General features: G+C 45.0%; 1 protein-coding gene across 2 annotated transcripts; it reads left to right on the plus strand.

Moving 5' to 3' along the window:
- Positions 1-44,875: 44,875 nt before the first annotated feature.
- Positions 44,876-121,218, plus strand: ADPRH (ADP-ribosylarginine hydrolase). Of its 2 annotated transcripts, XM_069615839.1 has the most exons (4): positions 44,876-45,026; positions 86,226-86,568; positions 101,959-102,319; positions 120,526-121,218. In XM_069615839.1, exons 2-4 carry the CDS (start codon positions 86,256-86,258, stop codon positions 120,911-120,913), a joined length of 1,062 nt encoding a protein of 353 aa, XP_069471940.1. In that variant the 5' UTR covers positions 44,876-45,026; positions 86,226-86,255; the 3' UTR covers positions 120,914-121,218. The 2 variants fall into 2 exon arrangements, with proteins under 2 accessions (XP_069471940.1, XP_069471941.1); XM_069615840.1 differs by lacking the exon at positions 86,226-86,568 and having other exon boundaries at positions 44,895-45,026.
- The last annotated feature ends 5,829 nt before the right edge of the window (positions 121,219-127,047 follow it).

A 127,047-nucleotide genomic window follows, 5' to 3' on the forward strand; every position in this document is an offset into this window, starting at 1 on the left:
GCAGGCACAATGAGGTTATGCTATGTTGGTTGCTTATCTAGTGTATGTTTACCACTTTTAGCCAGTGTGAAGCCAGTTTGTGTAGTGGGATCAATCAGGCTTATCCTGGAGGCACTAATGCGGAGGATATTCTGGAAAGATTGCCCCTGTATCTGTAGTCTCATGGAGTGGTGGAATTTGACTGAGGTCGTGGCTAAGGGTGTACGAAATGTATGTACGGACAACTTAGGGGTTAACTGGTTTTTAGTGAAGGCCCCTGGTTGTCTGCTGACTTGTTCACTGAAACAGGGGAGAGAGGGACATGAATGGTGACTTACCAATGGATGCAAAGAGGGCAGAGGTAGTGCCACAGTGTTTCATTTTGATATGGGTGTAGGCAATGCAAAAGTGGAGCAATGTGTGAGCTAAACGAATGAAGGCTTAACCTTGCAGCACGGAGTGAATAACAAAATGTCAGCAAAACATGTCCTGCTTCCGGGAAAAGTAGGGGCGGGATAGTTTTACTTCACTTATTTCGCTGACAAATTCTTAAACACATTTTAATTTTCTTTATTTTATAATTGTGGACTGGAAAGTTATTATCATTATTATGGTATTTATTGAGCGCTGACCGAGCTTCGGGAAGCAACGGAGCGTTTTACAATCGTAGGACGAAGAACACAGTGAGAGAAGCAGAGAAACTGGGAGCAGGGAGCTAACGGGGCGGGTGTGAGTGGGCGAGTGGCAGGACGGGATCTGCAAGCAACCAGGCGGGTGAGACAGTGGGGAGCAGATCACTGAGTCTCAGGTAAGGTGTGGAGTGTAGGGTGTCTGGACATAGGTGTTAGGGAGGAGCCGTTCCTTGAAGAGTAAGTTCTTCAACTGTAGAAGTGATGGAGGGAGTCTGATGTTGACGCAGATGAGGTTCCAGAGGCTTCGAGCATAGACAGAGAAGACCTGTCTTCAGGTTCTTTCCTTCCTGCACCGTCGGACTTCAAGTCTGCACATTTCCCTACTGCTAGTGTATTGCAGACCTCCGGAGATGCTGAGTTTCCCAGTGAGGTAGCTTGGGGACTTCTGGGTGACAGCCTTGTAGAAGATGAAATAGGATTTGTGGAGTCAGTAAAGTTCAATGAGTTTCAGCTTGATGTGGTTGAATTTGGGGAGTCTTTTGATGGGTCGTGCTGCAACATGCATGACACATTGCAGTGGTGCCAGGAAAGTCACCGGAAGGCCTTCCAAAAGGGCTTTGCTACCATCCAGATGGGAAATAACCAAGACTTGGACAGCGGATCTAAAGTTGTTTTCTGGGATGAAAGGTTTGATTTTCTGCAGGAAAGAAAGTTGGTACCAATCCGTTTGTGTGTTCCTTGCTGTGTGCTGTTTGAACATGAGGTGTCTGTCAATATCGAACCCAAGGGACTTGGTGCAGGTGACCAGCTGTGGTGTGAAGTCCTCGAGCTTCTCAGCAGATATTCAGGTCTGGATATCAGGGTATTCAGTGTTGTTGGTCAGCTGTAGGAATTTAGTCTTGGCAGGGTTGAGCTTCAGGTAAGCACTGGACATCCAGGACTGGAACAATGTGAAACAGGACCTGAGCCTTTGGATGTCTTTGATGGGGATATCTTGAGGTAAATCTACATGTCATCTTCATGTTGGTGGCTGTGGATGTTGTGTGGAGCGAGGAGGGTTCCAAGCGGTTCAATGTAAAGATTGAAGATCATGGGAGAACTAATGGAACCAAGCTACGGCTCTTACGGGTCAAATTTTGTGTCTAAACAAGAAATATGTATTTTATTCCTTTGTTGTCAGCAAATAAATACTAAAGGTTGAAGGTTCTTCTCTCTTTGCTGTATGGCGCAGAGGATTTTAGTCTCAGTAATTTAGCTGCTTAGGAGAGTAGTGAAGGCTCCTTTTAGAGGGCAGTATTGGGTCTGGCAGGTTGTGTGCTGATTTTGGTGATAAGGTTTCAACTGGATCTGACTCCTATTCAAGCTTTAGTAAAGTGGACATTTATATCATAAGTTTGTTTGCTAACATCATGGATCCTCCTGGCAGCTCGTAATATGTAGATCTAAATAGTGAGGCAGCGTATCAAACATATACCCTTCTGAATTCCTGGGTGAATAAGTATCAGTCCATAATAACTAGTCTGAACACATCCAGAGATTATATGGTCAGGAACCCAACATTGGTTAAACAGAAACGTTGGCAATTAGGCTGGATCAATACTAAAGCTGCAATCGCCAAATTCCAACTGTGTATGCATTTTTATGCTCAAGAAAATTATTTGGTTCAACTACTATTTTATTTACAAACATTGTCTTGCCCTTTTTGGAGTAAGCAATTCATGAGGATTCACTTAGATTGTTCACCTCTGTAGAGGGTCTAGGCCCGCATTTAAAAATAGAAACAATTAAAAGAAAGTGTAGGCTATGTGGTCTGGACTTACAGGAAACTTTAGAGCATCCTGTGTTTTTTTTGTGCCACTTTGAGGGAACACAGATCTGAGTATTTTGCAAAGTTTATTTTGGCGAGGTACATTTGTGACCTTTATTTGGGGCGGGATTTTAAATGGCACACACATTTCCCTGATTCAATCAACAGTGTGTTTTGCACAATATATGTTGCCAAATAATGAATTGACACATTTGCTGTAACGTAATTGGGGTGGGGGCTTAATTTTATAAAGATTTGGTGGAGCAACTGTTATATGGAAATGTGCTATATCCTATTTTATCAATAATGTATTGTTCTTTTTATTTTTTTATTAAAAATAAAAATAAATAATGTATTAATAACTTCTTTTGTTTTTATGTTGTCGTAACTTGGATGTTTTCTATTGCTATGTGATTTCTACTGTTATGTGCAAGATTTGCTTTAAACATGTGCACAATAAATAAATAATAATAATACTTTTTTAAAAATGTTTCATGATGTCCAAGAGCACTGCCTTAATGCATTTTCATAAATCTTGCTCGGACAACAACCGCTGGCATTTAAGAACATTTTTTATTTCGATTCCCACAGGCATTACAAAATAAGATGTGAGAGGGAGCAGTAGCCAATAATTGAATGTGCCCCTCAGCCAGACCTCAAAGGAAACTTTCTGTACTGCCAGAAAGTATTTGTGATGACATCTGTCTAATGTCAATAAATCATGAGGGTGTGTGTGTGTGTGTTGTGAATGCATGTGATTACATATTCTCAGTTTCCCTTCTTTTACTGCTGCAGATGTTTTTTCTGCTATGAATAAGCTTAAATCAGCCTCCTCAAGGACCCCACCCCACTTGAGATTTTGAAAACAGTTGTACCTCCTATCGCACTGCTGCTATCTCAAGCGATGAACCAATCTCTTGGCTCGGGGTATATTCCATCTTTTTTTAAACACATTCTGGTGATTCCTCTTTTAAAAAATCTTCTTTGGATCCTGCTCTTCCCGTTAACTTCCCCCCTATTTTGTTGCTACAGTTTCTTATGAAACTGTTGCAATCTGTGTCTACTCCCCGAGAGGCAGATAGACAGCTCAATGATCCAACATATTATGAAAAACTAATGACCAGTCCTATGATAGAATTGGAAAGTACAGTGCAAGAATTCATATCAGAATGGAAGAATAAAAGCCTGTTGGAGGAGGATGATGGCACATTTCTTTTCCCTCAACATTTCATAATTCCCACTATATACTTTCTTCCAAAGTTGCATAAAAGCATGAGTAGACCTCCAGGGAGATCAATCATAATGTTGGTCGGGTCATTGTTAGAAAATATGTCAAAGTATATTGACAAAGTTCACTTTCCCTTTGTAACTACATTGCCCTCCTAACTCTAAGACTTCTTGCAGAAAATTGATGATCTCCCATGGGAGTCAGAGTATATCTTAGCTACCATGGACGTTGTGTCACTAAACACTTATATTCAACATACTTTTTGGAAAGCATGGCAGTGAATATTTTTTAAACACACGCTCATTGAACTACCTACGGCACACTGAAATGATCCTGGCCATGATTGATTTGTGCCTGAAAAATAACATAATAACATATTTTTGTTCAATAACAGTTTTTTCAGGCAGTCTCAAGGTACAGCAATGGGCACTATGTTTGCCCCCCATATGCAAACATGACTATGGGGTATTGGGAATAATTCACAATATGGGCAGAGGCGAATGAAGTCTTTACTGACAAAATTGTGGTGTGGCTCCACTACATTGACAATTTGTTCGTGATTTGAAGGGGCAGTGAAAGAGAATGGGTGATCTTCATGAAACTATTGAACATTAATGAGTACAATATGAAGTTCACTGAGACACATAGTAAACACTCCATTGTGTTGTCAGATGTGGTCATTAAGCAAGAAGGTTAACGGCTGATCAGTGAACTTTACAGAAAACCCACTGGCTCCAATACCCCTCTCCATGCTACAAGTAGCCACCCAAAAAGTCTTATTTGGAGCATTCCCTATGGGGAAATCATTAGACTCTGTATAAATTACTATGCAATTGAGGAATTAGACAGAGTAAAATCACAGCCTGGTGTTTCCAATAGCAAGCCTATCCCAAAAAGGTAATTGAATGGTCCTACATTAAAGGATGTATCTGTGGGGGGCGCTGTTGAGCAGCCAACAAGCATGGCCACTTAGCTTTCTGCTACGCATGTTGGTGGAATACCAAGCTTCATGGTGGCGGCATCTGGAACATAATCAGCTCCAAAATATATTCATTGTCCGTGAAGCACTGTGGAATACCTTGCAGGAGTTTTGTCCATGGCTGAGCCTGTCCTGCTGAACTCTGCCCGCCCGTACTGCGGGAGCCCATCCCCAGGCAAGTAGACCGTTGAGGCATGTTTTGAGCTGCGTAGTGAGTGCACACAGGCTCACCGCCTTGCTGACAATCCCAGGCTTGAGCGATGACTGCGGGAGGACTCCCCTCCTGACGACACGCAACACTGGGCAGACAACCCTTGATGCGCATGTGCTGGTCCCCGTGCCCCAAAACCAACTTGCTCCAACCAGCTGGGGCATAATGCCACATCCGGTTGCTTCCCCTGTCATTGGCACCCACCATAGAGTTCACCCACGGTGGAATCCAGCTACCGGGCCAAAGTTTGCTGCCTTGGCGACCTCTTCCATTCCAAGCTGCCATCATCGATTATTCCGGCACGGAAGGTGGACTCCTCACCCCTCCATAACAACTAATCAGCACCAGCTTCTCACGCATAATGGTGCAGCGGCCATAATACCACCTCTGGGACCACCCTACACCCTCCATTGAGCCTTGTTGCACTTTACACCCATGCAGACCGGTGACCCAGCTCTGCGGAGATCACTCACCTCCTACAGAGATCCCCCGGTGGCTGATAACCACACTGCTCATTGGGACCTCCTCGCCCCGGTCCCTTCCTCCAACACGAGGCTCCAGGGAGCAGGGCCGGCACAGTGTCCCCCTGTGGCCCACCCATGTGGGGCGACTGAACCACCACAATCTATGCTATGCCCAGCTGAGGTGTGGAGGGAGAACAAAGCATCACCCCCTCCACCTCGAGACGCCTATACCATCGGGCCTCACACAGAGCTCCAGCTGATACTTGGCTCAGAGAGGAGCAGATTTTGGGCTACACATTGCCAAAACCCACTTACATCCCTGGTTCCCCCCTGTGTCATCCACTATCTCATGCACCATACGTTCCTGTCCCCCCCCACATATCCCTGGGGCAGTGCGGTGACCTGCACTGCACTGCCAACACCTTCTGGCAACCGTCTGGGCCCGCTCAGGTTTAATACTCTACACTGCAGAGGATCCCTAAAACCACCCTACAAACTTATGTATGGACAAGCAAACGGGGCATGGACCTTGACCCCTAATCCGATGCGCACAGTGTCTCCCCACATCATTAGATCCACTTCACACTAAGCCTGCATGGACAACCTGCCTCTGTTTCGCATCCTGCAGATCTATCCGCCAGCACAATTCCCAACAAGTGGGAGCTGCACTCCCTGTTACAACTGTTTGCAGGACTGTCAAATCACAGCACCCACAACAACGGGCAGGAAGCGGAGGAGTCATAGGTCAATGACCTGGCTCTTGTGTGTTCCTCCCCCATCCGAGGGAGTCGCGTGAGCATCCTACGCTCGAACCAACCTGCTACTCCATACCATCACGCGCATCATTCCTGGTGACCCCTCTGAACCGCGGTGAACGCATATGACAGCTGGACATGGCGCTGCCCGCCGAACCACAAGCCTGCTTTGCCCCTCGTGAAAACCAAGACAGCATCAACAACCGGGGGCAGACCACTTGAACCTCCTGAGGCCGCCCAAGACACCAATCCCCAACCATCCACAAGGTGAGGCTCCCCTTGTGCGGGCCCGAACTCACCCTCATTCCACCACACCCCGAGGCAACAAGGGAACCGGGGGCAAGCTGCCCTTGTTGCAGTGATTGGGGCATTACTCACAGTGCAAACACCACAGAATACCTGTGGAGCCCCCTCTACACCACCACTTCCTGAACAGGCCCCAGAACAATGGCCTGCCATCCCTCAGTGACAAGCACTATAGCAACCTTGCAAAAGTTACGTGTCAGTTCTATACATCATCTCCGGCCATGACCAAAGGCACTGGCGGAGCAAAGAAGGCGGGTGCAGTGGACAGATTTGCAAAAGCAACCCCCCGCGACGATCCAGGCCAAAATCGCCAACCCCCACCAGAACCGACCACCCCGCCTACACAATCCCCGATCATACCAAACCTCACAGGAATGATGAAAGTCATGGCAAAAGGTTTTGCAGCCGTACATAAAAAAACTCAATGACATTAATGCAAGTGTGGCTTCGATGTGATCCCAGTTAGCACACAAGGCGGCCCGGATAAATGAGGCGGTGGACAGGATCGGCACCAATGAGGACAATATTTGCACACTGCAAGACATGGTAGCCACCCTTTCCAGAGACATGAAACAAGTCAAGACCAAGTGCGACGACCTTGAATCGTGCTCCCGGAGGAATAATATCAGGATAGTTGGAGTCCCGGAAGATGCACTGTGCACTGACCGGCAACATCGAGCTGGGCGTCAAAAACCTTCGCAGAGACCTGCTGGATCAGCCCGCCCTTTCTCCATTCTTCACACTGGAATGAGCACACTGGGCGCTCTCACCTAAACTGAAACCAGGAGACTTCCCAGGTCCATTATAGCAAAAATCTTGAGCTACCGGGATAGAGACGCCCTTCTTCGACTGGCTTGGGACAAGAAAGAACTACGACTGGGCTCTCAAACTCTCTGAATATTCCCGGATTTCTCCATCCCTGTACAGCTTCAGAGATGCCAATTCATTGTTGTCAAGAAGATTCTACGGGAGAGAAATATACAATATGCTATGTTATTCCAGGATCGCCTTAATCTCCAATTCCGTGGCAAATTGTACTTCTTCACGGTACCCTCTGAAGCTGTAGTGTTCATCGAGGCACAGATTCCAGAGGCTGGCCCACCGGCTGACCCGGCAGAATGAACCGCCCAGCCCATTGGTATTTTTAGTGCTAAAATCTACATTCTACTCTGTATGCAAAGTTAGGTGCCGATTGTAACCCATTGTAAATTACGCCACCTAGATAATAGTCATGTTCAGGACAAGATGTCCTCCTTGTTGAATACCGATGTGCGGCAACAGCGCTTTCACTTGCAGTTCCTTTTATGAGACTGTTGCTCTTGACCCTGAAGCCCTGTTGGCATTGGGAGATGGTTGAAAGGGTTAAAGGGGTGGGGAATCACACTGTTGGGTTGGGGAGGCAGTGAGGGGTTGGGTGGGAGGTGACTTCAAGGGGTCTGAACTTGACCCCACCGTTATAGGGTGCGCTTGTTGTGCAAGCTGTTCCCAAAGCACCGGTTGCACTTCTTCACTGGTAAAGCTGGTTGTAACTACTAAAATCCTGGCATCAGGGCCCAGCGCCACACAGCGAGCACACAGCGAGCACACATCGCGATCAGCAGCATTGCGACCATAGACCGTAACAGCCATGACCCTTTAAAACTAGCATGGCACAACAGGTGAAGACTCTAAGCTGGAACATCCGGGGTTTGGGAAACTTCACCAAGTCAACGAAAATGATATCCTATGCCCACAGGCAAAAGGCCAATATACTATTTTTATAAGAGACGCATGCCAAAGCATCCACCTGCCATAATATAGCTGCCCCTTGTGGGGGAAACAGATGTCAGATATTACACTTCATTCTCTACTCAATCCAGGGGTGTCATGGTTATTATCCATACATCTCTGAAATTTGTGATGAAACACACTTATGTAGATTCAGAAGGGAGGTTTTTGGTGATCCACAACATCTTAGAAGGTCTAGAACTCCTACTCATAAACACTTATTGCCCTAATATCGACTCCCCAGAATTTTTCGACCATCTGCAGGACACCCTTTCCGGGGACCATGGCCTACCGCTGATATGGCGGGGTGACATGAATCTTATCCTTGACCGCACACTTGATAGATCCAACCTATCCCGCCGGCCCCAGTCCCAGGCAGCTCGCCAATTGCTCTCCGTCATGCATGCACTCAAAGTTAGGGATGCCTGGTGCACCATACAACTCTTATCGAGAGAATCCACTTTCTGCTCCTTCCCACACAATATGTCGTTCCGTATCAATCACTTTCTTATTTCTGGCTCATTAATGGGGAAAGTACTCGAGGCTGATATCGGACCACGCACCTGGTCCGGTCACTCCCCGGTCTCCCTAACCCTGAAAGTGAAAATGAGCTGTTGAGCTCCTCTTGGAGATTTAAATCCTCTGCTCTGCTGGATGTGGTGTTCAGGGCAGACATTAAATCCGACATTGACACCTTCTTTGATACCAACGCCCCGGGCGACACCTCTCACAGAATTAGATGACAGGCATTTAAAGTATATATTAGGGGCATGGCAATGTCTAGGGAGTCCTAAATACTTAAATGTATTGGGAGGGACCTAGAAAAGATTGAGAGGTCACTCAAAGACCTCCAACAAGAACACTTCAGAACCTGCGACCCCACACTGCTCACCAATATCCGTTCCGAACTACAGAAATTCGAAGGTATTGCCCTAAGAGAAACTCAGTACTTCTCTCGCCCAATCGCGGCCAAGAAATATGGGCAAGGGTATGGGCCTGGAAGGACGCTGGCAAGGGTAGTCCGTGCCGAGCATGGCAAAGACCAAGTTGATTCAATCTTAGACATGCACAGGAATAATAAGCGGGCCGACTCAAATGTGGTTGAGGTATTTCGCACCTTTTACCACAAGTTATACACTGCACCAAAACCAAGCGATGAACAAGCCATCCGCACTTTCCTCAAGTCCATTCCGTTATCTTGCCTCAGTGCTCAAACCAGGGATGAATTGGAACTTCTGATCACCCTAGAGGAAATCTTGGCATTCATCTCCGCCCTCCCCAAAAGCAAAGCCCCAGGCCCGGACGGCCTTACGGCTGAATTTGACCAGGAATACGCTACAACACTCTCTCCAATGCTCCTACTGGTTTTGGAAGAATCCCTCGTCTTCATACTCTGCCAGAATCACTGGCAGAAAAGCCCTAATCACAGTCATGCAGAAACCGGACAAACCCAGAAATGACTGCGGTTCATACAGACCCCTATCCCTTATCAACTGCGACACAAAAATATTTATGAAAGTGCTGGCCAATTGTCTACTCCCATTGATGCCACACCTGGACCACGCTGACCAGGCTGGCTTCATCCCAGAGAGATCCACCACTCTTAACATTAGGAGGTTATTTAACATAATGGCTAGAATTGACCCCGGGGCACAAGCAGTGGAAATCAAGATAGACGCTCAAAAGGCGTTTGATATGGTCACCTGGATAGGATTTGGCCCTAATATGCTGAGTTACATTAAACTCCCATATACATGTCCATTAGCTAAGGTCCGTGTTAATGCGTGCACCTCCGCTACATTTCAGCTTTATAGGGGTACCCGACAAGGTTGCCCATTCTCCCCTATTCTCTTTGCCTTGGCCATCGAACCAATGTTGGAATACATCACAGACTCTGCAGGATCTGTCTAAGATCCCCCCCCCGAGATCATCTCCTTATACGCAGATGACGTGTTATTGTACGTTTAGGGACCCTTCTAGTTACCTCGCACCACTACTGGAAGACATTACACGTATTGGTGCTCTCTCGGGTTTTACAATGAACTTCACAAAATCAGAAATATTTCCCCTCACAGATGGAACACTGGACTGCTGCGGAACCACTTCCTTATGGTGGTCCCCGGATTATATCCAATACTTGGGGGTGGTGGTATCACGTTCCCGTTCGTCCACGACACAAGTCAATTATACCTCACTCAGCTCGTATACAGAAACCAAACTGCAGAACTGGAAATCCCTCCGCTCTCCACTGCTGCCAGATTATCATTAATCAAGATGATAATACTTCCCAAGATGCTATATAATTTTCCTAATGTCCCAATATGGCCGGGTAAGCCATACTTTGCCAAACTACATGGTTAATTCGCACAGTTCCGGTGGCATTCCAGGGCCATCCTTAAGAGATGACACATCCTTATGATAAGGGTGGCTTAATGGCTCCTAACTTGGAACTATACTCAGTAGCTGCTCAGGCCCAAAAGGCGCCGACCTTACAGTCGACCAATGGACCCACATGTGCAGGCACACTCAGAAAGTTTCACTAAACCTCTGATTTAAATTCATGCAGGTAAAACTTCTGAATAGACTTTATCACACCGTGGCTAGGTTATCTAAGATGGCCCGTGCACAACCCAGGGGCTGCCCAAGATGCCAACCCTCTCCTGCAGACCACCTGCATGTGTTCTGGTCATGCCCTCGGATAAGGAGCTATTGGGACCAAATTATAAACATAACCTCCGAGGTGCTGAGCACCCCATTAGTGCGCATTCCCCTAGGCATACTCTTCAGCAACTGGCCGGATATATATAGCAAAGCCCACCAGGCTTTTGTGGCAATAGCGTGCATAATTGCTAAGAGAGCCATCCTATTGCTGTGGAAGGACACAAAAAACCCAAGCGCGAAACTCTGGCTGGTGCAATTAACTTGGGCCCAAGAATGCAAAGATCTCTATTTGTCTACCCTGCCCCCTCGCTCCAGAACTCACGACTCCTGGTTGGCTTTCCGATCCTATCTATGCGACCCAGAAGCACCCAAACCAAAATGAGATGTGATGTGTCTTACTTTGGTAATGCTGTAATGAATCTCTGTCTGTAATGCTGCATATCACTTAATTCTGTCAGAACCAAGTATACTTAACCATATCATGTAAAATGTACTCCTGTTGCCCTGTACCACCCTTGCCAGTGATAAATAAAGTTTTTAATAATAAAGCACGTATCTTTAATAGGGACAAGTTGTCGTTGGAAAACCAAGATGCCATGTCTAAAAAGTGAGAGGGAGATGCTACACGACTCATCCTCACTTTTGGCACTCATGCGCAACAAACCAGGGATGTTTTACAAAGACATTGGAGGATTTTGAAAGTTGTTAAGGATTTGAATGATGTACTTGGTAATTTTCCTGATGTTAATTTTTTGTAGGTCTTCTTCTTTCAAAGATATCTTGGTGATAGGTTTTATGGTGTGGGGGGGAAGGAATTAAACTGATGGGATGGCTTACAAGATCAGGATGAGGTTTTACAAATGTATGAGATGTAAAGTGTGCAAATTTGCAACTAACTGCAGCACTGACAAACATCCTATTTTGGGATTTTGGGCCACTAAGTCTGTATTACCACTCAAATCACGTGTGACACTGAATGGGTAGTGTATGCTCTCTCTCTCTTGTCCATGTAATAAGTGGTATTTTGGTAGCACCAAATGCAAACTGAAGGTGCGAGTTCTGCAGCATCTGAGAGCTATACAAAATCAAGATGCTGCGCATCCTATGGCAAAACATTTCTATGAAGCACGTGAAGGAAAAGTGGATGGTTTTGGATTGTTTGGCCTACATAAAATAGAATTGGGACCTAGAGGTGGTGACAAGGAATGCCTATCATGTCAGCAAGAAGCTAGATATATCCTTGATTATGAAATGCAATATCCAGTCGGACATAATGTGGATGAGGAGTTATATACTTTTTTTAAGGCACATCATTTGTTGGCTGTCATGTATCCATAGACTACATGAGGCAGTTGGGAATTTTTTGAATATCATGAGTTCTTCTTTTAGGACCTGGTCAGTCCTCTGGTCTCTCTTCTCCTTTCTCCTTTTTCTTGTGGAGTCTTGTTGCTTTCCTTCATTCCTCGCCTTGCTTCTTTGCTATTTTGTATGTTGTTTCATTGTAGTTTCCTCCTGTGTAGAGTTGAGTTTATTTACCTTAATTGGAGATTATATTCATGATTTTCATGAACAGCTGAAGGTCTAGGTGGTGATGGGTAAGTGAACACCAGAGAACACTGATTGATACAAACATTGGAAGCAGCTATTTGTTCTCTGTAACATCTTTGTACATTTGTTTTGGGCTAAGTTGGGTTTTGGTGCTGGTTAATGAACACATCAGGTATTGCGATGGTTATTGTGTCGTATTTATCCCTTATCCAGCTGGCCCAAACAATTGACCTGTACATCTTGAGGAGAATTTATAGTTGTTCATAGTTAAAGTGCATTGGGCATTAATCCCACAACAAATACATATTGCGTCATATGGACTGTACATAACTCTGAAGGAGGAGCATTTGTTCCCTAACCTATCTGTGGATATTCGTTTTCTATTGCCATGCATGTTGTGATTCATGATAGATGAACACTGGGATTTTCTAGCAGACACTGTGCTTCATTTATTTATTTGGTACTTCACCTGATATTTTAGAATCCAATAAGGACCTCTGATATTTTGCAGAGCACGCAGCACTTTATATTGGGTGCATTCAGCAATGCTGATCTACATTGTTTGCACTTAGGATAATATGCTCGGTTGAATTTGCACAGCTCCAGACTCTTTAAATCTTACGGTATGGTATGGGTAATAATGATATATGACATACGATAGGACCTGGGGAAGATTATATAGGAATTTCTGTGATCCATAATTGCATTATCAATTTTACATTTCTCATATTATGCGTGATATTGTGTATAGTACTGTGCACTTTATGTCGATTGCATTAAATGAAACTTAGCAGTGTCACACGACCTTCGTTTAGACCAAGTATCTTTGTTTTGTTGCCATTGTTGTACGAAAGCATAGTGCCATTGAAGAAATAGTGAACTGCTCGTTCTGAGCTTCTATTTGGGTGCCTTTCCATCAGCACAATCTGAATATAAATAGTGAACTGCTCGTTCTCAGCTTCTGTTTGTGTGTGCTTCCACCAGAACGATTTGATTACATTATTGCTGAGAGATAAAGCACTCTCCTTATTTTCACTTGTTACCAGAGCAAATTGCTCTGTGTTTGACTACATTTCCCAGGTCCCCCTGGGGCGCACAGAGAAACGTCAGGCGCTTCAGCGCCGGTGCTTCTGAGCCCAGTCGGTCTTCGGCGGTCCTCGACGATCCTCTGTGTCTCCGACGTTACTCTGCTCTACCTAACAGGTTACCTTCAGTTTGTTACTCTCTCTTTTTCTCCAGGCATGCTTACTGACTGGGCGTTATGGGTTTCCCAGTCAAAGATAATATGTTGTTGGCAGCTCAACGAGCAAACCGTCTTGCTATCGTAAATAAATACAAACAAATGAAATTTGATGTTAGGAATGATCTTTCCCAGCCTTACAGAAACCTCATCTGCCCTAATCCAACTACCTACATTGCACATTGGCACTCCATTTTCAACAGAACAGAACCTTCCCCTGCATGATGTTTCCACAGGATTTCTCCCAGCATGGGAAGACTCAAAACCCAGTTCTCACACTCAAACTCCTGCTGGATGAGTAGAGGTTGAGCATCAAATAAATACCCTTGACAAAATATATCCCCCTGAACCTTCCCAGACTGCCCTCATGAGCGGGATCTCACTCTGTCTGTAGCAATTGTGGGGGTTGACAAAGTTCTCTGTGTTATTAAACCCATGAGGGAGCTGGGAAGAAAAATATAACCCCCCACCCCCTTAGGGACTGGGGAAAAATTAAAATGGCTTGCCTAAAAACCAGGTCCTTGAATAGCCATGCTCGGGAATAACCACGATTTGCTAGTGGACAGAAACCTAGTGTCTCAATCTCACCGAAACATGGATTACGGATGTCAGCGGTCCCATGATCGATTTGGTTGTCCCGGAAGGGTATTCCATTTACCGTAAGAACAGGGAACATGGACACAGAAGGGTGAAGGGGGGGTAGTACTTATTGCTATAAGTAAATTGAACCTCTTCACCTCGCCATGTTCCTGCCAAGACTGCGTGATCCTACACATTAAAATGACCCGACAAACCAGAGTTGTATCAATTCCGTCTTGATTTACCACCCACTGTTAGTGATGACAGGCTTCAACTATGAAATTGTTCAACTACTGATTAATTTCACTGGCCCTAACTGTTCCACGCTCTTTTTAGGTGATTTGAACCAGTGGCGGGGAAACCCCTCAGATAAAGAGGCCATAGAGCTTGAATTAACTCTGAACAATATTAATTACCAAGTTCATAATAATGAGCCCACTACTGCAATAACAATACCATTAACTGGGTTGCTACGAGAAATCTCATGACACATATCGACTGCACTACCCCGTGCATATGTTCAGACCATCATACTGTAGATTTCTACATTCAGCTGAAACATCATTCCCCAAAAATTCCAAACAACACAACAAAGTCACCAGCCGGAATTTTAAAAAGGTGTGCACCACAGAAAATTATAAGTATAATTACTTTTATAACAAGCTTAATACCAAGCTTAATACCAGTGAGTGGTTTCTAAGCGTGGGATTGGGATTTGAACCTGTGTTTTGCTGCATTGTCTTGCTTCCAAGACAAACGTCTTGCCCCTGAGCTATCCTTCCTCCCCGACATTCAAGCCTGCATGGAATCAATCATGGCGTGTACAGTAGCCACAGATTCGGCAGAGTCTGTGGTGATCACCTTTTCCAGTAGCCTTGTGGAGATGTTAGATAGAACAGCCCCCCTTTGACCAAAGTTGGCCAGGGCGAACACCAGACAATAAAAATGGTTTACGCCACAGCTCAGTGCACTAAAAAGAGAAAAATTTAAACTTGAAACCCGTTGGCTAAAATGCACATCCAGGGAGAACAGAAATTACTGGAAAGTAGTAGAAAAAGCATATAAACTTAACATAGTTGAAACCAAAAAGAAGTGGTTCAACACACAGATCAGTGAGGCCACAAACAGTACTGGAAAACCTTTTGAGATCTTAAAATCACTGGAAAACCGCAAGGCACATTCAATACCCTTTCTGCCCACAAACCAGGGCTGTCTAATAATCCAGGCCACCTTTGAAACAAAAGGAACAAAAGCTAGAGTTAAGTTCAAAAACTCCTTGTCCATTTCTACCTCGACTGGGGATCTATCGGCTCCTGATATCATTGTTCATGAACACCCCGTTATCACATTATCCCCAATATCAATTCTTGACAGGAGGAATATGCTATCATCCAATGCGACCCACCTTCTACCCGAAAATATCCACCTGTCCAAATTCATTTTGGAACATAAAGAGTTATTTGTACCATTCATCACCAGACTGGTGAACTCATCATTTCAACACAGTTTTGTTCCTGACTCGATCAAAGCGGACACGGTCACTCCTGTTCTCAAGAAGCCCGGATCAGATCCCAAAGTCCAGAGCAACCTGGCCTATCACAAACTGTGATTTTGTTTTGAAAATTCTTGTCAAATTTGCTAAATCCCAAGTGCAATCATTTGTGGAAATGAACAGCATCCTTCCCAACAGGCAATCAGGATTCCGACCAGCATACAGCACAGAAATGGCACGTGTCGATCTCCAATCCCATATGCTAAAAATCATGGATAAGGGAAAAGCCAGGATTCTGCCCTTACTTAACTTATCAGCGGCATTTGATTTGCTTGACCATGACCGCCACCTAGGTCATGTGGGAAACTGCCCTAAAGAAGCTGTTGTACGGTTCTACTCTTTTCTTTCAAATCGGGTGTCTAGAATTCATTGGGGAGCAGCCTCCTCTCCGCGGCCTCCATCCAGTGTGGTGTACAGGGAGCCTCCCTGTCTGCTGTTCTGTTTAACCTGTGCATAAAACCTCTTTGCTCGCTCCTTGAAGACACAGGCGTATTCTTTACAATCTACGCTGATGAAAAGCAGCTCGTTCTTGAAGTCAGCAGTGACTACGCCCTAGACTCTGCCAATCTCCTTGGCACTTACAATCTTATTGAGTCCTGCATGTCCAGAAATTGGCTATGCCTCAATGGTAGCAACACAGAGTTTCTCATCTTTGGTTCATGTCAGGCTCTCTCTAAACTGAACCCAGACTATAAAAGCTCCAGAATTGGAAATTGCATTATCCCAGTGCAAAGTAATGTAAGAACTGTTGGCATTATGTTGGAGGCCTCCATGAAAGCAGATGCCTATGTTAACCAGGTAAACCGGAACTATAGTTACTATCTCCGCTTGCTCATGAACATCTGTTCCTTTCTAACTGAAAAGACTGTGAAATCATTGCCCGAGCCACTATCCTCTCAAGCTTGGATTACTGTAATGTATTGCTAACTGGTGCTTCCAGCTCTTGTTTGAAAAAATGCCAAACTATAAAGAATGATTTTGTGGGCATCACTGGGAGAATCCTGATAAGGGACCACATCCCAGACCATAGAAGGGACCTCCATTGGCTCCTGGTGTGGGAACGCATAAACTTTGAAGTTGGCATTGTTGCCTCTTTGGTACAGCTCCCGGTACTTAAAATCTTTGATCTCCCGCTGCACCACCAGTAGAGCACTCCGCTCCTCCAACTTGGTGCAGGTAAACTTCTTTGGACACACACCGATCGAACAGACTAGGTAGATCGTTTCCAGTAAGTGCTACCAGGTTTTGTAATACCTTGACAGTAGCATTTAGGCTTGAAGAAAATGCAAGCGCCTTTCGCAAAGCATTAAAAACGTTCCTATTTAACTAACTGATTACTCAACCCCATCTGGCCTTCGGGACCCTGATTGTCCCGTCATATTTGTTCGTGTGATCGGTTGAGTGTTGCGCCCTGATGCCTTCAGGCTTTTGCAGCGTTATCAATAAATAAAAATAAAATAAATTATTTGCGTGTATTCTATGGCAAGACAGGAGGCTCCTATTATGCATAACAATCTTTACTCTGACATCACAGCAGCAAAGAAGAAAAAACTTTTGTATAAAACTTTTTGAAGAAAATTTCATCACAATTTCAACAAACAGTATATAAAATATCCCAATCCAAAATGGAGGACAGGTCATGCCCTCAGGCTAACCAATGGGCATAGAGCCAGTTCCATAAATGTCCCTTTCTCTAACACCAACTCCTCTTTCTTTGATGCTGACACACACAGCTAAGTCACTCCTCCTAGCTCTTGCCTTACTGTTGGAGTTTAGAGTGTTACTTTTGGTCATAGTGAAAGAGCTTTTGGTGATTTATTAACATTGTACTGGTGAAATTGTCATTTTCTTTGATGTTGCATTTATAATCTACTGAAGGGCGTTTGCGTTCGAACACTGACCTCCAGGTCATTGAGATACTTTGTGGCGGCGCTCCGTGTGGAGCGTTCCGCTCGTAAATTGCTTTTTTATTGCCTGTCAGCGGCGTTCGGGCTGTGTATCCATTATTAATTGGTAGCGTCGCCTGCCTCTTCTAAACACAGGTGGCGACGCGTGTAATAGTTTTCCCTCAGGAGAGGGTTTGTTTATTATTACGCGGCTGCCTTCCAGCAGCACGCTCTCCCTCAGCTTCTTTGTGTGACGCGCGCAGTGTTGTTAAAGAAGCTTAGCTTCTTACCAACGCGCGTCACCTCAGGCCAATACTGCTTTCACACGCGTCGCATGTGTTTTATTTGTGTACGCTGCTCGCATACTTTGTATGGGACACACAGGCTAAGGCCTATTTTGATTGAAATCACCTGTTAAGGTGTTTATGTGAAACGCCACACTTACCCCCCTTTCCCCACAATTTATGTGATTACAGGATACTAGGTCTTGGTTTAAGGTTATTGATTTTTATATAGCCTGCTCGGCTATCTCCACTCCTGTCACCCTTCTAGGGTGCTTTTGAATTAATAGCCTGCTCGGCTGTCACCAGTTTCTGACGCCCTGATAGGGTGTATGCAGTTATTTATTAGCCTGCTCGGCTAATTTGGTGCAATTGCACGTAGCCTGCTCGGTTTTGGTGGTTGGAAGTTTCTTACTTCTGTGGTGGCAAAATATGGATAAGACTATCATAGGAAAGAATATGGTCCCAGTTTCAGCTGATGCCAGCACGCAGGTGCGGCCTTCAAAGAAAACGGATAATGGGATAGACTAGTCGAGTCAACAGCCGTCTGTAGCACAGGCTATCCAGTCTTCCCTGGATTCAGCCTTGTCTGGTCTTAACAATACGCTAGCTTCAGCGTTTGACAGACTGATCAACCGCATCACTGATTTTCACCGCTCTCAGGGTGCTGAACCCTCTGTCGAGCCTCAGCCCCCAAAAAAATGCACTATGAAAACTAAACATATTTCAGGAAAACTCAGTCCTTGCCCTGTCACGTCCCCTGAGTCTTCTCCTAGCATAGCTCAGAAGCGCAAGCGAGATGAGTCCCAGCAACCCCTCTCCTCGAACCCTTGGCCATCATATGCGCAGCTCCCCGCAGCAGTATCCCCTATACCTATTTCTACCTCAGATTCCTCTGAGGATTCAGATTCGCCCCCTAAGAGGCGTAAGAGGAAAGTGGCTCCTGTCCCTGCACAGAAAAGTCCTGTGTTAGATGTTAATGGGGTTCCGTTTTTTGACCCAGCCCTCATATTGCACCCTAGATCGACAGAGTGGCAACCCTCTCAGGAGATTTCCTCTTTCCTTGAATATTGGATCAGACGCCCGCTGCCTAAGGGGGACAGGAGAAAGTTGAGGTCCGAATGCCCTAGGCCAGTCCTTCAGGACAAGGTGGCTTGTACTCCCGAAATAGATCAACCTATTGTGGTTTTTCTGGTGCAGAAGGGTAAAGACCCCAGAAAATGGGTTGACAAGGCCTGGCATAGCTGCCAGGATAAGCTTTTAGATGTTTTGGGTCCTGTGACGCAGATATTTGAGATGGCTGAGGAGGCTGCGGCCTCCAATTCCCCTGTGGATGGTAATGTTTTAAGGGATGGGTCCAGAGAACTGTCTGGCTGCTCGGCAATGCCAATGCCTCAATATCCAAAGAGAAGCGCAAGTCTCCGCTGATGAGACTAGACTCAAAATTGGCTGATATGTCAGAAAGGGAAGCTGGGCCTTCCGCTCAAGGAAACTTGTTTGGAGATAGTTTTCTGAAAGACTTTTCAGCGTAATGTGCATACTTTTACGTTTTAGATAAAGCTCAGGCCAACATAAAAAGGTTTCTACGCATAAGGTTTTCCCCAGGGCCGAAAGAGGTAGAGCCTGCTCTTCCGGCCGGTTCTCCCAGGGCCATTCCCGCCCCTGTCAGTTTGCCTCACGAGGCACACAGAATTCCTCCTCTGCTCGGGGAGCGCACAACCAATTTTTTCCTCCGCAAAATGCGGGTTGGAGAGGACGTGGGGGAAGAGGTACCAGGAGGTCCAGAGGAGCAGCAGGTACTTTCTCGAGTGTTAAGAGTTTTTTCCCACAGAGATCTAGGGGGCAGACTGGCCAGGTTTCTCCCACAGTGGGAATCCCTCACATCGGACCCCTGGGTGTTACAGACAGACCAAGGCTATCGCATAGAGTTTTATTCCCCTCCTTGCCAGTTATCAGTTCCCCAACCGTTGGTTTTGGACAAGGTAAAACAGTCTCTAATAGATGTGGAGGTCAAAGACCTCATCTCCAAGGGAGCGGTAATCCCGGCCTCTTACAGGGCATCTCAGTTTCTGAGTACCATTTTTCTAGTTCCGAAACCGGATCAGGGGTTTTGCCCAGTGATAAACTTAAAAGCCCTCAATTCCTTTGTAGTATACCACCACTTCAAGATGGAAGGAATTCACCTTCTCAGGGACACCATCCTTGCAGCAGACTGGATGGTCAAGCTGGACCTCAAGGATGCTTACCTAGCGGTTCCTGTGTTCCCTCCGCACCAAGAGTTTCTCCAGTTTCAGTGGGGGGGTCGGGTTTGGCAATTTGCCTCCCTCCCGTTCGGCCTGTCTTCAGCCCCATTGTGCTTCACCAAGTTGATGAAGCCTGTGATGGCTCTTCTCAGGTCCAAGGGGATCCGAATCATTATATATCTCAACGACATGCTCCTGTTAGCCCAGATTTCTCAGAATCTGCGCTCTCATCTGGAGTTCACGGTAACTCTTCTTCAGAGCCTAAATGTCAAAAAGTCCATATTGAAGCCTATGCAATGTATCCAGTTTCTGGGCTTCGATATAGATTCAAAAGGTTGCATCCTTCTCCTCCCAGACAGCAGGCTAGCCAAGATAAGGAAAGAGATCTGAGTTATCCTCAAGAAGGACAGAATTTCTCTCAGATTATTGGCCAGAATAGTGGGGATGTTGTCAGCATCCATCCAAGCGATTTTCCCAGCCCCTCTTCACTACAGAGCGTTGCAACGTCTGAAAGCTCGACATCTTCGCAGATGTCTTTCTTACTCTCAGATGGTGGTGCTGTCCCCAGAAGCCAGGTTGGAACTCCTTTGGTGGCTCAAACACATGGATGCCTGGAATGGCAAAGCAATTTTTGGTCCCTCCCCGGATGTAGTTCTGGAGTCCGATGCCAGCAGGGCAGGTTGGGGAGCCAGGCTGGGTCAGGTCTCCACGGGGGAAAATGGTCCGAGGGGGAGAAGGAGCTCCATATCAATTGTCTGGAATTGTTAGCGGGGTCTTTTGCAGTCCGAAGTTGCCTCAAGGATCAGGGGAATTGTTGTGTACTCCTCCACATGGACAATGTCTCAGCAGTGAGATATGTCAATCATTTGGGAGGGACCAGGTCCAATGTCCTAGCAGATCTGGCAAAGGAATTTTGTCATTTTTGTCTGGACCGCAATATTGTATTAAGGGCAGAATACCTTCCGGGGATCAGCAACGGGGTGGCGGATTGGAACTCCAGACTCCTCCACATGGACAATGTCTCAGCAGTGAGATATGTCAATCATTTGGGAGGGACCAGGTCCAATGTCCTAGCAGATCTGGCAAAGGAATTTTGTCATTTTTGTCTGGACCGCAATATTGTATTAAGGGCAGAATACCTTCCGGGGATCAGCAACGGGGTGGCGGATTGGAACTCCAGACACCTTCAGGACAAAAGCGACTGGATGTTAGACAGGGGCCTCTTTGCCAGGATAGAATCCCTTTGGGGTCCGTTTACAGTAGATCTGATTGCCTCGAGGCTAAACTGTCAGGTGCTGTTATGCTCACCTGGCTCCCACAGAGGCGTCGATCTCAACTGGACAGCTGCGGTCTCCACCAATGTGACGCGTAGGGCCGACATGACGGGCTGGACTGGCCCGCCTAGCTTCGTTTGCTTGGCCCGTAGGAATATTCTTCTGCAAATGGAGAAAGGGAATTAACCACCCGTGGAGTTGAGTGTAAATCCCCCTACCCTCGCTGTTCTCTCCACGGATCACCTTTGATGTCCCATCTTATAGTCCCACCTGATGGTTTGAAAAGATGAGCTCTCCATCCTGCATTGAGCGCAGGGGCGCGTTGATAACCAGTTGCTTCACTGGCTAGAAGGAATTGGGGAGTTCCAGAACAATATTGACTCCGAAAAGTATGTAGTTCATAAGAGTTCAAATGCCTGACTTTCACTCTTGTCCGATTCCTTGCAGATTGCAGCTTGACCCTAGTGAAGAGTTCCTCGTGGCAACCGGTAATATTCTGGTAAGGATTTGTATTTCCAACACAGTTCGATAAATAATGTCAATATGTAACCTGTTGCTTTCTCCCTTATTCAGGCGCTGAGAGAAAGTATGAAGTCTCGGGGAATAATACCTCCGGCGGTAAAATCAGGTAAGTCTATTGTGGTGAGGAGGGTTCCCCTTGATAGTCCCTTTGTTTCACCTTGCTGTCCTTTTGTTTCCCCTTAGAGGCCGGGGTTCGGCGAAGATGCAGTGGAAACTGCACCAACCCGTGAAGAGGAATAGTACCCCTGAATAGTACCCCCGGTGGTTAAATCAGGTAAGTCGATGGGGTGGGTAACTAATATTCCTCTGTGTATTCCCTTGGCTCACCTTGCTGTTCTTGTCTATTCCTTAGGTGCCGGAATGCGGCGGGAACATGCAGGAGGATGCGGTGGAATGTGAAGATTGTGCGAAGGCCGGTGAGTTCAGCGCAGCGCTGCAGCAGGCGAGGCGATGCGCAAAAAATAACTTCTTTCTTCCAGCTCGAAGGGGCGATGGATCGGGAATTCAGGTAAGGATCAAAGGTATTGCTCAAGTTCTAACTTTTTCTCCTTCTTTCTCCCTTTTTCTAGGAGCTCCAAACTCGAGGCGGGCGTGGCAGAAGACTGGATGCAGAATAATGTGAACCGTGTGCTGCTCTTCGGGCGTGGTTTAAATAGCCACCAAAGTAGTCCCAGGTAAGTATTCCTCCGCAGCCCCGCCCGAGTAAAAAATAGTCCCTAGTTAAAATAGTCCCTTCCAAGCCTCATTTGGCTTGGAGCTCTTGCAGCATGGTCTGCATCAGGTAAGCTTGCAGCATGGTCTGCATCAGGTAAGTTCTACTCTATGAGCCTGGTGCCTACGGCACCAGGACTGACTCTCCATATGAGCCTGGCACCACAGGCGCCAGGACCGCACCCAAACAGCCCCTAGCTGGGGTTTTTTGGCATGCTCAAAATAACTTGATGCCTGCTTCCGGGGTTGCTGGACCTGGACCTGGGTCCCCCCGGGGGTAGGCATCATGATAGCTGCCCAGGTTCTTCAGTTGGAGACCAGATCCTGGCGCTCTAGCTACCGATGCGTTTCTACAGGATTGGTCAGGTCAGAGGCTGAACGCCTTCCCCCCCTTTACAATGATAGCCAGGGTAATGGTTCAGGTTCGCAGACAGGAAGTCATGCTGGTGAAACTAACCCCCATTTGGCCTTTCCAAATTTGGTCTCCAGGAGCTCTCAGTAGACATTCCTCGCCTTCTTCCCTTTTATCCACAGTTGCTAACGAACCCGGGAGGTTTTCCTCATGAGTTGGTCCGTCAGGGGCACCTCTCCCTTATGGCATGGAAGATTTCAGCACTTCCTGGTGCTTCCAAGGACTTTCGCAGGACTCTATGTCAGTCATCAGAGACTCTTGGGCCCCCTCAACCAAGTTGGAATACTCTACAGCATGGAATGGCTGGGTTAGCTGGTGTGTGGTTAGGCACCTCGATCCCATTTCTGCCCCTCCTCTAGAGGTGGTTAATTTTTTAGTGGATTTATTTAAAGAGGGCAAAGCTTATAGAACCATTAATGGCTTCAGGTCTGCTATCTCAGCAGGACACCTTCTGGTAAAAGGGGAACCTGTAGGTAGACATTTTTTAGTGCGAAGAGCACTCAAGTCTATTCGTATCAAGATCCCTCCAAAGCCCGGGTATTCAGTTCTTTGGGATGTTAATTTGGTTTTAGATCTCTTTTGAGCCTGGCCCCCTAATGAGGATCTGTCTTTGCAACAACTATTCTCCAAGTTGGCAATGTTGTTGTGCCTGGTGTCTATTAAAAGAGTGTAGGATTTCAGAGCTTTAGATGTGGATAATAAAATGTTTACCCCTCAAGGTGTTACCTTTTTTGTTTCACGGAGAACTAAGTGTATAACTGTCATGATCTCTGCTTCCAAAAGATCAGGACTTGCCCGACTCCCTTGGAAGCAGACCCATAACCCCGGTTCCGAGTGCCAGCCAGTCCCAATTGGGACCTTTTGGACCCTGTCCTGGCGCCAGTGGCACCAGGCTCATAAAGATGCCCAGTCCCAGCGCTGGAAGCGCCAGGCTCATAATGCTTGGGTGGACTTACCTGCAGCAGACCATGCTGCTTACTTACCTGCCAGTTGAACCCCTGATCCTCTTCTGTTTGGGACTACTTTTCCTGTTGGGTGGGGCAGGAGCCACTCCCTAGGTTCAGAATACTGGAACTCTTCTGGAAAGCAGGAACTCTTTTCTTCCCTAGGCGTGGCTGTGGAAGGAGACACCTAAGCACTACAGGAGGCTATTTAAACCACACCCGATGGATGAATCTTGCTTTGTGTTATTCTGCATTCTCTGCAGCAGAACGCTCATCGTGTCTTCTGCTTCTGATCCTGGGCCTAAGGGAACAAAGGCTTACCATCCTGGAATCCAGTCTTCAGCAGCACCTGTAAAGACAAAGAAAGAACAGGTTAGCACTACGGTCTTCAGTGGCAGCGCATCTCTTACCTGGTCCATCGGCTGTCACCAACGCCTCGCGCTGCATTCCGGCATCTGAAAGACAAAGGCTTACCTACTCTTCGCATGCTCCGGAGGTCTTCGCACTGCATTCCGGCATCTGAAAGACAAAAGCTTACCAGCTCTTCGCACGCTCCGGAGGCCTTCGGCGCTGCATCCCGCATCTGAAAGACAAAAGAAGGTGCGTTTAAAGACATTGGGCAACTTTATTACTCACGTGCCATTACTCCTTCCCACGCCAAATCCAGTGGATATTCCAGCACCCTTCAGCTTCTCTAAAGCTCCGAACTTGTACCTGCAAGATAAAAGGGACAGTTAGTGCGCATTGTGAAGCAGGCTACAAGCGCTTACTTACGTGCTTCCAGGCGCTTCTATTCCTCACGCGGGTTCGATCCTCAACTCTCATCAGCCCGCCATCCGCCATCGCCGGAACCCTGCAAAACAAGAGATATCATTACAAAAGACTTTTAAGACATTTGAAGTGCCCAGAACTTACCGTTCGTGCAGTTAACGACGGACAGCAGTCCTCTGAGGTCAAGAGGCCTGCACCCTTATCCAGTGAAGAAACTGGTTACGGCACCCTGCCCCGGGGCAGATGGAGAGCTCGGCGTTCACTTACCTAAGGTGAGGGCGTTAACCTTTGGGGTTCTACAGGAGAAGAGAAAGGGAAGAGGAGAGAGGCACCCAATAACCCCAGTTCATTAATCCCATATTTTCTATCTGCAGACATCTTACTCTTCGAATCAGACATACAGTGCACAGAGGTCCAGCCCAAAGAGCCAACCGTGTGTTACACATCACCTTTGAAGATACGGCATTCACCCAGTCAAGACCGCCGCCTCTGCGGGAATCAGGTGAGCGTTACAATAACTTCCTCAATATCCTATCCAGCCTTCCCAGAAAACATTAAATTGTGTGTTATAGCATGTTTGAAATGTTTTGAGTTAAAAACAGAGAGTCCGCGGCCTCCTAATACCTCTCAGCTGCTGATTTCCTATAGGAAGCCCCATAAACCAGTATCCCCTTCCACTTTGGCCAGATGGATTACATGGGTCATGCGGGAGGCGACACTTCCTCTTTTGGTCCCCATTCAGTTAGGGGTGCTATGGCCTCTAAAGCCGCCTTTATGGGTGGCAGCCTAGAACAGATCCTTAAAGCAGCTGATTGGTCGAAAGAGTCAACTTTTTTAAAAACGTTTGATCATAAACGCATTGCTCACGCAGCTGTTAATGTTCTACAAGGGCTTTGAACTTGCATAATAGGAGCCTCCTGTCTTGCCACAGAATACCTAATCCCCCACACTAGCGTGAGATGGGGGTTTAGATTCCATTAAAGACAAGGAGGCGAATATTATAAAGCCCACACACGCTTTCTTGTTGTTCTGGTGATTTCAGATTTCGGGTGAGAGGTCCTGGCTAAAGGAGTTCAGTTGCGAGAGTTCAAGTTCGCCTGTTCGCATGGAATCATCACTCCTGGTGCTAGGCGGTGGATTGCTGCAGTGAATATCCAAGGAAGAACAGCATCAGAAAGAGGAGTTGGTGTTAGAGAAAGGGGCATTTATGGAACTGGCTCTATGCCCATTGGTTACCCTGAGGGCATGACCTGTCCTCCACTTTGAATTGGGATATTTTATATACTGTTTGTTGAAATTGTGATGAAATTTTCTTCAAAAAGTTTTATACAAAAGTGTTTTCTTCTTTGCTGCTGTGATGTCAGAGTAAAAATTGTTATGCATAATATTCGCCTCCTTGTCTTTAATAGAATCTAAATCTCCATCTCACGCTAGTGTGGGGATTAGGTACTGTAACAGGGATGCCCTGTTTCTTTGAATTTGCACAAGCACTAGTCACCTTGGATTTGCTAATGTGGTACTTTTTAATGATTGTCTGATACTGTAGCTGGTCTTACAAACTCATGGCTTATTGGAAATATGTTTTGGTTCATTGATGTATATGAAGATCATTTAATATTGGCCAAACATAAGCCCCATAGCACTAGCCACTTAATTGATTGCAGATTAAGGGTCTAATAGATCGTTCATGGCATTTGCATTGCAAATATTGGCAGTATGCCATTTGTCATAGGAGTATTGTAAATTCAGGTTGTTCTCGCATTTGTACTAGCATTTAGTATTATAATGTCGATGACACTAGTCACGTGACCCAACGTTCCAAGGTGAAAGCACAATGTATTGCGATCGGTGTTGTGTCCCGGAATACATCATTGTGAGCTGGGTTTGTTGCGAGGAAGTATAGTGTTCATGCTAATTCTTATGCATGTCAGGGTGGCAACCCAATGGGTTAAATACTATTCAGTCTATGGAATTTGAAGTCAGACTGCGCTCATTAGAGCCGCTATACTGGGGTGGGTCACGCATTTCTTGAAACCTTTCGTTTCTGCCTGATGTATATACTACCATGGTGTCTCTGTGGAATTGTGTAGACATATGTATGGTTCAGACCTTTTTCAATATGGCCGACATGGTGATGATACTCCGATACAAACACTAGCTAACTGCATGCAAAATGTACGGTCGAAATTAACAAAGGACTTGTGCATGCCAATGAACGCGCCCCCTTTAATAATGTTTGTGGTCAATTGAAGCATTTTATGTGAACAAGCAACAAGACCGTTCTGTAACGCATCAGGCTGTTATGCCCTGTAGCGTGGGCATGAGGTTTTTAATAATAAAGTAATTTTGCTCTAATAATTTGGGCTCCGGGTGAGAGTTTATACAGATTACATTTGCCAGTTGGAGTGCGACTTGAGGTGCCTGTGCAACTTCCCCGGTTTTGGACAAAAATATATATATATATATCAAACACTTATTTTGAACATGGAAGGGAGGCTGTAATTTCCTTCCCAATTCTTCCACACAAATGTGATCTAAACCGATGTTCAGAGTAAGATCAACCCAAGAAAATAAACCAAATCAACCTAAATATACAAACAGGCTCCAAGTGATTCTAACCAAACTGGGAAGAACTAGAGGGCTTGTATCTATCAGTATTATCAGCACCATCCGCCCCTGGTATACACTTTCAAATGAACATATGGAATGGATTGATTGAGGAATCCATCAGTCAATCCCATGTTGGTGTACTTCAGGAAGTGTCCTCGGAGGGGGGTTTTCCCTCTCCTCTGCGTCCTTTGATTTCTCAAAGTTCAAAATCTCAATGGTCTTTTGTCGTTTTACGGAGGCCTAAGCATGAGGAGAAAGAGGCGGGGTGGGCTTTGTCTCCCGCCCGCTAGTTATACGTGTTGCACTGGATCAACTACTAGGCTTTATGCAACCTATGTACCTGGCGGCAGGTATTCGACCCCATGTGTGTAGGAACTCCTGTTCTCTACCTTGCATTCCATATATCAGTCTTTCATATGCTGTCATTTTTAACATCTCGTTTTCTCAAGATTTCACTTAAGGTATTGCCTGGGTATCCTAGACAGGCACTATGCCCTGTTTGGCAACCAATAAGGCCATGGCCGTCCATTTCACTTCTTGTGCTGAGAGACCATATTGCTGTGAAAGCAGCGGAGTGAATATATCTTTATCCCCAAAGTATTGTGCAACAATCTATGTATGCTATCCCAATATGCTCTGAGCTGGGTACAGGAGCATAGTATGTGTAATATGTCTGCTTCTGACGCCCCTCACCACCAACATGTATCTTTCTGTGCAAGACCTGCAGCTTGTAGCCTCTTGGGAGTCCTAGAGGGATCTTCAGTTGCATTCATTTGAGCTGTACTTCTCAGCCCGCTTTGGCACAGTTCTCCATGATGCTGTTAATAGAATCTTCACTTGGCTGGATGCGTAATGTCTTTTCCCATCTTTCCACTATCCTTTGCTTGTTACTTTCTCCATACAGTGCATCCCTAAGAACAGCATATATGGTTCCTATCAGAGCTCCCCTCCCTTCCACTTATCTAGTAACTTTGCCATTTTCCCCAGATATCTAAGCATCTTTTTCGTACTGTGCTCTAGTTGCAGATATTGGCACATTTCAGAATGACCTAGGCTCAATCTAGCAGCTAAGACTTCAAAGGTAAGCATTTGCCCTCCATTCCAAACATCTTTGATTTATTTTATTCCCCTGGTCTCTCACTCCACCCATCTCACACTTTCCCCCTCTCTTTTAATGTCCTTATTGTTCCATAGCGGGTCTTCTCATTGCCATTGACAATCTACCTTAAGTAATTGGTACGCACGCTCCCAAACCCGCACCATGGATCTCAAAATGGGGTGTTTCCTATGTCCTTCCTTCTCATCATATACCATTGCTTTCCCATTTGCATTCCCTATCATTTCCGCTAGCCTAACCCAATCCGGATTCGACTCTGATTCCTTCTAGAACACTGCCACTTGGGAGAGTTGCTGCGCCAACTAATATAGTTCTGGTTCAGGCAGGTTATGGCCTCCTGTTTTTGTTTGGCGTAAAGCGTCCCCAATTGGAGTCGTGGTTCCATGCTTTCCCACACCAAATCTTGAATCCCTCCAGTATCTTTCTCATCAGAAGAGGCAGAACCTCCAGGGGCAGCATAGTAAAAGTATAATTTAGCCTCACTATGATCACCAGTTTCACAATCTGAGATCTTCCCCATGTGGACAGATTAAGTGCAGTCCATCTGACCATCGCTAGGCATATTTTATTCCAGACTTTTCCCGTATTGTCTTTAACCATATCCACCAGGCCTTGGTTTAAATTTATCCCCAAGTACTTCATACCTTTTCCCACCCATCAGAAGTTGTGCCCTGATGCACTGGTTTTAGTAGTACTTTTATTCAGTTGCAACCCGTCACATTTATCCCAATTTATGTTATAGCCTGAAAAGGTAGAAAAGGCTTGCACCACCCTTACAAGTGTCGCTACTGAGGGGCCAGAGCTGGCTAGGGTTAACATGATGTCATCTGCATATAGCAGTTCTTTCACTTCTACTATTGGTATTTGTATTCCCATAATGCCACCATTTTCCTGGATTGCTTTGGAGAGGGGTTCTAACGCCAATGTGAATAATAGCGGTGACAGTGGGCACCCTTGCCTAGTCCCTCTCATAATCTGGAATGGTTCCGTGGTATGCCCTTCAGTGTTCAACCTTACGCTGGGATGAATGTATAGCAGTTTGACCTTTCTCATTCTTCACCAACGCCAAAGCATTCCAGTGTCCGAAATAAGTACCCCCACTCAACCCTGTCGAATGCTTTTTCTGCATTGAGAGATAGCGCCACTCCTGGTTGACCATCTTTTATCTGTCACATGGTGTGTAATAACACTCATATTGTCTCCTGTAGTGTGTCTAGGCATATACCCCACCTGAGTTCCATGCACCAACTTAGTTATTACAGTCTGCTGTCTCATGGCATTAGCATTTATCAGGGAGATGGTTCTATAATGGCCACAACTTTTAGGTCTCTCCCTCACTTAGGTAAAACTGTGATTGATGCCCTATTATATTCCGAACGTAAGGTCCCATCCCTCGCGCTTCATTGTACAACCTCGACAGCGTTTCTGCAACATTACCCCCCGCCGCCCACACACACTTTGTCGAACTCTATGGGTTGCCCATGCTCCCTTGGTGACTTATTTTTACTCCTGTCTTTGTTGGCTTTCACAATTTCCGTGACTGAAAATGAGCTACCTTTCAGACGTCTGTCCTAACTGCTCAGGACAGGAAGTGTTATGATGTTCATGAATTTTTCCTCGCTTCGTGGCTGCATCTGCGTATATATAGACTGTCGTAGAACCTGCAGAACGATGTTCCCATCTCTTTGGGGTCTGTAATATTCTCTCCCGTGGCCGCATTTCTAATCAGGGCAATGTCCGCCTGCTCTTCTCCTTATTTCAATTGGACTGCAAGCAAACGTCTTGCCTTTCCCCCCTGCTCAAAGGTAGACGCCTTCAATCTAAAGAGCACATAGTCAGCTCTTTTTGTAAACAGCGCATTTAATTCATATTTCGCTTTTGGACTGCTATTAAGTGTTCCTGTGAGGGTGTTTCGTCATAAACACTTGTGAGATGAAGTATGTCTTCTTCAAGAACCGCCTCTCTGTCTTACCTCTTTTTTTCTCGCGCATGTTTGCAGCATAACTCCCCTGATTTAAGCCTTTCCTGCCACCCACAGACTGCTCACCGTACTTACTGAAGCCTCATTCAGATAGAAATAATCCCCTATCGATCGCTTCAGAGCCTCTTTGTCTCGCGGGTTAAACCATGCTAGTATTCATTCTCCATCTTTTTACCCGTGGCCTTATCAGGGCTGTATCTAAGAGTATGCTCACTGCCTCGTGATCCAACACGCTTCTGGTAATATCTCGCAAAAGGAATATTAAGCACGGAGTTACACAGCTCGATTATGATTGAATATTTGCGCTCGGGCACTTTACCACAAGGTCTGTTAGTGCGTACTGAACCACTGTTATTTCTTGATGATAAACAATTTGTGTTGCAATGGAGCTATATATCGCAAATAAATGCGGGCGTGACTGGGTGATTTTAATTATTGACACCGCGCGAGAGATGTGGATTAGGATCACGGGAGATCTGGAAAAAATGGAGGAAGAAATCAAAAAGTTGGTCCTGCTTGACACTTACAAAAAGCGACTAGATGAAATAACACAAGAAATCACAAAATTCAAAGTGTATAGCACAAAAGATCGCGTATTTAGAATGAAAAAGGATTTAACACAGTTCTCTCATGAAAGTGTGTTCCCCTATACAAAAGACAGGTACAGGCCTCCCAGCTTCCAACAGAGAGGACAAGGTCAACAGAGACCAGGAAAAACAGGCTACACTTCTTATAGCTCAGGTAACTCCAGCGATGGTAGCAACTATGGAAATAATTATAGGGGTCAGAGACCCTACAGGAACCGGGGAAGACAACAGAGAGGCAACAACCAAAATATACGTCTGCAGAGAGGTGGAGGCTCTCTATTCAGGCCAACCTCCCCCACAACAATAGCAGGCATCCGGTTTGTTCTCTATTTTAGACCAGCATACAACACCCAACAATTGGGAACAGGAGGAAAGGAGGACAGGCAGCAATCACCCTTACTAGTAAATTTGTCAAACCATGTCCCAAACCCCACTGAAGAGATTGTTCTCAATAAAGGGTTGGGCTTTCTACCTACAGCCACATATGACAAATTTCAAACTCACATAGAGCTAGAGGACCTACTACGCAAAATACACTTACGAAAATATTTTCATGAAAAATGTATGATGCACCTGCCAATGAAAGCGGACTACGGAACCGGTCACAGTTTGATCCACCAGTGTATAGTTACACACCAGAGGCCATAGTATATGCCAAGAGAGTTTGGCATGATATTCATGTGCTCGAATGACATAAAACACCAGCTACGTTTCACAATTTCAGCAACAAAGAGAAAAAAGCGCTTAAAAGTCTAGCTGCCAACAAAGATATCATGCTACGAAAGGCAGAAAAAGGTGGGGCAGTAGTGTTACAGGAGACATCTGCTTACATTAGCGAGTGCAATAGACAACTCAGTAACCATCTATTCTATGCACGGATCACAGAAGATCCCACCGAAAGATTGTCGGTTTTGATTTCCAACAAACTTGACAAAGCCCACCAGAGGAAGTGGATCTGCAAGCAGGAGTACAAATTTCTTTCTGGCCAGAAACCTACCAGACCTAAATTTATATACTCCTGAAGATCCATAAGTCTTTGATCAACCCCCCCAGACGCCAAATAGTTTCAGGGAAAGGCTCCTTGTTAGAGCCACTATCTAAATATGTAGACAACTACCTGAAACCATGCGTGGCCATGATGTTTTCGTACATTCAAGACACCACCGAGGTTATTAACCTTGTTGAAAATCTGAAGTTTGATTCCAACACACAATTGCTTGCCAGCCTGGACATTGTGTCCCTATATACTTGCATCCCGCAGAAAGACACACTCGAAGTTCTCGAAGAAGTTCTCCTGTCTACAAGATCTACGGATGTGACCCCGAACAGCTTCATACTATGGTGTGCCGAAATAGCACTCACAGAGAATTATTTTTGTTTCAACCAAATGCTGAACCATCAAATCCACGGCACAGCTATGGGTTCTCTTGTTGCTCCCACCGGAGCCAATCTATAAGCTCATTTATGGAATTTACCAAATGGATAAACCAACAAAATCCATTCTTGAAATTCACGTCTACATATAGTAAAAATGACATCAACTTCTTAGACATCACAATTTGGGTGGACCACCAGGAGCAAGTTCTCAAGGTAAAACATTACCATAAACCCACAGACAGAAATGCGTTACTGAGTTTTGACAGCTGTCATCCACGGCACACACGTGCAAGCCTGCCGTTCAGACAATTTTTAAGGCTCAAGCGGAACAGTACACAGAATAATACTTTTCTATCAGAAGCAAGGCTGTTGAGTTCCAAATTATTGGCAAGGCGATACCCCAAAAAAATAGTTAAGAGAGCCATGAGGAGATCTACTCATAACAACCGAGAAGCACTTTTAGAGTACAAAACCAGAACGAAAACCAACACAGAGATCATTTTTGTGAGTACTTTCAATTCTCGCTCCAACGAGATTACCAAAATCATCAAAATACATTGGCACATACTTGAAGGGGGAGACTGCCCGTTGACAGTTCCACTGTGTGCGTACAAAAGGGCACCCAACCTTAAAGAATTGCTTTCTAAGAATGACATCTCACTTAAAACCAATCTACAGAGCAGCATCAACGAACAATGGGGGCTACCCACGTTGACCGGGCATTCACCCTGTGGTCAGTGTGTCAACTGTAAATTTACCAGCCGCACTACAGAATTTGACCTAGGACTGGAAAGACCATGGACACAGACTTGTTTCACTAATTGCAACTCTACCAATGTTGTTTACCCCATCTGGTGTCCGTGCCCCAAACTGTACATTGGTATGACAGAACGTAAGGTTAAACAACGGATTAGTGAACATTGCAGCTGTATCAAGAAAATGGTTCTTACAGCCCCTTTGGTAAATCATTTTGTCATAATGGAACACAATAGTGACTCGCTTAAATGGACTGTTCTATGGCAACAGGGGAAACCGCACAACAAAGAGACCGATTCCAGCAAACTGTTTTATAAAGAACAATGGCTTATTTTCCTGACCAATGCATCAGAGCTCAGCCTGAATGAACAAGTAGTATGGAACAGCTATTAGGATGGACTTTCATCCCCTTATAGACTACTCTAGGGCGGCCTGACCCGCGGCATGAGTTACTTTAGTACCCTTTTTTAGACAGTGTAAGGTAACCAGTGTGAATTCCCAGGATCGATACTGTATTAAAACTCACAGAGGCGCCCTTTTTGATTGACTCAGGAACAACTTCCTTCAATAGAGGATGTGACTATAGGAGGTTATAACTCTGTCTTACTCTGTTAGGACAGGTTCTTGACCTCTCACCCAGCAGAATACAAGACTCTGCTTAAAAGGGTCTTTTTAGTTGTCCCAAAACCCATTTTCCGTCTTACCTGTGTGTCAGTACATTTGAGAGATGCGCATGATACAGAGATCGGGTTTCAATAACAACTGGTAGTGGTCGAGCCACTCCGCAATACTATCACGAATCTGCGCACCCAGCGGCACTAACTAGTGAAGGCTCCACAACCTGACCGTCCAGCTCAAACGAGAAGACTGTCTGTTGCGAACAGCGTACACCAGCGGACTAGTGTTCCGCGCATCGGACGGCCTCACACATGACTCACGTCATGTGACCTTGGTACTACAGTATTTCTTCTCTCACCGCGCGAGAATGAATTACGGCCAGTCCCGAACAGGAGACGCTCGCAGACCGCTGTCGGGAGACGAGGGATTTTTACCTCGGTAAGTTAAGGGCAATATGATACTTGGGAAGGACTTGAGTTCACTAATAAGGCTTCCACTCCGCATGGGGTGATGGGTAACTTATGGAGTCCTCCCCTTTTTTCTCTGTTTATAGGCATGTTTGCCGACCGGTACCTAACTTTGTTAATAAATGCTGAAGAACGCAGACACACACAGCATTCAGCCGCCTGCCCATCTTAGGTCCTTCCACCCCAGAGTCTCCAACGACCAACGATCAGTTCCACCGCACCTCCCTCTCCAACTTTGAAAGGTAAATTAAGTGAATTTGGGTGTTTGAAGTAGACTACTGGGCACTAGCACTGTCCATCAGACATAGCAGATATTAGAGCTAATAGTATCCAAGCCTAGCTGCCATTTCATTTCCAAGCAGATAAAGTACCAGACCAAAATGCTAATACCCTGCAGTTTGGGGCACACGTTAGGCAGGTTTTGTTGATAGGTAACACCTACGCTTGTCACATTGTCAACAGTACTTTGACTGCTGTTTTCACTCCCTTTCCTCAGAGATTCTGTCTTAAATTCAAGACTTCTGAACAGCGGCGTGCAAAAGGAAACAGAACACACCTTTTTGTGGCACGGTAAGCCTAGCGTGGGGAAAATCATAGTACCCCATAGGTGTAGTAGTAGGAATTAAAGGCCATGTGCTGATCGCTACTTCCTTTGTTCTCTTCCCTCTTCCCTTTAGGTTTGGACAACCATTCTTTCACACAATCTTTGTTTCAATACTTTTGCCTGCCTACTGACATAGAAAGGCATCGTAGTTCGGTAACTGACAAAAATCGTAGATGGTTCCCCTGATGAAGTCCATGGCGACAATCGCTCTCTCATTTGTTTTTGGACGAAACATGTTGGGTTTGAGTACACTGTAAAGAAAACAGTCTAGAGTACAAACATATTAAGTTGTCCTTTGCCCCTCAAGCAGAAAAGGGGTAGCCATAGCTTTGGATACTTGTTAGTCACAGCGGACCTTCCTCAAATAGAGGATCCGCTGAGTTCTGCCAACCATTGCCTTTTTTGCACATTCCTGTGTTTACACATAATCATTGTACTGTATAGTTGTGTTTTTGCACCGCTGTGGTATTTTAGATTTGTATAGGAAGATGTATTTTTTTAGAGTATTTTATTGTTCACACGAGGGTTGTTTATACAAAAAATCTTCTTAAGAAGGTATGTACTGTAGAGGTGTTTTTTTATGTCAGTTTTGTAATATGTCATTTTAATTGTATTATGTGATCTTTTTTTAATATTATTAATAAAATTGCATTTGTACGACCAATTTGAGACTCAGTACCTAGTTGGTGCATGGACTGAGTTGTCCGGACTTAGAGTAGATGGGGTTGAGGGACACTGGGGTTCTCAAGTTGTCGATTGTCCAATGATCTTAGTCGGGCCTAGTGTCTGTAAATTGGCCCGCTCAGTCTCTCCTGGTTTAGTTCAATATCTCACATTGTACCATATTATTTATTATTCGGGTTGAAAGCAAGAAGTAATCAATATGTGATCTTGTTCCATGCACCCATGATGTAAAGGTGAATTCTCTGCTCGAGGGGTTTAGAAGCCTCCCAGGGTCACATAGCCCCTGAGTCTCTAACAGCTGTTTCAGACATTCTCTATATTTTGTATTGCCGTCCCTAGTGTTGTCTGACTTGTCTATATAAGGGTCTAACGGCAGATTCCAATCCCCACAATTACCAATGGACTCTTGCCCATTTCTGCTAGAGATCTATGTAGGTTTGAAAGGTATGCCTGCTTATCCGATGTTGGTGCATAGGTGGAGCTGATGATTAGCTTATCATTGCCTATATGCATTTTAATCGCAATAGTTCTGCATTTGTCATATGCCAATATTTTTGTAATATGAACCAAGAGCGATATGCGTATGAGCATTGCAACCCCGCACTTCTTGGCCTTCTCCAAACTACTATGATACAAATTGCCAATCCAATCTCTGCGCAGCTTTTCTGCCTCCTGGTTGTCCAGATGCATCTCCTGCAAGAGTGCTATCTGCTTTTTTAGTGGCTAAGTATTGCAAGATCTTTGTCCGCTTGATACAGTGTCTTAGCCTATTGACATTCATAAAGAGTATCCTTAAGCCTTCATCCACATTCCGCCTCCTATTGTCACTGACATTGGTTAGGAGATGCTTAAAGCCCCCCCCGCTCCACCAAAGGTGTTCCTGTCCTAATACCAGCTCTCTGAAAAAACCATGAACCATACAGCTTAACATCTCGTAAACCCAGAACATAAAATAACAGAATCCAAAGGTTAGCTTCCCCTTCCTCTTCTTGCAATTAAGGTAACTAAGCACCCCATTACCCCTACCGCTTGCTTAACACTGGACTGCAAGATTTGTTATTCCTACTACTTCTTTCCCCAGTACCGTGACCAGTCCCTTACTTCTGCCCACCTCAACTCCACCCCTCCCCCTTCCCCTTGTGTTCTACGCAACTGGTACAGTTTCTCTGTGAGCGAGTGTCGAGTTGTTCCTCAAGCTGTCTTTTTCACTCTGAAGGTATGCGACTAATCCCCATTCTTTACGATACTGATCAAAACCACCCTCCTCTCTGGCCAGGGCCATCCCCTTTACAGTGGAGACCTCTATTTCTCCCTCAATCTGTCCATTGTGGCTCCATCTCTTGTCTGCTGTCTATCATTGATCAACTTGCGGTGGACCCCCTGTCCCCTCTCTGCAATGCCATCTCTCCTCCTCCCTTGTAGTGCTTCCAGTTGATCCCCTCCTTGTCTTGCTTTTCCATACTCCGTGGTTGCGAGGTATCCATGGCCTGTGCTTCCATCTCTTGCAAGTAATCCCATAATGCAGATGGCTCTCTAAATATTAGTGTCTTCTGGTCTTTTGTGACTAACAACCTTGTTGGGTTCAACAAGCCCATACCACAGGTCGCATTTCCTCATCATTGGTCTCATATTCAAAAACCTCTTCCTTTTGTCCAGAGTCACTTGGGAGAGGTCCGGCGTAATACAAATGTTGTGACCCTTCCACATTATCATGCTCTTGCCTTTGACAGCGGACAAAATATGATGCAAATGTTGGTTTCGTAGGAAGCATGCAATCAAAGTTTGTTTGTGCTTGCACACTACTTCTGTTCCCCTTTCACACCCTGGATCCTCTCTGCATCTGCAATCCTCGCAGAAACTATAGATGCAGATTAGCTGGAAGCCATTTCTCTAGAAATTCGACTGTGTCTTTCCCTTCCATTTCCTCAGGAAAGCCGAAGAAGCGCAGATTGCTCCTCCTGCTTCTATCTTCCAAATCATTATTGGCCTCCCGTAACTCATCCATTTGTGCTTGCAGAGTGAATACCTTGTCAGACACCTCTTCTACTTTTCCTACTCTCTCCGGTACCTCTGCCAGTCTGTCTGTGAACTTGCCCATTTCAGCTTTTATGCTCAAGACTTCACCTGGTCTGTCTCTAGTTCTTGCATCCATGTTCACCACTACATTGTTAAGCTTGGAAAACTGCTGTAAAATTAGGTCCAATTTCCACGCTTCTGGTGAGGGGCTGGTCCTCTCTGATTCCTGACTCGCCATTTCACTTGTATGAAGCAGCACCTCTATCACCCTTGCTCTTCTCCTTTTCCTGTATATTTCCTTTAACAGATCTATCTTGCCGTGACACTCCCTACATAATTTTTCTTCCAATCCCTTCATTCTTATGTTCATAATATAGCTTCTTCTGTCCGTTCTCTCTCCCTCTTTTGCCTGTTTGCTTGCTGATCCATCCTGCTTCGTGAAAAACCTGTTTACATGTGCTCCTCTCTTTTCCTCTTTCCCGGGTTTTGAGGCTGCAGGGAGTACTTCATCTAAGCTTGATGCATACTTTGCATTCCACCTACCATCACTACCACGCCTTTCTCTGTCATTATTCGTGGCACTTGTGTCTTTACCCCTCTTCCTTGCTTCTCTCTTTCTTTCTTCATTTAGGGACAAAAGGTATTGAGTCTTTCATTGGCAACTGGCTTTGCCCTGATAATCAATTTTTTTTTTAATTGGACTTTACTAGTCATCCACCTGCTCCGCTGTGATCTGTTTAATTGTTGTAGACACCATTATGCCGAAACAATGGTAGTTGCCAGCAGTCCTCTTTTCATTGCCATGCCTCCCTGCTAGGATAGGCCTCCTTCTCCCCAGCATCAGAGACTCCCCGCTACAAACCACTCCAGCTCGTCCGTTTTGCCAAACCGCTTGGGTGCATGTTGTGCAGACATCCCTGGTTGTTTATCTCCACCCTCTTGTCTCCCTGCTGCCGCTTACCTCGAGCCTTAGCACGGTCCCACGTGTGTCTTCAGTACCGGGCCACCATCCTTCTTTGCCAGCTGCGAGAAACCTGATGGTATCCTCCAGGGGTGTTGCTAGGTCTGGAAAAAATCTGGTACTAGGCCAATGTCAGGACTGTTCAGACTCGGGGCTAGCTAGCCTTTTAGTAATAGCTCCTGAGCTTTTATCCGGGGTTACAACCAAAAGACCCAGGGCTATAGTCCCTTCAGCTCCCCCCCCTAACAACGCTCTGGTATCCTCCCACCCACTCCCTCAGGATATTGCATTCAGTTGGCAAGGGAAGGGCCATCACTTTTGGATCCCGACCCTGGGGGTAGACAAGCGAGGGAGGATCACCTGAGTGGAGGGTCACGGGGGATTGGGAGGAGGATGCCCAAGGGTGAGACATGGTATTTCCCCAGTCCTGAGAACACCATAACCTACTCTCCCTCGGCTTTTGTGGGGTGTTTACAATCTCACCTCATCTCCCCCTCCCCATTTCGGACAAATACTGAGATGAGGAGGAGGCCACTAAGATCAGTAAAGATTACCCATAGGAATAACATTGGGAAAGTAAGGGACACCTACCATAGAAAGAACTCAGATTGTGCCACTAATAGAGTCAGGCAAGGTCAGGCACTCAACAGTAACTACTCACACCTGACTCCACTTGACAGGTTTGTTCACTATAAAAGGTGTGGTTATGCACACAGAAATGAGTGAGCTGGGGATGCAGTCGGACCAGTGGGGGCCAGGAGCAGAAAGAAGCAGGCAAGAGGATGACAGCGTGCAGAGACGCTGGACCGGTGTGGAATAGGGGCTGCAGTGTCTCCAGGGAGCCGTGTCTCCAGGGAGCCGGAGAAGTGCAGCCTACAATCTGCCGGCCAGGTCCAGGAGAGTGTTCATTCCCTTGGGGCCTGTGCCGACCCCAAGGGTGCCTGAGGGGCAGGTGGTGAGACCCTGACCTCAACCCTGCATTCCATGGAGGAACCGCAGTGTAGAGAAGGAGCCAAGTACCCCCACCTCAAGCATCTCACCCATATGCCTATATGTTGGGAACCAGAGTGTGAACCAGTGAAAATACCAATACCAAGGAGAATCCTGGAAGCAAGGTCCCCATTAAGAAAGCCATACCTGCATGCAAGACAGTATGATGGCCATTTAAATGAAATCCCAGAAGAAGAGTCAGAAATTAGCAAAAGAGCAGATTGGTGACGTCACACAAAGTGAGACTGACGTGCCCAGAAGAGATGCAGAGACAAGAAAATTAAGATAATCTATAAGCATCGAAAATAAGTAAACATTTTGGGATTGAAATGAAGAGGCTTATGCTGCAGAAACAATGAAGATATCAAGTTACTTTACACGTGTACAGATGCAAAGAAACACAAGCAGACAAGGTATTCTTGAGGCTAGCTATGTAGTAAATAGATTGCGGCAAGCGCCAATGTATATATATAGGAGTGAGTGAACTATGGATGATTCCACTATGTGTTATAGGAAACCTGGACCAGAAGAGCAAGGCCTTTTCCAGTGTGTCGCAGTTAAGAAAGCAATTGAATTACAGTGCGAGGCTGCACCAGCCCCAAGAAGCCAAGGCCGTGTCAGGCTGGGATGAGCAGACGTTAGTTACAATCGTGTGAAAGAACAACACTCCTGTTCAGAAGACGTGAACGAAAACAAGGAAGATGTCAGAGGATCATTAAATAATATCATTTTAAATGCACCAGAGCTCAAAGTTGTGGTCTTCAGTCACGTGGAGGGGTGAAAATGGACGATCATTACGAACCACACCTACGCAAGGAGACAGAGCGTGCCTCCACTCCCTTCTATTCTCCAGAGCAAGGAACATTTCCAAGGCCAAGTACAAAGGCTTAATTGATGTGCAGACCACTGAGGTGATGATATATGATATGCTAATTGGTGGAAAGCAATGGTCAAGACCAACCCACCAGCACATGGAGACCAGCCTGCGTGCTGCTGGCGTAGGTGGAAAAGTACTGACGGATGTAAGGGTGCCAACCAATTATTGGGGCCACGTAGTTAAGGGGCCCTATAGCTTGTGTAACCAATGGGATGTTGTGTATTTAGTGACGTTCATAGTGACCTGTTTGAAGGGAGGGCTTAGTTGCCCCACCTGACGTTAAAGAGACTATCATTTTCTTAGACTAGTATGGAACGTATACCTAGATGTTCCTTTAGACCCAATCACATTTGCCACTAGGTTTTTGTTGTTTGCCACATAGGATGATGTTAGCAAATGCATAGGTTGACGTCGGCAATGACGAGTATTTTCTATAAAAGTAATGTTTTTAATGAACTTCTTTGGGATCATGCTGTGAGACGTCTGTTGATGTCCGTTGTACTCCCTGTTCTAGATAATTGACATTAAAACAGTCAAGCGTTGCCTACTTTCTGAGTTAGTCTGATTATTGATGTTTGAGTATCTTCTGCATCCCCATTCATCTCAAAGTATTGCTACCTCGTCTTAATGCGACCCTGCCCAATGAGTTTTGTGGAGAATGTGAGAGAAACTCTGGAGCATGTGTTTACATGAGAGCAGAGCGGGAGAAAGGCACAGACAGGAAAAGTGGCACGGAATTGCAAAGAAAGGAAAGTGTAAAATTTGAAAATAATAGCAAAACAAAAAGCGAAAAGGCTGAGAGCGAAGTCGAAAGTCAGTTAGAGTGAAGCAGAAAGCAAACATACTGACAGTGCAGCTGAAAGCAAAGGTGAAGCAGAAAGGCTAAAAGCATAGCTGAAAGTCCAAGAAAAGCAGAAAGTAAGAAAAGCAGATTGGAGCGGAAAGTGAGCAAAAAAACAATTGCAGCGGAAAGTGAGAGAAAGTGGAGAGAAGCACAAGGGTGCAAGTGGCTGTAATGAGAGAGGGGTACGAAAAAAGGCAAAGAAAGGTGCCAGGGTCACGCTAAAGAGGAAAGCAGAAAAGAGGGTGCAAAGTAGCACGGAAAGAATAAAGGACAAGTGCCAGGGGCACGATAAGAAGGGAAAAGGTCCAAGTGTGCACGGAAAGGAAAGAAGAAGAAAAGGGGTGTGGGAAGCATCTAAAAGGAAACAAAAAAGGCATAAAAAAAAGTGAGAGCAAGAAACCCAAGAGGGGGGCAAAATGGTCAGAGTGGTCATGCCTAGGAAAAGCCAATAGCCTGGCATTTTTGAAAGCCTCTGATTCTACCCCATGAAAGGATGGTATGTGAAAAGGATTGTTAATCAGAAAAGGTACATACTAACTATCGGAATTTGTATTGTGAATTAAAGGGACCTAGACCTGTGGAAGGGTACCCTGTGAACTCAGAAAGAACTGTGCTAAATCATGTTTTCTGTTTGAAAGCTGGAACGGCCTAACGTTTGGGGAAAAGGAACCCTGAAAGACCTATCAAAGAAAACATCCTGATAACAGCGACTTTATGTTTCAAGGTTGAAAGGGGCCTGAGCTTGGGGAAGGGAACCCCAGGAGGCCCAGCCAAGTTGGAGACTTGTTCGTTTTGGTTGTACTGTTGAAAGGATTGAAGCGTGGGGAAGGGAACCCGAGAAGCTTACAAAGGGAACTGTGTTTCAAATTCCCATGGTGTTTTGAAATTTGATTAAGCTGAAGCTTGGGGAAGGGAACTCCAGGGAACTCACAGGCACTGAAGGCAGTTAGAATAACTGAAAGGGGCCCGTAGAAGGTCTTGCGAACAGCCCTATTGATTGAACTCATTGAACTGTGTTGAGGTGAGTGCTCAATAGAGGTAAGCGCTCATGGGTACATTTACATTTTAAGGAGGAAAGCATAAAAGTGAACAGCCAATCGTTATTCCATAGTCAACCACAGTTGTAAGTTTGGTGATTTCCCTTTCTTTCAGGGAACAATCTAAAATTGTGACACGCACTGACTATCAAATAAACCAGTGCAATGGTTTTCTCAAACTAAATAAGCCCAGTGGAACTACGGCATATGTGTGCAAGAGACGTTTGAGCTACAGGCATATAGATTTTTGCTTTGAAAGGGTAACAGACGGCCAAATGTGTCTAATGGAAAACTAAAAGATATTATTGGCAGTGGAGTGCACAAGTTAACAGGTATGTTTTGCTTGATGATATGTAAAAGAAATATGTTTTATTTTTTAAAAAGTGGCATGTTATGTAATTGTATTCCATGAAGAAAGGGGTGATGTTAATCCATTTCTGTTCATGTTTTTTAGAGCCGCCCTGAGGACGACGACAAGTCCGAAATGCATTGGCACGGGTCTCTGCTTATTAATTTTTGAATAAAGACAAATTGTATACAAGACTGAAACTGGAATCTAAAAAGAGTGAATTCATTTGTCAGTCCATCGAGATTGACTACACAAGAAGAATCACAATTTTGTATTTCGATAAAGACGAATCTATAAGTAGTATTTACTACAGTACAGGCGTCTCCAAGCTCAGTGGAAATGCCACTGAGCACACTCTGCCTGAACTCATTTGTGTGACATTGACAAGCTGCACCCGATAAGAAGACCACCTGAAACCAACTCTGGTTTCCACTATTTGTTGAACCACTATTTTTCTTATTTTAAAAAGACTTCCTATCGCATTTTTGTACAGAATGAGGGCAAGCATAGGTTTAGACACAGACAGACTTTTTGGGACTATTAGACAACAACGGCCATTAGGAACATCAGTTAAGAGAATTACCCCTTTACAGTTAGGGTCAGTTAAGCATTACACCATCCCAGGAACCTTAGTAAATAAAGGATTTCAAATTAACCCTTTTGAGTCTGTGGGCCTCATTACGACCCAGGCGGTAAGGGGTTAACGGCGCCGTAAAAGGTGTCGGCGCCGTTAAACCCTTACCGCCTAATTACGAGGTCCCTTTGCGGGTCCTGACCTTAACGGCTGGTTTTACCAGCCGTTAAGGAAGGAACCCGCTAAGGGACTTCCAAGGTAATTACGGTACCGCAATTTGCGGTACCGTAATTACCGCCTTCCCCATTCCCATTGAGCCCTATGGGGGCAAAAATGGGAATGGGGAAGGGCCAATGGTGAATGGGGAATTACCACCCCGCCAACCTTGGAATGGGGCGGTGATTCCGCCATTCACCATGGCGGAGTTGGTAAAATACCGGCGTCAACCATGGCGCTAATAGCGCCATGGTTAACGCCAGTGTCGTAATGAGGCCCTGTGTCTCTCCTGATACCATGTATATCTCCCACAGCGCTCCTCAAAAAAAATTCAGCGCCGATCCTCTGGTGCTTGGCCCGTACCTCTACCGCTGTCGGCACAGCCGCCAGCCGCTCTAGACCTCTTTCTGGCTTCTGGTAAGTGGGCAGCAGGAAAGAAGGAAAAGAATGAAGGAATCAGAAAAGACAAGAAGAAGGAAAGAACCAAAAGAAGGAAGGAGTAAGAGGGATAGAAGACATGAAGTTCTGAATGAAAGAAGTAAAGAATGATTGATGAAAAGAAGGAATAAATAGGCAAATAAGGAATAAAGGAAAGAATGAAAAGCACCAAGAAGGAATGAAGAAACAAAATCATGAAAGAATGAAAGAAATACAGGAATGAAGAAACAAAATCATGAAAGAAGGAAAAAAATACAGAGAAAAAAACGAAGAACAGAATAATGAATGAAAGAAAGAGAATGAGATAGAAAAGAGTGAAGGGAAAGGAAATAAATAATAAAGAGAGGAGGCAGGAAAAGGAAAAAAGACGGAAGTAAAGGCAGGATATGGAAAGAAGGAAATCATGGAATGTGAGTGCAAGCCATAGGGGAAAAAACGAAATAGTGGATAAAAAAGAAGGAAAAGTACAAAGTAATGTAAAAGAATGAAGGAAAGCGTGAAGAAAGAAAACAGGATATGGCACGATAGGAAGAATCAAAGACTGAGAAATTCAAAATATAATTGCAGAATATAATTGAACATTATATTTGCACATTAGTAAAGTTCAAAATCGTGTCTTTGTACTTCACAGTTGAAAAATCTCTTCAAGTCAAGTCCATTAGCCCTTTCTAACTGCAACCATTGCATTGCACTACTGTAGGAAGTGTCCTGCAGTGAACTGTCAAGCAAAGTATTAATACTTGGAACAGGAGCCATGGCATCATCGAAGCAGCAGGAAAGATTGCTGTCCCAAGAAACCAAAATGAGGATTATTTTTTTTTTAACTATTTTTTTTTAACCTTTTTCTCACAAGTCATTTCCCATTCTCCAAAATGCTTCCGGTAACTTCTTCAATGTTTCTAAAGGAAATGATTCCCTTTGAAAGAGAATGCGTTTTGTTTTCGAAGGCACTGGACGAAATAGAAGAGGCCAGCAGATGGCGGTCAAGTCATGTTTAAGAACATTTTGTGAGCAGGAAGTACACAGAAACAGGAAGCTCTGCCTGCAGTTGTTGCAGGCAGTTGGCATTACATAGCAGATTCCTGCTGCACTCCCGCAAGTACGTACGGTTCGTTGTGGGAACATAGAAGCTCCTGCCAAAATTTGGATTGAACTCGGGTTGAGATTAAAGGTAAGTGAGCCCAACATTTCAACAGACAGCCCAGTAGTCTGGGAGATGAGTCGTTGTGACATCCACCAGCAGATAGGCAGTATCTCACACACTGGTGGCTCGCCAAGTACAACACCTTGAAAATGTGTTGCACCTTTTATTTTGGGCACCATATGGGCCAATGAGAGAACTTCCAGCACAGCATGGCATGGGCGTTGCATGAAAATACAAGTAAACACAAGAGGACGCTCTCACTCGCAACAGCGCTGTGAGAGGTTTTTCTGCTTCCCTCAAACCAAGTCCAGAAACAGCCCCACGCTCCCCACTTCCTGGGTATTGGGTCATCACTGCCCGCAGAGCTTTCGAAAGGGCACTGCTGTGCTGCCTGCACCTTAACAAAGGACTGGCAATTACCTAGATAACTTTTGGAGCGCTTTGAAATACTTTGTGCATAGGCGCTATATAAGTAAACTATCATATCAGCATTGCGTTCTTGTTGTGCGAACATTTAGATGATGGAAACGGGTGATGGGGCATTTCCATTTGAATGGCCACAGAAGAGCTCCAGTTACCTAGCAAGTGTGTGCTTCAAGGCATTTAATGAGTGTCCAAGTAAAGTGCCTTTGGTTAAATTCGATGTATATCCATGATGCTTTCCATTTTGACACCCCAAAAAAGAGTATTGCTTGCAAATACTCACATTCTGTCAACACTCTGCATAGGGACAAGATGGAGGTTTGTGTTAAACAATCTCTATATGCAATTCAATTATGTGTCTAAGTGCAACTCAAAGTGGTGTAACACTACACATTCCATTTGGAAGATACTCGTCAAGGTCTGATTGTAACTTTGCTTTTTGGGACTTGTAGTCCTGTGTTTATAAGGGTTTAAGGGGGAAACCAAGGACTACAAGTGCCAGAATGCAAAGTTAAGATCATGGCTGAACTAACATCTCCCGAATAGCATGGGGGCATGCTGGCAGGTATATAAAACAGAGGTGATTTTCAGGCGTGCAATACTTTTAATTCTTGGTGTTTAAGTGTTCAATTCAGGATATGGAAAATAAAGTTGCAACCATTCTCTTCTGGCTTAACATATGCATATAAGATATACATATTGTCAAAGTACATTACTATGTGATTTGTGTACTTCTGAAGAATTCTCTATAAGACAGTGTTATTGTAGTTCTTGAAAGCCAAAACTTAAATATGTCTACCAACTAGAGCTCCCATGATTAATGGTCAAGTGCTTAAATTGCAAAGCAGGTTAAAATGTTGGCATCACTTCGTAAACAAAGTGTGTGATCCTAGGAAACCCATTTAATGTCACTGTGTTCTCTGCAAACACAGGTAGACCCTACAAGGTATTTGTACATCTCCTTCACAATGGAGCAGATTGCATGTTTTAGGGGACAAAATGGTGTCCCCTTGTGCTCCTCTACTAGTGGGCCCCCAGGATGTCGCCTAGAATTGACTATTGTAGCATGGGGCCTGCTTCAGTACCATGTTGCTTGATTTGACATTGAGCGACGCAGTCAGCAGAGCCAGTGAGGGACACAACACGTTTCTTTGGAAGGCCAAAGGCTGCATTTATTTCAGGTCTTCCATCCCCAAAAGGCGACAAAAAAGGGGCATAAATGCATCAAATCATCCAATGGTCACATCGTTGTGACGGCATAAACAGCATCAAAGTTACATCATCAATGACGTCATCGTAAGGTACTTTAGCGTGGGGGGAGTGACCACGCCCACACACCCCCACGCCCTCGGACGGGTCTGAGGTAAATATGTGACCCCCATAAACCACCGACCAGTCCTGGTCACCCCATGCACGGACGGGTGAGGACCGCTCTAAGAGCCCCTGGCCTGGCACCCCACTGTTCCACGGCGGACCTAAGGAGCCTAACGTAAATCTGCAATCACTCTCCCATCCAGCGACCCAAAAGGTTGAGCCCCTTGCTCATTCCAGTGCAATGTGCTCCAACCTACCGCAACACTCTCTTCCCCAGCTCATCTAAAGGATGGGTGGGTGGGAAAACGAAACATGCTGCCACGAGCGGCACACCGGACCCCGGCGGTGACAAAGAGAGGAGGGGCACATTCTGCCCCCTCGCTTTATTATACCCACCTAGGACCCTAGCCCTATTACTTCCAGTGCTGGGCAGTGGTGCCAGCACATCGCCCTTCCGCCCGGCGCTGAGAGGGTTCCTCCCCCTAATGGTGACCCTTCCTATATGACCCGCCTCCATGCCTCCCAACCCGCTGTCCGGGCAAAGGTTGCCCGGACCGCTTTCGATTCCCAACATCTAGTCAGGACACCAGAGATTATAATATAGCACACAGACTGCAACAGAGCCAACATTCCTCTCCTCCCTTCTACTGCCAGTCACCAGAGTAGCTGGGGCTGGGCAGAGCTGTGTCACACAGGGGAATGTGTGACACTAACTTCAGCCATTTCATAGTCTTTTGGTGGTTCAGCACCCGTAGTGCAAAATGTGGTGCAGGGGACAAATGTTGAAGGAGCAGGGCAGGGGTGCTCTATTGCAGTTTGGATGTGATGCTTGCAGATCTTGAAAGATAGGGCCTTTTGTAAATTGTAGGTATTTTGCAAGTTGTGTGGAACACTGATGAAAGTGCTCTTCAGGTGGATAATGTGAATTGTGTGGTTATCTGTGGTGCCAGGCAAAGGAGTGTCTAGAGAGATTGTGGAGAGCTGTGTTGGTGTATTTGTGGTGGGTTAGTGTGGTGCTAAGGGACATTTAGGGTAGACGTGTGTCTGAGGGTGGTGTATGCTCCATTGTGTAAACATGTTTTTTTTTCAGTTTGGGAGTGGTGTGTTGGGATGTGTTATCAGTTAGTGTGGGAGATAACATAATTTAGAGGTGGTCACTGCTGCCTTACCTTGCCCAGCAGAACACCCAATAACAACTACTGCCAACCATTTTAACTTTGGAAATATCAATGGAGATTGCAGTCATTAGTTTCTACCCACACAAACAATTATTTCTACAGCTTTTATGCCTTGCTGTCTTATGGTGCGCTGGGTACATTTCTGCTAGGTCCCGGCACAAATTCAGGGCCCACATTCTGTAGTCAGTTGCCCGACCTCCCTTCTGATGGCACACTAACACCTCAAAGACACTCCAACTACAGCGCCGCTAAGGCTTACATGGGTTTATGGAACAATGTAGCAGAGTATGCACCGTGAATGAGCAGCAGGATGTCTTTCGGCATTGCCATCCTCTTTGAGAGGGGGGCTATTTTTCTTCTTATATGGGTCATGTAAGGCCTGTCGGACGGAGGAGCAGCGGCAGAGATAGGGGGATAAAAGGGATCTGTTGCGCCCCCCCCAGGTTATCTCAACGTGTCACTATGCACCACCTGCTCTCACTTAGCCGCTGACTTGCTTTGGCGTTGCAGTTAGCAATTAAACTTGTGTTTCATGCATTATAGTTTCCAAATAGGGGTGAGACCTTCCCAGGCATGGCAACAAGGTTAGTTGAGCTCCGTGGCATGCCCACTGCCTTTCCTAATCCCGTGACCGGTAATCAGCAATTGGTGGTGGCATATCAGAACCGGTCGCTGAAGTGCTACTTTTATCTTTATCCATTTACATTTTGTACATGCCTGCCAGTATCCATCCCTTGAACCCACAGTCCTATAAACGTATTGGGCTAGGTGCTGTTGTCATGTTTTAAAAGTCCCTCCAGATGGGCCTCATGTTGCAGCCTCTGCAGCCTTTTATATTCGTGTGGATTGACTGTAGTTTTGGACCAGAGGGGGTAAGTCCACTGTCCTGTGTCAAAACCTATTTCCGTCCCTTACACTAAACTAACTAAGGAAAACCAGGGTGTCTTCTTGATCCAGAAGGAGGCTTCTCTCGTTTCTGGATATGGACCTTTAAAGTTTTGTAGTGTGAATACGCAATTACTGTTTCTCTAAACACAGTTCCCAAGTGTCAAAAAGGGGGGTGGGAGGAGCCTCTTATCCTGATTTCTTCCTCCTTCACAAAACTGCGGCGCCAAAGCTGGTGCATTATCCTTCCAGGCCTGGCTGTCGTCCTTGAAAATGTCTCTTCTTTTGGCAATGGGTCCTTGAACCTTGGCTTCAGCTTTTTACAGTTCTTTTTCTCTTTTCCACCTTTTAACAGTTCTTTTTCTCTTTTCCACATAGATTCCAGATCCCTCTTGACTGTCTCTGACTTGCTCTGGACCTCCGCTCTATGATTAAATGTTTCTTTGCTCTTGTTAGGGTCCCAGACATGTGTGCTATGCTTTTGTAAGCCTCCCCCAACTTCATATGGGTCCCAGACCCTGGTGTTTTGCTGATGCAGATTTTCTACCCATTTTCCGCTCCTTTTCTAACTGAGCTCTCCGGCCAGGCACTGTTCAACTTAGGATGCTTTAAAATGTTTATTTCAACTTTTTTGATGTGTTTGTTATCCCTTTCCTTCTCAAGGGATAGTGGCCCCTGCATATAGTATCCTGAGCTCTCTCTCTCTCTCTGTGATATTCTTAGGGGCCAGACCCCCTTGTACCAGCCTTCCATGACACTTGGTTTACTCTCCTGCCAAGCGTCTACGGATGCAGTGCATATTCGTGTCCTTATGTTTCTATTAGGGTCCTTGACCCACATTTCATCAGCCTCTTCACTTGGGTCCCAGACCATCCTTAGATTGCTCTCTTTCGGGTCCCAGCCCCTCTTGTGGATCCAGGCTGCACCTATACCTTGCTTTCGAGTTCCCACTGTGTGGCGTCCTGCTTGTGCTCTTCTGACTCTCTGGGTGGCCTTCCGGACCTCTTCTCTGAGCTCCCGCTGTAGTCCGTATCCCTTCTTTGGATACGCCGGGTCGGGCTGTGCGGCGTCTCTCCAGGAGGTGTCCCCAATCTCTTGCGCACCTCGATGTTCTCTGGTTTCTCCTGGTTTGCCGGTTCCTAGTAGCACTTCTAAGGTTGAAAGTATAGCCCAAAACCAAACCTTCTGAACACATAAATTAAATAAAACCAATTAACATGATCGAAAACCTTCTCGCCATCAACCTCCACAATGAGACTCAGAGTTCTCCTTTCTTTACACACATCAATTATGCAGAGGAGCTCCCGCAGGTTGTCGTGACCATGACAACCTCTAATCATTATTAGCTGGCGTGGGTGCATTAAGGAAGGCATGACTAGGTCCAGCCTTATACTGAACACCTTTATCAATATCTTAACATTTGGGTTAAGCAAAGAAACCGGATAGTTGGCACAATCTGTGTGGATTCTATCAGGTTTAGGGATCAAAGTAATCTCTGCAAAACACATGAAAGGAGGGAGGGCACCCTCTCCACAACCTGATCAAATACCTCACCCAGGATCGGTGATAAGAATGTCTCAGATTTTTCGAGTACAACTGCGATTCCACCAGGGCATTTGTTAACATTCAACAGACGGACAGCCCACTGAGTTATATTTGCCTCCAAAGATAAATAATCCCTGTGAGGAATTGCCCTCTGGCAAGGGGGTTGGAACACTGGCTTTTTAAATTTGTATTAATTATAAAATGTGGGTATTTCCATCACTGAAAGGGAAATCTGCTGATCAGATTCCCCTTTCATAAGCTCCATGCCAGAAGCATAGCATGTACTTAGCATGTCCTCTACCCTCCCCCTCCATTCAACTCCCCCTCCTCCCACTGACCTCACTGGACACTGCCACCTAGAGGGCAAGAGGCCACCTGGGACTCCCCCTCCCCTGCTCCCCCCTGTCTCCCACCCTGCTAGCATCGATCCTGATTCTCATACCCTCTAACTTCCCCGTCCCCTCCTCTCCCTCCTCCTCCCCTCCCCTTGAGTAAATTGTTCCATATACTGTACTTCTGGTTTGTTTCACGTTTGTAATAAGCTTCTCAAAATGTTGTATCTTGTTGTTAATCTGTAAAGCGCTTTGGCGTAAAGCGCTATATAAATTCAATAAACATAACATAAACATAACTTGTGCCCCGCTGCATCACTATCCTGATTTGCAGCACCTTTTCTACCAGTGGCACAGAGCTGGTTCAGTCGCAGGTGCCCTCTTTGACAGCTGCAGTGACAGCCATGTCGCTGCAGCACTGTGGCTGCATTTAAGATATGCCCCCTGTACCAAATTACATAACTCTAAGCTGTTGTCCTGGTGGCATATTAAAACTGTAAATGTAAGCCATACCTATGTTAGGGTATGGTGGCCAGCAACTCTCAATTATCACAACCACACTAAATTGATCTTGAACATGTCAGCCTGTAGGCCCAGTACAGCAGTGGAAATCTTATGTCTATTCCTCCCAGACAAGGCCCACCCCACCGACTGGTATGGCTTAGCCTTGGGGAGTTGCTTTTCTTTGTTCCTTTGTCAGGGTAGGTAAAACCCTGTTTCCCAGGACAGCCACACCACAGGACGCTGGAATGGGAGCTGAAACCAAGAGGCACGTCCATTCACAGAGAGTCAGGCCTCAACATCAGGGTGCTGCATTTCTAAAGGCCTTTGATCCTATTGAGAGGGGAGGGGGCAGTGGTACGGTGAGCCAGAGAGGGGTCTGCACAGTTTTTGGAAGGTCCTGCCATCTTGATTCACTCTACATCTCTTTCTCTTTTCTGTCCCCTCCACTTCCTCTGGAGCAAAGCACTTTGGGTGTGACATCAGAAGGGCAAGGTCCACTCATTTTAAGGGCAGGGATGGGACCACTTAAGCAGGCAAGCTTTCGTCCAATCACCTGGGGACATTTGCCTATAAAAGAAGGGGTCTCCCACGACTACTTTGAATCATCCCTGGACTCCAATCTTGAAGAAGCTTTTGTTGGACTCTGCTGAGAAGGCAATCCTTTCTAAAGTCATCCAGTTGTGAGGTGAAGGCAGGTGACTTCAAAGGCAGAAGCAAGATCGGCTCTGTAACCATCTCAAGGGACCATTGGGGCTGAACACTGCTGCTGGACCATAAGCCTGCCTCTCTGCCAGTTACACTGTGCCTAAGACCTCGCCATGCTGCACGTCACCTGATGGTGTGTGCCAGCCTCGCCTGTGTTTTGGAGTCCAATAAGCAGACTGACATTGGGCCTTGAGACCCTGGAGTGGGACTCACAGCACCTGAATGCCAGAACCGCTGAGATCCCTGCTGTCACTGACAACTCCATCTGAACTGTGATTCGAGCGCACTTCGAGGCTGCCCTTTGTTGTCCAGTGTTCTCTGAACCACCGTCCGACCTCGTTCATCGATGCACCATACCAGCAAAAGCACGTTATTGCCTCAGCTAGAACTACAAAATACCGCTGCCTTGCCTCACTCAAGTCGCCATCCAAAATGCCAGCTTCTTCGTTGCCACTCCTGAGTCGACCAACCCGACACTTGTTTTCCCCGAACTGCGACCTCCGAGCCTTTGCATTGAACCGACTTGCCTGAGCATCATGTTACCAGCTAGACCGCCATCAATCTTCAAACGCCGAACCAGACCAGGTAGCCACCCAATCTGCACAGCTCGAGTAGACGCTTCGAGAACGCAGCTCCCCTTCCGTTCGACCCTGCCTCGACGCCAGCTTGCCACTCGACCATCGCAACTGCTGCATCCGCGACCCAAGCTGATACTGCTGTCGACGCAGCGAAGCCTGGTTTTGATGCTGTTGAACCCCCAAGACATTTGCAGAAGATATTGTCGACTGATCTCTGCCCCTCTGGTGCATCTTTGGGCCCAAGAGACTGGCCAGGTCATTTGTATTCCTTCTTGCAACCTTAAGAAATATCCTTTTGAACATTGTCGTCTTTTGAAAGCCTTTCTCCCCTTGTCTCATTGTACAGAGTGCTGCATCTATTCTATCTGTGCATATTCTGTGTTCTTCTGCAAGGGTGAGAATTTACAGTGTTTTCTAGTTAGTATTGTACAGTGTGTGTAGTGTGTCTAATTAAAGTATACATGTTATTTTGGGCTATTATACTTTGCCGTTTGGGTTGCTGCTGGACCACATTCACACCCCTCTTTAGAGTATCGCCTTCCCTCAGCCCACGTTACCACAAAAGGCAAAGGAGGCATATCTCTGGACTGTGCCTGTTTTACCCTTATGATTGTGTTGGCTCTGTTTTGTAGAAGTGTGAGGGCTGAGTGGGCATTTTAGCCTCTACTCATCCTTGTACTCCTGCAGGGCAGAAGTCAATTTGTCACAATCGCTCTTTCTGAATCTTTGCATGGGGAAGAACTCACCTGCCAGACACTGTAGCATAAATAATCTGTGGACGGAACCTCCAATATCACTACTTTTGGTAAGGGCTTCCTCGTATGTACCCGAGCTATCTTATCCTGAAATATCACCCACTGCATAAAGCTATAATAAACTACTGCAACAAGAAACCTTTAATGTAGGACTGGAATGTAAACCACTTGTTTGCCACCGAATGCTTATACAATATATTTTCCATAGAAATACTCTCACTATTCCACAAGTGCACAAATACCCCACGTAAATGGTATCTAGCTTGCAATGGTTGATTTTTATTTTTAAGAACAGTGATGCCAATTACAATCAGAAATTACTTAAAATAAAACATTTACAGATGGCAGAAGCATTCCCAAGAAGGATGCCTGTAAAATAGCACAAACATGAGAACAAGTAGTGAGCCAGTTTATGACGGTGTAAAAGAAGTAGGGCATATAACAGGACAAAGCATAACAAACAGAAACATAATGTATACAGGAAAACAGGTGACATACAAAGGTAACACATACTTCAAAATAAAGAGGAGTACTAATTAAACATACAAAATGTAATAATTAGGTATCACTGGATGCATTGGTGGGGTCAGGTAGGGAGGATGGGGGTAGAGAGACGGGGAGCACCCTCTTTAGCAAATAAGTGAAGTTTAAGCCGAGCTTTGAAGTGGTCCACAGTTGGGCCGGCGTTGATTGTTGTGTTCAGTGGGTTCCAGAGGAGCGGGGCGAGTAGATAGAAAGAGCGGGTACTAGAGGAGGCACATGGAGGGTACAGGACAGTGAGGGTGAGTGCAGAGGAGGATCGGAGAAGATGGGGTGATGAGTGAACTGAGATACAATCAGATAGGTACTGAGAAGCAAGCCCATTGATAGCTTTGTAGACTAGGAGAAGGAACTTGAAAAGAGGGTGGTTGTGCAAGGAGAACCAACCAACATGTTGTTGCTAGGTAGAAGTGGGGGAGGATCTGGGTTGGTTGTTGAGAGTGCGGGTAGCAAAGTTGAGGACTTTGTCTAGTGGGAGGAAGGATTTGAAAGGATGAATTAAAAAGGATACATTAATAAGGATAAAATAGCTGGCACACATGATATATCCCTCCTTGTAAGAGAATTAAAAGAGCATTAAGGGTCTGAAGATAATGTATGTCAGGCTAACTGAATCCTAGGTAAGTTTCAGACGAGGACAGCCATGTATTTAGGGCAGCTGTCCAGGGAAAGCCCTACCATCTTCCACATTCTCCCTGAGCTGTGCCTAGTATGTGTTGTTTTATTTTTTGCCAGTGAGCCTCCCCAACACAAAATCACTGGATTGGTCCCACGGTGTTTGGTCCCACCCTGAAGGTGCAATGTGCCCCCAGCCTAGTCAACCAGATCTCAGTTTAATATATGGGGCCCAATCGCCTGTCACAAATTTTAATTATTGGTTTGGCAATCCTTCTGTCATATCGGCTGCAGCATATTGTTTACATCTCCAACTATTATGCCCTGTCCTTGGGCTGACCATTCATTTGTCTCTTTTTCAGTATTTGTGAAGAATATGAAGGCCAGAACTCTACCAGTGAAAACATGTGTCACACTGCCTCATTTTCATAAACTGTCATGATCTCTGCTTCCAAAAGGTCAGGGTTTTCCCAACTCCCTTGGAAGCAGATCCATAACCCAGGTTCCGAGTGCCAACCAGTCCCAATTGGGACCTTTTGGACCCAGTCCTGGTGCCAGTGGCACCAGGCTCATAAATATGCCCAGTCCCAGCGCTGGAAGCGCCGGGCTCATAATGCTTGGGTGGATTTACCTGCAGCAGACCATGCTGCTTACTTGCCTGCCAGTTGAGTCTCTGATCCTCTTCTGTTTGGAACTACTTTTCCTGTTGGGTGGGGCAGGAGCCACTCCCTAGATTCAGAACACTGGAACTCTTCTGGAAAGCAGGAACTCTTTTCTTCCCTAGGCGTGGCTGTGGAAGGAGGCACCTAAGCACTACAGGAGGCTATTTAAACCACACCCGATGGATGAATCTTGCTTTGCGTTATTCTGCATCCTCAGCAGCAGAACGCTCATCGTGTCTTCTGCATCTGATCCTGGGCCTAAGGAAAAAGGCTTACCATTCTGAATCCAGTCTTCAGCAACACCTATAAAGACAAGAAAGAACAGGTTAGCATTACGGTCTTCAGTGACAGCTCTTCACTTACCTGGTCCATCGGCTGTCACCAACGCCTCGCGCTGCATTCCGGCATCTGAAAGACAAAGGCTTACCTACTCTTCGTGCGCTCCGGAGGTCTTCACACTGCATTCCGGCATCTGAAAGACAAAAGCTTACCAACTCTTCGCACGCTCCGGAGGCCTTCGGCGCTGCATCCCGCATCTGAAAGACAAAACAAGGTGCGTTTAAAGACATTGGGGAACTTTAATACTCACGTGCCATTACTCCTTTCCACATCTAACCCAGTGGGTATTCCGGCACCCTGCAGCCGCCCCGAACTTGTACCTGCAAAATAAAAAGACAGTTAGAGCGCATCGTGAAGCAGGCAACAAGCGCTTACTTACGTGCTTCCAGGCGCTTCTATTCATCACACGGGCTCCATCTTCAACTCACTTCAGCCCGCCATCCGCCATCGCCGGAACCCTGCAAAACAAGAGACATCATTACTAAACACTTTAAAGACATTAGAATTACTCGAAACTTACCGTTCGTGCAGTAAACGACGGACAGCAGTTCTCTGAAGTCAAGAGGCCTGCTCCCCTTATCCAGTGAAGAAACTGGTTACAGCACCCTGCCTCGAGGCAGATGGAGAGCACGGCGTTCACTTACCTAAGGTGAGAGCGTTAACCTTTGGGGTTCTACAGGAGAAGAGAAAGGGAAGAAGAGATAGACATTCAATAACCCAGTTCATTAATCCCACATTTTCTATCTGCAGACATCTTACCCTTCGAGCCTGACATACAGTGCACAGAGGTCCAGCCCAAAGAGCCAGCCATGTGTTACACATCACCTTTGAAGATACGGTATACGCCCAGTTAAGACCGGCGCCTCTACGGGAATCAGGTGAGCGTTACAGAACGCAAAGCCTACCACAAAACTCCCGTCCAGGCGCTATGGAAACCTCGGATACCGACCAGCTAGCCCAGTTACTTGGGGAACTAAGGGCAGAAGTGCATGCGGCCCGTCAGGAAACGAACGCTCTAAGAAGGGAACTGATTATTTCCAAGGAGCGAACAGATGATCTCGCTAGACAATTGCTACAGTCACAAGCCGGACAGACCACGTTACCCGCATCTGGGGGAAATCTTCCTTCTACATCCTCTATGAATCCAGTGCAGATCAACCTACCTGGGAATGTACCTCTGGCTCCGCCCGAACGGTTTTCTGGTGACCCAAAGAGGTTTGCAGTATTTATCAATCAGTGCCGGTTGCATTTCTTATGCCGGCCAGCAGCCTTTCCAACTGATCAAGCTAAAGTAGCTTTCGTACCTTAGTGGCAATGCGGCAGACTGGTCGATCCCTCTAGTAAATCAAGATGATCCGGTCCTCCATGATTTTCAAGCTTTTCAGCTCCGTATGGAAAAACTGTTCGCAAGACATTCACAGGGGCAGGCCTTGGACAATGAGCTTCTTTCGTTGCGACAAGGTAATCAAGACCTTTTGGCTTATATTGCGTCTTTCAACAGACTAATAGTGGAAACTCACTGGCCTGAGGACAAAAGGATTACGCTGTTTTATAGAGGTCTACGCGGAGAGCTCAAAGATGTGTTAGCCCAAGTAGTGAATCCCCCACAAGATTGTTCGGACTATATAGACTTAGTCGTTCAAATAGATCACAGACTGCAGAACAGGAAGGCCGATCGTTCCAAGTTTGATGCTCGAGTATTTTCCAAACCGCCAACTCCTTCCAAAGAAGTAGACTCCGGGGAACCCATGCAAATAGGGGGTCTGAAAGGTCCTCTAACACAAAAGGAGCGGGAAAGGAGAAAACAGTTGCAATTATGCCTCTATTGCGGAAACTCAGGGCACTTTCTTTGAGACTGTCCGGTGAAACCTGCCAAGAAGGCAGTAGGAGCTGCAGTTACCAAAGTTACAAACTCTGAGCAGGGAAACGACCTCGCCCGACAAGAATAGAGGTCCTCTTGCCGAGCGTGAAAACCAGTTCCGTGACCTCGCATTTCGTGATACCTATGGTCCTCATCAGCCCTGATAATCCGGATCGATTACATGCAATTGAAGCTTACGTCGACAGCGGTGCCATCGGCAATTATGTGGATCCTGAAATGGTTTTGAGGATGAATCTAACTCTTTGTCCCAAGGCTGTAAAGGACGTCATTACTACGGTGGATGGTACGGAGATAGCCTCCGGGCCAGTAACGCATACCACTCAAGAAGTGACGCTAGTAAGTCAAGATGGACACCATGAGAAGATCGTGTTCGATGTGATCAAGGCCCCTCCGTTTCAGATTATTCTAGGAATACCTTGGTTAGAGAAACACAATCCTCTGATCGATTGGCGAGCAAGAACGGTCCAGTTTCCAGAATGTGTCTCTACTTGTCACCCTCCACCTGGTGTTGCACTGGCAGCAATTTCTTCAGAGACTCCCCAGTTACCTCCCGAATACCTAGAATACCAAGATGTTTTCCGGAAGGATCAGGCTAACTCTCTACCTCCTCATAGGTCTTATGACTGCCAGATCGACCTGATACCTGGATCTACTCCTCCTTGTAGTAGAATTTAGGCCCTCACCGAGCCTGAGAACCTTCTCCTTCGACAATACCTGGATCAATACCTGGCAAATGGGTTTATTCGTCCTTCCAAGTCCCCTGCTTCTTCAGCTTTGTTCTTCGTTCCAAAAAAGGAAGGAGACCTTAGAACTTGTATAGATTATTGCTCCCTGAACCAGATCACCGTTAAGAATAGATATCCGTTACCTTTGATCCCTGAACTCCTGGACCAAGTCAGAAAAGCATGCATATATACAAAGCTGGATCTTAGAGGAGCTTACCACTTGGTACGAGTAAAAGAGGGCGATGAATGGAAGACGGCCTTCCGCACCAAGTATGGGCTATTTGAATATCAGGTCATGCCCTTCGGACTTTGTAATGCCCCGGCCGCCTTTCAATATTTTATGAACGATGTCCTCAGAGAGCTCATAGATGTGTGTGTTGTTGTTTACATTGACGACATCCTCGTTTATTCTTCATCGGAATCTGAACATCGGAAACACGTGAAAATGGTCCTCGAAAGATTGCGTCAACACAAACTTTTCACTAAGTTGGAAAAATGTGTTTTCAACGTGACTGAAGTTGAATTCTTGGGATTCATATTATCACCTGGCGGAGTGCGTATGGATTCAAAGAAGGTCGATGCAGTTCTCAAATGGCCATCACCATCCTCCGTAAAAGGTGTGCAAAGCATGTTAGGCTTCGCTAACTTTTACCACAGGTTTATCCCCGAATTCTCTCGAATAGTCCAGCCCATCACTGCCTTGTTAAAGAAAAACAAACGTTTTGAATGGTCTACCGAGGCGGAACAAGCTTTCCAGGATTTGAAGAGTAAATTTATCTCTGCACCAATCTTAAAACACCCTCGCCCCGAACTCCCCTACATCGTGGAAACTGATGCTTCAAGCCTTGCCATGGGGGCAGTTCTATCACAAAAGGACCCGGTAACCAATCAGTTGCATCCCGTGGCATTTTGGTCCCGCAAATTCTCGCCTCCTGAAATCAATTACACGATTACTGACAAGGAACTTCTGGCTATCAAGTCTGCCTTTAAGGCTTGGCGGCATTATCTGCTGGGGGCCCGACACACCGTTACTGTGATTACGGATCACCGAAACCTGCAATATTTGAAAACCGCAAAAGCCCAATCCTCTAGACAACTCCGCTGGGCATTATTCTTTGCCGAGTTTGACTTCATAATTACCTATCGACCTGGTACAAAAAACGGTAAAGCTGATGCCCTTTCTCGGATGGGAGTGGAAGAACACTTGATCAACCCTAAACCTGTACCAATCATTCCCGAACAAAGAATTCTGGGTGTAATCGCCACAGAATCCATAGAGGAAGTTAAGGATAAAGCCAGGCAACTTGTAACTCCAGCAGACATACAGAATTGGCATCTGCAGGGAAAGGACTTTGCAGTAAAGGACAACTTATTGTATTTCCAAGAACGATTATACCTACCCAGCACAGATTTACAGAAAAAAGTAATCTCTTGTTATCACGATTCTTTAATGGAAGGACATCCCGGTATGGCCAAGACCTCAGAAAAGATCAAGCGCTACTTCTGGTGGCCGTCTTGGAAAAAAGATATCAGAGACTTTATAATGTCCTGTGGAGTATGCGCCCAAAACAAGAGTCAAAAGGAAAGACCAGCAGGCCTCTTACGCCCTAATGACATCCCACCTCGCCCTTGGCATACGCTTTCTATGGACTTCATCACCGATCTACCTCCATGCTCCGGATACAATACAATTCTAGTAATCGTGGACTTATTCTCCAAGATGGCGCATTTCATTCCGCTCAAAGGCTTGCCAACAGCAGCAACTCTGGCCCGAGAATTTCTCGAAAACATCGTCCGACTGCACGGTTTTCCTTCGGTTCTAATTTCGGATCGAGGTAGTCAATTTATTTCTCATTTTTGGCGAAGTTGCTGTCGGTCGGCTCAAATTGATGTGAGACTATCGACCAGTCACCACCCTCAGACCGACGGACAAACCGAGAGGACCAATCAAACTCTGGAACAGTATTTACGCTGCATGCTGCAACAAACTGAAAAAACTTGGAAAGACATCCTTTGGATAGCCGAATATGCCTACAATAACTCTGTCCATTCGGGAACTGGGAAAACCCCGTTTTTTCTTTTGTACGGCAGTCACCCTCGAACCTCGGAGTTGGATCCCCTCCAAGATCTTGAAACACCAGCAGTAGACTACCTGCATTCTACAATCACCCAAGCCTTTAAGGAAGCTGTTTCTCACCTTCAAAGGGCTAAAGAACAATACAAGAAAGGAGCAGATCAACATCGGAAGGAAGCCCCTCAATATCAAGTAGGGGATCAAGTCTGGTTATCCACCAAATATCTACCTCTAAAAGGGCCACGCACATTCAACCCAAGATACCTTGGTCCCTATTCCATCACTACCATAGTAAACCCAGTAGCGGTCAAGTTGGACTTGCCCCCGCACATGAAGATACATCCGGTCTTCCACGTCTCTCTATTAAAACCCGTGCAACCTCAAACCCGACTAACCAAATCTCCAAAACCTATCCTAGTTGATGGAGAACTCGAGTTTGAAGTCAAAAGCATTCTGGACTCCAAGATCTCCAAATCTAAACTATTCTACCTAATTGACTGGAAAGGCTACGGCCCCCAAGAGAGATCCTGGGAACCTGCTGAATATGTCCACGCTCCTCGCCTAATCAAAAGATTTCACCGAACATTTCCTGACAAGCCAAAACCCCCGGAGAAGCCCGGTTTGGGAGGGGCCTTGAGGGGGGGTACTGTCATGATCTCTGCTTCCAAAAGGTCAGGGTTTTCCCAACTCCCTTGGAAGCAGATCCATAACCCAGGTTCCGAGTGCCAACCAGTCCCAATTGGGACCTTTTGGACCCAGTCCTGGCGCCAGTGGCACCAGGCTCATAAATATGCCCAGTCCCAGCGCTGGAAGCGCCGGGCTCATAATGCTTGGGTGGACTTACCTGCAGCAGACCATGCTGCTTACTTGCCTGCCAGTTGAGTCTCTGATCCTCTTCTGTTTGGAACTACTTTTCCTGTTGGGTGGGGCAGGAACCACTCTCTAGATTCAGAACACTGGAACTCTTCTGGAAAGCAGGAACTCTTTTCTTACCTAGGCGTGGCTGTGGAAGGAGACACCTAAGCACTACAGGAGGCTATTTAAACCACACCCGATGGATGAATCTTGCTTTGCGTTATTCTGCATCCTCAGCAGCAGAACGCTCATCGTGTCTTCTGCATCTGATCCTGGGCCTAAGGAAAAAGGCTTACCATTCTGAATCCAGTCTTCAGCAACACCTATAAGGACAAGAAAGAACAGGTTAGCATTACGGTCTTCAGTGACAGCTCTTCACTTACCTGGTCCATCGGCTGTCACCAACGCCTCGCGCTGCATTCCGGCATCTGAAAGACAAAGGCTTACCTACTCTTCGTGCGCTCCGGAGGTCTTCACACTGCATTCCGGCATCTGAAAGACAAAAGCTTACCAACTCTTCGCACGCTCCGGAGGCCTTCGGCGCTGCATCCCGCATCTGAAAGACAAAACAAGGTGCGTTTAAGACATTGGGGAACTTTAATACTCACGTGCCATTACTCCTTTCCACATCTAACCCAGTGGGTATTCCGGCACCCTGCAGCCGCCCCGAACTTGTACCTGCAAAATAAAAAGACAGTTAGAGCGTATCGTGAAGCAGGCAACAAGCGCTTACTTACGTGCTTCCAGGCGCTTCTATTCATCACACGGGCTCCATCTTCAACTCACTTCAGCCCGCCATCCGCCATCGCCGGAACCCTGCAAAACAAGAGACATCATTACTAAAGACTTTAAAGACATTAGAATTACTCGAAACTTACCGTTCGTGCAGTAAACGACGGACAGCAGTTCTCTGAAGTCAAGAGGCCTGCTCCCCTTATCCAGTGAAGAAACTGGTTACAGCACCCTGCCTCGAGGCAGATGGAGAGCACGGCGTTCACTTACCTAAGGTGAGAGCGTTAACCTTTGGGGTTCTACAGGAGAAGAGAAAGGGAAGAAGAGAGAGACATTCAATAACCCAGTTCATTAATCCCACATTTTCTATCTGCAGACATCTTACCCTTCGTGCCTGACATACAGTGCACAGAGGTCCAGCCCAAAGAGCCAGCCGTGTGTTACACATCACCTTTGAAGATACGGTATACGCCCAGTCAAGACCGGCGCCTCTACGGGAATCAGGTGAGCGTTACATAATCTTAGTAAAACCACTATAATGCCACTTCCTTCAGCTTTACCTCCTGACCTAAGTTGTCCACACCTCAGCAGCTTCCTGGCCATCATCGTCTCTTACTGCAGTTTGCGGTTTACACTCTTGCACCTGAAAGGTCACATCTTTTTACCATTTCCACGGCCAAGAATCAGTGTTTACTGAACACAAAGCGAGTAGTAAAGCGTGTGGACTCTGGCAAAGATCACCTAGTGTGAGTAATAAGGAATCCTATCTGTCATCAGCCAAGGTATATAAAGAAGCAATAATTTTAGCAATAAAATAACTTCTTTGATTCTAGGATTCAGCTGAATTATTTAAGATTCCGAGACAGCTCGAGAACCCAGACATTAAGCCTGTGGTATCAATACAAAAGGACTCTAACTGATGTAATAGTATCCAAGACGCCCTTATGGGTAAAATATTTAGGTTGCAATCTGACATTGAGGCAAAAATGATTGCTCTGTCATGGCCTCCAGCTAACCCATCATCTTGTAATGTCTGCAGTGAGTACTTGACCTTCTCCCCAGTGACTGAGGAGGAAGTGGCTGTGATGCTAGTAGCTCTTAAACCCACTGCATGTAAAGCTGATTGCTGTCCAGCAGCAATTGTCAAAGGTTGTGCCTCTGTACTTACACCTCTGCTGACAAAATGTATCAATTCTTCCTTCAGCTCGGGGATTGTTCTGTGCTCAATTAAAGAGGCTTGGGCAACGCCCTTGCTTAAGATGCCATCTCTTGATCCATCAGTACCCACGAATTACACGCCTATTACGAATGTGCTATTTCTGCTTAAGTTCCTGGAGTAGCCTATTTGCAGTTACAGAAACATCTCTTGAAGTGTAGCTTTCTGGGTACAAGGCAGTCTGGCTTCAGATCTACACATGGTACTGAAACCGCACTGCTGGACCTGAAATCCAGTCTACTTAAAAACATGGATAAAGGGGGAGTTGCTCATCTCCTCCTCCTGCACCTCTCTGCCGCTTGAGAGGCTCCAGAAAGGTGCTAATGTCTCTCCTGAGGTGGCAGGTTGGTTGGCTAGGGGATTCAGCAATGGGGGAACTACTGATCCGGTGGAAATAAAGTGTAGGGTGCCATAGGGTTCTTGCCTCTCCCCCACTTTATACAACCTTTCACCAAACCTCTGTTCAACCTCCTGGATGATTAAGGCATTATGTAAACAAGCTATGCTGATGATACGCAACTCATCCTTCCTATCCCAGGGAACTGTGGCATAGCTGTAGCTTTGATCAATCAAACATACACACTCATCCAAGACTGGCTCTCTGCGTTGAATGACCCGAAAACGGAGCTGCTTCTAGTGGGGACCTCCTTCCATTTGAAACAAGTTGGCCTTGATTATAAGAAAGTTGCTACCGCTGGCTTACATTGTGGGGTATCTGACTTTGGGGGTATACCTAGAGGCACATCTGACTATGAAGCCTTATGTCAGCAACATTGTTTCCAGTTTCTCTTATTACCTCAGACTGCTCGGACAGATTCATCCTTCTTTATCTAAGCAGAGTTGTGCCATGATTGCCTTGGCAATTATTGGCTCAGAACTTGACTTCGGTTGTAGCTTGCTGCAGGGAGTCAGTCAAGAAAATGTAACTAGACTGCAGACTATACGAAATGGAGTCGTACAGGGTTTGGCTCACATGAGCCATGTCTCAGAGGCACAGAGACCGCTCCACTGGCTCCCGGTTAGATCTTGTATTCTTTTTAGGACTTTGGTTAGGACCCATAAAGGCTTCTGTTGTGCCAGCCCAAAGTATCTGAAGGATAGAGTTTGCTGGCTACCAGAACGCAGGACTCTGAGGTCGAATAACTCTTGTCTATTGCTTGCTCCTTGTTTCAGTCTGCAGCAGGTTGGTCACATGGCCTTTGTTTACTCAGCCCTGGCTCTTTGGAATAAACTACATCCTCACTTACGATGTACTAAATTGCTGGATCAGTTCAAACAGTTGCTTAAAACACATTATTTCATAGTTCTGCCTTTTTGGTCTTGGCTGTATATGTTTTGCTTGATTGATCTTGCTTGTATGTTTGCATTTTTATTAGTGAATTATGTTTCTGTCTGCACCCCTATGCCTATGGGCCGTTTGGGAACGTTATAAATACAATACATAAAATAAAATAACCTAAATGTCATATACCACAATTTCCTGGTCACAGAGCTTCCCTGTGAAACGGAAAAGCAACCAAAAATGTGCTGGTTTCGACATTCGATCCTTAGATGAATGGCTAACCACGTCCGTGTTTCATGAGCCCACTGACCGCAATAGTCTTTTATTGTGCAACCGTTATCAATTTTTTAGATACAGACGGAACTGCTCTGAATTACACGATTTCAAACAAGCACAGTATCTAACAAATCATCTATCTGCTCAAGGCTACCAGAGGAAACGTTTAAGACAGGCCTCAAAACTAGCACATAACATTATTGCGTGATGTAACACTGTCACAGCACACACGCTCTGAAGGTATTCTAAATAAAATCACTATAACATTGAGCTACTCGCCCTTATTTAATAAATTGAAGATGGAAAGCAAGAAGTTGTGGGCAATTCTGAATGTAGGCAATTTTGAGATCAAGCCACCAAGATTTGCTGTAAAACAGAGAAAGAAAATCAGGGATGCCCTGGTTCATGGGCATGAAAGCATTGAGGTCAACAACACCCCAGAAGAAATGCAAAGAGAACTTTGGTTCAATACATGAGCCTTTCAGAGCATGTTCAGTATGTGCACAAACTACACGCAGCAAAATAAATCGGCATAGGGCTATGATCCCCCTGTGTCGAAAAAGATTTCTCTAACTGCAACTCTAAAAACCTACATCTGATTATTTGCCCTTGCAATCTAAAATATATCAGCATGACAAATAGACCGATAAAAATAGGATTATAGAACATAAATCCTGCATAAGTACAAAAAAATGGACAGCGTAGCTTGTTGGAACATTTTGTCCAAAATAACCAAATGGCAGACGCGCTTAGATGGACGGTTCTAGAGCAAGTTAAAACACCATCAAAGGGATTTAGCTTCTATGTTATAACTGAGAGAACACAATTTGATTTTCAGACTAAAAACGGACAGAACTGGACTTAAAGAGGAAATCCTATTGCATATCCCTGCTACCAGATATAACTTTTTTACTAGGTTATATATATTTTGTAGCCACTAGCAGTTATGTGCTGTACTAGCGTGCTAATGGCTTAACTTCTAACACCCACGCAGTCTGTAATAATATTCAGTGGGCCTCATTACGGCCATGGCGCTCCCGTAATGAAGGGTGTCGGTACGGGACCTGCACCCTTTATTACGGGACGCCCTATTACGAGGTTCCCTTGCGGGACCCGGTAAGGATGCCTGGTAAAACCAGGTGTCCTTAACGTGTCCCGCGAGGGGACCAGGGAGCTAATAACAGGCTCCCTCTGGGGGCTCAAATGGGGATGGGTTTCTCTAATGAGGAGTTACCTGGCCCTCCATGGTTGGAATAGCCCGATAAATCCTCATTGGAGGAATCCTGTATGGAGGCAGCCATGCCCTTGAGGCCCAGTGTCTTTTACAAATGACAAATGTATGAATATGTGGCACGCAACTCTTGCCAGATCACCTAGACTATGTGACCAAGTCATTACATATGCAAGCTCATGAGGGATGTCATTTCGTATGTTTACTGAAGAACGTCATACATTATGTGATGCACGCACATATATAAACACAATAAATGTCAAATGTCAGACGCCATTACCGGGAAACAAGACGCCGACTTTTGCAGTGTCCCGAGCTGAATTTTCTAGCTCTAATGGTAAGCAACAATCTCTGTTCCCTTTCATTAATATACGATTGGGCGGTATAAAGTCTTTATAACGAGAATTTTATATAGAATTAATATATAAAGAAAATGATATAACAAAAAACATAACAAAAATGTCTGTGGGGTGGGGTAAAGGGTTCAATCTTGTGGGGAAACGGATGTGCTGGGTTTTTAGGGGGTTTAGGGGACCCCCCCACCCCAAAACAAAATTTTTAAAATGTGATATGTTTTGGTGTTTATAATTTTCGTTATTTGTGCATTTGTTATAACATTATTTCTTATAAAGACATGGAACCTATTGGGCATGTGTGCCCTCACTGCAGAGATTAGCAATGGCATCTGACACAACCATATGCAGATAATTATCTAGCGAAAACTAGTGGGTCTCCAGGCACTTTTCCTTCTTCTGTTTATAGATAAGGAGATACTCTGAAGCTGTGGCGAAAGTGCTTTTACATATATATGGAACTACACTACCCCGAGACAGAATCAATCCATTCAGAGGTTAAACCATGTTCCCTTATTTATTTCAATTCTTTCAAGATCTCAGGGGTCTTTACATTTCTCACCTTGCCCAGAATATGTACAAGCCTTGGTCGACACCTTCAAAATGTTTGGGATAACATAAAGATGGTACAGCGATAATTTTTCTGATCTTTTCTTAACTAGCTTTACATTGTCTTGTACAATAACGGTTTGGTTAATGTCCCTCTGTTTCAGAAGGCAAATGACACAAATATTTTTAAAAATATGGAATACTTCTAGTGGTTCCCTGACCCACGAATTATGAATAAGTTGCTACTTGGTCCTGATGGATGCAATACAATACAACTGACCACATTGCAGAAACAGGTTAACCTCCATTTGATGGGATACCCTTTAATGTTTTTTTTAGATACCCTAATTCTTCTCTTTAGCACCTTCAGTGCTTTTCTAATCATTTAAACTGAGTGTATATTGCATACCCCATTGCGGGTTGAATACATGCAAAAATCATTCCCCTTCGGAATTCATGTTCACAAAATTATTTTTATAAGCAAGTCCACCTCAGTGTGGGTCACATTGGTGTAGGCGCATTTTTTGTTGACTCGTACCACTAGCTATGGATCAAATTTTTACTCAATCCTTTTTAGATAGAAGGCTCACCAGCACAATCTACGGACAGGAGCCCCTATAGGGATAGGGTAGTGCTTCTTGAGGGATCACATTGGGCACTTGTTGCACTTGATAAATTATACAGAATATTGTTCCCTTATAAATAGGATGACTGTTTATGAACTTTATAGATGTCACCTTGAAATCGGGTCTATTTGTACTAGTTACTTTTCCACTAAGTGGTGGAAACAATTAAAACTGCACGCAGGGGACTTTTGCACAAAAGTGAAAACAGAAGTGGTCTCCTCTGTGCAATTAAGGATTCAAAACAAAATGACCCACATACACTTTGTGATCAACATGTTTCTACAAACATCCATACATCAAATCCTCGCCAAATAATTGGTGTCTAGGCTGGCCCTGCTGATGCAAAAGACAGTGAAAGCTGACCAGTCAGGGTTTATACCGAGATGGTCCACCTCATAGGGTTTGCGTAAAATGTTTGGCTTGAAAAGAGGACCAAGTAGTAGCCGCACTACTGGACAGGACCAAGGTGTTTGACTCTGTGGAGTGGCCATTCATGTTCACGATCCTGCGTAGGATGGGCATGGGGGACCAATTTATATCCCTGGTCTAGCTGCTCTACACAATGCCAATTGCAAGGGTCAGGTTGAATGGACACCTAACCCATGCTATAACACTGGAAAGAGGTACAAGATTGGGTTGTCCCTTCTCTCCCCTACTGTTCACCCTGGCAATAGAGCTGGTGGCCAAAGTCATTGGGGATTTCCACCTACACAGATGGGTACAGGTGTGTGGGCACAAAGTGGTTGTCTCCATTTACGCGGATGACATGGTGTGCTTTGTTACCGAGCCGGAACGTAACCTGGCCCCAATTATGAGGGATGTGTTAAGATTCAAAGACTTCTCTGGCCTAAGAGATAACGCTGCAAAGTCGATCCTCTTTCCACTAACGAATGAGACCAGACAAAACACGGATGGGATGGGGTTTGGCAGGTGGACTTCGCCAGAAATGTGGGTATACACATCACACAAGACCCTGTCCATCTATACAAGCACAACCACAATAGGGTGCTGGAACATGCTAAACAGTCGTTGGACCGTTGGATGAATTTGCCACTCAATCTATAACGCAGAATCTCCCTGGTGAAGATGGCACTCCTGCTGCGTTTCTTGTATGTATTCCTTAATGCACCATTGGTGCTGCCTGGGGAATATTTTTGGGAGTTAAAGTCTGCAATATCCCGCTTCATATGGGCGGGTAAACAGGCCAGAGTGGCATGGGAGAGGTTGATCGTGCCGTTGAGTGAGGGTGGGCTGGCACTCCCCGACTTTGAAACCTACTACAAAGTGGCCCAAGTGGGGTTCCTTCTCTGCTGGTATGGGGCCCAACCAGATCGAAGTATAGAGGGATCTTGCGCCTCCATTTCTTCTGTGCTGAAAGATACTGACGGCACAAAGTAGTACATCTGAAGTGAAAAACAGGGTGGAACTGACTTGTAGGGCATGGACCAGGATCGAGCAAGTCCAGAGGGGAGGTCATCTACTCCCCAGAACTACCAGTCATTTGTATACCGGGGGTCACACTTACCAGAGAGAGTGGCTATGTGGACTATGTGAAGCGAATGGGGGTGATCAGCTTTCGTGATCTCTTCCTGAGTGGTCATTTTATAACACTGGTAGAGATGCGGAATAAAGGAGTGCACACACCATTGGACATGTTTATATATTTTAGACTACGGACCTCTCTGAAGCAGCTATTCAGGTCCTACTTCAGAGAACCTGAAATGGCCTGATACTTCACATAATGCTCACAAGCCCACAGTAGGGGGAGGGCAGTGTCTGCCATGTACGCTCTGTGTCTTGAAGACAAGGTGAGGGACGGCAGATCTCCCTAAGAGAAATGGGAGGCTTCCCTGGGCAGTGTGATATCGGAGGAGGTGTGGAGCTATTGTTGCAGGGAAACAAAACGTGTATCACTAAACCCAAAGTTTAAACTAATACAATTTAAATACATACACCAGTTCTATCATACACCAGCCTTGTTACACAGATTCGTCCCAGAGATTTCAAGTAGATGTGGGAGATGCAGCACTACACCAGCAGACTTTATTCACCTGGCGTGGGGATGCCCCGTGATATTCTCCTATTGGGAGGGCATCTTTGGGATTCTGTGTGATATAGTGGGTGAAAGAGTGGAACAATCACCAATAACTGCATTGCTGGGCTATACTAAGCACATTCCCAGAAGCGCTAGGAAGCTGTCGGGTCTACTCCCGGCCAAAAGAAGGGTGGCCATGGTGTGGGAGGGGGACCTCATCGCCGGGGCTGGAGCAGTGGAGGGCAGAAGTTTTATACTGCAATGACATGGAGACTTATTATGGCAGACTTCGAAACCCTCGGACCACACCCAAGGACATGTGGGGCCCATATGTTCAGTATCTAATCGCCCAATCCCTGCTCCCTAAGAACGGTCCTGATTGCACCACCTGATTCACTCAAAACGGATGGTCACCTCGGCGCATGACACTGCTGGGTGTGCACAACATTAACCTCACGGCCCTCACAGCCCTCTAGGCTACACCTATCCTTCCCTACTGTACTAAAATATGCCTGCCTCTGCCCTTCCAATTGTGATGCCTAACCCAAATGTGGTTTAGTTCGGTGACCTGTTCACAAGTCTTATTGTTATTTCTCTTTTTGTCTGGTCAGTTGCACCGGGTACAGTGCTATGTTATAAAATGCCAATAAAGAAATAAAAACATTTAAAAAAGATAGGACTGCAAGACATATCCTTAGCCTCAAGCTCAGAGACTGCATCTGTCCAGCTCTAAAATCTCTCCACTGGCTCCCGGTGACCGCAAGGATCAAATTCAAGACCCTTTGCATCATCCACAAGGCTGTCTGAGGCCTGGGACCTCTCTACATCCAGCCTTCCCTCCCTTAATACCTCCCGCCCAAAGTCATTCGGTCCTCGGGCTCCAACTCTCTGCAGCTCAAATGTTTCTCCAAGCAGAAAGTGGAACGTAGACTCACTCTCTGGAACGGCCTCCCTCCACCCTCAGACTTGAGCCAGATCTTCTTAAATTCCAGAAACTTCTCGAGACTTTCCGTTTCTCTTCTTCCTTCCCTCTCCCTCTACCATGCTAACTCTCCCTCTGCTGCTGCAACTGGGGCCTGGTCCCTTCAGAGTCATACGGGGGCAGGACCCCCACCTACCAGTCCCCCCAGCATCCCTTGCCAGCACTTGCCCTCAGTCTCCCTTTCCCGGACTAGCCCAACCTGGTCCTCCCTGTCCACCTCACTCATCCTTCCTTCGCCCCTCTTCCCCTGGTACTTGCCACCTTGGCCTGCCCAGCACTTGCCCACCTCCACCCTCTGGGGCACCCCACCCCTGCACTTCTCCCTCTACCGCCTCTGCCCATGCACTTACCACCTTGTTATGCACTTGCATGGTAGGATTATCACAAGGCCAATATAACCATATTAGTTCTACTTTTGTGATTCCCATGTTCCTTCCCCCACACCCCCCATCTTGTCTTGTGACGCCTGGAAACACTTGAGTATAGGTGCCATACAAATGTCCAATAAATAAAATAAATTAATTAAATAACTAGAACGCAGCATTTGCTTCCCACTTCTGGTCATCCTCATTGTTCCATCCCTCTTCCTCGTCTCAGTACTTAAAAGGGGGTCGGGTTAATAAGGTTGTTGGCCATGAAAACTTGGGAATACTTTAGCTATTCTATTCTATGGATTTTTTATATTGCGCCAGCACGCCCTCATGCCTATGTCACAATAAACCATACAGGCATGTTGTAAAGGCACATGGTAATCATTAAGAATTACATCCGAAGGGTTGTTTTGATTTAGTATTTTCCTGCCTCTTTGGAGATTGTCCTCCCCTAAGTGGTTCTCCTGTAATTATCCACACCCAGAGTCATAGTCGGGTAGCTTCTGTCTTTCCCTGGACACTTAAGAGAAGCTTCCCTCCAGAGAATCAGTGATGATATTGCTAGATTTGTCACAGTGGGTATGTCTTTCACAACAAGATGTCCGGACCTGAAACCCCCCTCTGCAGCCTGCTGGAAGTAGCAACTGTGTTCAGGGACATGTTCTAGGAGCGTGCTGAAGCTGAGATGGAATATGGCCTGGGGTTCTTGTTGCTCAATCCTCACAGAGGAGAGGGGGCATTGTCCTCGATTCTCTCCAGCCAGGCCATGAAGTCATGGTGGGGGTGTGTTGGAGTGGCAGTAAATGGGAATGGTGGCAAGGGGGAGTGGATGGAAGGCGACTGGGTGTGAAATTGAAAGGGGGAGGGGATGAAATGAAAAAGCGGGAGAGCAGAAGGGAAGATCAGTATATTTATGTTTCTACACTACTTGTCTGTCTTTTGCTCTGGGTTTGTGTTGGTTTTTCTAGGTCAGTTTATGCATGTATGTTGAATAGGAATGATACATTGGGATTCACCTCTCAGGCTCTTGTTTGAGATCTGTAGTGAACAGTTTTAATGCTGTGGCAAAGTCAGTTTTCCTTGTAGGAAAGGGGAGAGTGGATGGAAGCTAATGAGAGTAGTGGATTGAAGTTGAGATGGTTGGGGGACAGATGGAAGATGTATAAAATGGAAGGTGAAAGGACTAAGGGTAATGATGCAACCTGGGAGGAGCTCACTCAATGCCAGAAGAAATGGTTATTTAGAGGTGCCATGGTGGGAGAAGAAAAATCATCCTTAGGAATTGGAAATCTGATATTACTTTAGAGAAGGTGGCATGGTTGAATGAAATGCATAACCTGGCAGATGTGGAAAAACTTTTAAATGGAAACAAGGCAAGAATGGGTTATTTGTGAAGATTTGGGTAACATTTCTAGCATTGTATTGAATCTAACATTTGTATATTATATGATGTGAACTGTGGGACTTTGGGGGGGGGGTATGTTTCTATATTGTTTTTGTAATTATGTATATAGTTTTTGTAATCTCATTTCACGCATTGTTGTATTTAAATTGAAAATAAAGTTTCAAAAAAAAAAAAGAAACAAGTAAGGAGTAAGGGTCTTATGGAAGATGACCCGGGCTGTAGAAGAGAGAAGAATCATTTTTGAATGGGTACAGTAAAGCATGTGATTTCTGAAGGGATGAACAGATGCATGGGTAAAGCAGCTTACGCACTCGAGCAAATTGAATGGTGCTGGGCAAACCACTTTCTGTCCGCAAGGTCTGCTGAGGTGAGCAGACAGTTTTCTCCCAGTCATAACCCTAAAAACACACACACACGAATAGTAGAAAAGAGAACTTACAATTATTGGAACATTTGTCCCTATAGGTCACCAATGTCGCACTTTTGACAGCCATTCATTCCTCCCACCCTAAGCTCTGCCTACCCAGGGTCCTCTGTCAATGTTGCGCAAGGGGCCCTTTGTCTTAAATGTGTCACTGTTTAAAGGCTATGTTTGCTTTGGAACCGCCTCTGCTAGTGTATTCAAAGCTCTCAAGCTTCCCGTAGCAATGCGTGAAAAGGCCATGCATTCCAGTTTTCGCTTGGAATTCTAGGAGTTGTAGTTTTCCTACATTTCAGATGGGAAAGAAAATAGTACATGCCCCAGAATCCAAAGGGAATAAACAGGAATGGATGCGCTTCTGTGTAACGATAGGTTAATGCTTGTTTCTGCAACGTGGCATACTCATGCCAACTGGGCTTTGCGTAATGAGGAGAAGGTGTCCTTATAAGTTCCTAAATGCATAGCGAATAAATGTACTCGGACACTTATGTAAGTCAAGTACTGGAGGCATCCTTCTTTACTGACTTAAAATGGAATGTCTACTTTTTTCTTTTCAGTGATGCTGATATCAGGATCTCCTCACTATGGTGTAGGTTTCACCTGGTCAATCAGATACGTCAGTACAGTAAATGAGCTTATGTGTGGGTCTGTGGGTGTATTGTTCTCAGTGCCGGCCTTGGCTGCGGCAGCGCCCTGGACAGTGAAAGAAAAATGTGGTGCCGGAGCGGGGAGGTAATCACCTCAATAGGGTGCTGATTCCAAAAGCCCTTGAAAGACTGCCGCGAGCTGGTGTGGCGGAGGGCTATTGGCGCCCCGGGCAGCCCTGCCCTTAGGCTGGCCCGGATTGTTCTAATATGGGCACAGGGAATACTTTGCCGCAGATGACACGCATTGTTCTCTGTGATTCTGTGCTTTATTGTGTATACTGATTTCTACACATTTTATTTTTCACCGACCTTTAGTGACCTAGATGGAGTCGCAATGTTTTCTGGCACGGACGAGATCTTTTTTTATACTTGCACCAGCATGTTTTGCAGCTTCTGGTTCTTTCTTTATAAAGGCAAATAGTGAAGCTGGGAAGTTTCACTTGCTGGAATTGACAATATAGCAGTTCCTCTAAGAATTGTCTTTTTTAGCTTAGCAAAGGAGTGGCAATCTACTGCTCCATGACTGTCAGCGAGTACTTCTCGTTGGATCCTTGCGCCTTGCTTCTTACCTCAACAATTCCCCCCCACCTCCTCCCCCAACTTTGCCATCTGCCTCTCAGACTCTCCTCTATCTAGAACAAATGTAAAAATTCCCACAGTCTAGTGGTGGGGGAGTGGGACTGCTCTCCTCTCTCTGCGGGACTCAAAGATTATTTGAGAAGTGTCTATAATCAAAACAGAGAATTTGGAGTGGTCCTTACAATCTCTTTCTGGATGATTAATTTAACAAATAAAAGTGATTTATATACAAAATGACATGTAAATAAATCAATACATGTCGATGCATTTTGAGTTTATACAGCCATTGTTTTTTAAGGACCCTCCTGAAACTTGTTAGCAATAGTATTTTTCTTTATTTCTAACCAGGACCAACCTCCCCCAAAACTCACTTTCCTTCATATCGTTGTCTTACACATCTTTTGTGGTGTTTCTTTTGACTTATGCTACGAGTGATCCTTACACTCTACAGTGTTATGCAGGTATTTTGTTAACATGGGTAAGGGGTATCACCCTACCTTCCTACTTCTTTCTTCATTCACTGAACAGAATCAACCTCTACCTCTTAATGATGGCCCCCGATCACCATTTTGTGTTCCTTTGCTTTTTCCCTTTGGCTAAGACTTACTTCACAAACATAGAAAGGGGACTATGTATCACCTTTATGAGCTTCTTCCCCACTATTCGTTTTAATTAACGGTTGATCCCAGAGCTTGAAAGGTTATTTCCACCTGAAATATGCTACTGCTATTAGGAAAGATAATGTTCTTTTTCTATGATTTCCCCTCTGAATTATTCCTTACATACAGTCACATGTCAATGATTGTATGTTTCTTGTGAGTTGTGCTATTAAAGGTTTTATTGGTACATAATTATTAGAAAACAAATGTAATTTGTGGAACTATTTAGAGAACAGTATTCTGTAGATAAAACGTTTTCATGTTATGCTTGTTGATGGAGTACATTTGCTAGATCTTGAATAGTAACTTGCAGCAAATGTAGCACCCATTCCCTCAATGTGATTGACCAATGTGCTCAATCTCTTTGTTAGCCTCAATTTCCCACACCGCATTATGCACATGGTTTTACCAGTACTGAGTCCAGAATCTTTGACAAAAACCTCAGGTATTTCTCTTGGAGTTTGTTAGTGTACAAGGGCTGGATGTCTTTGGACACCAGATGATCCAAATTAAGGTGTAGAGGGGTACTCTAGCTCTGTTTTAATGTATCCACAGTGTCTATTCCTTATGTGCGAGTGCTTTGTATACAAACTATCATGGAAATAAATCAATGTATGTTGCTACATTTTGAGTAGAGAGTTGATCGTGGCGTGAAAGTACCTCACTAGTGGGTGCGTATATTTGCATTTGTATTTACTTGAAGAAACGAAATATCAATTTCGATCAGAAATTACTTTCAATAACACATTTACAGATGGTGAGGCATTCCCCAGAAGGAAGCCTGTACAATGGCACAAATATAATAACAAGTGATTTATGAGGGGGTGTACAAAGTGTGACATAGGATAGGGACAAAATACAATTTAATTAACAGGTGACTTACTAAGGTAACATTATATTTGAGGGGTTAGTGGGTAAGTGCTGCAAACAAGAGAAGAACTATACAAATATACAAAAGTGCATTTGTATTTTTCACTGGTGGTAGTTTTGGGATCAAATTAGGAGGATGGGAAGGAGGTATGGGGAGCTGAGAGCTCCCTTTTCAGCCTGTAGTTGAAGTTTAAGCTAAGCTTTGAAGAGATCAACCATTGTGATGGGCAGCAGATTCCAATGGGGTGGGGCAATTAGGGAGCAAGTGCAGAACCTGGAGGAGGCACAAGGGGGCATGGGACAGTGAGGATAAGCGCAAAGTAGGGGTAACAGCAACAAGATAGCGAGTAAGCAGAGAGATAGAAAGCCAGGGGTCAAAATATCAAGCATTTAGCCCCTTAATTTTCCGCATACACCAAGCACACAACGTCTTACTTGGTAGAGTCAATTATCATGTGTCAGTAAAAAGTGCACATTCTGTGGCCTGTAGTAAGCCATGTACTGAGGAGCAAGCCCACTGACAGCTTTGCAGACTTAAAGAAGGAACATGAAAAGGGAGAGTGTGTGCACGTAGAACCAACTCGCATGGTATCAGAAGGTACAAGTGGAGGAGAATCTGGGGAAATGGCAGAGAGTGTTGGTAACATGAGACTTTGTCTAGAGAGGGAGGCCAAGGTGTTAGGCATCAGCAGTAGTCAAGTTTGCTGAGCATGAGGTTAGATATTAGAGATTTTGTAGAGTGGTGAGTAAGGAACGGACACATTTTTCAAATGCTGAAAAGGTTAATAGGCGCAGCAGGGCTAGTGGTGGTGATGAATTGCTACAGTCGGAGGTTGCTATCCAAGAGGGTGTCCAGTCAATTGGTCGAAAAAAAACTGGTCGACTGCAATTTGGTCGACGCAATTTGGTCGAAAACCAAATGGTCGAATTTTTTTTTATTTATATTTTTATTTTTCGGGTTTTCGTTTAGTAAAAAAAGGGTTTTTTAGAGAAAAAAAAGGGGTTGGGGGGGTGACCCCCCCAAATTTTTTTTAAAAAAGGGTTAAAATAAAAAAATAAAAAAATTCGACCATTTGGTTTTCGACCAAATTGGTTCGACCATTTGTCTGGTCGACCAATTTTTTTCGACCAAATGTCTGGCAACCTCCAAGAGTATACCAAGGTTACAAACCCTTGGGTGAGGGAGCAAGACGGTTATGTGGAAAGGTAGTAGTAGTAGAGGTGAGGCTAGGGATGGCATAAGAAGGCAAGAGAAAGATGACTTTCATATTTGAAGAGGTCAGCATGAGGCAGCAGAGAGCCATTTGACAGACTAGCGTAAGAGCCCATGCACACGGGCGACAGTGCAGGTTTTCATTGACACAGTAGGACCACTACATATTCTAAGGCAACAGCTCCATCTAGCGTTGACAACAGGCAAAGCTATGACTGCATCGGACAAACATACATCTGGCCTTGTATTATATTGTTAGATTACAATGAGGCAGTAATCTGTGCCAAGGAGAATGGGGTAAAGGAGGGACAGGAGAAGAACTTTTCAGTGTCATCAGCAAAGTGGGGATAGTGAAATACAAAGGACAAGATAGTCTACCTAGGGCAGAGCTATAGGGCGTAAAGAGCAGATGTCCAAAGACTGATATTTTGGGGATGCTGACAGGGTGGGGGGTGAGGTCATAGGTTTGCAAGTTCCAGGAGATTTTGAAGGTGAAAACCGCAATTTAGGATTCAATCTAGGTGAGAATGGATTTGTGAAACTAAACCCAAGGTCTTGAAGAGTGAAGAAGTGAGAGGATTGGTCAACAGTGAGTATCGAAGGGGGCAAATAGAGTTTGGAGTGGTATTATGAGAGAAAATGTTGGAGACATGTCTCAGTGGAACATTTACTACAGAAGCTATATTGAAGTGGATCTCCAAGGTCGTCATTCTCAAGGTACTTAGTGATCATCTGAGTGAAGGCCAACCGCTCAAGAACCTTTGAAAAATGAAGTAAGAGATAACCTGTTCTCTGAGAATGTGCCCACTCTGGAGGGTCTACAACCACTTTTTAGCTCGCTGTACCTTTCACAAGGTGCAATATGATTATGATTATAATTATGATTGATTATGATTGGTCCCTTATAACGTGCTTAATACCCGGATGTTTCTAAGTGCGGACCCGGGGATCGAACCTGTGCTGCTCGGTGTCATCTAGCTTCCTATGCAAGCGTGTTGCCCCTGAGCTATCCTCCCGAGACTGATAACCACTTGCATATCAGTCTGGTCCCCCTCACTTGGGCAGTCTGGCACCGAAATGCTAGGCAATTCTCCTCTGAACAAGAGTACCAACAGTAACCCCAGACATGTGTTTGGGCCTATTCAGGTCCTCATTAGAGGTGAAGCTGCGCCTCCCCAAACATAGTAAGCAAAGGATCCACATCTGGATGACTGTGGGCAATTTAGGGTGAAACCCCAAATTCCTAAACACAGAAAAAAGGTCTGGGAGTTCCTCTACTGAGAATGAACCCGTCCAAATAACCTGTTTTCTGGGAAGGTGCCCACTCAGCAGGGTTTACCCGTTTGAGGAGCAACAGGTCACTAGGGGTGTAAGATGGGTTGGTGCTGCAAAGGATGGGTGCTTATTCTGTTGGAGGAATAGAGAAGTATTTGAAAGTGGAAAGGGTAGTGGGGAGAAATAACAGAAGGAGAGAGAAAAGCTGTTAAAGTGTCATTCATTTTGGAATTTTAGAGGAAAAGTAGTAGCAACGTCATTGGCAGAGAGAGGAAGGATGAATGGCTTTTACCTTGGGAGGTGTCAGCAAAGCTTGGATGGTAGATGACATTTGGTGAAGGAGATTACGAAGGTAGGAGATTAGGTTTGTGAAATAGGAGGATTTGGTAGAGTTCAGTGAAGAGGAGAGAGCAGCAAGGGAATTATTGTAGGTTAATAGGGTGGTAGTTTGGGATATGCAAGCGTTGCAGGTCACAGTGCATGTTTGTTTTGATGGTCTGTATCTCGAAGGTGATCCAGTGCTGAGCATGGGGCAGGAAGGTTTCAATGCGCATGCAGGATAATGTTGTTCAAAGGAAGTCAGAAGTGTGTAGTGAAAGATAGAAATAGCATGATCAATGGAAGAGACATGAATGAGGAGAGAGTCAGGATGGAGGTCTGCACTTCATCTAGGTAAGGAGCAAGAATGTCCTGCTTGAATTTCCTCTTGGTCATGGAAGAGGGGAGAGGAGTAGGGGTTGGAGGGATTGAGACATTAAGGTGAAAAATAGACTGATCAAAGAAAGGGGGGTGCTCAGTCAATAGAGAGGTGAGAGGAGTAGAGAGAAAGACAAGGTCAAGAGTTCAAACCAGCGTGGGTAGACTGGTCACAGAGGGAGTGATCAGATAGGGAGTTACAGTTAAGATTGGTAGATGGAGAGGGATTGGGAAGGTTAAAATCCCTCATCATGACAATGGGATGTCATTGGGAAGTGACTCAAGGAGAAAGTTCAGATTAGAGAAGGAGGATTTGAGGGGGCCAGTGTGTTGATAGAGAAGCAAAACAGTGAGAGGATTAGGAGTAGTAGTTGAATAGTGGCATATACAAAAGAGGAGGCGTATTCTAGTGGAGAGGCAGGGGGCTGTGGTATGGGAATATTTTGACAAGGAAACCCATTTCACCTCCTTTCCCAACAGGTCAGGGAGAGTAGGAGAAGGTAACCGTCATTGTGGAGATCCGCTAGTGTAGCTGATTCCTGAGGGGAGATCCCCGTTTCTAAAGTGATAAGACATGAAAGATGAGTGTGATTAAAGAGAATGCGGTCAGTGATCTAGGAAGACTTGTTGCAGAGGATTACAGAGCCCAAGTGAAAGAGCCGTGGGAGAGTGGAGCAGGTGTTCTGTGGTAGGCAAGGGGGATGAAGAGATTGTAGATCCAGGGAGAATGGGAGCAACAGCTATGAGGTGTGTCTGAAGGAGAGAGGAGGGAGATTGGGAGAGGAGAGTGAGGTAGAAGTTAGGCTGAGTTGTGACTGAAGGCTACAAGAGAAGGATGGGGGTAGAAGAGCGAGTACGAGGAAGGGAAGAAAGCCAAGGTGTGTTATGTAGGGTAAAAGAAGTGGACAGGCAAAGACAGTGGAGGGAGCAGCTTAAGAGGGAGAAGGTAGGCGAGAGAGTAGCAAGAGAAGGAGGTGGGGAATAGGTGGGCTGGGAAGCAGTTGGTATAAGTTCTGAGTTGGGCTATGGTTGGAGTCTAGGCAATCAAAGGGTTGTTATTTAGTTCTTCAAGGTAATAACTCTGCAGTGACTGAAGAGTCACTTGGTCGAAGGATCCCTATGTGTGATAACAGGTCTTACAGTGAAGGGCGAGCTCTGTGAAGTCCTGGCTTTTAAGCAGATGTTCTCGCCCTAGGCCCTTTCCAGGCATAATAGGGTGTGTTATGTGCTATCAAGTGTAGATGGGGTGGATCTGGTAATTTGTTCTTTTAAGTTCCTTGGCTTTTTTTTCTCTTTTTCCCCTCCTCTACTTCTACTGAGATAGTGCAGCTAGTGTATTCATTATGTTAAGGATATTTGTGTGTTTGATTACAATAATGATGTCATTTATTGGTGATGCCAATGGCGGTCTTTCTTCAGTTGATAGATTAATGTGTTTATGCACAATATCTACTTTCCTCAATGTGTGCCTATTGGGAGGCTTGCAATTTCTTTGGCTGGGATGATATTTTATTAGGTCACTTTTTAGAGGAAGTTACTACCTCTGTTGGGGGTTTGGTCTTGCCTGTGAGCTTGGTTGGTCTTTGTGTAAACTTAATGGCTCTTGACTCAATAAGGAAACGTTTTCTCTTATCAATAATTTATTGTCCCACTTAATCTGTTTTTGTATTTTGATATAGCATTTTTGTGAATTTTTCAGATAATTTAAAGTAATAGCAAGGAACCATCACTGCAATTCATCAACAGCATACAACCTCCTGTGGGTGAGCTCAAATACACCAACTAAAAGCAAGAATGTTTTATTTTGGAGAGTGCCTTATTTAACTATTCTATTAAACTTCAATGGCACATTTTAAACTCTTTCCGGCTTTAAAGAAATCTTCTTGGTTTTGAGGGTCAGTGCTGCGTTTGTCAGTAGTCTGCCCTATCATTGTTGAAGGGCTTTGGGTTCTGTTTGTGTTTGTAAAATTTCTGCTCGAGAAGTAGCGAGAAGCGTAAAGCATAATCCTAGCTTCCGGTGTTGACCCAAAAGATTGAACACCATGGTTCTAATCACTGCAGATTGACATCTGGGGTCTTTTCTGCTTCGTTTCTTAAGCGTATGCCAGACCTAATAATTTCTTAGACATGATGTAATTAACCGGAAAGGAAGGCGGTTTATGGGTTGTTTCCTTCACTTTGCTATTTTGTAGCAAGTCAATGCCAGGCATCTAGTTCTGAAGACAGTGCATTTTTCAGAGTCAGTGGACGTCTGAGAAGATGTGTGATGTGTTGCATTCTTCTCAGGAAGGTATGCTACATGATTTGTGCGCTTTCTAATTTATGTCAGGACTTTGCTCAGAGCTCTGTATAGAAACCTTTACAGTATTCATGGTGGGCCATTATCACTGCAAGCAGCAATGCAACTATTGAGGTTCTCTTGTCAGCACTTGGAAAACAAGCCATGTGCAGGACTAAGTGCTATATCAAAGTTGAAAATGTACATACTGCTCTCCTCACCGGCATAACTTCCCACTAGCGATCTTCTCTGCCTTCTAGCCCATGGAACGTGATTTACTTGCCCGCGACTTTCAACAAGCCTCACGGGAACTCAAGTGGCCAAAAGGGAGATATTTAGTGGTGCATATTATGACATAGAAAACAGTATCTGGTGGTGCTAAAATTGTTCCAGATTTGTTAAGGCAAGCAATGTTTTGAAATTGAGGCGTTTATTCAGAAAGCCTCCTGGCCGAAGGATGTGAGGCACAAAATGTGCCTGACATCTTGTGCCTAGATCTTCCTGCATGGAAATTCCTGATTCACAACACGTATTTGTATTTGAAATGTATTTATTTATATAGCGCTGTCGCAAAAGCGCTGAACAGTTAAGAATGGTACAGCATTAGTGATTGTCAGAAATGAGCATCTGGTTTTTAAGATTCAAGCGAAAGAGAGACTGAGGAAGAGGAGAGAATATGTAGGGTGAGGGAATTCCAGTGCTTAGCAGTGAGAAATTCAAAGGACCTAAAATGGGAGGAGGCACAGGGGGGTTTGGGCACAGTGAGCCTAAACTGATTCAAAGAACAGAGAGAACGGGATGGGATGTATAAGGACAGAAGAGAAGAAAGATGGGGTCGGGGCCTAAACCATGAGGGCACTTGAATACACGGCAATGAAATGGAAAAGGCGGGATTCAAAGAAGAGCCAAGTGAGTGCAAAGAAGGTTTGCTAGAGGAGAGAGAGAGCCAGAATAAGGTTCGAATGGAGGAATTCAAGATATTGCAAAGTGGAGCGAGCTGATAGGAATGGAGACCAATAGGCAGGGCTGAAAGATAACCAAGGCGAGAAAAGACAAGAGTAGTGAAGTTGTTTTGTAGCATGGAAAGTGAGAAAGGGGCAAGCTTTACGGAAGCAACAAGTGTCTGCAGTAGAGGAGATTTGAGACTTGAAGGAGAGAGATTAATAAAAATGAACACCCAGATTCTGAGCTGAGGCAGAGAAGGGCAGGTGGGAAGGGGGGAAGAAGATTGAGGCAGGGGGAGTAGGGAAGGGGGTGACGAGATTGGAAAGAAAAGGATCTCAGTTTTTGAAGGATTGAATAGCCTGTAGGCTGGAGGATATGGTAGAATGAAGTGTATCAGAGAAAGAGGAGAAGTAAACAAAGATTTGCGAGTCATCGCATAAAAGTGTGACGAAAAACCAAAAGATGGTACAATAGACGATAAGGGAAATGTGTATAGTCAGACAAGTAGTGGGTCCCGGGGTGGTATGATCTTCAGAAATGGGCAGAAGTGGAAACGGCAGTTTGGAATGAAGCGGCCAATAGGAGGGGTGGATGAGGAAGCGGAAACTGTGATGGCCTAGAGACACTTAGTGGCCACACTGACTGGGCCCACCCAGGCCTGTCTAAGTGAACATGATTCCTCCGGGCATACAGAGGGTGAGGTACCCCAATAGGAGACAACGACGGAGGGCGAAGTGGAGTAAGCTTGAGTTAGGGGGGAGGGTAATGGGACGGCAGTGGACATCTCATGATACTGTACATGATGTTTGAAGGTAAATGACATGCACTGTTGGGTTTGCGTTTGTTGATTGGTTTTTGTAAAAGTTAATAAAAAAGTATTGGGTCCAGGACAGAGTCTTGAGGGACACCGTGATGGATTGGGAAAGTGGATGAGCGCTGACCAGCCCAGGAGACTGAGAAAGTGTGGTTTGCCTAGTAAGGTTCAAACAAGTTTAAAGTTGTACCAGAAATACCAAGTGAGGAAAGAGTGCGGATAAGGGTAGGAAGATCCACGGTATCAAAGGCAGCAGAAAGATCTAAAAGTATGAGAATAGAGGAGTGTTTAGAGTGACAAGCAGAGAGAAGTGAGTTAGAGACAGAGAGAAGGGCAGCTTCAGTTGAGTGAACGGGGCAGAGAAGGGTGGTCAAGATGGAACGCAATTTGGGAGTAGACAACACGCTCGAGGATTTTGGACAGAAAGGGAAGTAGAGAGATGGGGCGAATGTTGGGAGTAATGCAGGGGTCAAGAGAGGGCTATTTAAGGATGGTGATGATGACAGCATGTTTTAAGCTAGAGGAGTAGGTAGCAGAGGCTAAGGAAAGGTTAATACATGTGGGAGAAGGTGGGGAAAGACTTTGGAGATGAGAGGTGATGGAAGAGGGTCAAGTGAGGAAGCCGTAGGGTGGGCACGAACAAGCAAGGATCCTGTGTCAGAATCTGCCAGGGGGAGAACGAGTTGCTTACAGAGGAGAAACTGTGGGCACAAGGGACATACTACAAGCTGATGTATGCATATTTAAAACTCGAACGTATTGTCAAAGCCTATGCAGGCTCTGGCTGACTAACTCCACATGGCTGGGAGGCTGGAGTCTGCGCCATAGACCTTGGGTTCAGTAAACACATTTCTAGTACACACATTTTATTTTTATTTGATTGTTTAAAGCGCAGCCTAGCTCGAGAGCAACGGAACGCTAAACAGGACGTGGGTAGCCAGCGTATTGGTAACCCTAGGATTGGTAACCCTAGGTCTCCTGGGGGCAACCAGACGTGGTCTCCCTCTCACTGTGCTTAGAGAGGCATCAGCTTCACCTCACTGATGATCCCCAACAAGGGTGAAACACGTGTATGGGGTTGCTGGTGGTACTCTCGTTCAGGTTGGAATTGCCATTGCATTTCGGTGCTGGACTGCCCCTGGGCAGGACAAAGACTGATATGCAAATGGATATTTCCCATCTGTGAAAGGCACAGTGAGTAAAAGCAGTGGCTGCGAACTCTCAAGTGGTTAATAACCACTGAACAGGTTATCAGGCCTTGTTCTGTCGAGAGAGGGGCGCCCGCTACCTTTACAAACTAAATTTCAAGGAACCTGGGATTGGTAACCCTAGGTCTCCTGGGGGCAACCAGACGTGGTCTCCCTCTCACTGTGCTTAGAGAGGCATCAGCTTCACCTCACTGATGATCCCCAACAAGGGTGAAACACGTGTATGGGGTTGCTGGTGGTACTCTCGTTCAGGTTGGAATTGCCATTGCATTTCGGTGCTGGACTGCCCCTGGGCAGGACAAAGACTGATATGCAAATGGATATTTCCCATCTGTGAAAGGCACAGTGAGTAAAAGCAGTGGCTGCGAACTCTCAAGTGGTTAATAACCACTGAACAGGTTATCAGGCCTTGTTCTGTCGAGAGAGGGGCGCCCGCTACCTTTACAAACTAAATTTCAAGGAACCTGGGATTGGTAACCCTAGGTCTCCTGGGGGCAACCAGACGTGGTCTCCCTCTCACTGTGCTTAGAGAGGCATCAGCTTCACCTCACTGATGATCCCCAACAAGGGTGAAACACGTGTATGGGGTTGCTGGTGGTACTCTCGTTCAGGTTGGAATTGCCATTGCATTTCGGTGCTGGACTGCCCCTGGGCAGGACAAAGACTGATATGCAAATGGATATTTCCCATCTGTGAAAGGCACAGTGAGTAAAATCAGTGGCTGCGAACTCTCAAGTGGTTAATAACCACTGAACAGGTTATCAGGCCTTGTTCTGTCGAGAGAGGGGCGCCCGCTACCTTTACAAACTAAATTTCAAGGAACCTGGGATTGGTAACCCTAGGTCTCCTGGGGGCAACCAGACGTGGTCTCCCTCTCACTGTGCTTAGAGAGGCATCAGCTTCACCTCACTGATGATCCCCAACAAGGGTGAAACACGTGTATGGGGTTGCTGGTGGTACTCTCGTTCAGGTTGGAATTGCCATTGCATTTCGGTGCTGGACTGCCCCTGGGCAGGACAAAGACTGATATGCAAATGGATATTTCCCATCTGTGAAAGGCACAGTGAGTAAAAGCAGTGGCTGCGAACTCTCAAGTGGTTAATAACCACTGAACAGGTTATCAGGCCTTGTTCTGTCGAGAGAGGGGCGCCCGCTACCTTTACAAACTAAATTTCAAGGAACCTGGGATTGGTAACCCTAGGTCTCCTGGGGGCAACCAGACGTGGTCTCCCTCTCACTGTGCTTAGAGAGGCATCAGCTTCACCTCACTGATGATCCCCAACAAGGGTGAAACACGTGTATGGGGTTGCTGGTGGTACTCTCGTTCAGGTTGGAATTGCCATTGCATTTCGGTGCTGGACTGCCCCTGGGCAGGACAAAGACTGATATGCAAATGGATATTTCCCATCTGTGAAAGGCACAGTGAGTAAAAGCAGTGGCTGCGAACTCTCAAGTGGTTAATAACCACTGAACAGGTTATCAGGCCTTGTTCTGTCGAGAGAGGGGCGCCCGCTACCTTTACAAACTAAATTTCAAGGAACCTGGGATTGGTAACCCTAGGTCTCCTGGGGGCAACCAGACGTGGTCTCCCTCTCACTGTGCTTAGAGAGGCATCAGCTTCACCTCACTGATGATCCCCAACAAGGGTGAAACACGTGTATGGGGTTGCTGGTGGTACTCTCGTTCAGGTTGGAATTGCCATTGCATTTCGGTGCTGGACTGCCCCTGGGCAGGACAAAGACTGATATGCAAATGGATATTTCCCATCTGTGAAAGGCACAGTGAGTAAAAGCAGTGGCTGCGAACTCTCAAGTGGTTAATAACCACTGAACAGGTTATCAGGCCTTGTTCTGTCGAGAGAGGGGCGCCCGCTACCTTTACAAACTATATTTTAACAGTAGCACAGTACTTTGAGTTCCTGTCTGTAGATCCACTGGGATTAGTCCTTGGTCAGGTGTTGTTGAAAAAGACATGTTTTGAGATATTTGCGAAATTGGAGAATTGCATGTTTGAGACAAGACAAAATGGTAAACATGGCCTTGGCAGCACAGTGTATTGCCCTGCTCCTGTTTTCCAGTAGGGCATACGAGGTGATTGAGCGCATAGACTGCCTCATCTTAAGGTGCATCACTCTGTGAATTAGACACTCACTTGAACTGCAGCAGGTGCCCTAGCATGCCAACCGCAGTGAATCTGTGGGTGCATACTCAGTCATATGAGCACACAGATTCCCGTTTGGTTCACCATTGCACCCACAGAACTTGTTATTTACTCTTGTTTGTAAGTATTGGGTGTGAGATTTGAGCAGCCCCTCAAGGCCACCTTATTTGTAGAAAATATGAAAACATTGATTATGCATTTCTCATCATTTGTTTGCCTTGTTAGATGAAAACACTGCATATATTTTGAGCCACACTAGGCACTTCATTTGGGATAAAAAAAATAAAATCAGTCTTTTCGACTAGGTCTGATTAATGGGTCTGAACTGGAGAGGCTGTTTTCTCCAGTGGTTGGTATATGAGCCTTTCGCTAACCATATAGATAAAGAACACTAGTTTTTATTGTAGTCTTTTCATGGCGGGGGTGGGGGGGGGTGGGGGGTGTTACCCTAATTTATATATACTTACTATTTCATGTCCCACTCATTTACAGATCTTGCCAAGCATCTCGCTTTCACTCGGCATGTGTTCCGCACTGACCGACAAATATGTGGCAGCCATGGTGCTCAGCGGTGTCGGAGATGCTCTTGGCTTCAACAATGCTTCCTGGGAGTTCAATCGAAGTGGTGAGAAGATCCACAAAGAGCTGGCCACGCTGGGAGGCCTGGAGAACGTCAACATCAGTGGTTGGAAAGTTAGTGACGACACGGTCATGCACTTGGCAACGGCCGAGGCACTGGTGGAAGCCGGGCAAGACGTCGACCTGCCCAAACTCTACTCGCTCCTCGCCAAGAAGTACCAAGACTGTATGGATGACATGGACGGCAGGGCTGCAGGTAGGTTTTAAATCAATGACTGTTGTATTCACACTCAGTCCAGCTCTGTGACCCAATACTGGTGGTGTGCGACAGATCCAGTGTGTAAACACTGCCTTCTAGAGCTCAGGAATGCAGCATCCACACCCGTGTGGTTAGTGTAGGTGGTAGGAAAGGAGCAGACAGGCACCAGTGCCGCAGTGATGTTTGACTAAAGGTTACACCTCTTCACCAAAGTCCCTCTGACAAAATAAGGTTTAATAAATGAAACTTCTAAAAGCTGATTGTATGAAGGAAAGCAAATCACTCTGGGCAGAGCTGATATAAAGTCAGTAAAAAGCTACAAGGAAAGGATACCTATGATTGCTGGTGCCAGAGATTTACCTCCGAGACTTCAAAGCAAAAGTGCAGAATTATGAAACTTTCTTTGAGTACTTTCAATTCTGATTGCCTGTGTACAGTTTTCCCAAGCCGAACATTTTATCTTCCTACTTCTTCCCAATAAGGGTGGATGTAAATGATTGTCTTATTAATATAAACCCTACCTAGCATGCAGTTCCTTTGTAAGCTCTTCGAATGTTTACATATTACAAGAGAATGAGGGCATTAAGAACGAAATCGATTACACCATGTGATCAAGTAGGAAAGCCAGAACTAGGGTGTGAGCACGTGCATTGTGTATTGTTCATGATCCCAGAGTGCAGGACCAGCCCCTTCTATACGAAAGCAACTTTAATTAGAAGAGCAGGAATCCTATTCTAAACCGGTTTCGTAATGAAACATGGGAAACGACAATCTTCTCAACACAACGCATCTCTGGTCCTATTGGTGATAATGTTATTGATCAGTCTCTCCTATCAATGCATATCTTCCACTCGCCATAAACTTCATTTTTTGGTTTATAAGAACCTCCTATATTTGTGCCCAGTGCAACCACTGAACATTCAGGTGGAAGGTGAATTCAAATGTGTATGTGCTTGATAGGCCTTACTGACATTTCACTTGCAGCTAAATGGTCCACATTTTGTGAGACAATTGGGTAACTTGAGAACAAAGAAATGAAGGGATTTTCCCAGAATCATACACTGTTGTCGGTGGTGTGAGTGGGATGGGGGTCACATGAATCTGTTTACTCCTAGTTTAACAAAAAGAACAGGGGCTGTTATCATATGCCACATACACGTTGAATGCTTTCATTAATTGTGGTTTATTTCTCATGCTCCTATTCTGCCATGCTGCTCGTGTATAAGTGCTTTCAGTTTTGGCAGATAAGAGAACTCTGGTGCAGGAAGGTAGAGGTATTTCCCCAGATTTAAGCAATGCAGGCAAGTGTGGGATTGAACATGAAAATCCAGGTAATCCAAGACCACACCCACCAACTGAGTCACACAACCACCTTCATCCCAAGAAGTAGAGGCTTGCAGATTATTTTTTTTAAAAAGGCATTTCCCTGCCAGCTGATATCTCTAAAAGCCTGAATAAATGTGTGCAACATCCTTTGCATATGGCTTGGTCATCCTCTGTCTTGAAGAATAAAGGTCAGCGGATAGTGGCCATTGGAAACCTTCTGGGCACAAACCATTCCTGCGCAAGCATGTTTCATATGAATCATAATGCAAAAACATGTCCTACTTTGGTTCAACAATTATATGTCGTGGTGGTGTTCATCCCAGGGGTGGACTGGCCTATAGGGAACTCTGGAGATTTCCCGTGGGCCTCTCCACTCTTGGCCTCTTTTCTGTGGTATTTCAAAATTTTCCAGAGGAAAAGCATTGGGCTTGCTGAAAATGTGTCATATGGGGCCACTTTTAACATTATTTCCTGGGCCTCTTTTGGTCCCCAGTAATTATTTCCAGGGCCTCTTTTAGTTCCCAGTCCACCCCTGGTTCATCCCTGTTTCTAACATGTAACAACTATAGTTCTATGGATTGTTAATTATTTAGAGGGCCGCTGGCATGCCGTATTTCTTAATATTGACTTATAAATACAGGAACATCAGTTTGGATCCTGTCTGTATGTATGTTTAGAATCTGTAAAAGAAGACAAATTGACTACTGTTCTTGAGGTGAACGGGGTACGTAGTGATTTCTAAACTCCTACTCTGCCCCACACTACTATTAAACAAGGAGTCATCTCGAGCATAAAGGTGAAACAGGTACAACATGAATAGTAAACCTCCTTTGCCTCTTTAAGGTATCATGGACAGAGGGCAGGCTATACTGTTCAAGGGCTTCTGAGCCAGCATGGAAACCTCTAAACAGCAATAGTAGGACAAGTACAAAACTAAAAGAAATGTCTAATCAAGGTTCCTTAAAAATAAGGCTTTAATTAACTAAAAGGACAGTCAAACTAATAAGAACTCCAACACACCCATGTAATAAAATATATCTAATAGGCAGACGTTTGAATGAAAAGGGGAAACTAGGTATGAAGACAGGGGTATGCAGGCAAATAGTCTTTGTGGAAAGTTCAATTTCAGGAATATGTCTTTACGGTATACAATGGGGTCTTTATCATTAGGGCCTGTGAAAAAGGTCAGGGGGACAGAACCACTGTTAAATACATTTGTGTCTTCCTTGGGGTGGAATGAGACCCCTCCCTCGATCTCTGAGGAACCGTGAGTTATCTTCTGTCCTTCTCAGCTAGAACCTTAGCAGGCAGAGTACTGGGCACCAGTGTCCAGGCAGTAGGCAGGCCTTTTCCAACAGTAGGTCATTCAATGATGATTCAATTAACAGCGTGGCCTCACCCACCTAAATCGGCGTGTTGTCACAGTGGATTGACCCATTCCAAGCCTCCTGTAAAGTGGCATTCCTTGATGGTGAAACAAGGGGTTTGCCCTCTGATGTCACCTTCCACAGTGCCTTGTCTACAAGAAGTTAGGAGGGTTCAGAGGATGGAGGCGTGGCCGAGGCATTTTCAAGTGTATACCGTTGTTTCATTGTCAGGCAGTATTACGACTGCCTTTTGAACGTGAATAAAATTACGTAAACGTCATTAAGGTTTTTGGGGGGGTGGGAAAGGGTAGATAAGGGATTGGAGGGGTCGGGAATAGTTAGAAATAGGCGTGGGACGAGGGCTGTGGGGGGGTGTAAATACCCCCAAAAAATAAAAAATAATTTGATGACATTTTTCAAAATTCCATACATGTTTAAAAGGCAGTCGTAATACTGCCCAACTATGAAAGAACATAGAACCATTTTCAAGATAGCAGGACCCTTCTGCATGGTTCCGTCCCTCTCCTAAGCTGCACTATACACACCCTCCTGTCTGCCTGATTTCAAAAGGATCCAGTGAATATCCCAATGGTGTGACTTCTGTGTTGTGGTGGCAGAAATCCTCACTACCCTCACCGCCCTTTCCCACCCCGTGGACGCGTCCTGTCCTCCTGGAAGTTGTCAGGCCTTCCCAGCAGAGAACAAAGAGGCATCCCGGCCTGAGCCTAACACCAGTTATGGATGGAACTTCCAGACAGAAATACACAAAGGGCTTTGACAGCTACACGAGTCATAGGAAATCAGTTATAATACTTTTAGATAGACTTTGCCATTTATAATTACATTTCCTCGTAGACATTATACTCACACTAGAGATAGTTTATTTATTTTTAACCAATTCTTCCACTTAGTCATGAGGATAAACAGTTAACAGGCAAAGCAATGGAGGGCGTTGATCGGTCAAGAGGATGTATTTCCTCTGTATGCGCCGGTATTGAGAACGTATTCAGTAACAATAGTGAAGAAGAAGGGAGAGAGGTAGCACTTCCTAAGTGAGCCGGTATCTCCCCTATAGCAGGCAGAGTAGCCTCAGGGGCATTATTCCACCCATAAGGGAGGATGGTACTTTTAGGAGCAAGCAGTAACAGCTGAGGCTTGCTGCAACAGTGTTTAGCCAGGACGTACGGGCACAGACGGGCTTGCCTTAAGCGCGCCTTAGGCGCGCTGACGGTGAGCGCCGCCATGCGGGCGTTCGGCACGGCACATTAATGACGATGTCGGGGTGGAAGTGATGCAAGGACCGCCTTACCGAGAGCATAGAAAGAGGACTAAACCTCCTCAGAAGTAACTATGCGTTATCAGAGGACTGATACAATTTCTGCAAATACACGGCAGCGTACACAATAAGGTAAAACACAAACCAATATTAAAATATGCAAAGATGGCTTTGCCTGACTGAGACATGGCTGATGCCTAGCTCTGCACCTGCTCTAGTCCAAGCTATTCCGCCGGACTATCATCTAATTCATGTAAACCATCCTCCCACGCAACGTGGAGGTTGGATTGCAGTAATGTATAGGTCTGAGTTGAATTTCACTGAGGTTAACAGTCCACATGCACTCGATATGGAAGCACTCCTTTTTAAGTGCATTCTGTCTCCAACATACTCATGCCATTTCATTCTTATATACCACCCTCCTGGCTCCCTAGGGAACTTTGGTGAGCTGTTTCTTGATTAAATAGCTGAACTGCAAATTCGCCACAGTCACATGATAATCCTAGGTGACCTCAGTTTAAAATGTAACCTCCCCAGGTTCCCTATCATGAACTCTATTTACGAGAGTCTACTTGATTTAAATTTACATCGGTTAGTAAAGTGCCCCACACACAATCTGGGCAACACATTAGATCTGATTTTTTTCTAGTAAACCCCTGCTGACTTTTGAATCTACAGAACCTGCCCTATGGTCTGACCATTTTCTTATAACCTCTCTGCTTAGAGATACAGGCCCCCCTGCTAAACCTGTGGTACCCAAAGTCTGGCTTCGCTCTTGGCGCAATGCAGATACCCAAGGCCTAGTCTCATTAGTTACTGCTAACTGTACCACCCATCCCATATCTCTGTCACGACTGTCCCACATTCTGGGTGAGGCAGCTGACAAAATCCCGCCCTTGAGATTTGTACAACCATGCAGACTGCCCTCTGAACCGTGGTACTCGGACCAACTTAAAAACACTAGGTTGAAAGTAAGACAAGCCGAGCACAATTGGCGGAAATCCTATGACCGTACGTATAGGGAACTTTATAAGGCATGCCTCACAGCTTATCATGCAGACATTGTGGCCACCAAAACCTTATTTCTCTCCCAGAAGATCAGAGCTGCTCTATGCAAACCAAAAGCGCTGTTCTCAGTTGTTAAGTCACTTTCATCTTCGGATGCTCTAACAGCAAAGGTTAGACCTACGGAAGAATTATGCGACGATTTATCCCAATTTTTCATAACAAAGATCAGTTACATTCGTTGCACCACCACAAGCACTAAAGAGATCTCTCCTACTCATAACAATCTTGTCGATCTTCTGGCGCCTACTGCTGACTGCAGAATGGTCCTCCTTTTCCCTGCTCACAGAGGATAACGTTCTAGCAGCAATTCAAAAGATTAAATTGTGTTCCCCCTCAGATGCCATCCCGATCGACATCATGAAGACAATCTCCACGGACCTTTTGACAGTACTCACAGCTGCTGTGAACAACTCCTGTCAATCTGGGTTGGTTCCGCCTGAACTTAAAGCGGCTAGAGGTGTCCCTCTTTTTAAAAAAGCCATCACTTGACCCTACCATTCTAGCTCATTTCCGGTCTATTTCTTTTCTTCCTTTTCTCTCTAAACTAGTTGAATCCTTGCTATCACCTCTTCTCTCATCATTTCTTGAATCTTCCCACCTTCTGGACCCGGAAAAAGCCAGTTTCAGACCTGGTCGAGGAACGGAGAGTGTACTGGTCGCCGTCCAGGATGATATGTCCAGGCTGGTAGAGTCCGGGGGTGTTGGAGCCCTGATATTGTTAGATCTGTCAGCGGCTTTCGACACTGTCGACAACCCCATCTGTTGTCTCGACTGGCCCAGATAGGCATATCTGGCCAGGTACTAGCTTGGTTCTCCTCGTTCCTGGCAGATCGTACCTAGACCCTCTCCATGCCTCCGTTTCTATCTGCCTCCTCACGTGCAGTGTCCCACAGGGCTCCTCCTTGTCTCTGATCTTATTTAACATCTATATTTGGGCACTTGTGAGTCTCATCCGCTCCTATGGCGTCAGGTGTTACTCGTATGCTGACGAGACTCAGATCCTGATCCGATTAGATGTGGATCAGGCTGAGATGTCGTTGTGCCTGCGGGGTTGCCTGGTGGCCGTGAGTGAATGGATGAACCACAACTGGTGCAAACTGAACAGAGACAAGAGAGAGGTCCTGGTGGTTGGGTACCCACCAGACCCTTCACTTTGGATTTCCTCCTTCTGGCCCCGATCTCTTGGTGCTCTTCCGTCTCCTGTGGGTAAAGTAAAATATCTGGGTGTAGTACTATCAGCTTCTCTCTCAATGGCTAATCAGGTCGCAACTCTATGTCAGGCGGGGCACTTCCAGCGGAGAATTTTGAAAAGGGTTCTTCCCTTGATTCCTGCACCCCTTCGCCCTCCTGTGGTAGCAGCGCTGATTTTATCCCGGCTAGATTATTGCAACTCTTTGTATTTATCGCAACCCAAGGGCCTTATCTAAAGACTAAAATGCTTGCAAAATCTGGCGGCTTGGATGGCAACTGGCACTCCTTATGAAGCCCACATATCTCAAGTCTTGCGCTCACTACACTGGCTACCTGTTAGCCAGCGTATAAGATTTAAGGCCTTATGCATAGTGCATAGAGCTACTCATGATCTAGGCGCGGAATTTCTACAGGCTAAATGTGTGCGCTATCACCCTAATCGCCAACTTCGCTTAGCATCTACTGACATGCTCATTGTGCCTCCTTAGGATTGGCGGTAGAGCCTTTTCCGTGGCTGCAGCCAGACTATGGAACGATCTTCCAACTTCCATAAAGAAACTTTCGAATCATATGGCCTTCAGGAAGGCGATTAAGACACTTTTGTTCTAGCTGTTGGCTTCTCTTCTGGTTTTCATATGAATGGTCCTCTCACTCTCTAGCACCAAGAGGCTTTTGGGCGAACGTTGCACTTTAGAAATGCCAAAATCAATCAATCAATCAAACATTTGAAACATTTTGTTTACCTTCAAAGGAATTCCCATTTTTATTCCAGAAAAGGACAATGTGAAAGTTAGAATAACTTGGGTCCTAGACATGTAAGCAAGACCTCCTTTGGAGGCCACCTTTCTAATATATGATCCGGAATGTACCTCCTATGTGTTGACTGCTAGCACAATTGTAGCAGGTTTACCAACTAAAAAGGGGATTATAGGTTTACATATTCATGATGTGCGTGTAATACCTGAGACACCCTCCACTTGCTGGGTCATTCTGACCCTAAAAAATATGTCGCCCACCATGCACTCTTTATCAAAAACTAAAAGTGCTATGATTCTGATTTTTGCAATAATGGAACCATTGAACAGCCTATTATGTTGTCTGCATTCAGTTTGAGGGGGTCTAGTACCGCTCCACACCCTCCTGAGCTTTGGGACGTCCTCTTTGAAATTACACGAGCCCAGCAAAAAAGCTAAGAGGAGTGCCACACAGGCATCATCCAGCGTCCATCTTTTTAAGAACAATTTCGAGACAGTCGAGTCCTCAAACCACATCCGGCTGCACCGCTGACTGTTGTCCCGCGCAGTATCCAGAGCCGTCCGAGACGCCTCGACCAGCATTCTAAATCCACCAACTAGCACAGAGACAATGATTCTTGGCCCTGAGCCACCATGCCGAACAGTCTGCAGACGTCCACCCAGCTTCGCTTGCCGAACTGCCTGCCGCCTGGTACCCGCAGCTATCTCGCACCACTAACTCTATCTCACGGGCTGCAAAGCGACCTGGAACTTCCTTGACGCTGTCGAGCACCAAGAACCTCTTCAGCACCAGGTAAACTGTGGTTCTGCCCACCCTGGTCCTTCTCTGAAGGCCCCTAGAGAGAGTTACAACCCTTTGCCCTTTTGATGTGAAACCAAATAACCTTGAACTGTAAGACTGATTACTTTACCAACTACCCTCCTGTCAGTATCCAGAGTGCAACCCTTTCCTTCGTGAAACTCTGCCTCTGTGTTCCTTTACAGTGTGGGTCGTAATTGTAGTGTGCTAGAACTGTCTGTTGCAGTAATAATAAAGTAGATACAACCTTGACTGAACAGTCCATTTTATCATTGGGTAATAATTGTATTTTCGATGTGTTGCAACTAGCCAACGATCCACGACCTTGTGTAGATAAGCCTGCCGTTCCGTCCATGTTACCAAAATTGGACAAGGATATCTTATAATTTACATGTATTCCAATCTGTTCGGATCCGTTCTGGTGTACTAGAGGTGTGGGGTTGATTGATGGTTTAGAAACCGATATTCATCCCTGGACCACTGGTGCCCCGGAAGTTGATTCGTCACAGTATGAATAGAGACATTAGGAGAAAGGTGGAAGTGAACTAAAAAGAGCTCACATGCAAGTTTATGAGAAAAAGAAATCACTCTGCATTTTAAAGAACCATGATATACCAAGACTAGACCGCCTCCCCTAGTAGAACTGGGGTGATCTAGCCTTTTAATCATATAATTAGCGTGCAACATCTGAACAATATCAGACTCAGAAGCAGCAGAGAACCACGTCTCTATAATACACAAAAAATCAGGCTCTTTTTCAGCTCAAAACTAAAATAAATGTATCACGCTGAGCCCCGGCTGATCTGGCATTGATCAGAAGGCCTCGGATGTAAGGAGGCTGATGCTCATGGACATTCTTAATAATTGGCAAGTCTGAGGTCCTTCCGATACAATAGAGGGCACTAAAAAGCTCTGAGCTCTTAAGGCACTAACCTATTCGGGAGAATTGGGAAGGAAGGTAGATGGAAAACATTTGTTTTCTTTCCCCAGAGAGATTGTCTTGTTTAGAGTATGACCGGAGACCAACAGTGAGGCAATTTACATTCGGGTAGAGGCCTCTTTTCTGGGTCCCCCTCACTCTGACTTTTTCCAAAGTGCCAAGGGCTCTCTGGCTTGTCCGTGGTGCGGTTTTGTTGCATTAAATCTGCTCAACTTAACTACTCTTTAACTAAACTTTTTTCAGTGAATATATTATAGTGCAGTGCTCGCTGCCCTATTGTTAAGGTGTATGTTGCGTACCATAAGAAATCTGAAAAATTATTTGCTAATAACATTTGACTCGTACAACGGTTTTGGTTGAAATTCTGCAGACAAAATTGTACGCACGGGCCCTGCTTCCCCCTAAATTATAGAACTATATCCCATGGTGGTTTGTAGGATAGAGGGTTTCCCCAAATAAAATGTGGCCATTTGTTTTTTTTTGTTCAGTGCGAGAGATAGGTGGGAAATGGCTGTGGCTATCCGAATAACGGAAAGTGTAAATAAAAAATGCTATTTGGAGGTGCCCATGTTAGTGGGCATGAGAGACCGGTATAGTGGCCACAACTCAAAGCTGTGGCCCCCTAGTGAGACCAAAAGAAACATAATTGGGGAACATGTAAAGTGGACAAGGCTGAAGACAGTTTAAGGATTATCTTCTGGAATGTCTTATCTGTTTGTGTCTGTTTCCGATGTGTGTTGACTTCACAAAGCATCTTATGCTTCCGTTGTTCCCCATGCATTCCAGGCTGAAAGATTTAAATGAGGCACTGTAAATGACATGCAAGCGGGCAAGAGAAAGAAAATCTGCTGTGCTGCTCTTGGAGAGGCATGGAGGGATGGGGTAGTGCCAGTCATGGCAGGTGCAAACCTACCTAAAGCCGATGCGTTTTGAGCCTGGGTCAAATGTTTGTCCATATACACTGAGCCTGCTGCCCACTATGACCACCTGCATTTAAGCTTGACCTAGGAAACAAAGCTAGTCAGTATTGCATTTAAAAGGCTGACCAGACAGAAATGGAGCGAGCCATTTCTCTGAGCCCTTAGCGAGATTGGTGGTGGCACGGTCATCCAAGTGTTGGGCTTGTCCTTCTAGCAGGCCAATGGGGAGGGGGCACCATCAGCCTTGTTTTGAGCCTTTGGCTTGTGAAGGCTGGTGTGAAAAGGATAATATTGTATTTAGTGTGCTTCTCTACATTTAAGTGAGAAAAAAAACTGTCTGACATGGAACGGACGCACTCAGCTGCTTGTGGAAAGCTTGCGGGAAAGGGCTTTTTAAGTGCTGGGATGTGGGAAGGCTTAGGTAGGAGTTAGTCCAGCAACAGAACATTGCCTCAGAGATGTAGATGGTGCTGGGGATGGGTCAGTCAAGTGTCAGTAAAGAGCCATAGAAAATGTTATTAGAAATAACAGGTCTATCTGTTTGGCCCTCTGGTTCTGTATGGGTGCTAAGAATAGGAATTTGTTATTTGGGATAGTGATCATGAAGCCGCGATGCCTGTTCAAACCATCTTCCAGGATACTGAAAATCTGCATGCATTTGTATTAATTTGTTTTTCGTGCATTTTCTGTTACCTTTTAGCACTGCAATTTTAAAGTCATCAAGGGTGTGATTTGGTTCCAAAAAGTGCTCGCTGATGGGTGCGTCTCTTCTCCGCTAACTAACATTTTGCCTGTGGAGAGTCATCCGCTTATGTAGTTGCTGCCCAGTTTCCCCAGCTTAGCAGCCCCTCCCTGTGGCATTTCATATACATAATCAGATACACAACATTGTTAAATGCACATGTGAAACTTTCTGTAATTTTGTAATCCTGCCCAGTGTGGGGTGTCTGGATTGTACCTGAACTGTAGATAAGTGGACAGGTTAAGCATCTTTTGTTTTTGTATGGCATTGTTCCATTTTCTTTGCAATGTGGATGCAACTTGATTTTCATCATCATTTCTTTGAGATTGGCTGGTTGTCTGAAGGCAATGAGTGGCACCTCAGGGAAAACATCATGCAGTCATTCATCTTGTTGCAGAATGGGTTGCAGCTCCTAAGCAATCCTGCAGAGAGATTCTAACTCTGGATTGTATGTTACAACCAGTTGCATCCAAGATTGGGCCCCTTTTTTTCTGTATTTGTTGTTGATCTTCTCCACAACCACCTTATTTATTTATTTTATTTATTACATTTGTTACTCGCCCAGACCCTTAGGTATTACGGCGAGGTTACAGACAGCTTGCAATATACAATATACAATATACATACAATGAATGGGGCATAGTTAAATTGGCAGTACGGTACATAATAAAAAATAAAAAGAAATCATAGTAGTATATACAGTAGGTGAAGGTCGTAAACCAGGTTTACCGAGTGCAGAAGTGCCTAGGTTATTGGTATTGGTTGAATAACCAGGTTTTCAGAATCTTTTGGAAACCCGTAAGGGTTTCCTGATTTTTAATGGTGAGTGGAAGAGAATTCCAATGTTTTGGGGCTAAGTATTGGAAGCTGGTGCCCCCTGCTCTAGACTTCTTGAATCAGGGTAAAGCCAGTAGTGACCTTGTCTTCTCTAACTGTGTCCTCACTAAGTGCCTCCTCAACCTTCTTGCTCTCTCCTCCAGTTACCTTCTTGGCATCTCCTCCTTCTATTCCTCATATCAGTTCCCACACACAATCTTTATTTCTCTTGTCATGTTCGCTCTTTTTCCTCAAACACTGTTTGTCTCTTTCTACATCTGCCTCATCTTTAGTCTGTGTCTATCCTTCACTCCTTTGAGCCTTACCCTTCTCCTGCCTACTGTGATCTCATTAGTTATTTGTCTTCACCACAACCTCTTCAATGCCTTGGCTTTAGAGCTTTTCTCCAACTCTTTGGTTTCCATCCTATGGCATTGTGATGACTCTCTCATTCTTCAACACCTTGATCTCTTATCCTAACCCCTCCCATTCCCCCCCTTTACTAGCCGTCTCTCTTCTCCCAAAAATGTTCTACCCTGCCCCAAAACAAATCTTATGTCTCCTCCTTTATATCTTAACCACCAACCACCTGACGCCTCCACTAACTCCTTGGATTGTTTTGACATCTTTCCTTGCACTTTCCCATCCTCCTCCAATGTATTTTCAACCTCCATCTCCTTACACTCACCAGTCTCCACTAGGGCCATCTCCAGCTCATCCTCTCCCACATCCTTCTTCAATCTCCTCCAGCTGCTTCCACACTCCTTCCTCCAACTCTCACTAAACTCTTTCTTTGTACTTCTTACAGATTCTGGCTGTGGATTCCCATTAGGACCTTGGCCCTGCCTTCCAGGCTTGCTTTGGGGGAAAGCGATTCGGTGTTTAGACTTGGTATAAGTTGCTTGGGAGTTGTAGTAGTTCTCTGGGCCTGAGGGGATCTCCCGTGTCTGCTGATCCTGGAGTTCCTAACTCATCTTCCTGTTTAGGTTGCTCGCATGGGCGTTGGATCATATGCTTCCTATTCCAGGTTTGAAGGGGGGCTTGGGCCGGGTGTATTCCCTTCTGGATCTTCTGCCAGGCTCATGTCCCTCTCTTTGCAGATTTAAGAGTGGTTTCTTCACCTGTGCAGGCAGAGCCACATGTGCTGGTGACACCAGCTCTGTGTAACCACTGCTTTTCAACACTCACCTACTTGTCCTGTTGGTTCTACTGGGATATGCATGTGTGCCCTGGGATTGTTCGCTATCACGGTCACCGGGCAGGGCACTTCATCATACTAGCTATAAACCTGGGAATTCAACAAACATTGGGAATGCCAATATAAATGCCTAAATACTTTGCCCAAACAAATTATTTCCAAATGCAAAGTCCAACACTCAACAACATAAACCTTAACTCAGACTACACTACACCACACTACAGCACTACTTCACAATACTCAATAAACTACTGAATTAATTTAAAATGAGATTTAAATCAAATTCTGTGAAGAAGGGGGCATGCAGAGTCTCCTTGAGGGCTGAATGCATGGCCGCATGCCATGCTCATTGAACACACTGGGTCTTTCTGAGGTGCCCGAGACACAGTTCTGTCCCTGGAAAAGTGTCTACTGACATGGGTGCAGGTCAGGCTGAGTGGGCACATGGTGTCTTGTAGATGACTGGGGCATGGCCAAGTGCCCAGTTTCAACTGGACATGGCTCCAGTACCATGCCCAATGGGAACATTGGGTGTCTTTCAGGTACCCAGTGATGGCTGAAAGAATCGTTTCCAAGCACAATTTGCCTCTTTGAGGTTCCCAGGGCATGGGTAGTATTCACTGGGCAGGACTACGGGACATGACCAGCGGGCAATAGGAACATCAGTGGGTATCATTGACAAACCTGAAAAACACAAACTTTACAATTATGGTTAACTTTCTGTGATATAAAAACACTTGATTTCACCATAACTCGGCCACTGCCATGCGCTCACTGCTCATGACGCTACAAAATATCACAGATGCTATGCATGTCCCCACAGGACAAGAGGAAACGAAACAGCTAAGAAAAGCTAGTACTAACTAGACTTGTTATCTTTAGTTTGACTTTTGATTTTAGGACCAACACACAAAAAAGCCTAAATGAACGGGAAGGATTAATTTCAAGAAACCATTTCCTATAACAATGAGCACAACGCGTTACCACCATGAGCAATGCATGGAGAAGGCCAAGTTACGGTTGCTTTTGGAAGTCTAAGTGCCACATTTTTAAATCTCTTCATGGTCTCGCTCCCCCCTACCTCTCCTCTCTCATTTCTTTCTACACTCCTTCTCACTCCCTCCGGTCTGCTGATCTCTTCCTACTCACCGTTTCACCCTCTCCTTGTGCCTCTTCTCGTTTCCGATCCTTTCAGCTCCTTGCCCCTCTGCACTGGAACTCTCTTTCTCTCTCTATCCGCTCCATTTCCTCGTACTCCTCCTTCCGTGCCTCCTTGACATCTTTTCTTCTTCACCCCCCGTCCTGACATCCCTCTTTAATTTCTCCTATCCCCTCTTTCATCCCTCTTTCCATCCTTTCTCCCTACAACTTCCCTTCTTCCCCATTCATACTTCCCCCTCCCCCTGTAATCGCATCTTTCTTCCCTACCCCGACCTCCCTTACTTCATCCCTCTTTCCATCCCCTGATCTATACCTCTTACATTATCCGCGGTAAATTGTTCTGTATACTGTTTTTGATGGTTTGTTTCATGTTCCATGTCTTGTAATTTTATGTTTCTATTATCCTATGTATTCTTGTTGTTGAAATGTAAAGCGCTTTGGCGTAAAGCGTAATATAAACTTAATAAATACAATACATTTCTGTAGTTGGTTCATCTCTACTAAAGCTTTCTCAGTGAATAAATATATAGATAATATGTCGTTAGGGTCATTGGGCAAAGAATTTGCAACTATTGCATTTCATTCCCTACATGCACTTTCAAATAAAAGCATTTATTAGTTCTCCTTATTTTCCTCCTGCTTGTCTCTTCTGCTGTGGTGCCATCAGTCTGCCGGAACAAGCTGCGGGCCAAGATAGATCGAGCTCTAAACACTCTGGGCAACATCACGAGTTGGGCGGTAGCCCTTAAATGCAGCTGTAACGCTATTACGCCCAATCACGAGTCTGGCAGCATTTACCCCCAGCTCTAAGCTGGTGGTAAATACGCCAATTTAACGCCCATTTCCCGGTGCTATTAGCGCGTGTTAATGACCAAATGGGGAATACCCATTACCGCCTATCCCTTGAGCTGGCGCTAATAACGCCGGGCCGGGTGGTGGTAACGCTATTAGCATGGGCGGTCTCTCGGTGTAATATCGCCGGGATATCACCCAACTCGTGATGAGGCTCTCTGTAGACAAAATAATCAATTTCTTGAAAGGAAACCTAAACATGGGGTCCCTCCCAAGCCCTTCAAAACTTAAGGATTCCGAACAATGGTAGTGTTAGTTATACTGTGACATCCCAACTCAACTGATCCACTATAATGACATTTTCTATCTCCATTAAACATTAATATTTCACTAACTATATCAATATCAGACAAACAACCACCTACGGACGATTTCCACAAAACAATGTGTTAATGATTAACAGATGGTGCTATCATGTACTGACCCTTTCTGTTCGCCACACTATGCACTAGTGTTTGAAAATACATTTCTTATAGGAGATAGAGAGCGGCTCTTTCTAGTGCCTGGAAGTTAGCAATTTTTCCTCTAGATGTATTGAGGATGTTGTGTATGGCAGATGTATTGCATTCCACGTGAATAAGGTCTTAACGGTACTTTTGGATACCCTTGGGAACGCTCGACATGTTAGTGCAAATGAAATAACCGAATGGCCCCTTTGAAACCTGGGCTCCTATTACAGTAACTTTGCAGCAGTGAAAGTGCAATATTGCGGGGTATTGGTACTAGAGTAAAAATCTTCCGAGTGCACAAAACCTATTCTTTGGCTGTTTGCCCAAGTGCCCCTATTACAACTAGAAAAAACATTGCCTTTGTGTAAAAATGCATTGAAAAAAAACCTTTTTTGAACCAGGGCAATTTTTGCACCATTGCTAATGGCGTGCAAAATTCTGATTGGGCAAGTCTTTAGAGCAACTGAAGCTGACAATGAAGCTTTCGCTGCTAAGTGTGATTCTGATTCGTTCTTTGTTTTTAACAGGTGACACCTGTATGCATAATGCAGCAATCTTAAAACCGGATGTCCCAAATGGCTGGAAGATTCCATTTAGTAAGTACGAAGGTGGATGCGGTGCCGCGATGAGGGCCATGTGCATCGGACTGAGATTCCCACGTCCGGAGCAGCGGGATCACCTGATCCAAGTCAGCATTGAGAGTGGGCGCATGACCCATCACCACCCGACTGGCTACCTCGGGTCTCTGGCTGCCGCGCTGTTCACCAGCTACGCAGTAAACCGTAAACCCCCACATGAGTGGGGGAAGGGGTTGATGGACGTACTGCCGGATGCTAAGAAGTACATTGAACAATCCAAACACTTTGTGGCAGAGAATTTGGAGTCCTGGTAAGCAAGAGGTTGCATTTCTATGATCTTTTGGGAGAGGGAGGGATTGTTTGCTCCCAATGGATGCCCACATAGGTGCAGTACAATAAAGCGGCTCACAGTTGGCAGAGATGGAATAAGTTAGGAGGTGAAATGGAAGGTGGTCACTAATAGCGATTGGCAAAAATACTTAATTTGTTTTTTTAAATAAACATTTTAAGAACTACAGCTGCATTTCTGTCAGCTAAGCAAATAAGGTTTGGAATGGTTTCACTAAATTAAAAAAAAAAATTCAAATTGATTTCTATATTATTTTAATATGGTCGTGATTGTACCATCATTTAATTTTCTGGAATTATTTCAATACATTTGCCTGTTTAATGCATTTGTATTGCAATGTCCTCAGAGCACAGTATAGTTCAGGGTAGCAGGAATCATGGAACAAAAGCCTGGCTGCTAGGCCTTGTTTGTGTATTTATGGGTAGAACCTTCTGTATGATGAAGGGAAAAGATGGTGGCAATTGCCAAAGTTGAAATGTTTTGTTTAAATATGTGAAAATGTTTTCACATGTATTTTTTACTTGTTCTTTTCTGAAAAAGGTGAGCAAAAAGACGTAGCCAGTGAAAATGTCCCCAACAAAAAGACAGTCATTACAAAAGGTCGCCGGGAAAAGGCTATCTCGTTACACATATAGTCGCTGAGTCCCGTTATACGTTCAAGGGGAGAAGGGGTTGCAGTGGTGTCCCATGCTCCCCTTAAACGTGTAATGGGTTTGAGGGATGCAGGGGTGTCCCCCGCTTCCATTACATGGAATGTGGGGGGCATTACAAAACAAAACACCATAACGACGGCGTCATCACCACAGCCTTTTCCCCGGCGACTTTTTGTAATGACTGCCTTTTTGTTGGGGACATTTTTCGCATGGAACCCAAAAAGACACGTGCCTTCTTGAAATTGAAAGCACTTTATTAAAATGTCCCCACCCATACAAAAGAACTCAAAACATATATTAATATTTTAATTTATGCCCTTACCATCCCAAAAAGAAAATGCTTCGGTTAATTATTTTGCTTGTGCACAAAAACACTGTCCGAAGCATCGAAAGGCCTTCAGAAAATAGCAAAGGCAGAAATCCTTTGCTGAATAATGATCAAATTTGGAACTTAGGAAGGACTTCTCTGAGGTCATTCCACTTATTGCAGGATATTGCCAGAGGAAACATAGTCTCACACATGCTTGAAATGACAAACCTAACTTGGATGAGTAGGTTGGATAGCAGATTAAAGATTCTTTAGTACTTGCAAAGGCTGTTCCACTGATATCTGGACCTTCTCTAAGAGTTGACAGAAAAATCGGACATATTTAAGAGTACATCAGGGATGTACATTCAATTATATTTCAATGCATAATATGAAAGAGGCGAGTGGTAATTAATTATTAAACGGGATAAAGGAAGAGGTTGAAAGGTTAGCAGATTTGCAGGGCAATTACAGGTTTTAGAGCCATCAATACATATGCCCATGGGATTTAACAGAATACTCAATCGCTGGAGGGGCCTACAGTCGACAAGTCATTAACATTCAGGGAGACAATAGATTGTGCATTTAGGAATGTACATAGGCAGGGCCATTAGTCTTTAGGCCTACCTTGGATGACTTATGTTGCTCTGTTATGTCTGGTTTCCATTGCACTAAATGAACCGTTTGAACCACTCCTTTGTTGTATGAAGAGGACCTTTAATCCAGCGCTAAGCCACCACCCACTTGGCCATCAGACATGCCATCCACACACACACCTCCTAATCCAGTTATCAATGGTCTAAGCAGTCCTGGTAGGAATAGTTGCCAGGACTCAGGAATAAAGAGGCTTCTTCTTCCAAATATAGCAGGCCAAACCTTGTCTGAAAAGGCCAATGCAGGGAGCAGCTCCAAGCAGGGTCGGATTGGCCCATCTGCCACCCGGCCCGTGGCCGGGCTGAAATCATGTGTAATCCCTGGGGGCCGGTTTCTGCCCACGCCTGGGCCGGTTTGAAAAAATAATAATAAAAAAGTTTGAAAAACTTTTCTTTTATTTTTAAACAAACAAAAGGCACCCGCAACAGCATAATTCATCAAAGCAAGGTAACCCATGTTACCTTGCTTTGATGATTGATTTGCACGCATGATGTGTGCATCATAAATTATGATGCATGCATCATTCACATGCTGCTGCAGCATGCAGCCACCTTTGCACCAGACCAGCAGATGAACTTAACTGGTCTGCTGTTAAATCTCAGTTACCAGTTTAATTGTATCCATTACAGAGTAGTTGCTCATTTTACTATAGCCGTTATGATAGCTCAGTTGGTTGAGCGCTCGCTGCTGCGATGTGTGTGTGATCAGCAGGTTGCAGGTTCGAAGGCCATCTCAGCCTTTCATCGTTCTGAGGTCGATAAATGAGTACCAACACAGGTTGGGTGATATTGTGTGCATATTTGTTCTATAAAAAAGAGCTTAAGCGTGAGTGCTATACAATAACATATTATCATTTGGCTTTGGACGTCTGCACCTATTCATAGTAATTTGACAATATGGATCAATACACACAGATATTAATGATACATATGGTGATCCATTCTTGTATGAAATGTATATCACATTAGTGAAATCAAAACCATATTTTTCATAGTGTACTTAGGAACAATGCAACTTGATGCCATTTCCTGTTTTGTCAATGGGTGAAAGGTTGTGGTTCATCGCTTCCCGGGATGTCACTTTCGTGTGGGGTCAAATGACATCACTTCCGGTGGTGTCATCAGAGGTCAAGGGTCGTGAGGAGAAGGGTGGGTCACTGTTTTGAGGCGAGGGGTGGGACACTTTTTCTTGGGTGTCCGGTCCTATTTCTTGTCCCAGTCCGACCCTGGCTCCAAGAGACATGTAGAACATTGCCCGTTTCCCATCGACATTTTAGGCACACATCAGTGGCATGAAAGTTAAACGTAAGCTCTTCTAACAAGTGTGCAGTAAAACTGCAATACATATTTGTAAAGCTTTTGAGAGATATTAGCAGGGATTGTATTAGTTTGGATTTATGGAGATCATTTGCAGAGACGAGTGCTGTAGGCACATGTTCTCTGGTATATCTGTCAAGCCCTCATTTATTTGTCACCCTGTATGCGGCATCTATAGGGTTGCATGTGTTAAAATTGCGGCAAAAAGGCTGTGGTTTTGCCGCCACAATCCATATAAAGGATGCGGGGGACACCCCTGCAAGCCCTGGACCCATTATACCATTTAAGGGGAATGGGGGACACCCCGCAACCCCCACTCCCCTTAAATAGTGTAATGGGGTACACCTTTAACGGGTCAAACCCCAGCATTTTTGCCACAATTTTTTGTACAGGCGACATTTTTGCCACAATTTTATCACTGCATACCCTCTATAGTAACCGTTTCCACCGCATACAGATCTGAGTAGGAAATAAAGCACACAAAACAGAATACAAAAGATCTCACACTTCAGATTATGAAAGAAATAATAACAAAAAAAGACAGTAAATTGACTTCTAAACGGAGCTCTGAATAGGGCAGACATAAACAAAATCTAATAATCGACACGAAAGAGACTAAGCGGACAGCCAAGAGAAATATTGAAAGAAGCACGATAATGACAATGATAAGAACCTGACTACAGTGGGGAGGAATGGAGGCAGTCTTGTGCATAATTGGAAAACGGGGAAAGACCACGTGCAAATGGAGCAAATGTCAAAACGCATCATTAATTGGACCAGACAAGAAGGAAGCAGTCAATGAAGCAAACACAGTGGCAATCAGAAGCACAGAGCGTGTTTTGCCTCTTTTTTTATTTGTATTTGGCAATTCATAAAAGGAGGGAAACGCTCGGTAGGTTGACACAATCATGCCAACTCTCAAAGGCCGGGGTGGGGTCCTTAATACAGATACAAACATACCACAACACACTAACTGCCCATGAGCACACCCGGCAGGACTTTGGCAAGGGCTAGAGTCCTCGCCACATGGGCGTGGGAGGAGGCTTTGCGTTACACAGAGTTTACTCATCTGGCTCTCTGCCAAAAAAGATCCTCTCCCCCGCCCCCGATGAGTGGCTCAGACTGTACATTAGCCCAGGGAGAGGGATGCGTCCCACCAGCATGAATGATAGAGACGCAAGGCCCTCGCCCTAGGGATCACGTGACTGCCGCCGGTCTGCGCAGACGCATTCTATGCTGCCCGCGAGGCTGCACAGAACCCTTTATAATGTAAAAGTGTGATTCACGTTCAAAAGCATGATTAATCCAAATGACTCCCGATTCCGTGACTGCTGTGAGCCGAGCACCACCACAATTCTGTGACGGCTGTTTTCTGCATTTTGCTGCGATGCTTGCAGTTTAAAATCCATTCGCCAACAAACGTTTGCCTACAAAAAATACCTTACAACCAGTGTATTTTTGGGAAGTGGTGTGTATGCTGCCAACATTTCTTTCAAAAGCACGAGAATCCTTTGTGATCCTTCGGAAAAAATAAACTTCAAGCATCGCAGCAAAATGCAGAAAACAGCCGTCACAGAATTGTGGTGGTGCTCGGCTCCCAGCAGTCACGGAATCGGGAGTCATTTGGAGTAATCATGCTTTTGAACGTGAATCACACTTTTACATTATAAAGAGTTCCGTGCAGCCTCGCGGGCAGCATAGAATGCGTCTGCGCAGACCGGCGGCGGTCACGTGATCCCTAGGGCGAGGGCCTTGCGTCTCTATCATTCATGCTGGTGGGACGCATCCCTCTCCCTGGGCTAATGTACAGTCTGAGCCACTCATCGGGGGCGGGGGAGGGGATCTTTTTTGGCAGAGAGCCAGATGAGTAAACTCTGTGTAACACAAAGCCTCCTCCCACGCCCATGTGGCGAGGACTCTAGCTAGCCCTTGCCAAAGTCCTGCCGGGTGTGCTCATGGGCAGTTAGTGTGTTCTGGTCTGTTTGTATCTGTATTACGCAGCCCACCCCGGCCTTTGAGAGTTGGCATGATTGTGTCAACCTACCGAGCGTTTCACTCTTTTTATGAATTGCCAAATACAAATAAAAAAAGAGGCAAAACACGCTGCATTTGCACGTGCTCTTTCCCCGTTTTCCAATTATGCACAAGACTGCCTCCATTCCTCCCCACTGTAGTCAGGTTCTTATCATTGTCATTATCGTGCTTCTTTCAATATTTCTCTTGGCTGTCCGCTTAGTCTCTTTCGTGTCGATTATTAGACTGTTTTATGTCTGCCCTATTCAGAGCTCCGTTTAGAAGTCAATTTACTGTCTTTTTTTTGTTGTTATTATTTCTTTCATAATCTGAAGTGTGAGATCTTTTGTATTCTGTTTTGTGTGCTTTATTTCCTACTCAGATCTGTGTGCGGTGGAAACGGTTACTATAGAGGGTATGCAGTGATACAATCGTGGCAAAAATGTCGCCTGTACAAAAAATCGCGGCAAAAATACTTGGGTTTGAAACGTTAAAGGTGTACCCCATTACACTATTTAAGGGGAGTGGGGGTTGCGGGGTGTCCCCCATTCCCCTTAAATGGTATAATGGGTCCGGGGCTTGCAGGGGTGTCCCCCGCATCCATTATATGGATTGCGGCAGCAAAACCACAGCCTTTTTGCTGCAATTTTAACACATGCAACCCTATAGATGCCGCATACAGGGTGACAAATAAATGAGGGCTTGACAGATACACCAGAGAACATGTGGCTACAGCACTTGTCTCTGCAAATGATCTCCATAAATCCAAACTAATACAATCCCTGCTAATACCTCTCAAAAGCTTTACAAATATGTATTGCAGTTTTACTGCACACCTGTTAGAAGAGCTTACGTTTAACTTTCATGCCACTGATGTGTGCCTAAAATGTCGAGGGGAAACGGGCAATGTTCTACATGTCTCTTGGAGCCAGGGTCGGACTGGGACAAGAAATAGGCCCGGACACCCAAGAAAAAGTGTCCCACCCCTCGCCTCAAAACAGTGACCCACCCTTCTCCTCAGATGACACCACCGGAAGTGATGTAATTTGATGCCACACGAAAGTGACATCCCGGGAAGCGATGAAACACAACCTTTCACCCATTGACAAAACAGGAAATGGCATCAAATTGCATTGTTCCTAAGTACACTACGAAAAATGTGGTTTTGATTTCACTAATGTGATATACATTTCATACAAGAATGGATCACCATATGTATCATTAATATCTGTGTGTGTATAGATCCATATTGTCAAATTACTATGAATAGATGCAGACCTCCAAAGCCAAATGATAATATGTTATTGTATAACGCTTAAGCTCTTTTTTATAGAACAAATATGCACACAATATCACCCAACCTGTGTTGGTACTCATTTATCGACCTCAGAACGATGAAAGGCTGAGATGGCCTTCGAACCTGCAACCTGCAGATCACACACACACATCGCAGCAGCGAGCGCTCAACCAACTGAGCTATCATAACGGCTATAGTAAAATGAGCAACTACTCTGTAATGGATACCATTAAACTGGTAACTGAGATTTAACAGCAGTCCAGTTAAGTTAATCTGCTGGTCTGGTGCAAAGGTGGCTGCATACTGCAGCAGCATGTGAATGATGCATGCATCATAATTTATGATGCACACATCATGCGTGCAAATCAATCATCAAAGCAAGGTAACATGGGTTACCTTGCTTTGATGAATTATGCTGTTGCGGGTGCCTTTTGTTTGTTTAAAAATCAAAGAAAACTTTTTCAAACTTTATTATTATTATTATTTTTTCAAACCGGCCCAGGCATGGGCAGAAACCGGCCCCCAGGGATTACACATGATTTCAGCCCGGCCACAGCCGGGTGGCAGATGGGCCAATCCGACCCTGCTTGGAGCTGCCCCCTGCATTGGCCTTTTCAGACAAGGTTTGGCCTGCTATATTTGGAAGAAGAAGCCTCTTTATTCCTGAGTCCTGGCAACTATTCCTACCAGGACTGCTTAGACCATTGATAGCATACATACATGCCAACCCTCCCGATTTAGGCGGGAGACTCCCGATTTTGCAAATAAAAATTGCACTATTTTTTACCATCTGTAGCCTAAAATAAATGTATTGCCAATGTAATCCTATGAGAAAATTACCTTCTCCCGATTTCTGTGGGGTAATCTCCCTCTCAGGGCCTGAAGAATGTTGGCATGTATTGCATTCCAAAGCTCTGTGCGTCTTACTCAAAGGGACACACACCCAATGGTTTACTGCGCCAGGTGCAAGAAGTGCCAATGCCACACTTCGCTGGGCAATGAACCCCAGCAGCCTCACATTACGCGATATGCCCACAGCGTGTGGATCTACAAGTGGCAAATGGAGCACACAGAAAGCAGAACAAATATGAGCTACTGTACCCATAAATATTGCACAAGCTGTCAATTACAGAAATTGAGCATGCAGAACTATGGCAGATCATTAATAAGTCCTGAAGTACTTCTGCGCAAGTCTCCTCTAAAGCTACTAGTCTCCCCCCTCTTTGGCCCGTATCTCACTTCGGACTAATCTTACTCCCAACCTTTCGCACGGATCTTCTGGGAGCCTCGGATCACCATGTTGCACGCGTGTTGCATGCATTTCACTTCCTGTACCTTGTGTCTCGGGCAGCCTCGTAGCTGCAACTACCACACACACTAACATAGTTCAAGTTTCTGCTATTTTGCTACCCACTCCATAGCGTACTTATCCGAGTACCTGCTCTACTCCTGCACCGTGCTTTGTAACCTTTTCCTGATACTCCTATGTGTAACTGTTAAACGCACACTATCGTCGTAGTCTCCTCTTATCATGGCATTCTAAGCTGTACTACTGTTGTATTTATCGATTCATTCATATCTGCACAGTACTGAAGTGGCCCCTGCAACCTAACGGGAGTCACTACTTGTTGTGTATCTGGACTTCACTGCACTCTTAAACAATCAGAACTGCATATTATTGATGGAGCCTCTGGGGTGGCTCCCTCATTTGGACTTCCAACTTTCATCTCCTTGACCTCTGTAACGGTATACTGTTGAAGTGGTTCCCTGTAATATCAGACAATGTACCCTCTTCTGCGCATCTAGTCCTTACTGTACTCGTACCGTGTGCAATTTGTCTGTCTGTAGAGAGGCGACTTTTCGCTCAGGCTATATACTTTGCACCTATCATGTCATTTTGTATGTATTCTGGATGTAGCTCCCCTCAACGGTGGGCAAGTTTTTCCCAGACTATATATTCTGCACCTATCATGTCTTTTGAATGTACTCTATATGTAGCTCCCCATAACAAGAGGTGCGTTTTTCCCAGACTACATAATCTGTACCGATCAGATCCTTTGAATGTACCTCCCCGTAACAAGAGGCAAGTTTTTCCCAGACAATATATTCTGCACCTATCATGTCTTTTGAATGTATTCTGGATGTAGCTCCCCGTAACAAGAGGCGAGACTTTCCTAGATTGTATTCTGCGTACCTTCTAGATCCTTTCCTGGCTTGTAACCACTGTAAGCACTTTCTGTAACCAAATTCATAAGTTAAAGCGCCTAGATGCCCCTGGGCTTTGTGCGCTATACAAATGTCTAAATAAATAAATAAATGCAGTTGTTGCCCTTTTTTGGGCAGATAAAAGAAAGGCTACAATTAGATTTGTCTTTCAATTAGAGCTTTAAAACTTACATAAATCTTACTATTTATATCAGTGGTGTTTCATACATATTACAAGATGTGAGTTTTGCAATCACACTGCGCAACGACACTGATTAAGACCAAAATGGTATAATGATTTTTAATGAAAGCTGAAGTAGCCTGACACGTGTTTCGGGCACTTGCCCTTCCACTGAGGCTACAAGGTTTTTCGTACATGCAAAATAATGTAGTACAAAGCATTTGAACAATATCCATATGTAAAACCCAAGGTAACAGGGCAACCAAAGAGAAAGGCCACAAAACAATTATTTTGGTCATTCATGGCACGGCATTGTACATTTCAGTTCATGGTGCCAAAGCAAAAAATTATTATAAACAATTTGGAAATGAAAAAAAACATCCATGTGTAACATGATTACAAAGAAATCCATACCATTTGTGTGTTCGGAATTCATCAGGTCAAATAGGGAGAGAGAAGCAGAAAATAAACAAGGTTTGTTAGCTTAGGGGCTCTTGGTGGGCCATACAAGTTGGAGGGACTAGGAATAAATTTAAATCTTTTACCTGTAGTCAGGTTTGATTCAATTGAGAACTGTAATTAAATAAATAAACAAATTTGATTAACGCAATTCCATTTGCGGAACATCACCGAATAAAGGATGCTATTGCTGCAATACAAGCGAGAAAGGTTTGGCTTTCAACTTACCCAGATTATGGTAAGTGATTAGTTATCGATTTCTTTCGGGCTCCACTGTGAATTTAATTTAATAGGCGTGTTAGGCATGTGTTCCATTGCATATATAGAGCAATTGAACATAAATTATACATTGGCAAGTGCCAAAACGGTACCTGTCACTTGCAGTTGCAACAACATATAAAGTAGCGTTTCCGCGTTACAGCTTTGAAGAACAGGAAGGTTCCGAAAGCGATCGTATGTCGTGAGCCCAGCGGTGAGGTGAAGGGAGGGGGGAAGGGAAAAACACAAACAGACAGCGCAATTAGTAAAGGCTGCGTGTCTGTCAAGTTAATTAAGACGCTCGTAGACCCTCGCGGCTTCTAGGGCGCAAGTATGAGCCTTACCAGCGTCTCCGCTGCAGTTCGAACTGGAGCCTGCCGGCTCTCTCGCGTGCTGCCAAGGATATTGGCAGACACGTCTGTGCATCAGCATGCGTGGCTGCGCTTGCAGAATTATGCGTCCGTCAACTTGACAGACACGCAGCCTTTACTAATTGCGCTGTCTGTTTGTGTTTTTCCCTTCCCCCCTCCCTTCACCTCACCGCTGGGCTCACGACATACGATCGCTTTCGGAACCTTCCTGTTCTTCAAAGCTGTAACGCAGAAACGCTACTTTATATGTTGTTGCAACTGCAAGTTACAGGTACCGGTTTGGCACTTGCCAATGTATAATTTATGTTCAATTGCTCTATATATGCAATGGAACACATGCCTAACACGCCTATTAAATTAAATTCACAGTGGAGCCCGAGAGAAATCGATAACTAATCACTTACCATAATCTGGGTAAGTGGAAAGCCAAACCTTTCTCGCTTGTATTGCAGCAATAGCATCCTTTATTCGGTGATGTTCCGCAAATGGAATTGCGTTAATCAAATTTGTTTATTTATTTAATTACAGTTCTCAATTGAATCAAACCTGACTACAGGTAAAAGATTGAAATGTATTCCTAGTCCCTCCAACTTGTATGGCCCACCAAGAACCCCTAAGCTAACAAACCTTGTTTATTTTCCGCTTCTCTCTCCCTATTTGACCTGATGAATTCCGAACACACAAATGGTATGGATTTCTTTGTAATCATGTTACACATGGATGTTTTTTTTCATTTCCAAATTGTTTATAATAATTTTTTGCTTTGGCACCATGAACTGAAATGTACAATGCTGTGCCATGAATGACCAAAATAATTGTTTTGTGGCCTTTCTCTTTGGTTGCCCTGTTACATTGGGTTTTACATATGGATATTGTTCAAATGCTTTGTACTACATTATTTTGCATGTACAAAAAACCTTGTAGCCTCAGTGGAAGGGCAAGTGCCCGAAACACGTGTCAGGCTACTTCAGCTTTCATTAAAAATCATTATACCATTTTGGTCTTAATCAGTGTCGTTGCGCAGTGTGATTGCAAAACTCATATCTTATTCTACTTACCTGGCGGTAGATTTGGCAAATACCCCCCCCTGCATCCACCTGCAGCACCTTTCACCATACCCAAATTTAACAGGCCCTTGCGCTGAACCTCGGCTTTCCCCCCTTGCCAACTTAGCTTCTTTACCTTTGGGACCCAGAGGCTCAGCTGCAGACCTTTTTCACTCAATAATAAATAAGCATCATGGCAACAGCAGCAGAATATATTTTGACTAGAGAGGATGATATCAAAGCATTATTTGCTCCGAAGGGCTCAACCCTGAATCCCTTTAAAAGGTTGACATCTGAAAATGATGACCTCCGATCCAAATTTATTAAATTAGAACGCCTCAGCGTTAGAGAGATAACAAATTTTGGGAAAAAACTACCCTAACCCATTATCTTAAAGAAAACAAAATTCCTAGGGGTCTACACATACTAATTCTGCCAGACCTCAAAGACCCGGCTGATAATGATTTAGCAACTGATTGGGAAGCGAACCTATCTGCCAGTTCAAATACAATGCTCAAACTTCTTATTGAGCATGCAAGCAGAGAACATAATCACATTGTAATTCAAATTGATGTACTTAAAGATGAGATTGCACATTTCGATGCACCAAGTGCAACCATAGATAAAAACTATAAAACCCTCTATACCCGACTGCGAAGACACAAGATGAGGTCAAACTTCATAAATCACGCAAATTTTCCCTTGATGATAGAGACTATCGGGATAACAGGGTGTACACATATCAACCTAAATATGATGAAGTTTCACGTTCACGTCCTACCAGTGCAGCCGCCTCACCAGCAAGTTCTGAAGTTGATAGTGATGGTGATAAAGTAGATACAGACTCAGACCCCTCAGAGGGGCCTAGCCATACTGAGTTGAACCTGTCTGATGACTCCGAGGCTTCCAATGGCAACCGTGCCCACATTACTCAACCTCAACCTAATCCTTTTTTAGAACAGATTCGCCGTTACAAGAAAGGCAATCGTCAAGCCGCACTGGCGGCCTTGAAAAAAGTCAGATTCCAAACACCATTAGTCACAAGTACCACAATCCCAGACCCAAGCCTCGGGGCACAAGGGGCGGCCAACCCCGCAAGCGCAAACGCCCTGCCCCCACAATGCAGAGTAACTCGGTCACTGTACCAGCAAAATCTCAGGAATCAGACAAGATAGATCTGATCACTAATTTGAGTGACTACCCTCTCTCTAAAGACGAACGTTTACTCCTGAACAAGGGACTCTTGTTCGCCCCCACTAACCGCAGTGATTACGTTCAGATTCAGATTGACCTGTTCAAATGTATTCGCAAAATAAAACTGAAAAAATATTTTGCAACACAAGTCAAGCAGTTTAAATCTAAATCACACCAGCCTGACCCCTCAGATGTCACACTACAGACAATGTTAAGTACACATGTTCTCATGTCTCTGGATGAATGTGAACATGATTCAACTGTTAATGTGATGGACTTACTGCAAGATCTCAGTATACAACAGCAAAATTTGAAAATAAAGGAATTATCAAGCAAATCAAAATTTGTGCCTACTTTCCCGAAAGATAATTTAATTGACACATTTCACCAAGCAGTCATCAATGACATACACAAATTGCAAGACACCACCAAAACTAAAAAAGGGTGTAAACGCAACTTACCTCATCAACAACAATTAGCTTTGCTAAAATTGGCTTCTAATGCTAACTTGATTTTCAAAGAGGCGGATAAAGGTGGCAACGTGGTAATAATGAACAAGCAGGACTACATTGCCATGGGCCTTGAATATTTAAACTTACCTGGCTGTTATGAAACTTTGCCCTCGAATCCAATTGGTATACTTCGGGCAACAGTAAACCAACTCGTGGCCAGATGGCACACCAGAGGCCTCCTTACAGATGTTGAAAAACGCTTTCTTATTGTAGATGGCCCAGTCATGCCCACAGCCTACTTCCTACCCAAGATCCACAAAGCCTTTACCTTAATACCTGAAGGGAGACCCATCTTGAGCGGGGGCGGTAGCATTTTTGAGCCTATCTCCATTTACATTAACGAAAGCCTTGCACCTTTGGTACCATCTATTCCCACTTTTATTCGAGATACCATGCACATTCTTTATACATTGGATCATTTACCTGTACTACCCAATATGTTATTAGAGACGCTTGATGTTAAAGCACTCTATACCTCGATCGATCATGCCGAGGCAGTCACCAGTGTTGACTATATTTTCTGTGAGCACTCTGCCTCGTTCTTTGAACACATTCAATTGATTAAAGAGCTTCTTTCCTGTGCACTCTCTAATAATGTATTCCTGTTCAATAACACCTATTATCGTCAACTTATTGGCATAGCAATGGGAGCGAATTATGCCCCTGCACTTGCAAATATATTCATGCATCACTTTGAACAACTGGTTGTGTTTACAAATGTTATGTTCTTACCGTACATCCACATTTGAAAGAGATATATAGATGATGTGATTCTGATCTGGACGGGCTCTTGTGATACACTCAATGATTTTGTGAACTATCTCAACTCTAACACATGGGGAATTCAATTTACACAGACTGTCAGCGACAGTAGTATCAACCTTTTAGATTTAACCATTACCATTTCAGAGAATAAACTGATAACTAAGACCTATCGCAAATCTACTTCTGTTAACTCATTACTTCACGCGAGCAGCTGCCATAAGAAATCGGTCTCGCGTAACATCCCTAAAGGAGAATTCATACGTGCCAGACGCAATTGTTCCTCTAATGAGGATTTCCTTACAGAATGTGTATTTATTCGTAACCCCTTCTTGGCAAGAGGATACGATAGTCGCCTCCTTGATAAAGCTCAATGTGAGGTGAAATCTCTAAAGAGAGAGGATTTACTCACTCCTAAGGTACGCCCTCAGAGTACTCACAGTAACAAACTGAAATTTATTACTAAATACAACGGAGAAAGTTCCAGCCTGTATAGTATAGTTAAGAGACATTGGCACATTCTCCAACTGGACAGAGACATTACCCCTTGGGTAGATGATTCACTAAATTTTATCTACACTAAGGCAAATAACCTCAAGAACATCCTTTCTCCTTTATTTATGCCCAACCCACAACACAAACCAACTTGGTTACAGCTAGCAAGTACCAGTGGTTTTCGCAAGTGTGGTGGATGTTCTATGTGCGCTTTTGAATATGAAACAAGCAAGCTTGAATTTGGACATCTGGGTACACATACTATCACCTCATTTATAAATTGCAACACCAAATTTTGTGTATACTGTATCCTTTGTGTATGTGGACAGTGTTATATTGGCAGCACAATTCAGCCATTAAAAATAAGAATTAGAGAACACTTGGCGTCCATTTCCCAGGTAGATTCCAAATATCCATTATCAGTTCATTGGCAACGAGTCCACCAAATGGATAATAAAGCAGAAATTAGATTCACTGGGATGGCCAAGGTTACGCTACCACAACGAGGTGGGAACTTGGTTCTCAAATTGCAACAATTAGAAGCGCGACTCATCTGCCACTACCGCACTGTCACACATGGCCTCAATACAGACCACGAACTTTCTGTCTTTTTATGAGCATTGAGCAATGTATAAATGTTTTTTCCAAACTGTTCTTTCCTGGTTTCAATTTCCCCTCTCCTTACGCTTGGGGTTCTTTGTTTGCCATACAACATAACCACTCACAGATTCAACCTGTAATAACCCTTGTTACCCGAGGGTGCCCATATAAGGTGGGTTAGGAAGGGCAGGCTCTGCAGGACAGCCATGCCCTCTGTTTCTCATTGACTCACACAAAAATCACCTTACTCCACATAATGCTGGACCAACCCCATCTTTTTCTCGAAGACACATGCGGATATAAGTGATATAAATGTATATGAGCATATATCCTACTGCATACTTCTGTTAGTCTTAATCAATGGAGACGGTTGGTGTTTTTTGAGATCATATTTTATTATTTTTTATTGTAATTATTTGCTCGAATTTACCTCTTCCAAAATACCCCCCACCTTTCAATACGAGGCGGTTTCCTTGGAATTTAATTGACCTTGCAATTGCACTGACTTTCTGCCGTGTATACACACCTAAAATGGCGGACGCATAATTCCGCAAACGCAGCCGCGCATGCTGATGCACAGACGTGTCTGCCAATATCCTTGGCAGCATGCGAGAGAGCCGGCAGGCTCCAGTTCGAACTGCAGCGGAGACGCTGGTAAGGCTCATACTTGCGCGTAGACCCCTAGAAGCCGCAAGGGTCTACGAGCGTCTTAATTAACTTGACAGACACGCAACCTTTACTAATTGCGCTGTCTGTTTGTGTTTTTCCCTTCCCCCCTCCCTTCACCTCACCGCTGGGCTCACGACATATGATCGCTTTCGGAACCTTCCTGTTCTTCAAAGCTGTAACGCGGAAACGCTACTTTATATGTTGTTGCAACTGCAAGTGACAGGTACCGGTTTGGCACTTGCCAATGTATAATTTATGTTCAATTGCTCTATATATGCAATGGAACACATGCCTAACACGCCTATTAAATTAAATTCACAGTGGAGCCCGAGAGAAATCGATAACTAATCACTTACCATAATCTGGGTAAGTGGAAAGCCAAAACTTTCTCACTTGTATTGCAGCAATAGTATTCTTTATTCGGTGATGTTCCGCAAATGGAATTGCGTTAATCAAATTTGTTTATTTATTTTATTACAGTTCTCAATTGAATCAAACCTGACTACAGGTAAAAGATTTAAATTTATTCCTAGTCCCTCCAACTTGTATGGCCCACCAAGATCCCCTAAGCTAACAAACCTTGTTTATTTTCCGCTTCTCTCTCCCTATTTGACCTGATGAATTCCGAACACACAAATGGTATGGATTTCTTTGTAATCATGTTACACATGGATGTTTTTTTCATTTCCAAATTGTTTATAATAATTTTTTGCTTTGGCACCATGAACTGAAATGTACAATGCCGTGCCATGAATGACCAAAATAATTGTTTTGTGGCCTTTCTCTTTGGTTGCCCTGTTACCTTGGGTTTTACATATGGATATTGTTCAAATGCTTTGTGCTACATTATTTTGCATGTACAAAAAACCTTGTAGCCTCAGTGGAAGGGCAAGTGCCCGAAACACGTGTCAAGCTACTTCAGCTTTCATTAAAAATCATTATACCATTTTGGTCTTAATCAGTGTCGTTGCGCAGTGTGATTGCAAAACTCACATCTTATTCTACTTACCTGGCGGTAGATTTGGCAAATCCCGCCCCCTGCATCCACCTGCAGCACCTTTCACCATACCCAAATTTAACAGGCCCTTGCGCTGAATCTCGTCTTTCCCCCCTTGCCAACTTAGCTTCTTTCATACATATTACATACACATTGTAAGAGCATGCAAAGAAGAATCTATTCTAATTGAAGTGAAAGCGGTCATGAAAATGCAATCATATAAGATCATAGAAACGTGCAAACATGATCTGATGGGTTCAGCAGAGTTCTGATCTATAAAGCTACAGAAGGCTCTCAAAAACATTTTCTTTATTGCAGCAAAGCATGGGGAAGCCAAAGCAACTGCAGCCGAACTTGCCCCCGGGTAAACCAGCTATCCCGCATCAAGGAACTGTGCCAAGACAGAATTAAACAAAATACCACCCAATGAAGATTGATTCAAACTAATATTAGACATCTAGGTTCTGCAAAGGGCTGCCTTTCAGTCGAGCACGTTCAGGACATTCTAAATGCAGAAAAAGCCCTACAGCCTCCACACAGTAGGACAAAGGAATTCCAATATGTCTGTAGTCTTTAGTGTTTAAAATGCTACTTGCATTCGTGGAGCCTCAGAGGTATTCCTAAACATGCAAATGTTATTTCTGTTTCACTTCGACGCCTTCAGGAGACCCTCCCTTCACTCACCGTGTCCACATTGGGACTTTTTCAAATTGAATCACTGTATTTGTTCTGTTCTCAGACCAGTATTCCCCTTGCCATAGAAGTCTTTTACTCCCAAAGAAATGGAACTTATAGGAGGACTGCAATGACTTTCACATTTTTAGGACTTGGATTTTAGGACTTCCAAGCACTAGTTAACAGAAGCACTGAGCTGGGAATACACATTGGCAATGTATAAGCTGTGCCCAGTAATGGAAATAGGGGAGCCTTCCAGGGCCTTATTGCCACCAGGTATAACCTCCAGAAGTTGCCAGTCCTGAGTGGTCTACTCGCCCTAGTTACAGCGCCCACTGACCTTAGGTCCACATGCAAGTATGCCACCCGCGTAGAGGAAAGCCTTTGCTTTACTGAGCCAGTGCTAATTTCCATGACCTGTTACTGTTAGGGACAGTTAATGTAGTCTTATACTCCACAGGATATGGGTAGGTTGGCTCTGAATAGATCTGGTAACTCATGTGCCTGGCAATTTATTGGGAAATAAGTGTTCCGTATGCCCATAAGAAAAAAAGCCAGTGCATGTGTTCTTGGCACTTCAAGAACACCCTGCACGGTTCTGCCTAATTGTGAAACCACACAAGGACCCATTACGCTAAATGTATATTTGCTGTCATCCTATTCTTGTGTTCTGTACCACGAAGGTAGTCCAACTAGGATCAACCCAAGCGTGTGTGGGTGTAGTCGACAGTACTGATGAACAGCGCTTGCCTAAAACATACAATCCTCTGATGCAAAGCTACCTTAACATCAATTTGGGAATTCAGGATAATTCTTATTTTTTGTGCATGCCTGTAAGTCAGTGAGCCAGCATAGGTCTCCCATGGTTGTCGAGGTTTAATTTGCTCACATGTCACTGGATATATTCAAAGTCAGAGGACCTATGTCCTATTCATTCTTAGATTATATCACCTTACGAAATAGAATTGAGCCACAGTGACTCGCTAAATTGAGCAGCAGCATTGAGAGAGGCACACTCACACAATTTAGGAATAGTATGGTCTGTGATACAGGTAATTAGTGGAGGGATAGACTAGTCAACAGCAATGGCAACACCTAGGGGATGAGCCAGACGCGGACGTTTGGACAGTGAAAGTTGTAATGATATTTCTGTAGCGACTTGAGTGTTTGTGTCTGTATGAATGCAGTGAGAGGCTTTGTAGAATGTGATGAGGTATGTGGAACTTGGGAGACCTGGAGGTTCCAAGAAAGTCAGTTGGGAACGTGGAGTGAAGATGGGTACCAGAGTCGATGCAAGTAACCTTCTCTCCCATCTCTAACCTGTTATGCTGTAACTAAGAAGAATAAAGCATCCTCTTCTTTTGTACTTGCCTGGGTCAGTCTGGTTCCTGCTCCTTTTCTTCTTACCTGGCCCAGACACATCAATTTCATTGTGATTTATTGAAGTATGCAGAAATATTCATGCTGATTTCAAAGCTGTGCCTTGCCTTCTTTTGCACACAGGTCATACTTTGAAGGGAAATGGACAGAGTACCTGAAGCAGAGAGATCTCCTGGATGGCACAAGACCAGCTGTGTTTCCTGAGAACTATGGTGTGGCTGAGCGGGACAAGTTCTACACTTCTGTCAGCTACCACGGCTGGGGGGGAAGCAGTGGCCATGATGCCCCCATGATCGCCTACGATGCCATCCTAGGTGCAGGGGATTCCTGGACAGAGCTGGCCCACCGGGCATTCTTCCATGGAGGGGACAGTGACTCTACAGCAGCCATCGCTGCCTGCTGGTGGGGCGCCATGTATGGGTTTAAAGGCGTGAACCCCGCAAATTACAAGCATCTTGAATATCGTGAGAGACTGGAAGCGCTAGGCCGGAAGTTATATCAACGCAGCTAAAAATGAACTCGGGTGTCAGATAAAATGCTTCGATGTATACTGAAAAAATAAAAAATATTTATTTGACTTGATACAACAATTATGAATTAAAATGAATCATGTGTGAATCATCACTAAAGATCACAAATAGGTTGCCAGAAACTAAGCACTGGTTCATAATATCCTAGGGTTGTCAGCTATTATAACCTGCTCTTTTTATTTTAGTTTGCGTGCTTCACAATATAGATAACCCTGCTTAAAGGCTTCTGTCGCGGATAATTTGCCACACCCGTGGATACTACAATAAACACAGACTGTTACCAACATTTTGTATTTTGTCAGAGAAAATGGTAATTTATTTTAAAAAACAGGTTCAGTCTGTACATAAATTAGATATGCACTTCAAGCTCAGGCCCACCCTCATTTGAGATTGTACTAATTCCTGCCCAGTTATTGTGCCCATCAAGCATGGGTACTTATGGAAATGTATAGGTGGGCACAGACAAATAAATGACTCGCTGCTGTGCAGGGAGAGAGTATGGTGGTGCCCACTATGGCTATGCTCTCCTTGCCATAGTCTTAGCATGGCACCTGCTCACATGTGAGGAGGTATGTGAATCAAAAACGTGAGTGCAATCACCAATGTTTCAAAACAGAGTTTCTTAAAGAAAAGATTAATTCTCAACATTTTAATTGGGACGTTTATCTATTCTGAATTTTCTTTGCCAGGGAGGGAAGAGCCTCTCCCCCACTCCATTACCCATTATGCAGAGTTTATTCATGTGTATGCACTTTTGCTTATCATGCCTGTTGTCACATGGCCAAGCTAACACACAACCACTGACGACAGAATAGGTTTAAAGGGTTTTATGAAAATAAGGCTATTGCATGGAAATTGGTTCATGATGGATGTAACAAAGATTCTTGGAAGACATATTACCTGAAGTCCGGATTATAAAAGAAGAACAGCAAACAAAAAAGGCAATCAGAAAGTTCCGGAGAGGAAGGTCTCCTGTTTAGCTCACTCTAGCATTCAGTCGTCATTACTTCTTTTAGGTACCACAAGGCTTCTCCACCTCACTCTGCATTTGGGCTTCCTCTCTCTGTAAAGTGTTCCAAAAAGTCCTGTCCTTCATGGGGGATTTCCTTTTCTCTTCTTTTAATCTGGAATATGCTGCCCTTCTCATCCTTCCACACCCAAGGATATAGTGCCCTGCTTTGTAGTCTGCACATAGGGATATAGTGCCCTTCTCACTCTCTTTGGGATATATTTTGCCCTGTTCACTTAGCTGAACCCAGGGAGTTAGTGCCCTGCCTACTATTCCGTAACTAGAGATATAGTGCCCTGCCCACTCTCCATGGGATATAGTTCCCTGCTCACTAATAAAAATCCAGGGATTATAGTCCCCAGCTCACTCTCACTTCATTGTGGCACACTCCTCTTCTGGGCTTACATGGCTCTTCTCTTCTGGGTTCAAAGTGTCTTTCTCTCTCTGCTTCTCACCCCTACCTTCTCTTGCATCCGGGGTCTCTTTCTTTTGGTCTCAAGCGGCAGGCCTATTCTCACTGGAGCCCACCCATTTCGGAGAGGTTCCAGGGCTCACCTCTTCCTCACTGGAGTATACCTCTTCTCCTGGTGTTCTGGGGGGCCTCTTTTCTATCTCCCTGGCACAAGCTCCACTTTTGGGACTCATGGGGGCACCCCTGACTAGAACACACCCTTTTTCAGGGGTTTAGGGAACTCCTCTCCTCACTGAACAGACCCTGGTTTTGTGGTATGGGGGGCTCTTCTACCCCTCACCGGAGCACACCCCTCTTCTGGGTTTCAGGAGACTCCTCTCCCTCTGTGAAAATAAATCCTACGTCATAGCCAATAAATCATGAATGTGTGGGATTCTGTATTCTCCTGCGCCTGTTAGAGGATTGCTGTGGCACACCCCTCGTCTGGGCTCAAGCGGCTCCCATGATCTGGTGCTCTCTTGCTTCCTCAACAAACTTCTCAAGATAGAAGAAATTGTTTTTGACGAGTAAGGTGAGAGCACTTTTAGGTCTCTGGACTGGGAATGAACTAACACCATGGCATCAGTGGCGTCTCTGGAAATCAATTTTGGGGGTTGGGGGAGGCAGACCAGGGGTCATAAATAAAACAAAGCAGGTGGAGGTGGTACATCAAATAGGGGTCAACAGGCCAAACTAAACATATGTTTTACCATCTGGTTGAAAAAGTGACATTAAGCAAGTTCAAAGTAGGTTAAATACCATCTTTTCCATCAAGTTAATATACACCCTAAAAGGTTAACAAATGTTCAACAGTTGCAGAAAGGCCTAAAACTATTCAAAGGCCTTTCGCCTTACAAGTGTGTTACTGTGTGTTTTTGATTGAACATAATTTGTCATTTGTTGCTTTAGCTTGGAAAAAATAATGAAACATTGCACAACCGGCAACATTAAAAAGTCTGCAATTACCCGCTACTCTTCCCTTTCATCAGGTACCTTCAAAGTCCAGCCCACAACACCCTAAATGGCAAAATATTACAATTTCAAAATCACAGTTCAACTATCTTGCTAAAAGAGCACACTCAGTGTTTTAAACACATAATCCATAACAATATTCCATCTAACCCTGGTCCATTATTTCAAGTTTACAAATATGGCGTTAAGACCTGATCCGGCGGGCCAGGAGGGTCTTATGGCTATTACCAGCCCAGGTTACCCAAAGGGTAACCCGGGGTGCTAAACAAAAAGTATTTCCATTCATTGAATGGGACGCCGCACGCGTCCCGTTCAGTGAATGAAAATACTATGCAAGGTGGGGCTCTGTACAGAGCCACTCTTCGATGTCCACGGCAGCCACGTAGTGACAGCAGAATCGCGGTGGCGGTAGAGGGGCTGCCGCCATTGAAAACAAGTAAGGGGGGGGTGGAGGGAAACATTTTGAAAAAAAGAAAAAGAGAAGGTGGGAGTAAGATGGCGCTGCAGGCGAGGGAAGCAGCCAGTAGGCTGCTCGGAATGCCTTCTGCCTGCGTTTCGGGCAACCTGATTGGTTGGCTCCCCCGCCCTGGGTGCTAATAATAACAATATCACACTTTAGCTAGTGTTCATGGCAGATACTTCCCTTGTGCAAGTGCTTTATTAAGTGTTATTATTACCCAAATTAATGGTGATGTAAATTGGTCCTGTAGAGCGCATCATTGAAATGTGTGGTGGCGTTCGGTTTTTGCCAAAAACAAAAGAGGTACTGGTATTAAGGAAGAGGCATGTACTAAACATGTGTCATTGATGAGTGTGCACAGTAAATACCAAAGTCCTAAGGCCTGGTATGGCTCTATGTGGTTTGTGGCATTGACACCTGGGTATGGGTTCTATCTTCCATCTTCTTGCTCCTTTGCACAGGAACTCTCTCCCCCTCCCAATCCGCTCTTCCACTACCCTCCCCTCATTTCGCACTTCCCTCAAATCCCTCCTCCTCCACTCACCACTGTGAAGCCCACCCCCCGCCCTTCCTAATGATATTTACCACCAGGGTAAATTTCTACTTCCCACCCGTGGTTTTCCCCTCTTTAATTCCTCTTTCTCTCCCTTCCTTCTACACTTATTCAATCCTTCTCCTGCCCCCTCTACACTCCGATTCCCACTCCACTTCCCCCCCTCTCAGTTAATTGCTCTTTGCACTGTTTTGTGGAATGATTCAAGTTGTAATTTCTGCTCACAATGTTAATTGTTGTTATTTCTATGCATTTGTTGTTCCATTGTACAGTGCTTTGGTGTAAAGCTCTCAATAAATAAATCAATCAATCAATCTAGACACACTCAGAATCTATTAGATGGCAGCAATGGGAGAGTCCCTGACAGAGCACAGTATGTGATAGAACTAAAGATGCAGCAGTCCCGGATATTAACTTTGAGCTGCTCCCCAAGGTTCCTTTAGTTGAGATCGTGTTGCAGGCATGTAGTTTGAAGGTTCTTGTAGATTGAAAGGTTGAGACAGGGGAAAGTTGTCTGGGGCTCCTGAATAGTCCTATTAGAATGTTAAGGTTAAAATGAATTGGTAGAGTTCAAGCTGTGTGGATATCCACCTTGATGAGTTGTTGTTACTGTTCTCGGTCCTATTTTATGACGATTGCATGCAGGGCAGTGTTAGTTTCTTATGTGTCTAGCCCTTGGCTGGCTAATGGGCTCCATGCTGGCCTGCTGAGTGAACACACAGAAATAAAAGACACAAACACCAAGGTTAAAATAAATAAAATGCTTTATTGAAGGGCAGTGAGTGTTTGTTTATATGGGGAGGGGGAGGTGGTGGTGGTGGTGGGGGATTGGGGGGGGGTTGTGTGTGTTTTTTCAAGACTCCATCCAGCCCACCATGGGGCTGGATGAAATGTTAGAAGTAAAGGACAGAACAATAGAAAAGAACTCCCCTGCCCAATAATGGGCTGGGCAGGGGAGAGAAGAGAAGAATCCAGCAGGATTTGAAAATTACAGTTGGGAAAAGGACAGTTGAGAGGAAGAAAAAAAAGAGAGAGACTTACCTGGGGAGGCCAGGGAGGGGGGGTTGCTGCCTCGAGCAGCCCTCTGGGGTCTTAATCCTTTGGAAAGCGCTGGGCAGCGCAACGGGGAGCCTGTGCAGTGAGTGTATCTAGGGGGGCCTACCTGCAATGCCAGGGGCAGCTCGGCCTCTCCTGGCCACAGTACCTGACTGCCTGCCCGGGGCCAGACCGGACGGGCCTCAGAGTCATTTATGGCCCAGGCACCATGGCGGTGGCTGCCCGGGCCCATCAAGAACAGCCTGGCCCGACCGGGCTGCCCGGCCATGCCCCCATAAGCCTGACTCGTGACCAGCGAGGCGGGCCTGTTCACAAAAACATCCTCCAGGGCTGCGTATGTCAGGAGCAGTCCAGGAGGTTGCAGAGACACGCAGCGGAAGCCTAACGCCCTATGTTGGCCGCCGCCAACCCAGGTAAAGAAGAGACAGGTGGTGGATTCCCAGGTTGCTCTGTTGAGCGGCCCGGGTGAAGGATGTCCCGGGCTGCCCAACGGAGCAGCACAGGTGAAGATGCGGCCCACCCCCTGCGTGGGTCTACTTGTTAAAGGGATAGTTCACTCTAAAATGTTATTGGCTTAAAAGATGGGCATAATCAAAAATATATATAAAAAGTATTTTTAAAGAAAGTTCCTATGTAAAATTTTGAGCAAATGAGGCTCAAAGTGTTTACATGGGGGCATCCATTTTGTGATTTGAAGCAGCCTCCTCTGTTCATGTTAACCTCTGCTTTGGAGGCAATAATCAAGAAGCAAAACCCCTTTGCTGGGAGCTTTTGCTTACTGCAGCCAGAGCAGAGCTTGACATGTAGAGGAGGCTGCCTTCACTTTAATTTTAAGTTTTCGGTACTCCCCTAGCCCAGGGAAGCTCAGAAAACATGAAATGAAAGGCAGAGCCATTATAAATACTTCACCGGCTGCCGGCAGAGTTTTCATAATTGCTGTGACTTTCTTTTCTAGTTTCCCGTGCTCAGGAAACTAGAAAAGAAAGTCGCAGCAATTATGAATACTCTGCCGGATGCCAGCGAAGTATTCATAATTGCCTGGACTACCTACAAGAAAAGGCGCGGCAATTATAAATACAACGTTGTTGTATTCATGATTTCCGTGGTTAGAAAATCACGGAAATCATAAATACAGCAACGTTGATGGCTATTATGTTAAAATCGGACTGGTCAATCCTATGGGAGTGGCAGGACTATGCTGGTTACATGGTAAGTACTGGTGAGTCTTACAGCCTCAACCTAGCGATGGATAGAGGTTGAAAATTCAGCCCTATCGAGCTTGTAGAGAGGCATACTACTTTGTCTGTTACGATCTAGGGAACAGCCAGGGTTTGAGAGATTTTCTGAAGACTAGGTGATTGTCCTTTGCTTGGGATCTCCCAGGCATGGCGATCCACAGGTTGGCTGATAGAAAAGAAAAGGAGGACCTGAAGCTATTCAATGTATCAACTTTTGAAGGATGGAGGGCCAAGTCGACTCGGGCAGAAAACAAATATGCGACTTCTGGTTTCACAGAGATGTCAGAGGTGAGTGCTTAATTAGTCTGAAATCAAGCAGCAGGTTATACTTGGCTTCAAGAAAGCTGCCCACACTATCCCTCCACTGCAATCCCAA

This window comes from Ambystoma mexicanum, chromosome 9 (assembly GCF_040938575.1).
Source record: "Ambystoma mexicanum isolate Mex_15411 chromosome 9, UKY_AmexF1_1, whole genome shotgun sequence".
Taxonomy (NCBI): Eukaryota; Metazoa; Chordata; class Amphibia; order Caudata; family Ambystomatidae; genus Ambystoma; species Ambystoma mexicanum.

What these genes read in the sequence shown, in the direction of transcription:
- ADPRH (XM_069615839.1), top strand. Translation starts at nt 86,256, where the DNA reads ATGTGTTCCGCACTGACCGACAAATATGTGGCAGCCATGGTGCTCAGC. An exon ending in CATGGACGGCAGGGCTGCAG is followed by an intron (nt 86,569 to 101,958) that starts GTAGGTTTTAAA and finishes TGTTTTTAACAG; the next exon opens with GTGACACCTGTATGCATAAT. An exon ending in GCAGAGAATTTGGAGTCCTG is followed by an intron (nt 102,320 to 120,525) that starts GTAAGCAAGAGG and finishes TTTTGCACACAG; the next exon opens with GTCATACTTTGAAGGGAAAT.